General features: G+C 39.8%; 2 protein-coding genes across 8 annotated transcripts in view; both read left to right on the forward strand.

The window, feature by feature from the left end:
* Positions 1-31,793, forward strand: part of CDHR4 (cadherin related family member 4) — a 36,433-nt gene extending 4,640 nt beyond the window's left edge. Inside the window, exons 4-20 of one of the 3 annotated variants that reach the window (XM_007499866.2) lie at positions 601-763; positions 1,120-1,208; positions 2,645-2,755; positions 4,524-4,627; positions 5,181-5,317; positions 5,426-5,609; positions 7,262-7,418; positions 8,565-8,658; positions 9,243-9,446; positions 10,344-10,483; positions 10,978-11,134; positions 11,964-12,184; positions 12,312-12,451; positions 29,149-29,205; positions 29,451-29,523; positions 30,971-31,001; positions 31,528-31,793. In XM_007499866.2, coding sequence (XP_007499928.2) covers positions 601-763; positions 1,120-1,208; positions 2,645-2,755; positions 4,524-4,627; positions 5,181-5,317; positions 5,426-5,609; positions 7,262-7,418; positions 8,565-8,658; positions 9,243-9,446; positions 10,344-10,483; positions 10,978-11,134; positions 11,964-12,184; positions 12,312-12,451; positions 29,149-29,205; positions 29,451-29,523; positions 30,971-31,001; positions 31,528-31,739 — 2,274 coding nt within the window. In that variant the 3' untranslated portion in view covers positions 31,740-31,793. Of the gene's footprint in view, positions 1-600; positions 764-1,119; positions 1,209-2,644; positions 2,756-4,523; positions 4,628-5,180; positions 5,318-5,425; positions 5,610-7,261; positions 7,419-8,564; positions 8,659-9,242; positions 9,447-10,343; positions 10,484-10,977; positions 11,135-11,963; positions 12,185-12,311; positions 12,452-29,148; positions 29,206-29,450; positions 29,524-30,970; positions 31,002-31,499 lie in introns of those variants that run through there. The other 2 variants (XM_003341708.3, XM_007499867.3) reach the window with 2 other exon arrangements.
* A 4,262-nt stretch (positions 31,794-36,055) lies between these two features.
* Positions 36,056-115,870, forward strand: IP6K1 (inositol hexakisphosphate kinase 1). 5 transcript variants are annotated; one of them, XM_056805055.1, is made up of 7 exons: positions 36,696-37,057; positions 76,754-76,941; positions 105,201-105,548; positions 108,796-109,006; positions 109,492-109,673; positions 110,973-111,148; positions 111,906-115,870. In XM_056805055.1, the coding sequence occupies exons 2-7, from the start codon at positions 76,857-76,859 to the stop codon at positions 112,425-112,427; spliced, it is 1,524 nt and encodes a 507-aa protein (XP_056661033.1). In that variant the 5' UTR covers positions 36,696-37,057; positions 76,754-76,856; the 3' UTR covers positions 112,428-115,870. The 5 variants fall into 5 exon arrangements, with proteins under 5 accessions (XP_007499927.1, XP_056661033.1, XP_056661034.1 ...); XM_056805056.1 differs by lacking the exon at positions 76,754-76,941 and adding an exon at positions 95,391-95,629; XM_007499865.3 differs by lacking the exons at positions 36,696-37,057; positions 76,754-76,941 and adding an exon at positions 36,056-36,186.
* The last annotated feature ends 786 nt before the right edge of the window (positions 115,871-116,656 follow it).

A 116,656-nucleotide genomic window follows, 5' to 3' on the forward strand; every position in this document is an offset into this window, starting at 1 on the left:
GCTCCCAACCATCCCAGAAATAGCATTTATATAGTGCTTTAATGTCTTGTAAAACCCTTTACAAATATTCTCATTTTATCCTCATAAGTTGGTGTTTGTTATTTGGTCATTTCAGTTGTGTCTGACTCTTTGTGGGGTTTTATCAGCAAAGATACTGGAGGGGTTTGCAATTTCCTTCTCCAGCTCATTTTAGAGAAGAGGAAACTGAGGCAAACAAGGGAAAGGTATGAAATGTCTAAAGCTGGATTTGAACTCAAGTCTTCCTGACTCCAGGTCTGGCACTCTGGGTGCTATTATTATCACCATTTTACAGGTGAGGAAACTGAGGCAAACGGGATGAAGTGATTTGCTCAAGGTCACACAGCTAGTAAGTCTTGTTTGAATTCAGGTTTCCTGACTCCAGGCCTTGACCCTCAATCCACTGTACCACCTAGCTACCCATGGGAGATAGGTACTATTATTATTCCCATTTTATGGATGAGGAAATTGAGGCAGCCCAGGATCACACAGCTCCCAAGTTTCTAAGGGGAGATCTGAACTTCCTGACTCCCACTCTACCCCGCTACCCACTATGTTGGACACTGTCATGCTTAACCCTAGGTGACCTTAAGCAGTTCAGCCAGGCTGGATGCCCGACAGGTGAACCATTACCAACTCAATCTGAAACTCACGTGTATGAAAGAAATTCGGAATTTTCCACTGTCGGTGGAGGTGTTTCGGGCCCACGGACCTCCTGTCTGTCTGGACAGATTTGCCAGTGCAGGTAAGGCGGGTACAGGGTGGACTCAGGGACTCTTGAGAGCTTTGCTGAAGTTGGACCCAATTTGCCCACGATGCAATGCCTTCTGGCGCCATGTTCCCTACCCGGAGCACATGGGGAAGGGGTGCAGGGACTACTCCATCCTATTCCTTTTACCCTTATTTTCTGGGGCCTTGGAGCGAGGGAGGGTAGACTCTCTGGTCAGCACGATAGACTAAAAGGAGGCAGAGGGTCTGGGTTCAAATCTCAACACTAGCACTCTTTGGAACCTCTCCGAGACTCAATCTTCTCATGAGACCAGATCATCTCTAAGGGCTTTTCTACCTTTTGCATCCTGTGATCTTCTCGCCCCGGGGCAGCTGGGGACCGTGTGCAGGTCCTGGAGACTGTGAAACCCCGATCTCTGATCTACACGGTACTGCTCCGCCGAGAACTGGCTGGGGTCAAGGTGAGCCCCGAGGGCCAGGGAGTCTGGAAATTGGGGGTCGAAGGGGACAGGAGCCACAAAGGACTAGCCCTCCCTCAACCCCAGCTAGCCAGGTGTAGGATGAGAGCATAATAGACAGTCTAGGCAGGAGAGACATTGGGGGGGAAGGATGCTCAGGCTGGGCGTTGAGATGGTCCAGCCTGGTGGATGGAGAGAGTGCTGGACTTGGAGGCAAGAAGACCAGTGTTTGTTTTGGGATACTTACAGCTGAGTGACCCTAAACAAATCAACTGTCCTCTCTGAGATTCGGTGAGGATAATGACAGCCCCGACTTCACAGGGTTATGTGAAAGATCAAATGAGATACTTGACAGAAAGCATTTTTGCAAACCTTAAATCCCTACCTAAAGGTTAGCTATGATTATTATGAATATATCGTAGTGTTACATTATTACATATCACAGAGAAATTATATGTATTTTATAGCAATAATGATATCTAAAACCATATATAGGTATCCCTTCTACGCAGAGACTTTCCCTATTGCAGTTTTCATATATTGTGGTTCTCCATAAGAAATTAGTGGGAATTTGGGGAGAGTTTTGTGGGAGCCAAAGACAATGTATGCAGGCCAGCAGGCAACACAGAAAAAGTTTAGAAACTCAGAAATGCATAAAATACATGTATAGTATTGGATAATACCAACATCCTTTGTCTTTAAAGACAAAGGATGTTGGTATTATCCAATACTATGCATGTATTTTATATATATTTACATATACATATACTATATAGGGTATAAAAGAAAAAGAACCAATTCAGACTCCTTCCCTGGATCAGAGGAAGGACCAAAAAGTCTGATGTGAATTTTCCAAATCCCAGGGGTGCCATGCCCCTAAACCCCCTCAATGTGGAAGGGATAGATTAAGGCTGTATATATTATTCTGTATTAATAATGGGCAACAGGTAGAGGTCTGGACCTGGAGTCAGGAAGACCCGAGTTCAAGTCCAGTCTCAGACACTTACTAGCTGTGTGACCCTGGGTAAACTATGTATCTCTGTTTGCCTTGATCCATTGAAGAAGGAAATGGCAAACCACTCCAGCATCTTTGCCAAAAAAAATCCATGGGTGGTATGGCACACTGGGTCATGAAGAGTTGGACACAATTGAATGACAGCAAAAAACAACAACAACAACAACAAAGGGAAAGCAGTGGAAGAGAGGAGAAGGTAGGGAGCATCAAAGGATTTCCTCATTTTACAGCAGAGGAAACTGAGGTTAAGTGAGTTTTGCTCCTGGTTGCTTGACTAGTAAAGCATTACCCAAGGCCAGATCCTCTGATTCCAGAACCAGTCTTCTTTGTCTTATTACAATGACGTTGGTCTGTAGAGGGCTTAGAGAAGAAGAGAAACAAGTGGGGGTCCCTGAGCGCCAACTCTAATCTATTTCCCCTGCAGATGACAATCATAAGCCCTCAGGACCCCTTGGATTTCCCTGGATCCTTCTCTATCGATGAGCGGGGACGGGTGCTGACTCCCAGTCAAAGCCTCATCGGCAGTGCCTACAAGGTGAGTGTCACTTGCCTGCTGGGAAGGGGAGGAAATGGATGAGATTCTGAGAGAGTTTGAGAGGGAGCCACGGAAAGTAGGAGAAATCATGGGAAGGGAAGGGAGAAGTCTGGGAAAGAAGACTGAAAAAGAGAAGAGACAGGAGGCTAGAATGGATAGAGGGAAGGCAACACCAGCTTCAGGCTTCTATCTGCCCTGCCTGCCACCCAAATGATATGTTCATGAATTCATTCAACCAATGTGTATCAAGTCCCTAGTGTCTACACTTGATCAACCAACAAGCATTCATTAAGCACTTGCTCTGTATGTTCCTGTCACTCTGCTGAGAGCTGGGGATACAAAGAAAGCAGAAGCGGTCCTTGCCCTCAAGGAGCCCCCACTCTAATGGGGGAGATGTTTGTGTATGTGGGACCCATACACAGAGCAGAAGGAAGGCCACCCTAGAGGAGAGGACTCACGAGATGGGCAGAGGACCATGAGAAGCCCCTTGTGCTCGTGAGCTCACCATCTCCTAGAAAGATGACACAAACCCAGAGAAGATGAGACAGTATTAAATGAGGAGTGCATTAGAGAGGGGCAGACCATGGGCTAAAATGGGAGATCCCAGGGAGAAAGCGATTCCCAACCCAGGAGGATTCAGGAAAGCTTCTTGGAGTTGCTGGGATTGGAGTTGGGCTTTTTTTTTAAAACCCTTACCTTCCATCTTGGAATCAATACTGGGTATTGGCTCCAAGGCAGAAGAGTGGTAAGGGCTAGGCAATGGGGGTCAAGTGACTTGCCCAGGGTCACACAGCTGGAAAGTGTCTGAGGCCAGATTTGATTGAGTTGGACTTTAATAGATGGAGAGATGGGGGCAGCTGGGTAGCTCAGTAAATTGAGAACCAGGCCTAGAGATGGGAGGTCTTAGGTTCAAATCTGGCCTCAGCCACTTCCTAGCTGTGTGACCCTGGGCAAGTCACTTGACCCCCATTGCCTAGCCCTTACCACTCTTCTGCCTTGGAGCCAATACACAGTATTGACTCCAAGACGGAAGGTAAGGGCTTTAAAAAAATAGATGGAGAGAAATTCAACAAGTGAAGAGGTGGAGGGGAAGAAGACATCCCAAGCCATTTAGTGTTTCTACAGAACGGAGTTAGAGACTTATTTACTTGCAGTAGAGTGTAGAGTAGGTGAAACCCTAAAGCAATAAAACTGGAAAGGGAAGGAAGGATCAGACTTTGAAAGGGCTTGAATGCCAGACAAGAGGGTTTTGGGGGCAGTAGGGAGCCAGCGAAATTTGTTAAGCAGAAACCCAGAGAGTAATCCATTCTATTCATAAGGAAGATGATGGGGGGGGGGTAAAAAGAAGGATCTGTTGGTGTGGGCAGCAGGGTAGGGTGCGAGAGGAAGAGTAGAAGCCAAAAGACTTGTAAGGAGGTTACTGTGACCATCCAGCATGGCAGTAATGAGGACTAGGATTAGGGTGACGCCGGTTAGAATGGAGAAGAAGAGAAGGACATGGTGTGGTGGAAGTACTTCAATGGGGGAAGCAAGGGAAAGGGAAGAATCAAAGACAACCAACCCCAAGGTTTCCAAGGATTCTCTTCTCACTCTTCCCCTAGGTAACATTCACGTTTCCCCAGGGTCTGGATTTGTAACTACGATATGAAAAAACAGCTGGTTAAGAGCAATGTGACATACAAAGCTGTCACTGTGTGACAGGCTCATGGGGGAATGTCCCCATAGCTTCCCCTTCACCTACCTTTGTTTTCTCCTGGTCGAACCCTAGAATTTCCCATTGAGGATCCTGGTGACAAATAGACAAGGCGAGAGCTGCCATGGGACCCTGACAGTGGAGGTTCTGCCTGATCCCTCCAGCAAAGTCTCCTTTGGGTAGGGAAGCCTCTTTTCTCTGGACCTGGGGTTGAATTCTACATCTGGGGCAAGACAGAGAAATGTGGCCTCAGCTCCTTGACCCTGTCCTTACCCATAGTCATATTCATACCCTCTCTTAGGAGCCCCATAGGACAAAATTTCTAGTTGGAGGTGTTGAAGGCATATCTATGGAAAGGAGAGAGGAGGGTACTGTGAGAAGAGTCTTGGTTCTGGAGTCAAAGGCCCTTGGTTCAAATCCTCCTTCTGAAGATGATTACCCATGAGACCTTGAGCTTCTTAACCTCCTTAGGCCACAGTTTCCCCCATCTATAATGAAGGGGGAAAGGGAGAAGTTGGTCTAGATGGCCTTTGAGGTCCTAATGAAACCAAGATTCTGTGATCTGTGATTCTGAATATGTGGAGCGCTCAGCTCTGGGTTGGATCTAAAGGTTCTGCCCATCTATAGCCACTCGTCTCTTCCCCATCTGCTTACTCTGCTCAGATCGAGGTAGGGACGATGCTAGGGAAAGGTCTGTGACTGGGAAGGTCCTTGGACTTGTTGGGCATATAGGATTCAGTTCCAGACCTTCAATATCTCTGAAGACCTAGTGGCTGGTGGGACGGTTGGCCAGGTCCGAGCCAATGGCAGCAGTGTCCGATATGCTATCATCGAGCCTGTTCCCTGCCCCTTGTACTCCATCAGTCCTGGTGAGCCTTTATGGGGATGGGGAGGGCTTGGTGACAGGAGCAGGTGGGAGTGGGATGTGCGTTATGGACTTGGGCACAAGTTCATCTCTCCTCACTGTGTGCACACAGTGGATGGAACGATCCGGACCACAACTCCTCTGGATCTAGGAAGGAACCCGGGGGCTGCAGTCACCAAGTTACAAGTGAAGGCATACGATCCATTTCAGCCCTGGACTAATGACCTGCTCAGTGTCATCATCAATGTACAGCCCACCAATACCTGGGCCCCTCGATGCACCCCTGCTTTGCTTGTGTGAGTTGTCAGCAGCCAGACTCTGTCCTTCTGGATGCTTCTTCTAGCATGAACCCCCCACCTCCCCAGAGCTGGTCTGCATGGTCCGCAAGATAGTACAAGGCTGAGAACTGGGGGCCCATGTTTGCTGCTCTCTCTCCTGAGGATGTGATCCATCAAGAATGGGTATATTTTGTCAGTTTGGGGGTAGCCTATATGTTTGTTGTGTTGAATTCTGCTGATAGGATGACAGGAAGCATTCTAATGAACCTCTCAGTATTTCCTTAGTTGTCTTTTTAGAGGAGGAAGGTCAAGTCAAAGAAACACTAGTATAGTAGGAAACATGCAGGATTGGGAGTCAGGAGACCTGTGTTCAAATTTTACTTCTGTTAATTGTGCTAAGGTGTGTGACCTTGGGCAAGCCACTTCTCTTTGAGTTTCAGTTTCCTTATCTGTCAAAGTAGGGTATAAGAGAGGATGGTGGGGAGAGGAATCAAAAAGATGGGGTCCCAGTTAGACGTAGATGGATTGAGGACAATTCACAGAAGACCGCTGTTCACCTTTCTGACTCCAGGCTTCAATCTCTCTCCACTGACCCACCTTGCCGCCCCTATTCTGATCTTTCTTAATGGAAGGAAATCTCTAGCACAGTATCCTCAGGCATCATCCATGGCCTTGTGTTGAAGAACATTCAATAACAACCAATGACAATTCAACAGTCAATGACTTGTACAAAGTCAGAGAACACAGGCTTCTCTAATTTTCCCGTGACACCAAACTGAGAGAAATAGAGAATAAATTTGGATTTTGGAATCCAAGAGGAGCTTAACTGACTTACACACCCACCTGGATCTAATAGGATAACATTTGATTGGGGCGGGGGGGGGGGGGGATGTCTTGTATCTGAATTTTTTTAAAAATCAACTTTGCATGGAAGAAGCAGTTTGTCTGAGAAAAGATTTGAGGGTCTTCATAGACTTTAAGCTCAGTCTGGGTCAACAGTGATACATAAATGAAAAAAGACTATTGGGCCAGCCAGGTGGCACAGTGGATAGAGCTCCAGGTCTGGAGTCAGGAAGACCTAATCTCAGACACTTCCTAACTGAGTGACTCTGGGCAAGTCACTTAACCCCAGTTGTTGCTCTTCTATCTTAGAATTGATACTAAGACAGAAGGTAAGGGTTAAAAAAAAAAAGGCTATTGCAATCTTAAGCTGCCCTAAAGGAAAGGCATGCACAGTGTCCAAAAAGAGGGAGGAGATCATCACAGAACCTGAGAAGTGGACCTAACCTCAGGGTCTACCTAGCCTTACCCATCCCCAAAAGGAATCCTCCTTCTAGCAGGCTCTGCTTGAAGACCTCTAAGCAGATTCCCCGCTGGTCCATTTCCTTGGCTTTTGAAATCAATGCTAGAGCTGGAAGGGGTCTTGGAGAGCATCTCATTCAATTCTTTCCTTTCCCCCAACCCTTCACCCCTGTAACCATTTTTTACAGATGAGAAAACCAAGAACTAGAGAGTTTAAGTGATTTGTCTGCGGTCACACAGCTGGTATGTGTCAGAGCCAGGAGACCAGCTGAAGTCTCCTGCTTCCGAGTCAAAGGCTTTCTCCAACATATCAGCACTGTCTTCCTTCACCTGGGTTTTTAACACAAGCTCCCACATCTTTCCAACAGCACCCATGTCCCAGAGACCATCCCTGTGGGCACCATCTTGATGACTTTGGCCTGCTCTGACCCGGACTCCAGCAGCAGCACCTTTCATTATCAGCTCTGGCATCACAATGAGACCAAGCCAGATCACAGCTTCCGCCTTCGGGGTCCGGTCCTTCAGGTGCCACACTGGCCTCACTCTTGACCCAAGGGCTCTTGGAACACCACCAGGAGGGGATGCTGGCCCTGGGACTCCATTTCTAGAATGGGCAGCCCAGGTCCTGACACAGTGGACAAGGGCTAGGATTTCCACCAAGGCTTGCTGTGACTTGCTAAGGGGAAGGGGAAGAGTGCCATTGAGTGTAAAGGGTAGCTTGTTTTATATGATGCTTATAATTTCCCAAGCACCTTCATATCCATCATCTCATTTGATCTCCACAAGGGTGTGTAGAAGGAACAGGAAGGAGAGAGATCATTTGACCCATCAAACCTCTCCAATATCCTTATTATGCATTATGAGATGTTAGTTATCTGTGTTTGTTTTATACCTTCCCTAGACTAGACTTGTATGCTCCAAAGAGGCTGGGACTGTGTCCTCCCTAAACTCTGTGTCTTCCCCAGCTCCTAGCCCAGGAAGAGCCTAAAAACTTTGATGAATGAATGAATGAGGAAAACTGACATCCAGATAGACTAAGGCATTTCACCAAGGTCACATGATTCAATTAAACAAATATTTATTGTAAATCTTTGTCCAAGGTCCTGTGTGTGAGATGGATGATACCAATACTTTAGTGGAAAGAAACCTTGATTGACCTGGGTCCTAGGAACCCCCATAGCAGTTAGGAGGCACAGAGGATAACATGATGGACTTGGAAGCAGGAAGACCTGAGTTCGCATCTTCCCTCAGACACTTCACAGCTATGTGACCTAGTACGAGGCATTTAAACTCTCAGCCTCAATTTCCTCCTCTGTAAAATGTAGATACTAATATCCCATATCCCATTGGGTTACTGTGAGAATCAAGTGAGACAACACATGTAAAGTTGCTTTGTAAACCTTAACATGCTATGGAAAAATGAGATGTTATTTCTTTAATACCCCTTCAGTATTGGGGTGGCTATTTTCATGGCAGTGCTATGGAGCTTAAAGTGAGGAGCTTAAAAGTTGGATAGTTCCCCTAGTGCTGCTCCCTTTTGGCCTTTTCCAACTAGAAGGATCCTTCTGGAACTCTTAGGCTTCTCCTAAATTTGGAGTGACATCTCCCTGGTTGGCAGTCCTGCTCAGTGCCTACGACTATCTCTCCTCTTCTCCCTCTTCTCTTGTGTAGGTGAACAATACACTAGACTATGACTCCTCTGCACCCAACGTTCAATACAGGACCACCATCTTGGTGACTGATAGTGGCCAGCCCCCCCAAACCAGTAAGTCCTCTTGGACCTGGGCTTCTTCCAGTACCCACTTCCATAGAGTTAAAGCCCCACTATTTTTCCTGGTGTTTTTGACCCAGATTTCCTTCTAGCTCCTTCTCCATAGCTCACCTCAGAGTTCTAGAGTTCTTATTTCTCATGTACCAATGTTTTCAGTTTGCCCTATCCCAGCCTATAATTAGGCAGTGTCCCATTTGGTACATATTTCTTCCTTTTATGAGGATCCTGTCTAGCTCCTCAGTACAGAAACTCTCAGGATGGGGACAGTGGGGGCCAAAGGACAAGAGCTTGCCCCTTTCTTAGCCCATATTTCCTAGAGGACAGGAAGCCCGTGTCCCCCTTATACTATCTTTTCTCTAAGGCACAAGGTCTCCTCTATCAAGAACTGAGGCTCCCCAAGAGCAGATGCCTGGCTTTCTCAAATTAAGTGTTTCCTGAAGGCAAGGCTGTCATTCCAGTCTTCAATATGGTACTAAGGTGCTGCACACAATGGAAAATAGGGGAAATGGTCTGAATCAAGATCCTTGTCTCTTCCTCACCCCTGCCCCCCCAAACCCTACTGCTTGCTCTCAATCCAGGCCAGGTGCCAGTGCTGGTGACAGTGACACCAGTGAATGAGTATCCTCCAGTCTGTCCTGCTCACACGTTCCTGGTTAGAGAAGATGCTCCACCTGGCAAGCTGGTCGGCACTGTCCTTGGTTCAGACCGTGACTATCCTCCCAACAGCATTGAGTACCACATTTCGGACTCATCATCCAACTTCTACATTGACCCTCACAGTGGTACCTACATGCCCCCACAAGCTTAAGAAATCTTCCTTGTACCCTTTTCCCTTAGATTGTGGATTCTTGACCTGGAGCCCATGAATTTGATTTTATTTTGTTTAAATTTTGTGAGCTACATTTCCCTAGAACTGGTTTCCTTTGTAATCATCTGTATTTTATGTTATGCATTTAAAAACATTATTCTGAGAAGGGGCCCATGGGTTTTTATTTTGCCAACAAGGTTAAGGGCTCCTTTGGGGCATCTTCTAGTTTCTTTCATTATCCTTGGTCCTTGCAACTTTTCTTCCCTTCATCTCCTTCGTAAGTATGATGGGGAAGAAAGAGGGTAAGTAATAATTCCCAAATCTCTAGCACTATAAGGGTTACAAAGCACATTCCTCAAAAGAATACTGAGGCAGGAAATTTCAGGACAATTATCCCAGGGCTTCAAGAAAGTGCTTAACATATTATTTTATTATCCCTATTTTTAAAAGTGGAGGGGCAGCTGGGTAGCTCAATGGACTGAGAGCCAGGTTTAGAGATGGGAGGTCATAGGTTCAAATCTAGCCTCAGACACTTCCCAGCTGTGTGACCCTGGGCAAGTCACTTAACCCCAATTGCCTAGCCCTCCCCACTCTTCTGCCTTAGAACTAATACATAATATTGATTCTAAGACAGAAGGTAAGGATTAAAAAAAGGTGGAAGAACCAAGACTCAAAAAGGTTAAGTGATTTACTTACAGTCATGTAGCTAGTAAGTGTTAGAGCCAGAACTTGAACTTAATATTTTTGCTTCTAGATAAGATGTTTTCTCCATCATAGTATGCCTCTGTGGCAGAGGAGCTGGGAGGCAAATTGGAATTGAGCTTAAAATTAGAGTTTGGAAAGTCAAGGAGGCCAAATTCTTCTCTATTAGGCAAAATCCATCTTCTAGCATCACTGGACTATGAAAAACAGAGGATACACATGCTGGTAATTTTTCTGACTGATCGAGACCAGGACCAGGATCCCACACACCGCAAGTCAGGCTCCTGTACCATCACCATTGAGGTTCAGGTAAACTCTCTCCCAGGCCTGGCCCACTTGTGTTAGAATCCTAGCTCTACTCTTTCTATTGGGACTACCTTAGGCAGTTACTACACCTCCCTGGGTCTCAGTTTCCACATTTATAAAATAAGGGAGTTGGACTATATGGCCTTTAAGGTCACTTCCACCTCTAATTCTATAGTCCTTTTCCAATCCTTTCCCTTCAACTAGTGTCTTTCCTTCTACCATTCTAGCAGGATAATGGAGAAAACATTTTATAGCCCTTAAAGTGCTCCATAGTAGAAATAATGTCTTCCCACCTTGTGCCAACAGAGGAATGAGTTTCCCCCTGGGCTCTGGACTTGGGAAAGCCCCTCACAATTCCTCTGACCCTCTCTCTTTATCCCCTTTTGGCTAACTTGGAGGAAGGGGACTGCCATTTCCAGAAATGGGTTTCTGTGCTCTGAAGCTTTTCTCCCTGGGTCAGAAAGGAGGATCCTGAACCCTCTGCCATCTTGTTGTAGAATGTAAATGACCATGCCCCAGAATGTGAGCCCCCATTCCAAGAGCTCACCATCTCTTCTGGCCCAAGCATCAGTGCAGAAGTGACAAGACTGACGTGCTCAGACAGGGATGTGCCAGAGCAAGCCCCAGAAGCATTCTCCTTCAGCATCGTGGGAGGTCAGGGATGGTGGTTTGGGACTGTAAGCCTTCATACTTGGGGTGTAAGGAATGGTGTTAGAGATAATGGAGTACAATGGAAGAGAGCCTTGGGGAGCTATTCTGGGGCCTGGGGCAACTACCATACAATTCACAACTGGGTCAAGAGGGAAGAAATCCTTCAGCCAATTTTTAATGACAAATTAGTTACAGAAGGAAACCCCAGAGAAAGATCTCAAACCTTGAGCCATGAGGTCCTTTTCTACAAGTGACCCTAGGACACTGATCTCCATGCTGCTAATGGGGAGGCTCCTGCTAAGGGCAGGGCAGAACTGGGGTTCAACTAGGGTGTGAGAAAGCATGGGGATCTCACACAGATGGTTCCTGTGAGCTTTTACCCTTATTGGCTAGTCTTTGTGTGAGCCCTGATAACCACATGGGCTAGATTCCATGTTCAAAGTCTCAGTACTGATGGGTAGGCAACGCTACCTCCATCTGGGGTCCCCCCATAAAGTCCCTGGGTCAGTTGGGTGCTGTTGTGCTTGGGGAGGATGGGTCCATCCTTTAGAGAGTTTAACCACCCTCCACCCCAGGAAGAGACAGATGACCCAGGGTGCGGAGGGTTCAGGAGTGGGGAAGAGTAGAGCCATGGTCGTCTCCTTTCACCCCAACCCCCAGAGCTTTGGCAGACAGTAGAGGAGCCACTAAGCCCCAGCATAGAAGTATGTTAGAGAGTCTTCCACTGAGATTAGAAACTTCCATTCTAATGGGGAAGGAAACAAAAAGAGAGAGACAGAGAGGGAGAAACACGAGATGATCAAATTACCCATTTTATGACTTTCCTGGGTAGGAAACAGCAACAGGAGGTTCTCCATGAAGGACAATATTCTATTACACAACGTCTTTTCCTTCCAGCCTGATGGGCTCTTGGACCCCCTCACATATGAGCTCCTGGTCCGTGTGACTGACAAAGGGCCTACCTTTCCTCTCTTCAGTACCACAGCCATTGTCATTGTTCATGTGATTCCCTGGACGACCACTGTGCCCACCACCAGCACGAAAGCAGAGACGGTGAGGCTCTCTTCCCCCAATCTAGGGCAGTTCAGTCTGAAACTGCCCTGGTCTTCCTTTTTTTTTTTTTTGCCCTCCCAAAGCCTTGCCTAATTCCCCCTGGACATGTCCATTTCTCTGTTTTCAGATTTCCTCACCTACACCTTTGCTAGTGACTCTCATTGAAGACTACTGGGCTCCAGAGCCTTGGTTTGTGGTTGTGCTAACAGTGACTGGAATTCTCCTGTTCACTGTCTTGGGCTGGCTCCTTTGCAGATGTCCTGGAAGGTAAATGCTTTAATTTCTCCCATTCTTTTTTTTTTAAGCCCTCACCTTCCATCTTGGAATCAATACTGTGTATTGGTTCCAAGGCAGAAGAGTGGTAAGGAGTAAGCAAGGGGAGTTAAGTGACTTGCCCAGGGTCACACAGCTGGGAAGTGTCTGAGGTCAAATTTGAACCCAGGACCTCCCGTCTCTAGGCCTGGTTCTCAATCCACTGAACCCCCTAATTTCTCCCATTCACCAGGCCTCTAATACAGTATGCTTATGAAAGGGTAAAAACAAGGAGTGTAAAAGATGCCATCATAGACATGAGAAATTGTAGAAAGAGCTGGGTGGGTCCTGGAGGAAGAGGGAGGCGTGGCAAGTAGACACCCCAAGTACTTTGTTGTTCCTCCGTGGACTATTCAGAGCCTCAGTGGAAGTCTTCCAGGATGTGGGGTTGATAGATAACTTTCAGAGACTCATGGGAAACTATGGGTAAGAACCTCACCAAATAATGTGAGTGCCTCAGTGGAGGAGGGACTCATTTTGATGATATAATAGACATATTAAAATAAAAATGATTGCTTAAGCTGCCATGGCTTCAAGCCGCAGGAAACTGGAAAGAAGTGATCTGAGAAAGTCTTCTTTGATACCAGAAGCTGAATAACTAGTCAAGCTCCAATGAGTGAGCCTTCTTTGAGGATAGGGACTATTATGTAGTTACCATTATGTACTATTCAAAAGAACTCTAAACATGATTTCTAAACTACAGGGAATTATCATCACAGGGGTCAGGACAGGTCAGGACAGGATAAAGATTCAAGATCATTTTTTTTAGTGAATTCATGCTCTTCTTCCATTAGAATACAGCAGAGCCTATCCTCACGCTCATTCTGTGAAATTTTTGTCTATGTCTTTAAGAAGGATCTATCCAAAAGAAGTTCTTCAGCTCTTTCAACATCTTCTAGACATTTGTACTCAAGCTATTCTTTTGTGAATTCTCTCTTCATCCCCCTGTCTCTGTCCCCTCCCCCTTCAGTAATCCTTTAAAAACCAATTTCTAATTTTGTATTGATGACTTTTATTTCTATATCACCTTCATCTCAGAATATTTCTCTCCTGCCTTCCCTATTGAGAGAACCATCCTTAAAAACAAAGAATGAAAAAGGAGGAAAAAAAGAAGTTTGTTAAAACTAATCAATGCATCAACTAGGTCTGACAGCATTCAATGTTTTGCACCCGTAGCTCCCCAATCTCTACAAAGAAGAGAGGGAGGTGCATCTTTGCATCTTTTCTTTGGATCCGTGCTTAGTCATTATAACAACATTTCTTGCTCTTCTATTGCTTCTTCATGTAGTCATTGTGTGAAGTAAGTAGATGGTGCAGAGGATAGAGTATCAGGGCTGGAGTCAGAGTTCAAATCTGGTCTCAGATACTTACTAGCTATGTGACCCTGGGCAAGTCACTTCATCCTGTTTGACTTAGTTTCCTCACTTGTAAAATGAGCTGGAAAAGGAAATGGCAAATCCTCTTCGGTATCTTTGCCAAGAAAAAGTCTAAATGGGGTCACAGTGTTGGACACAACTGAACAACAACAACAAAGCCATTGCGCATTCTGTTTTCTGGTTCTGCTCAGTTTACTTGACATCAGTTCTTATAAGTCTTCTGGGCTTTTCTGAATGCTTTATCTTCATCATCAATATCCCATTACATGCTTGTACCACAGTGTGCTTATATCTATTCTCCAAGCAATGGACATCTCCTTGGTTTCCAATTCTTTGTTACTACAAAACAACCAAAAGTGATGTTCTGAATATTTCGGCATATATGAGACCTTTCAGTGACTATTTTACCCCTTTAGTAGTGGGATTTGGGGGTCAAACAGTCACTTTTTTCAGCATAATCTAGATTCTTTTCCAGAATGGGCAGCTCATCCTTTTTTTCCTTATTCTCTCTCCATGACTACTGTACCTCCTCTTCTAGTCACATATGTCTTCTAAGATAGCTGCTTGGCACCAAGTACAGTGCCATGAATGTTTCTTGAATTGAAACTGTCTTTTATACCAATTCTCACGTACAAGTCATCCCTGGTAACATGCTGCAGTCTACTTAGCAACTGTCATGCATCCTTCCATTGCCCTTTAGGGCTCCTGACATTTTAATTATCCTGAGATGATGGTTCTCAGAAAACCATGATTCATACCATGACAGCATTCCTAGGAGGATTTTGGCCTTAAAGAGATGAGTTTTTGCAGTCTGATCTCCCTTACTCTTTAGGTACTCTGTCTGTAACTATGCTTGTTCATGCTGGCTGAGATTTTTTTTAATTTTTATTATTATCATGTTTGTTCTGAAGGCAGGGCAGTGCCATCAATGACTCAAGAAATCTAGCTTAAAGAAAATGCCAACACGTACAAATCAGCATGATGCAACTTGAGAACCGGGTTGAATCGTGCTGAAGAGCTCATCACTCAGTACATACTTGAGCCTTTGCACTATTTGTGAAAGATCTTTTCCCCTAGTGCTACAATGGAAATTTTCCATAGGGACCTGATGACTTGGTATTCCTGTATATAGAGAAAGGGAGGATGGGAAAGGAAATTCATCCACCTGGATCTTCCTTTGGGACAATTCAAGGCACTGAAAAATGTCAAGAATTTCAAGACAGTTTGTTCCATTGTTTCACCCTGCTTTCCTGGCTTCTCTGTTCCCTTTCTAAATTAACTGAATATATCAAGTTCCTGTCTTTTTGGTTAAGATTTCTGGGAACCTTGGGAAGAGGGTTGATGCCCTGCAAATCCTTGAGAGCCAAGTCAAATGGAGGGTGAAATGAGCTGGTGCTTAAAACTAGAAGTTCAGTTGAGAAATGAATCATGGTCAAACAGGAAAAACAAGGTGTAAAGGTATCACAGTGGATAGGGCACCAGGCCTAAAGTCAAGAAGCCCTGAGTTTAAATCTAGTCTCAGACTCTTTTTAGCTATGTGACCCTGGACAAGTCACTTAACCCTGTTTGCCTCAGTTTTCTCATCTGTAAAATGAGCTGGAAAAGAAAAACCCCAAGTGGGGTCGTGAAGAGTCAGACACAACTGAAAATGACTAAACAATAATGGAGAGTGAGGTGGCCCAGGCTCTGCCCTATTTCTTAGATCATGAGGCTTAGTTGAATTTCCAGAGGGATTCTTGAGCATTTTGAGCTGCCGGCTTAGGGATAAGGGTCCAAAACTAACTCTGTGACATCAGACTGTATCATCAAAGAACAGTAAATGTCAGAGTACAGCTTTCAAAATGGCAGCTTCATTGCTTAGTTGACCTCAAGTTAATACTTCTGTCAGCCATGAGTCCAGGAGATGAGGAGCAGACCCTGTCAGCTGGAGTGTACAGCTGTCAGCTTGGAGAATAAAGTCAGAAGCTTTGAAAAACGTAGCTGAAGTTCCTGTCCCCAGCACGAAGAAGAAGAACAAACAAGCAGCAGTTTAGGGAAGAGCCGAAGCCAAAATGTCTGTCTGATGTACTTCTAGAGCAGACTTCAAATTGGAACCAGATTCTGAGAAGCTAGGTTCAAATCCTGGCTCTGCTCTTTACTTCCTGGTTAAGTCCGGCCATTTCCTTGGCCTCTACTTCCTCATCTGAAAAGTGTGAGGTTGGGCTAGATGACTTCTCAGGCTCCTCCTAGTTTTAACTCCAATGAACCTCATCTATCTTGTGGATCATTATGTCTCCCTTATCTCTCTCCTAATTTGTTAATCTTTCTGTCCTTTCTGTGCTCCATCTTCTTTCTTCTCTTTTTTTTTCTTTCCTCTTAATCCACTTTCATCACTTCCTTGACCTTTATCACTCCCACGGCACCATGGCTCCTGCTGAACTCTATAATCAGATGAAAAGAGAACAAACTAAAGAATGCATTTAACCCTGTTGCTACTTTTTTTGGAGTTTACAGACCATGGAGACATAGATAAGCGTTTGGCGTTGGTGTGAAACAAGATCTCCACATAATTTGCAAAGAGCCTAGCAGTAGCCCAGCTACTGGTAGAGAGGTTAATATAGGAAATAAATCAGAAAAAAAAATAATTACGTCTCAGAATACAGAAGATAGAATGACTTCACTATTTTGGCATATCCCAAGCAATGAACAAACATTTATTTAGGACCTACTATGGGCCAGGAACTGCAGAATGCTGGATATAAGAAGAAATACAGAAAATAACCCCTCCTTTCAAGGAACTTAAATTTTATTGGGGAAATCTCACATACATTTTGTTGCTCAGTCAATCAAGTCAATAAGCATTTGTGAAGTGATTATTCTATGTGAGTATTAAAGAAGACTAAGGAAACTTCTTGGAGAAGGTGAGATTTTAGCTGAAACTTGAAGGAAGCCAAGAAAGCCGAGAAGCAGAGTTGAGAAGGAAGTACATTGGGGGACAGCCAAAGGGAAAAAACACTGAGTTGGAAGTGTCTTTTTTTTTTTTAAATAACCCTGACTTTCTGTCTTAGAAGGCAGAGGAGCGGTAAGGGCTGGTCAATGGGGGTTAAGTGACTTGCCCAGGGTCACACAGCTGGGAAGTATCTGAGGCCAGATTTGAACCTAGAACCTCCCATCTCTAGGCCTAGCTCTCAATCCACTGAGTTACCCAGCTGCTCCCTTCCTTTGTTTTTTTTTTAACCCTTATATTCTGTCCCAATAACAACTCAAAGACAAAAGGCAAATTGAGGGTAAGTGACTTGCCCAGGGTCACACAGCTAGGGAGTGTCTGAGGTCAGATTTGAACCTAGGGCCTCCCATCTCTAGGCCTGGCTCTCCATCCACTGAACCACCCAGCTGCCCCCAAGTTGGAAGTGTTTTGAGGAGAAATAAGAAGCAAGGAGGACAGTGACACTCAGTCCTAGTGTGCATTGAGAATAAAGACTAGAAAGGTAAGAAAGAAATAGCTTATGAAGGGGCGTAAAAGGCAAACAGAGCATTTTTTTTTCTATTTGATACTGGATGGTATAGGAAATCACTGGAATTTATTGAACAGAGGGGTGATTTCGTCAGCTTTTCACTTTGGGTAGATCATTTTGGGGACTGAGTAAAGGGTGGAATGCAGTGAGGAAGGACTTGAAGCAGGAACACCAAACAGAAGGCTAGTTCAACAGTGTCAGAGGAAAGAGGATATCAAATGACCATGAAAGAAGGTGCAAAGGTAGATGTGACAGGACTTGGCAACTGACTGGATATGGAGAGTGAGATAGAGTGAGGAGTTGAGAAAGATGCTTGGTTTGCAAGTCTAGGTGTGTAGGGTGGTGTTTTTCTCTTGACAATAATGGGAAAGATTTGGGGGAAGAGGGGAAGGTTTTTGGAGGAAGACGGTGAATTCAGTTATGTACATGTTGAGTTTAAGATGTCTATGGGAGGGGAAGCTAGGTGACCCAGTGGAGATGGGAGATCCTGGGTTCAAATCTGGCTTCAGACACTTCCTAGGTGTCTGACCCTAAACGAGTCACTTATCACACACTGCCCAGCCCTTACCTTGAAATCAATACACAGCATTGATTCAAAGACAGAAGGTAAGGGTTAAAAAAAAAAAGATATCCATGGGAGGTGTCCATGGGGTAGTTGGAGATGTGAGACTGGAGATCAGGAGAGAAGCTAGATCTGGATAAACAGATGTGAGAATCAGCTGACAATCACAATAATTGAATCCATTGAAGCTGATGGGATCTCCCCAGTGAAACAGTATAGAAAGAGAAGAGCAGAGGGCTCAGCACAGAACCCTCTGAGATCCCCACAGTTTTAGGACATAACCTAAAAGAATATCTAGTAAAAGAGACTGAGAAGGAACAGAGAGGCAGAACGAAAATTGGGAGAATGGCAAAAACCAAGAAAGAAAAAAGAATCAAGAAGAGGGTAATCAACAGTGTCAAAGGTTGCCAAGAACTCCAGAAAGATAAGGATTGAGAAAAGGCCATTAGAGTTGCTGATCAAGAGTTCATTGGTAATGAATAGAGCAGCTGAATTATGAGACCAAAAGCAACACTACAGAGAATTAAGAAGAGAGTGAGAAGAAAGGAAGTGAAGACAGTGATTACAGATGACTTCCTTAAGGAGTTAAACCAAAGAGGAGCGGAGAAATATAGGGCGAAAGCACGCCGGATGAATCAAGAGTTTTTCCAGGGGGAGGTTTGCAGATGGGGAAGACATGGGAGGTAGGAAGACTAATGAAAATGATTGGGAAAGCCACTGTGGTGAGTAGGATAGTGAATCAATTAGGAGGGTGTAAAAGGATCACATTACTGCCCAGTTGAGACCATGCAACATAAATCTGTAGTACTTTTCTACAGCTTCAGTCATCAGCATGCGAATAGGAGTCAAGGCAGTAGATAGTGGGAGTAATCTGAAGCTGGAGGTGTGGCAGGGAATGATCAATGATAGGAAAAGGGGGGGCAAGGAATTTGAGAGTAGAAGATAGTATAGAATTGAACTGGTTCACCAAGGGGTCAAGATGGGAAAGGGAAGAAAGTGTGGCTAAAAAGTATAACAATATCTAGCAGTAGCCTTGAACAGAACTGATAGGTAAAGGGAATAGAAGCTGTGTGAAGACAAAGGACAGATTTAGAGGAGGTAAGGCAGATGGAACCATACAAGATCATGATTTGATTCGGGGATTTCGGATTTCATGAAGATGGTAGTAGAATGATTATGGGTGATAGCAAGATGTATGACCTGCTCTGTATGTAGCTCAGGTTGGGTAGAGGAATAAATCCTGAGAAATAAGCAAATTGAGGAACTAGGAAGTTGGGGTGTTTGAGAGAATATCAATACATATGTTGAAGTCCCCACATATGAAGGGAGGATTTAAAGAGGAGAGAAAGACTGTGGACCAAATGCTGAATTCACTGAAGAAAGGAGAGGGTCCTGAAAGGCAGTAGATAAAAGCTGACAAAATCTTGGTTAGGTGGTAATTATAGATTGAATCAACCTCACAGGAGTGGTGATAGAAGAGATTGACTCTATGAGAGGTAATAAGAATCAAAGAGTATTCTATGGGGCAGCTGGGGGGCTCAGTGGATTGAGATCCAGGCCCAGAGATGGGAGGTCCTGGGTTCCAATATGGCCTCAGACACTTCCTAGCTGTGTGACCCTGGGCAAGCCATTGCCTAGCCCTTACCATTCTTCTGATTTGGAACCAATAGATGATATTCATTCTAAGATGGAAGATAAGAGGTGCTGTGTGTGTGTGTGTGTGTGTGTGTGTGTGTGTGTGTGTGTGTGTGTGTGTGTGTGTTTTAGAGTATTCTGACTTTCCCACCACAGCCAGTGAGTGAGTTACAGGTATGAATGAAAGTACAACCAGTTCTGGAAGAACTTCAAGAAGGAATCAGGTCACAATGAATGGAAGATGGAAGGAGTGAGAAAGGAAACATTTTAAAATGAAAGCAAATTTCTTAGCTATGGAACAGGCATTCCAGAGAGCACCGTGGAAGAGGTGTGTGGATCTGGAGTGGGCTAGTGGGGAAGCATCAGCTTGTGGGGGCTGTTTTCTACGATGCCAGGCAGAGGTTCAGAATCACTGGGATAGGGAGTACGATAGGGTAGGAGTGTGCTTATCATTGAGTAATGAATTCAAGCAGATTATCAACAAGTGGAAAGCAGTCCAGTGAGGGAGGGAGGTGATTAGACAGTCCAGGGTCCACTCTTGATGTCCAACCTGTGGCAGGAGGTCTACCTCATAGCAGGAAAGAGGAGCTAAAGATGCAGAGTCCAATGCAGAACTCCTTGGGAAGTCTCCATGATGGAAGGGCAAAGGTAAAAGACACCGAAGGGCAGGATGAATCTAGGACTCTCCATGAAGTCCCAGGGACAAATGTAGAGAACAAATGCAGGCTGGGACTAGATTGGGATGAAGCAGTACTCTCTGGGAAGTCTCAGAGGCAAAAACGGGGGTCACAGGTGGCTGGCCAGCTGAATCAGGGTGAGGCAGTACTTCCTAGAAAGTCCAGGAGACAAAAACAGAGGCTTCTGTATACATATATACAGAATAAATATTTACATGTAGTAGGAACAGAGTTGATTGTGACATCCTGGATTAATTTATTTGTCCCCCCCTCCAGTTCAGCTGTTGAAATCACAGAAGGGTCAATTAACAGAGCCTCAGTATTAATGCATTAAATAAAGTGCAAAGCTATGTCTATGTTCTGTTACTTTAGGAAGGGTGAAACTTTCCCTCATTGGCTAGCTGAATGGTAGCCACATCTTTAGTGGCCTTTAAAAAGCTAGCCTGCAAACTCGGAACACAGCCATGGCAGGAGAGCTTTATGGAATAGGACCCTTGGCAGTTCAGAGAAGAGCCAGTTATGAAGGAAGAACCCAGTTCTTGAGTCAAATTTAATTTTGGCCTTTTCTCTTGTTCTTCTGCCAGATGGCAGCAAGGGTTGGGGAGAACCTTTTTCTCCCTTTTCTGCCATTCACTCTTTTATAGTGGAGCTGCTTAACCAGTAGAAGACATGACACCCAACAGGGAATAGGCCCAGGGATCAAGACATCAATTAGTAAAGGCATTTCCACTGATCTCTGTAGGAAATAAAAGGGCTAATTATGAATTCAAGAGGGAACTAGCCTTGGGAATTGAGAGTTGAGTTATAGAAAGGATCAAGCCCAGGGAATTTGGCTTGAAGACACCATGAAAAGAGACACGACATTTGGGCCCAGCAGTGCCACAGATAAGAGTTACTTTGGACATATGCAATCCCTATGTCCGGTGGAAGATGGCCAACATAGTAAAGAACCATGACTCTATGACATATACTAGAAGAACTAAAAATATTTAGCCTGGAGAAAAGAAGACTCTAAAGGAGAGATGATTGCTGTAAAGTATAGAAGAGAAATTAGACTCGTTCTGATAGACCCCAGAGGGCTAAACTTGGATCGATGGGTGAACGTTTCAAAGAGACAATTTAGGCTTGAATAGCAGTTAGAATTGTCCTAGAGTGAAAAGGGCTACCTCTGAGATGGTGGGTTTCCTCTTCCTTGGAGCTCTTCAGGCAGAGCATGAATGACCACTTGTCTGGTATTTTATAACAGAGATTCCTTTTATGTGTAAGTTAGACTAGATTGTCACAGAGATCCCTTTCAATTCTCAAATTGTGCGATTCTGAGTCATTCCCCTGCTAACCTGAGCTGGCTCCTACAGCAGAACGTCTTGGATGGATTGATCTACTATTGAACAGGGTCAAGCAGGCTGCTTAGCTGTGGGGCTGATCCATACACGGCACGTCATCTCTGCTGGATATGGTGAGCCAAACCAGTCATTTGGCTTCTGGGCTGGTTCCTCACAGGGTACAACATCTGAGATAAATAGTGTCCATTCACCAGACGCCCTGTGCTCTGCCATCTCAGATCATCTGGGTGTGATGGTGCCCTTTAATCTGGAGTAAAGTACTGTGTTTTTTCAGGAAGCTCAGATACCCTTAACCAGCCACCAGAAGCATCTCAGGTTCTGTTTCTTTGGAGCTTCAGCTCTGAAGTTTGTCACCTCCCAGACAGGAGAGAGAGAGGTACAGTTTCTATTCCTTCCTGCTTCAGAGCTGTGTTGCCTCAGTGAGGGACCTTACCTTAACTTATGGTAACCTACTCAATGCATTTCCCAGATTCTAGCTGGATCTTATGCAAATGAATGCCAAAGGACAAAGGTAGTAAGGCAGTCTGTCCTGTCCTGGGACAGTTCATGGACAAGACATTTTCATATGCAATTGAATCACTTAAAAAAAATCAGAATTCTTTCTAATTTATGGAATGTTTCATTTATATTTTATTGACTCAATCTTTATTTCTTGCCACCTTTTAACTATGCACAAGTCCACAAAGGGTATACTCTGACATCTCTCTCTCTCTCTTTCTCTCTCTCTCTCTCTCTCTCTCTCCATCCATCCATCTATCTATCCATCTATCTATCTATCCATCTATCTATCTATCTATCTATCTATCTATCTATCTATCTATCTATCTATCTATCTATCCATCTATCCATTCATCCATCTATCCATCCATCTATCTATCTATCTATCCATCTATCTATCTATCCATCTATCTATCTATCTATCTATCTATCTATCTATCTATCTATCTATCTATCCATCTATCCATTCATCTATCCATCCATCCATCTATCCATCCATCTATCTATCTATCTATCTATCTATCTATCTATCTATCTATCTATCTATCTGTCTGTCTATCTACCTATATATTTAGGAATGTAAACCCAAAAAGTGATCTTGAATCTAGGGTTGTAGTCACCCCTTTGAGGACCCAACCTATAACATGTGAGTACCACATTGTACAAAGTAGTAGTTATCAGATATAGGAAAGCTATTTATTTCATGTATCACAAAAAATATTTGAAACAAAAAAGATTCATAGGAGTACACTGACAAATATTTGCTTCACTAAGGATGCCAAGACTATGTCAGAAATCTGCAAAGCATCCTGGTGTTGCACTCTCCAAACATGTTGAAGGAAAGCACAAAGCAAAACCTGAAGGTCACTGAGTTGGATTCTTTCTGACAAGCTCTACATTTGTAGCCCTTGTGTGATGATCAGAGTAATTTTCTCCTTCTCAGGATATCAGTCCTTGGCATTGCTTTTCAAATTCCCATCATGGCTTCTGAGGACTCTGTGACATTCTCTAAGATTATAATTTGCAGAGAAAGCTCGGACTTGCATTGGCAGAGGAAATTTCCTCCCCTGAGTTCAGTATACCAATAAAAGTGTAGATCCTGGTATCTTTATACCTATTGCCATCCCTATTTCCTCTTCTTATCCGTAATTGTTAGTAATATTTTCCCCTGACATCAAACCTAACTAAAGCTGCTTCTTTTTGTAACTTCTCCTCATTGATCCTGATTCTTTCCTCTTGGGCCAAATAGAACTAGCATAATTTCTCTTTCATATGTAAACCTTTCAAATACTCGAACACATTTATTATGTCCCTTTGAGTCTTCTCCAGGTCAAACAACCCCATTCCATCAACTGCTCTTCATAGGACATGAACTTATAACCCTTTCACCATCTAGTTACCTTCTCCTGGACATTCTCCAGGTTATCTATAGCTATCTTAAAGGGAAGAACTCAGAACTAAATACAAAACCCCAAGTGAGTGCTGATAAGGACAGAATAAAAAGGGAGTAGAGCTTTCTCATTTCTGGAAGCGAGGTCTCTTGATGCAATCCAAGATTGCATTAGCATTTTTGGCTGCCAGATCACACTGCTGATTCACCAAAACCTCGGGTCTTTTTCAGACACACTTCTATGTATCCATGCTTCTCTTATCTTGAAGTATTTATGAAGTTGGGTTTTTTGAACCCAGTGTTCTCTACTTATCCCTACTGACTTTTTTCTTATATACATTTAGTTCAATTGTCTAACTTGCTAAGATCTTCTTGGGTCCTGATTTTGTCATTCAGTGTCTCCCAATCCCTCCCAGGTTTGGGTCCCATGCAAATTTGATGAGCTTGCCATCTAGGCCATTATCTAAATCATCACAGGACTGAGTATGGGTCCCTGAGCTATTTCACTGGAGACTCTGACAAATTGACATCAAACCATTAATGACTATACTTCTAGTCCAACCATCTAAGAAGTTTTGAATCAATCTAATTGTATTATCATGTAATCCATATTTCTCTATCTTCATCACAAGAAGACTATGAGATACTTACTCAAAAGTGTTATTAAAAGCTAACAAATTAGATTTATTACATTCTCTTATCTTAGCTTATTAACCTTGCCAAAAAGGAAATAAGAATACTATTGCATCTTTTAAAAATGAATCGTTTTTATTATTTTGAACCTTATGAAAATCAATAAACATGAATAATTCCTTTTACAAAAAAAATCATGACACTGTGAATCTCTATTAGATAGAGCTTGGTTTTTTAAAAGTACATATGAAATAATATAACCATTCTAATATTGCCCTTCCTGCTTGCCTGAATCCTCTTCTAAATATCTTTCTACTCTCTTTTCTGTGTTTTAAATAAACACTTTCTTCTTCTTCTTCTTCTTTTTGATTTTATTGTCACTACCCCCTCTACTTCCCCACATACATTTATTTCCTTCTCTCATAAAAAAATAAGTGTAGTCGAGAAAAATAAACACATGAACAGTGTCTGAAAATGTTTATTTTGTTCTGTGCCTCTAGTCCATCATTTTCCTTGCCAAGAAATGGGGAACATGATTCATCATCATTCTTGGATAGGGATTGCATTGATCATAGTTCTTAGGTCTTTCACAATTGTTTTCCTGTTGCAGTCACTGTATCTTGGTGGATTGGTAAGCAGTCATGGAATGCAGTCCTTACATGGAAGAGACTAGGGGTCTTGCTTTTATTGGAAAAAGGGATATTTACTGTGAATATATAGCAGGAAGGGAAAAACATTTTCTCCATCACCTGAGGACCCACTTCTCTTTACCCCCTTGGTCCCTAAGGTGAGTGGCCACAATTTCTACAGAGAATTTGTCCCATCAAATTCACTTCCAAATGGTGTTTGGCTAATAGATGGATGAGTTGCATTTCTATCAGGCAAATTACTTGGGGCTTGGACTTTATGTCAGACCCTCCAACAATTTCCAATTTCCTTTTTTGGGTGCTGTCCTTTCCAATCTCATGGATGTGAGATAGAATCTTAGAGTTGTTTTAATTTTCATTTCCCTTTCTGGCAATTTGGAGCATTAAAAAATATGGTTGCTGATTGCTTGACTTTCTTTTGAAAACTGCTTGTTCATAGCCTTTGACCATTTGTCTCTTAGTGAATGGCTATTGGTCTCATCACTTGGTTATATCAGTTACTATATATCTTGAATATCAGAACTTTACCAGGGAATTTTGCTTCAAAAATTCCTCTCTCCCCCAATTACCATTTCCCTTCTAATTCTAACTGTATTGATTTTATTGTGCAGAAACTTTTCAATTTTATGCAATTAATATCATCCATTTTACCTTCTATGATCTACTCTATCCCTTTTGATCAAGACATCTTCTATTCATAGTTATGAAATGTATCTCCTACTCTGCTCCTATTGTTTATTTATAATATGACCTTCTATATCTAGGTCATGAATCCATTTGGAGTTTATGATATGATGTGAGATATTGGCCTGATGCTAATTTTCTTCAGACTACTTTTTCAGTTAATTAGTAGTTCTGTCCAATAGGCTTAACCATAGCCTGGATAGCAGTTCTGCTCAAGTCAGTTGCATCTGGGTCTTGTAGATCTAATCTAGTTCACTGATTATCCTTTATATTTTTTAGAAGTACTAGATAGTTTTGATAATGCTTTATAGTCTAGTTTGAGATTAGTTACAGCTAGGCCCACTTCTTTCCCACTTGAAAAATTACTTACCTTAAGACTCTTCTTTAACTTTTGATCCTCCAAATGAATTTGTTAATACTTTTTTCTAGTTCTATCAAGTAGCCCTTTAGTAGTTTGATTAGTATAACACTGAATCTGTAAATTAATTTAGATAGTATTATAATTTTTATTATGTTTTCAGAGCCTAATCATGAGTAATTAACATTTCTCCAGTCTTTTAGACCTATATTTCTATAAAGAGTATTTTATAGCTATATTCATATAATTTCTATGGGTGTTTTTAGAGGTAGACTCCCAGACTTCTATAATTATATTAAAAGAAAATTCTTTTTCTAGCTTTACCTCTTGGATTTTGTAAGTAACATAAAGGCTATTTGTGGGTAGCTCAGTGGATTGAGAGCCAGGCCTAGAGATAGGAGGTCCTAGGTTCAAGTCTGGCCTCAGACACTTCTTAGCTGTGTGACCCTGAGCAAGTCACTTAATTCCCATTGGCTAGCCCCTACCACTCTAATACCTTGGAAATAATATACCCTATTGATTCTAATCTCAAAAGGTAAGGGTTTAAATTTTTTTTAATTATTTGCTTTATATCTTACTACTTAACAAAGTGTTTCAATTGATTTTTAAGTATTGGTTTCAAGACAGAAGACTGGAGGGTTAGGCAGTTGGGGTAAAGTAACTTGCTCAGGGTCATATAGCTAAGATGTGTATACCTAGCTGCCCCCCTTAATGTTCTTAAATCAGAAATGTCAAACTTTTCATCTGAGTTTACTTTTTGAGTTTCTTAATCCATAGTATTTCCTTAATGTGTTTGGTGCTTTCTTCTGTTTATTCATATTGCCCTGTTGGAGACCAAATGTTCCTAGATTTCAGATTCATTTACTGGACTTCAAAGAGTGATCCTTCTTAGCTTCCAATGGCTTCTGGCGGTCTTTTTGTGCAGTTCTAGACCAAATGGAGGAGCTTATTTCTGTTTACTTTGGTTTACTCTATTGTTCTATTTGGGGTCCCTGTCAATATTTATTGGAGTAGGTACAGAAAGTTGGGTCCCTCTACAGCCGTCACTGTGTTTCTTGTCAAAATCTAGGGACACTGGTCCTTTGTCCCATGATTTTTCATCTGGGATGGATGGGGATGGAGGAAGGTGATCTGAGAGGGCATCAGAAGAGGAAGAGAATCTACTGGCCCTCAATCATACCATCACTGGTTCTCTGGGCTGATTAGCCAGAGAGAAAGGAAGGTGTGTTGGTCACTGCTTTTCTAGGTTGGGATTGAGGCAGGAAGCCTGGATGATCTGTTTTTGAGGGTAGTCAGTATGTTACTTTCAAGAAGTTTACCAGTCACCTCTATAATGATCCATACTAGAATTTTCTCAGAAATTAAAATCTAGTTATTAGTCTATAACTTCCAGATTCTGTTTTCTTCCCTTTTCTGAAAATCAAGACATTTGCCCTGCTCCAATCTTGTGCTAACTTTCCCATTTTCCATATCCTTCAAATATTACTGATAGCAATCATATCTACCCTTTACTATATTTTGGATCCAGGGTATATAGTTCATCTGGGACAGATGATTTGAATTCTTCAAGGGAAACCTCATATTCTCTTATTAACAGTTTACTTATCTTGGATATTATCTCCCAGTTAGACATTTTTGTTTTATCCTTTCTAGTGTAAGAGCCATTTTCCTTGGCAGAGGAAATAGAAGCAAAGTGAAAATTGAAGAGCAATTCATATATAGACAGATGAAAAAATGCTCCAAATCACTATTGATTAGAGAAATGCAAATCAAAACAATTCTGAGATATCATCTCACATCTACCAGATTAGTTAAAATGTTAAAAGGGCAAAATGACAAATGTTGGAGGGGATATGGAAAAATGAAGAAGCTAAAACTTTGTTGGCGGAACTGAAAACTAAACCAAACATTTTGGAGAGCAATTTTTAATTATGCCCAGAGAGTTATAAAACCGTGTGTACCCTTAGATCTAGAAATTACACTGCTGGGTCTGTTTCTCAAGGAGATCAGGGGAAAAAGACAAGAACATATATATATATATGTGTGTGTGTGTGTATATATATATATATATATATATATATATATATATATATATTTATAACAACTCTCTTTGTGGTAACAAAGAACTAGATATTGAGGGGTTTTCCATCAATTGAGGAATGGCTGAACAAGTTTAATTGTGATTGAATGCTACTGTGCTATAAGAAATGATGAGCAGGTTAATATTTTTAAAACTTGGAAAGACCTACATATAATAATGAAGATCAAAATGAGTAGAACCAAAAGGATATTATATACAGCTACAGAATTAATATTTGAAGAATGTCCATCTCCAAAGAATGAACTGATAAGTGGAAACATGAAAGACATAATTTATATATGTATGTTTTTGTTGGTTAATGCCTTCTATGGTGCAGGGAGGAGAGGGAGGGAGGGAGATACCTGGGAATTAACTTTTTACAATATAAATAAAGAAATTTTAAAAATTTGAGGAGCATTGCCTTCTCTCTTTTTTAGTTATCACCTTCCCAAGCTAAGGTCTTTTCTTCAATCTTTTTTCTTATTATAAGTTAAAAAAAAAAACACATCTTTTTGTTATCCGACTTTCCTTGGCAGTCTCAGCTCATTGTGAACTTTATTTAGTTCCTGACACTATTTTTACAGGACCATGCCATGTTTTTATATGCATTGACTAATGCCTGGCCTTATTTCCCTTTTCTGTGTTTTTTTTTATTTAAGTTGGTTAGTTTCTTGTGCATACACATTTGTCTTTTTAGACAAGCCCCATTTTTTCCACTTCATTGGAACTGTTTCCCTTTGTGTCTTCAGAATTTTATTCTTGAGTATTTCCCTTTCCTCCTTCTCTGATTTCAGCAGTAGAATTTCCATATCAATCCTTCCCCTTAGTATTAAGCCAGGGGGCTCTGCACCCAGTAGATTCTTAGGGAAAAATATCTATTGAATGGATGGATGGATGGATGGATGAATGGAAGGGCAAATAGACAGAGGGATGGATGGATAAAATGGTTAAATGGATGGAACAACTTGTTGTAAGATGTTTTCTCTGCCTGCATTGTCCTGCATCACCTAATAAGGAATGAAAATACTTGGGGTTTTTTGAGTATTGAGGGCTCCTCTTCCATTAAGAGACCGTTATTTTGATGGGAAATGGCAACAAAATTCAACTTTAAATGGATGAATTTCAATTCAATAGGTCATTTTTAACTCAAATTATTTATTCCTATATCAAGTCTGAAGTCCCAACATGTCATCATGAAAGAATAGAAACTCCTCTAGGCCTGGGAGCATCTTAATTCCATTTACTTATCTTCAATACTCCTTTCTTTTATTCTAGGATGGCTCATAACCTGCAAACACCTGGACAATCCTCCCAGACTCTATTATTAAACAGGTAAAATGGTGATCTCTTTTCCCCTTTTCTTCCTGAATTTTACAATATTCCAATCATCCTCAATTAACTGCTTTGCCTTTCAAAGCTAGTTGCTGTGGCCTGAAAGCCACCTTATGGTGGAAGCAGCCTGCTCTACCCAGGCTCCTACCCTATTAGAAGCAATTTTGCCAGAGGTTCAAGGTCATTAATGCTAGAGTCCCTGAAGATGTCTTCCAGCCCTTCTTTTGATTTTTTCTGTCCCCTAGCACCAAGAGAGATGAAAATTCTGCTGATGAGCTGATAAAGAAGAATGATGAAGCCAGAAGCATCCTAAGTCTGGTATCACTAAGCCTGTTCTAATCAATGGGGTGGTGGGGGAGGAAAGAGTATGAGACAAACATTTATTAAGTGCCTACCATGTGCCAGGCACTGGGCTAAGCACTTTGCAGATATTTCAATAGGCACTTCCATGAATGACCACTGGCACAGAGCTGCCCCTCTTTAACTGTCCCTCACATCTGCCCCATCTCTTGTTTCTTTCAAAACTTACCCTATGACATCTACTCACAGAGCCTCCCTCTGCCGCCCAATTACCTGGTATTTCTTTTGCATATAATTTTGCATATACTCATGTATATATATGAGTGACTCAATGGATAGAGTGTTGGATCTGGAGTCAGTTAGATTCCTCTTCCTGAGTTCAAATCTGACCTCAGACACATACTAGCTGGGTGACCTTAGACAAGTTGCTTAACCCTGTTTGCCACAGTTTCCTCCTCTGTAAAATGAGCTGGATCTTAAGAGGAAAATGAGATTTAAAGAGAGCAAGAAACTTGCCTAAGACAAGACAAGTAATATGCAGAAGAACCAGTGTTCTAATAAAATGAGCTGGAGGATCTTTGCCAAGAAAACCCCAAATGGGGTCACGAAGAGCCAGACATGCCTGAAAAAAATTAAACAAATATGTATACATGTTGACTTCTCCATAGAATATAAGCTCTTTGAGGACAGGGATTGTTTATTTTTTGTCTTTGTATCTACGATGTTATCTGGAAGATTGTAGTTGTAGTTCAGTCATGTCCAACTCTTTGTGACCCCATGGATCATAGCATGCCAATACCAGTCATGGAGATTTTTTAGCAAAGAAATTAAGATTGGGTAGTCATTTCCTTCTCCAGAGGATTAAGAGAAAGAGAAGTTAGGGGGAAGCTGGGTGGCTCAGTGGATTGAGAGTCAGGCCTAGAGCCGGGAGGTCCTGGGTTCAAATGTGACCTCAAGACACATCTCAGCTGTGTGACCCTGGGCAAGTCACTTGACCCCCATCGCCTAGCCCTTACCACTCTTCTGCCTTGGAGCCAATACACAGTATTGACTCCAAGACGGAAGGTAAGGGTTTAAAGAGAGAGAGAGAGAGAGAGAGAGAGAGAGAGAGAGAGAGAGAGAAAGAGAAGTTAAGCAACTTGCCCAGAATCATAGAACTAGCAAGTGTCTGAGGTCCAATTTGAACTCAGGTCTTCCTGACTCAGGCCCAGAGCTCCATCTCTTGAGCTTTCTAACTATCTCCAATCTGGTAGATAGTAGGTGTTTAATAAATGTTTGCTGCTTGATTGATGGATAAGAGATCTCAATCAGGGGACCACTCATATGGAGCATCTTCAGCTAGAACAGGCAAAGGGCCCAGCCATGCTGGATATTAGAAGTAGATGCTGACTGGCATATGTGGGTGCGGGTGAAGAGAGAAGCACTGCTGAACACTTTTCTCATTTCCTTTTTCCCCCCTGAGCAGCAGCAGTTTGATGGCAGAGCCCAGGACCCTGGTAAGTTCTCTGCTTCCGGCTCTGGGCCTCCCTTCACCCTCTTGTCCGCCTAAAGTGATACACTGTCCCAAAACCCAGTTGGGAGCCACTGCTCTCAGCCCCAACCTTGGCCCTTTAGGAAGAAGGAAGGCTCCACCCTGAAATCCACGCGTCTTTGCCCAGCTAGTTAACTGGTTATTGTTTCCTTACAATGGAAGAAGTACACTATTTTAGTACACATGGTCCCTTTCCCTCTTTCTTTGATATCTTCGGCACATGGACTTTGTCATGGTATCACTGGGTCGAAGAGTATGAAATTAAATGGCTTTTGGGGAATAGCTCCAAATTCTCCAGCCTTTCTTGGCGATTGTTGCCTCAGGTCCTGGGACCACCTTTTAGGAGGTCAATTCTGCAGTGAGATGACAATGGCTGGTCATAGGCTACTTCCCTTATACCCTAAGAGCCTGCTTAGACCGGCCAGGGTGAAGGCATGCAGGGCTCACTGCTTTTTATATCTAGTTACAGGCAGAGATTATCTCTTCAACAGCGGCACAGGAGAACGGCGCTGGATCTGAGACCCCTCTGCACAGCATGGGCAAGAGCTATTTTAAGAAACTAGGAGCTGTATTTTTTTGGAAATGGTTGAGATACATAAAAGGGATCCAGTGTGACTCATTTCCTTGCTGGTTTCACACCCTGCTGACTCCTTTCTTCTACCCAGCCCCTCCCTTCCTCCTCTCTTACCATCTAAGACCCTAACTGTGTCTCGCTTTCAAAATGATCTTACAAAATAAAGGTGTTATTTTAATCTAATGTGAGGTTGAATGTCAGTAAGATAATTCTTGAAGAAAGAGAATCAGATCACCCTGTAATGAATAATGGAAGATAGCCTAGTGGCCTGGCAGCCAGTGATTCTCTAAGTGATATGTTTCTTTCTCATTATTCTTTCATTCTCTTCCACATTAAAAATTTTTTTTAATTGTTAAAAGCATGTAAAAGTTATCAGGCACAATAGTTTATATTTGTGTTGTTGTCTTGACCCAAGGCTTGACAGCCTGAACTCGAGAGAATATTACAGTTCCCTGGGGCTTGCTGTCCCTACTGTAGGAGAAGTGGTCCCAGAAGCCATCACCATCTTGACAAGAGAGTACTAGTAGAGGAAGCAAGAAACCTGGGTCTTTTATCCAGGTAGGTTCTATCCAGGTATCCTCTCATTTCTTCTTCTTAATAATAATAGCTAGCACTTACATAGGGCTTTAAGGTTTGCAAAGTGTTTTTTTTTTTATCAATATTATCTCATTTTACCTCACAACAATCCCCCCCTTTATAGATGGGGAAATTGACCCAGAAAGAGATTAAGTGACTTATCCAGGTCCTCACACAACTAGAAAGTGTATCAGACTGGATTGAAATTCAGTTCTTCCTGGCTCTAGGTTAGTTGTGCTATTAGCTGTGCTACCTAGCTGCTAGAATAGTTATGCCAAATATATATTCAAATGCCATGATAGCTTTCCTTCTTCTTACCTTCCAGGCATGTCCTGATAGGATTAATAAGAAGTTTTTTCCTTTTAAAAAATTCTAAAGTGCTTTGAGCTCCACAATGATTGATGATAAGTGAATATAAGCTGTTATTATCATTATTAATGAGCTGAGTGTGCCTAAATCTTCCCTTTGCAATTTGCCTCCCATTCTGGGGAAGTAGAGCAGGGAACAATTTCCATCACAAGTTTTGCTGCTATTTCTTTGACAAGGATAGTTTCATCAACTAGTTTTAGTTTGTGTGTCAAATTCAATTTAACAAATATTAATTACGTGCCTATTGTGTACCAGGCACTGGACATAAGAAGATGAAATACAAAAGTCACTGTCTTCAAGAGCCTTATCCTTTAATGGAGGACTGGACAGGACATTTACATGTATATATGTATATATAAATTAAGGTTGATTGAGAAAGAATCATAGGAGAGATTCAGATAAAGTTCCCTAGAAACATTTGAGGATAGAGACTCATTTTCAGCTGAAATTATCAGGGAAGACTTAGGAGTTGGCACCAAAGCTGGGCCTTGAAGGAAGAGAAAGCTCTCAACACGGGGAAACAGGACAAAATGGTATATTCCAAGCATGCAAGACTATCCAGATCCGGGAGAGGACAGGACAAGACTAAGGAATAGTGAGCTGTTCAGTTTGTCTTGAGCCTCTAGTATGTGAAAAAAGTCTGGAAGGTAGGAAGCTTTTTCCGACAATTCCAGTGCCTTCTCTTTGTTAATTATTCCCTTGTTTGCCCTGCAGATAGCATGTTTTGTATATATTTATTGCATATTGTCTCCCTTCATTAGATTGTAAGTTCTTTGAGTATTTTTTGACTCTTGTACCCCCAGTACTTAGCCCAATGCTTGGCACATAGTAGCTTGATAAATGTTTATTGATTGAACATCTGCTCTAATCGATAAACATTTATGAAGTCCCTACTCAATGTAGACATTTAAGTAGCTCCATTCCAGGCATTGCATTAAATATTGGGTATACAAAAAAAAGAGAAGCAAACGAATTTCTATTTTCAAGAGCTCTCTATGTAATGGAGGAGCTCACAGTCTTCTAAATGCTTATTGGCTGTAAGGTATGTTGGCTCTAGACTACAAAGGTCCTAAAATGCAGATTAAATTTCCTATGGGCAAAGAGAATCCGAGTTCTAACCAAATTTGGGGAAACCTCTCCAAAAGGGTAACTGAGCATTTGCTTCATAGAATAAAATGACTGCTTTCACAGGAGGGAGAGAAAAGAAAAGGGGGCAAAGAAGTCCTGAAAGCTTTTCCCAATGGTCTGGTCTCCTGGGGAGCTTCCTATCCTGGTTGCAACACCAAAAAAATTGAGGTGGAGTCCATAACCGATTTTTTATTTCCAACATTTCTCCCCTTGGGCATTTAAATGGGTGTGAATACTCAAAACCCTAGTTTTCTTCAATGCAACTCCCATAACCTCATTATCCTGTATGGACCTGCAAAGAGGTTTTCCCTAACTGATTACAGGTCTAGCTGTTTGCAGGTAGTTTAGAAATACTACCTGGGTTTACGTCATCACTTATTGAATACCTGGTGATCCAGAAAGGATTCTGGCAATATCAGAAAAGGTTTGAAGTTCTTTGGAAGCACTGATTGGGTGAAGCTAAACATGTCATAAAAGCTGAGACCTCTGGTATATTGGGTAGACATAGTTTCTTCAGCTTCACAGGATTTCTGGAATCCCTTGGCAATGATTTGGGAAATGCCCAAGGCTATAGTTTAATGTAGGAGTCCAGTCCTTGGGTCAAATTCTTTTTTTATATTTTTATTTTTTTAGGCTCTAACAAGTCTCATTAGTCAACACTGCTATAGTTATCACAGTAATAATTGAGCCTAATACAATGTTCAAATTCCCCATGGAAGATTCATTCTCTGCTCTCTTTCTGATGACATTTGGTCTTTGCTGCCTGATCATTGAGACCATTTGGGCTTCGCTGAAGCGCTAATAATAATGGTTTGTGGGTCTGAACTTCAGGGAACTAGAGGGCCCAGAGCCATGGAATTTCCTTATTCCTCTGACCTGAGATGGCCCGATTTTATAGTCCCTCAGGCCATGGAAGAAGTTGCCAAGTTAAAAAAAAATACAACTGGCTTCTATGAGGGGAACATTTATTCTTTTAGAATCTGTATTTGCCACTCCTGACTGATCTCTATGAAGATGAGCCAAATAAAATATGTCAGAACAGGTCTCCATGGCAGCTGATTAGAATGTTAAGTAGGTTGCTTTACACAGGCTTATATAGGAGGAAAACAACATTAAGTGCTCCATGGATCTGAAACATCATTTATGTAGATCCTGGCAAAGGTGCAGATAATAAGACATCGAAACTTTCTCCTCCTCTGTAGCCCTGCTTGTGTCTTCCCATAAATCCTCCACTCAATGTATCTGGATGCCTTCTAACATTTAAAATGGAGAGTACGAGTGCTGGATTTGGGCTGTCCATCAGTTATTTTTTATTCATTTATTTTTAAACGCTTACTTTTCATCTTAAAATCAATGCTGTGTATTGGTTCCAAAGCAGAAGAGCAGTAAAGGCTAGGCAATGGGGTAAAGTGACTTGCCAAGGGTCACACAGCTAGGAAGTGTCTGAGGTCAAATTTAAACCCAGGGCCTTTCATCTTTTATCACTGGCTCTTGCTATACAAGTTGACCCATCTCTTTCTCTGAGCATACATCATGGATTTGTTGTATCACTTCCCACAGACAAATTATCCTTGGTAATAATCTGCAGCTTCCTTATACCAATCAGCTTTGCTTCTACTGTCCTGCGAGTTGTATAAAATTTTGATTTTTTGAGAGACTATGGTGAGAGACAGAAATAGACGAAAGCACGCTCCCCTTGAATCCAGGGAGATCCAGATTCAAGTCTAAAATACCATCTTTGGGACCCTGATTCAAAGTTTCATATATAGTATCAGTGGAAGAATAAAAAGACTGGGGGAGGAAGGGCAGGATAGCTGGATGGCTCAGTATGTTGAGAGCCAGGTCTAGAAACAAGAGTTCCTGGGTTCATATATGGTCTCAGATCCTTCCTAGCTGTGTAACCCTGGACAAGTCACTTAACCTCCAGGGTCATAGCCCCTACCACTCTTCTCTGCCTTGGAACCAATTCACAGTGTTAATTCTAAGATGTAAGGTAAGGGTTAAAAAAAAAAGAGTGGAAAGGAGATATTTCCCAGCTGGGTGACCCTGGGCAAGTCTCTTAACTCCCATTGCCTAGCCCTTACCACTTTTCTGCCTTGAAACCAAAACACACTATTGATTCTAAGCACAGATGTAGGGTTTAAAAAAAGGGAGAGGGGAATTTTTTTTTTTTAGGTAGGAAATACCATTCTGTTCTTCCAAGTGTTTTGAGTCCAGAGTCCTCTATCTGCAGTGTCTGCATCCTCTAAACACCTACTTGTCTCCAATGATGAAATTTCAACTCTGAAAGGAGGGCGGGGTTGGACGGGGTGTGACTGACTTGATCAAGGTCACAAAGGTTGTAAGTGGCACGGTCAAGGTTCAAAGCCAGGTGTTCTGCCTGGAGCTCAGCGCACTCTTTCAGGGAGAGACTCTTCCCAGCTTTTCAAAAACCCTCACTTTCCCCCTCCCTCCCTCCCAGCCCCCCAAGCCTCACGGTCCAGCTGACTGTATGTATAGACAGGTAGGTTTACGGTGCAGAAGCCAGTCGCGGCACTTGTAGGCCACTTGACAGGGCTATCTACGTCCAGGTCTACACCTGCTTGGGCCACTCGCCTCAATTCCCCCTCTACCCAATTCAGAACCTATCTGGACATTTTCGCGGGCTTTCGAAGGGACGGCCCCGTGGGATGCAATTGACCCCTTGGGTGATGAGGGGTGGAGGGAATGGGAAGTGACAACTGACATTGATGGGGGCTACAAATGGTCTAGAGTATGGCGTCGGCATGGAAAAAACCAAAGGAGTAACGAAGGGGATTGCTCCCCTGCAGCAGGGCCCCGGGTTGTGGGCACCTCCCTGAGGGCAGGGCTGGGGCCAGCCAGGCCTGCGGCACCGCAGTCAGGCCCATGACCTAGCCGCCGTCGCGCGCCCGGGAAGCTCGCGCAGCCCACGAAATTAGTAGCGCGGGGCCCAGGCGCAGAGGCCCGTCATAGTCACGTGCCCTTTGCGTTGCGGACCTGAGTAGGCGCTGGGGATGCTGGAGGATTTGGACTGACGGGCCGCGCTACCTGTCAGCAGGGGGCGCTGACCCCAACCGGTGGGCGAAGCGGCTTGTGATTGGGGAAGCGGCTCCGGTGAGGGGCGTATTCCTTGCCGGTATGGTTGCTATGACGCCAGGCCCCCGCCCCCTCGGCTGGCCGCCATCTTGTTGTTGATTCGTACCCAGTCTGGGCCGAGTCGGGAGCTGGGACGGAGCGGCCGCTGAAGGGCCGCCACTGTCGGGGATTAGTCGCCAGCCCTGCCTGCCTGTCGGCTGGGCGGGCCAGACCCTGGAGGCCCGGGGGGCTTAGCCCCCGGGGGGAAGCCGAGGCCGCCAGCTACCAGAGCCTCGCGGGTGAGTCACGGGAAGGGAGCCAGCCCGTAGTGACGGGGCGAGAGCCAGGGGCTTTTGGCCGAGCGGAGGGGGCCGAGGAACAACCGCTATCCCTGAGGGGCAGGGAGGTCACGGAAGAGCCGTGGGGGTCTCGAAGGAGGGAGGTGAGTGGGCTACCCAGCTCTACACCCCATGGGGAACCCTCGGAGGCGGGGGATGGAAGGAGGGATGAGTGGGGGTGGGGGTGCAGAGAATAGGATGCAGAAGGGAAGAGGAGGCGAAGAGGATGGGAAGGGGGGAGGAGTGAGGAAGGCCGCTGGGGCTCGGAGAGAGAGGGGCTGCGGGAATCGGCTTTCCCATTTACAGGTGAGGGGACCTCAGGGGGAGCATGATGGGAGAGTGCGTGATTACCGAGAAAGCTCTGGAGAGGAAATAGAGGGATAGTGGAGGGGATGCGGCTGTGAGATGGAGATGTTCAGGGGAGAAGCCGTAGGCCAGAGCTAGGCAACGGAGATTATATAATAATAATGATAGCTGGCATTTCTGTAGGGCCTACTACGCGCTGGCGTTGCTAAACGGGTTGCAGAAATTATCCTCATTTGATCTTCCCTAACAACAATCATGGGAAGCAGGGGCTATTCTTGCCCACATTTTGTGGGAAACAACGTGTAGACCTGTGTATATACTTGCGCATATATTCATGTACGTGCTAATCTACCCGTAGACACATACACATCTATGTTCAGAGACACACACTAGATAAAGTACAAACACATAGAGATACTACATATGTACATGTATGTGCCCACATACGCATGTGTATGCTGATCCATCTGTATACATACACGTGTATATCTGTACACAAGTACACATATACACAATAGATACTATGTAGGCACATCTATAGATGTGTATATACACATGCATGTGTATGCTACTACATCTACATATGCACATATGCCTGTACAGGAATACACATATATAGCATGTCAAATGTAGACACATACAGACATGTGTCATATATGCATGTATACATGTGCTAATATATTCATGAATATACACATATGTCTAGGTATATATCCATGATAGATACTGTATACACATGTGTGGATGTATAGATAAATGTTTGTATATGAAGATATAGACATGTATTTTCTATGTACATGAGTATATATCTACAGTCAATACTTTGTAGATCCATACATAAAGACAATGTACACACATGTACACACATACAAGACACACAACAGACACACTTACATGTATGTGTACATACATGTGCATACAGATAACTTGAGATATACATGCACATGTCTGTACACGTGTAAATATATACACATATAGCATATATACTATGTAAAGATATAGAGCTACATAGATGCACATACATATATACACACATATAAATTGAAAGGATGTAGAAGGCCTCTTATGTGCAATGAAGAGAGGATGCTATGTTCTTCACTTTCTTGACTGGATCTGCTCTCAGAGCAGAGGACTACGTATTTTTTTGTCTTCCCTATTGGGATGGTAGATTGGTCTCAGAACTCTGTGGTTGTTAGCAGGTTGTTTTCCTCAGGGACTTGCCTCAGTGTGGGTGAGAGCTTTTCTCTTATTCCTCTTAGGCAGAAGTAGCCCTGTGAATGCCCAGTAATCCAGGGCAGGGTGTGCAGTGCATTAGGATGTGCTGGCCCAGTGGGAAGCTGGCTTCTGCATCTTGCAGCACAGTCAGACTTGGCCTGATGCTCTCAAGATCATAATTTTGTTCTGTAGTAAAATAGAAAAGAGATTCTTTTCCTCTTGTCACTCCTGGAAAGGTAGTTCCTGCTTCTCCTTGAAGTGAAAAATGTCTCTTCAGACTCTTGATTTTGTGTTAACCATGTCTTTGTTTATTTCAGAGTACCTTATACTATATGACCTTATGTTGCTTCCTTGCATACACCTACCCAAAGACACACACAGAACATATACTTATGAGGTACTCAGTTTCTGTGGATAGCCCATTTTAAATATTCATATTGCTCTTAACTGGAGCACTCAGGAACATAGTAGGGCCTTCCTGTTATTGTTTGCTTCATAGAACATTGATGTGAGTAATTATGATTCCATTTTGGAGAAATAAGAGTTGTCTGCCAGCTTCATCAGTTGGAAGCTGTCTTATTGGTATGTGATGTTACAGCAGGTTCAGGAAATATATCTGTGTAGGTCAAGAAAAACAAAAACAGTGCTACCCTGAATTCCATTTAACCATAAATCCAGGTCCAAACTGTGCTAAAATAGAGATTGTGCAGAAGCCAGAAAAGGGACTATCTGTTTCTTTGTGAAAGTCATTTCTTGGTCTTCATTTTGGTTTGTGAACTTGAGGGTTTTGAAATAGGATCCTGGAAACAGATGCCACTATACAGCTATTTTACTGTAAGAATTACTTTCTCCTTCACTTTAATCTCAAAGTTTCATTGCAAAGAAAACATCTTTACTTTCCTATCCCTTAATTCAGCCTACCAGTTAAATGTGCACTTGTTGACACAAGTTGAAATGTTTCTCAAGTATTTATGTTTTCTCATAAAGGAACAAAAACATCCTTTATACTTTCTCTGCAAGTGAAATTTGTTTTTAAGATTAAGAGTTTCAGGGGTGGCAGCTAGGTGGCTCAGTGGATTGAGAGCCAGACCTAGAGACAGAAGTCCTAGGTTCAAATGTGACCTGACACTTCCTAGCTGTGTGACCCTGAGCAAGTCACTTAACCCCCATTACCTAGCCCTTACCACTCTTCTGCCTTGGAACCAATATACAGTATTGATTCCAAGACAGAAAGTAAGGGTTTTTATATATTTAAAAAAAAAGATTAAGAATTCTAGATCATCCCAAATTTTCCCCTTTCTTTCCCTTAAATGACACTCAGAACTAACTTTGAATTCCAAGTTCATAAAATTCTGAAGTATTTACATAATCCCTTTTGAGTTCTGCTCAGACCTAGCTGTAAGAGACCTAGGAAAGTGAATCTATGTTCTAGATTGCACCATTGGCTGAATATTGGCACCTTTGAGTAATAAGTAGTTCACCTGTTCTATAGCATGCCATTTGTTTCCAGGATATGCTTTTCTGAAGTTCATGGATTTTTCTTTTTTTGGTGGGAGGGAAGAATGAGAGTAGGGGGAGTGCTTAAATAAGGAGGAGATGGTATTCTAGCTATCTTTGAATGAATGAATGAACAAATGAGGCATTTATTAAGTGCTATGTGAAAAGCATTGTATTAATTGCTGGGAATACAAATGGAAAGCAAGACAGTCCCAGTTTTCAAGGAACTCATCTTTTTTTTTGTGTATCTTTTTACTTGGATAAAATATATTGATAATCATAATGGTTCCACAATTTAGTTTCATTTCATTTATTTATTTTACGTACCAGACACTTAAATTAAAAAAAAATTTTTTTCTATGTTTACATGATTCATTTTCTCCCCGCCTCCTTTTCTTCCCCCTCCCAGAGCTGACAAGCAATTCCATTGGGTTATACAAATGTTATTACTTGATAACTATTTCCATATTCCTTGGGTTTGTCGTGGATCATTGCATTACTACTAGTGGCAAATTCCATTACATTGGATCATAAGGAACTCATCTTCTAATGAAGGAGACAATATAAAAACAACTACATACAACAAAGATATATATATGTGTGTATATATATATATATATATATGTATATATATATATATATATATATAATTAGAGATGATTAACAGAAGGAAGGCATCTCACATCAAGGGAAGTCAAGAATAGACTTCTTATGGAAGGTGGAATTTTATCCAGGGCTTAAAGGAAATTTGGAGGCAGAGATGAGGAGGGGAAGGATTTCAGGCCTAGAGTGAAGTGAAAGTGCCCAGAATAGGGAGAGGTCAAAAAGAGGAAAATTGGGGAGAAGCCAGTGTCACTGAATTAGAGAATGTTTTTGGAACAGGAGTAGGGCAATTTGGAGGGAAGAGAAAGTTCAAAGAAGACTGGAAAAATAGGAGGGGCCAGGTTTATAAATGATGTGGAATGCCAAAGAGATTTTATATATTTGATTTTACACATGTTCGGGAGCCACTGGAGTTCAGTTGGGGTATGGTCAGAACTGAGCTTTAAGTAAGTCAGTTTGATAGCTGAAGAGAGGATAGTTGAAGCTCAGGGGAAAGATGTGAGGTGGACTGACTAGTCACCAGGCTTTTGTAATGGTCCAGGTGTGAGGTGGTGAGGGTCTTTACCAGAGTGGGGGCAGTGTCAGAAGAGGGAAGGTGGGATGTTGGAGAGATGTTGCAGAGGTGAAATCAACATGCCATAGCAACAATTTCAGACACAGGAAGTAAGGAAGAAGGAGTTTAGGATGATAGGTTGTGAGCCTGGGTATCTAGGTAGCTGGTGGCTCCTTTAGCAGTAATAAGAGAGTTAGGAAGTTGGAGAGGGGGAATATTGATGAGGAGACAATTATATCAGTTTTGGACTTGGTGTTTTAAGATATCTACAGGATATCCATTTAGATAGGAGGTGAGACAGGAGGTTAGGTGAGAAGTCAGAGCTGTGTAAGTAGCTTTGAGAATCATCACCATAGAGATGAAAATTGAATGTACGGGAGCTGATGAGATCGCCCAGTAAAATATTTTAGAAGGAAAGGAATAGAGGACCTAGGAAAGAACCCTGTGGGACCCTTACTAGTAGCAGGCTTGACCTAGACAAAGAAAACAGAAGTGCTCAGACAGGTAGGAAGAGAGCCAGGATAGGGTAGTGACATGGAAACCTAGAGAGAAGAGAATATCAAGAAGGAGAAGATGAAAGATAGTGTCAAAGGCTATAGCTTAGGTTAAGAACATGAAAGTCAACCATTGGTTATCTCAATACTATTTCTTTGGATAATCTTCTAAGGGAGAAAGCAACCAAAACTGGAGGTGACTTAGCAGTTTTTAAAAATAATAATATTTTAGCAAATTTAACTATAGGATTAAAAAATCCTTATTCTGGTTTCCTGTAAATTTCCATTTAGTTTGCTTCCTGTTTCTTGTTCATGTAATCCTTCAGTCAACATGAGCATAAGTGATAGAAACTGGCTATATTGAAAAGGAGAATTGGTTAATTTCTATAAAGCTATTTGGGCCTCAAACACTTGTTAGTCAGAAACTAGAAAGACTACATCCATATGGATGTAGGGAAGGATGTTAAGTAAGCTAGAAATATATTCTCTCACTCAGTGCTTGATACCATTTACATATTTATAGGCAACAGTAAAAGTTGGATTATCCAGTATGTCTTCAAGTGGAATCTGTATCTGAGGCTGGATTTGAATTCAGAAAGATGAGTCATTCTGACAGGCTCAGAATTCTATCCACCTTGCCACCTAGCTGCCCCACAAATGCCTTTAGCATCCTCAAAAAACAATTGTTTGATTTTACTATGAACTGTATTTTTTTGTCCCTAATTTATTAGAAAGAATTTGCAAAACAGGGAGTATCTTGTAGGAGTGTATCTTAACTAGAATATTCCATTTGCCCAATCATGCTATCTAATATATATTTATTTCTTCATGAGCGATAAGTATATAATGGATATAGATTGAAGCCAAGGTCTGCATTTGAGTCCCATTTCAGGCCTACTGGCTATGTGAATCTGGGCAAGTCCCTTTCTGGGCAAGTCCCTTTGCTTATCAGTGCTCCCAGGCAATTCTCTAAAGATTTAAGTTGCAGAAGAAGGTGCTAGCAGACTTGTTTTGGGGTAGAGGTGGTTTCCTTACCTGGGAATTCCTATCTGCTGTCCTTACATTAGTATAGCACTTGAGCTCTTCAAAGTACTTTTGCATACAACCTTATTTTAGAGTGTATAAAAACCTGTGAAGTTAAAGCAGAGCAATTATTTTTTAAATGATACACTTAACCATTAACAGTGACAAATTAACTTGTAAACTGGAGTAAAATCTTAATGTAAATCCTTAGTATTTAAAAAAATAGAATTAGATGAATTAAATGAAAAAATATTTATGTTCCTTGACAATTTAGGATGAATTTCTACCATTTTTGCCTGTGTATTCATATGTATAATAGACGTTTGTTAGTGTTTTTATTATGTTTCTGCTGATTTAATTTCATTACTTTGCTTATTTACATATTTCCTTCATATTGTATTTGTTTTTCTGGTACAGTTAATATCCCATTTTAGCAATGCAGTGTAATGAATAAATATTTTGTTCAGCCATTTTCTAGTTATTGGATGTACAGATTGTTTATAATTTATTGCTTTTACAAAGAAACAGCATACTTTTGTGTATTAAATAGTTCCCCTCCCCACTTTTTAAATGATTTTTAGAATAAAATCTTACTTTTTTACTTTACTTTACTTACTTACTTACAGTTTTAATGTAATGCAATGTATTAGAGTGCCTGCTTTCATGTAATAAGGCAGATATATCATTTTGATGAAAAGGGAATTAAGACCTAAGACAAATCATGTGACTTATCTAAGGTCACACCAACCTAGTGGTAAAGCTGAGACTAGAACCCATTTCCTTACTCCCATCTCCTATGCTCTTTCAGTAATGATAGCAGCTGACAATATTGTGCACACTTTTGTGTCCCCACACAGCACAGTACTTTATACATAGTAAGTATTTTATAAATACTTCCTGATTTTAGTTTGCAGTGTGTCATCTCATTTGATCCTCACAGCAACCCTGAGAGGTGGATACTTATAGGTATTTTTAGCTCTCTTTTGCAGGTGAGGAAACCAAGACACAGAAAAGGTAGTATTAGTAAGAGTAGAAGGCAAGATTTGAATCCAGATCCTACTTGTACCTATCAGCATTCTGTGCACTCTGCTAAGCTTGCCTGTAAGTGCCTGTACAAGTTAACTTCTTTTTTTTTTAGATTTTTACATACATATATCACCAGTCTGCAGAACTATTCTACCTCATCATAGTCAAATGCTAAGTCATTCTTGCATCCCTCACCCCTAAGCTTACAGTAATTTATCCTTCCTCTGATTTTGTTCCTTTTTTACTTATATTATTGCTACATGCATTCATAAAGAAAAGATTTATTAGGGACTTATTCTCTCCCAGACATTGTGCTCAATTAGGGATACAAATAAAATCAAGTAATTCACTCCTGCCTTCAAGGAGCTTCCATTTTAGTGGTAGAAGGCAACACCTAATGCCTAGTTGGAAAAGGGGAAAAGAATTGGAGAAATCCAAGAACTTTGGGGAGTCCTCTACTAAGCTAGATGAAGCCAAAGCAGTTCTTTAAAATTCTATGGTAGTTTTGAGAATGGAGTTCAGTTTTCTAGTGGAGAGGAATGTAGTTCCAGTGATTTAATCTTTAATTTAATCTCTCTAATCTTTGAGAAGTCAAGGTCAATTTTTTATTCTTCTAACATCTCTTCTTTGATCTAATGTAAACAGTATGCTCTTTCTCCTTAACTAAATATAAAGGTTCCAGAGTGGTGAAGATTGCACTAGGGTAGTGGCACCATATGTGAACAGGAGCAGATAGCTGGATTGACTATTAAAAAATATATATACTTAATATTATTGATTAGATTTAGACAGTGGAGAAGGAAGAATCAAGGATGACTTTTTTTAAAATTAAATTTTATTTTTTTTAAACATTATTGTATTTGGTCATTTTCAAACATCATTCATTAGAAACAAAGAAACCCTTTCTTTTTCTCCCCCACCCCCCCACCCCCTTCCCAATGGCATCAAGGATGACTTCTGATTTTTTTTTTTAATCCTGAATGACTGGGAAGATAAGTGGTGCTTCTAATAGAAATAGAAAAGTTGATAAAGGTAGATGGGTAGTATTATTGTGTATGTGATGAATTTAAGGTACAGGCTCTCCATCCAGGTAGAGATATCCACCAGATAGTTGATGATAACCAGACTAGAGGAATGCTAGTTCAAGAGGGATGACTGAAGCTTGAACATAGATTTGGGGGTCATCTGCATGGAGGTCATAATTGAAACCATCAGAATGTAAGAAATTGACTAGGGAGAAGATCAAAGATACCCTTATGGGGAAGCCTTATTATGTAGAGGTTAGGAGAATATCATTGAACTAGCAAAGGAGGTAAGGGGAGTGAACAAGAAGTATCCTTTAAAGTTCAACTAAAATGCCATCTCTTATTAAAAATAAAGGCTCTTCCCCTTGACCTGAAATGTATCAAATAATTTTGAGAATTGAAAGGAAAACTTCAGCAGCCATTATCCCATTAGCTAGTTCAAAACATGCATGAAATGAATTTCCACTTACTCATCAAGTGGTTGTCTAACCTTCCACATGAAGCTCTCCAACATGGAATCTAAATTATTCTTTGTGGTCTAGACAAGGAAATTGAGGTATCGATCTTCACTGTTAGTGAAGATGTGAACTAGCTAATATATAAGAATTGTTGGATTAAGGAAATGCAAAAATGAACATTTAAGGAAACTGAGTATTACAGTTTGTTTAAGGAAAGCAAGAGCCAAAACAATTTTTTTTTCCCATTATTGGTCAAACCACCATACTGGGAATTGTTTTGTGTTTTGGTAATGAAGTTGGATAGTTAAAACAAGAAGCACCCCCAAAAAGTCACCCAGACCTCCAAATACATAGTATTTGTAAGATTTCATAACTGCCTTTTATATGCTATATCTGCTAGTTCTGCAGTGACTTAATTTGGTATGTATGGGACTGGACATTGCTCTAGAAACTAGCCTTTGTGATGCTACTCACTGGCCAGCAGAGGAAAATGTTCTATTGAGTTATGATAGAAGTAACTATGCAACTATGGCCACACTTGAACATCTCTTAAAGTTGTACAATAGATTTCTCACTAATCATCAACACAGGTCATCCTTCTCAGAGTCTTGACAGATACACTAGGTTTATGTCACTGCTTGAATTCTGATCAGCTTTTTATGATACTGACCAATTTAGAGTTTTTTGCTGAGACATCTTTGTTGTTACTTGTTGGTGGGTATGGTTACTCTTCCAGTGATGTAGATTACAACTACATTATCTCTCAACTCATCTATTTGTATCTCTCAGTAAATGCCTTTCAATAAATCCTCTATAGAGGTTGTACCTCAGGTGCTTTATGCTATGGCTTTAGATTATTTGACATTGTGTGGGAACTGGTAGAGCACATGACTATTGACTAGACATTGTTTTTGCTCTATGACTGTCCCTCCTTTTTTCTCTCACCTTCATTTTCCCTCATCAATCAAGATGACATTCTTAATGTTGCTTATTTTATGCAATCCTTTGGTAACATGTTGTAGCTTACCCAATGGGGTCACTTTGTCATTCTATTGACTTTTGGGTGACCCCAGGCATTCTTACATTAATATTCCATGTCTCAGTCACATAGCACAAGAATAATTTTGGTGTTGAAAAGATACATCTTGCTCAGGAAGAAACATTCTAAGGTCATTAAAAGAATTTGATTCCCAAAGGCTATTTGGCTTTCATTGTCAAGATGCCATTTTGGTGTAAGCTGTATACTGAGACATCAGCTTTATGGGTTATTCATCCAACACCTTATAATAATTTGATTTATCCCATGTGAGTAAGTAGTTAAGCCAAAACGTTGTTAGTGATTATGGATCTCATTTAGGATGCTAACTTCTACTGTTCTAGGGTATGATGCCATCAGCACAACATCTTTTATAAACCACTCCCTATAGGGTATTCCATTTGACTTCTGGGCTGGACATTGTCCTCCATGACAATGATAGACATCTTTGAGCATATTGTTCCTGTATGTTTCATTTCATTTTACTAATCGAAGCAATTATTAAATTAACTTCTTTTGTTAAATCTTTCAAGGAATCTTATATGATTAAAAAAATGTTTTATTGATAACTTTATATTTTATACCACAGTCATTTCCTGATACTACTTCTTGCCAGTATAGAATCCTCTTGTAACAAAATAAAATTAGTTAAGAAAAAACAACTGAATCTTATATATGATTTTTATATATGCAAAGGAAATACCTTGTTGGAGAAAAGTGGTATTTTGCTGACCCCACAAAAATGCTTTTTTATTGTCAACAAATGACCCAGTAGGCAGAAATTATTTATACTTTTTAGTCAGTTGTATGGCTATAAAGAGGTATTCTATTGTAGAGGATCATTTGCAGAAGCTTGCCTTTTACTTTTTCATACCTTCAAGAATTTCTTCAGTGTGTGTGTAGATTATTCTAATAAAGATTTTATATAGATGGTAAGGAATAGGCTTATGTGTCAGTTCTTTAATATTTTCTTAGCCCTCTTTTTGAGGTAATAAAGCTTGTCCCCTCTCCCCCCTGCATCTGATAGCCACTTTTTCAAATATCTCAAGATTTAATCCCTTGGTACTTTCTCCACTGTTATTTCCAGCACAGATTAGATTGTAAATTCTTTGAGGGCAAGGACTACCTTTTGACTTTTTGCCTGGCACAGAGTAGGCACTTAGTGTTTTTTTTTTTAATTGAATCATAGACCTATTTTGTCTAGTACAGCTTTTTTCTTGCTTTGTTTTCTTTGGTTCTATTTCTGTTTCCTTATATTGGAAACATTAATGTTGTACTGTCTTTGATGGAGAAAAGAGTTTGTTAGAGAAATTTTATAGATCTTTCATATTTTTCTTTTGTTTTCCTTCTTGGTTTTTTAACCCTAACAAAAAACCCTTACCTTTTGCCTTATAATCAATACTAAATATAGGCTCTAAGGAAGACAGGTGGTAAGGGCTAGGCTATTAGGAATAAGTGACTTGGCCAGAGTCTCAAAGTTAGGAAGTATCCAAGTTCAGATTTGAACCCAGGACCTCCTATCTCTAAGACTGAAACCACTTAGTCGCCCCATCCTTAAGATTTTAAACTACTCTAATCTGGTGTTGCCCTGGGCTGCCATCTCTTTCTACTTGGTTACAAAATTGAATACTGCCTAAAACATTCTAGATACTTGTTCTTTTCATTGAGGCAACTGATTTATATTAGTTAAATTTAAGAAATGGTGGTTTGTGTCAATGTCAGTTATTTTAAACATTTTCCATTTTTTAGTATCAGTTTGTTTGAATAGGTCAAGTAGAAATTGTTTTAATTCCATACTGTTCTCATTTTATTCCATTTGGTATTGATTATCTTTGCTTTTATAATAGTCAATTTGAGAAAGACTCTTCAAAGTCATTTCCTATTTGTTATGATAGATTTAAAAAATAATGCTATTTAGTGACTACTTTGTCCACTGCCTCCTGACTTATTTTAAAAAGAATTTGCAATTGAATTGTACAGCAGGGTCTTAAAAAAATAAAATGGGAATTTATCTTGTTTTCTTTACATTCTACCTAGTGTTTATCTTATTATATGTTTAATCAATATTTGCTGTGACAAAAAAATCATGATATGTAGGCATGACACATGTGTATTTAGTAGCCTATTGTGATCTTTCATTTTTTACTCCTGAGCCATATTTTCCATCATTTTTTTCACTGTGTTCCCTTATGCCTACCTCTACATTGAAGACACTAAGTATTAAGGTATACACTAATTTAATTTGGATGGTCTTACCTAGTTCTTTGTGGAATTTCTCTACATCCTTGTGCTTTACAGTAGATGTTGCTACATAAATGCAGTAAGAGTCTTTTTGCAAATGGAGAACACTACAATATGAGATGACCAAATGTCTGTTATTGCCTTTGAATGCATGATAAAAAACAACTAACCTACTTCTTTATTTGTTTCTCCGAGAACCTGAGCTATCCTTCTGTTTTTGAAAAAGATTCAACTTTTTATCTTATGGCTTTATTTTTATTGAGAACGCAAAGATTAATCCAATTCAATTCAGATCTCCTAGTAGTATATCCACTAACTGTTCCCTAGATAAGGTTTTAGAGTAATAGTTACTAAGTAAATTTATAAAAGGTGGTCCAAAAATGTGTTTCTTAACAACTTTTGTAAAAATGGAATGGGCCTGCATAGAACTAAGTGCAATTTTGTGTTTTTCTATTTAAAATAGTTTTCCATGACCAAAGAATTTCATCACCAAATATGTCAACCTATTGGGATGAAAATTTCTGTAAATAGTTAAACAGATCATCAGAAAACAGATACAGTCTTTACCTAAACCTTGTTCCATATCTTTCCAAGCTTGGTAAAATCTTCTATAACAATGCCCTTCATTGACATAGTCTTTAAGAACCTCAGAGTATCCTCTTGATAGGGCTCTTTCATACTGGCCCTTGGAAGCAGACAGTCTCTTGGGGGGGGGGGGTCGGAGATATACTCAACCTTTCTTCCTTTTGTGTTTTTATACCACAGTAATTTCTTGGTATTGTTTCTTCCCCACTTAATCTCCCCCCCCCCCCCCCCAAATGACCCTCCATTAAAACAAAGAATAGCAGTTAAGCATAATCAGTTATACATGGTGATAATCTGATAGTGTATATAACGTTTTGTAGTCTGCTTTTCTACTGTAAAAAAGAGGGATAGAATTTCATCTATTCTTTTTGGGGATTGGGTATTATAGTTTTTTTGATATATTTTTATTATTTTATTAAATATTTCCCAACTTCCTATAAAAATTTTTAGAATAAAAAAAACAAAACACCCTTACCTTCCACCTTAGAATCAATATTGGTTCCAAGACAGTTGAGTGGTAAGGGCTAGGCTTTTTTTTAGACTATGGTAAGTGACTTGCCCAGGGGCACACTGCTTGGAAGTGTCTGAGGGCAAATTTGAACCCAGGACATTTCATTTTTAAAAAATTGAGTTCTAAATGGAATTGTGTGTTGGCTGTGGGGGGATGAGGGTGGGAGGAGGGGAGGGAAAGAACATGAATCATGTAACCATGGGAAAATTTTTTAAATTATCAATAAAAAAATTTTTTAAACAAATTTGAGTTCTAAATTCTCTCCCTTGAGAAAGCAAACAATATGATATTGATTATCCATTTTGTAGAAAATATTTCCATATAATTGATGTTGCAAAAAAAAAACCAGATAAAAATTCAAGAAAAATAAAGGAAAAAAGTATGCTTCAATCTGCATTCAGAATTCATCAGTGTTCTCTCTGGAAGTGGATAGCATTTTTCATAAATCTTTTAGAATTGTCTTAGATCATTGTCTTGATCAGAATAGTTAAGTCTTTCATAGTTGATCATCCTTATAGTATTGCTATTACTGTGTACAATGTTCTGGTTCTGTTCACCTTGCATGAGTTCTTACAAAAAGCCATTTTATGTTTTTCTGAAACCATCTTGCTCAATATTTCCTTATAGCACAACAATATTCCATTACAATCATATATCACACCTTGTTCCCCATTCCCCGAATGATAGACATCCCTATAGTTTACAGTTCTTTGCCACCTTAAAAAGATCCGTTACAAGTATTTTTATACAAATAGATCCTTTTTGGGGGGGGTTGTCTTTTGGAGATACAGACCTAATAGTAAGTATGTCCAGATCAAAGAGTATGCACAATTTAATAGCCTTTTGGGCATTGTTCCCAATTGTTCTCCAGAATGGTTGGACTAGTTCACAATTCTACCAATAGTTACATTAGTGTCCCAATTTTTCCTTATCTACAACAGCATTTGTCGATTTCCTTTTCTGTACTGTTGGCTTGTATAATAGGTATGAGGTGGTATCTCAGGGTTGTTTTGATTTGAATTTCCCTAATCAGTAGTGATTTAGAGCATTTTTTTCCCCAGAATGACTCTAGATAGCTTTTGGCCATATTTCAATTGAGAAATGGTTCCTTTTTCTCTAGGAAAGATGGGGGAATGAAAGAATAATTGAATGGAAAAATTAGTGGGATAAGAAAAACAGAGGTGGAGGGATAGGGTTAACAAACTAAAGAGTAGGGAATGGTCAGAGAAGGGAGCTTTGGCCTAGGAAATCTTCAGTTTCTGAATAGAACTATAGTAAATAATAGTATAAGTATAGTTAGTCCTATGGTTGTTCATAGCAGCAGAGGTTAAGTTGACTTGATTATCAGTATCAATTTATGAGAAAGATATAAAAAGTGAAGGGTACATCTATGAGAGCAGGACATTTGACCAGATTTTGATTGTTGCCGGATATCAAAGCTAGGCAGTGTGGTGGTGGATAGTCTGGACCTGGAATTCAAGAAAACCTGTGTTTGAATCATGCCGTGGATATTGGATGGCTGCGTGACTCTGGGCAAGTCAACAAAACACTTGGAGTCTGTTTCCTCATTCATAAAATGAGACAGTCTCTAACTTCTAAGGACTAATCCAACTCTAGATCTATGATAATGGGATCCTATAGGGATCATTTGAGGCTGGTTATAGAGTGGTGAAGCATGTTTGTGATATTCATCCTTAGCCAGGTCAGCTCTGACCCAGTCACATTCCAGAGTTGCCTCAGTCCAGGAATAGACACCGTTGAGAGTAGTCACCTTTGGGGAGATTAACTTGCTTCTGAAATATTGGTTGGTATGGAATGACAGCAATTTGGTAATGGGGTAAATCTATACATTAATTGAATATCATTTTAATTAACATTGGTGCAGGCTATTCATGAATGGTAAATATCCAAATGAGTATCATTCAGCTATGAACAATGAATATATATCCTCAATCATTTGTCTTTATTTCTGTAAAAAGTATTTTAATTGTTATTTTTATATGAGTTCTGAGTATGTCTTGGCAGTTTGACTCCCAGATATTTTATTCTTTATTATAATTTCTTCCTGGTTTTTGTTAGTGGTGTCTGGAAATGATCAGTTTTTGTGTACTCATCTTGAATTCTTTTATTTTATTGAAACTATTAATCTTCTTGATGTCTTCATCGATTCTCTAGGATTTTCTAAATAAGCTATTTCCTTGGCAAATACAGATAACTTTTGTTTCCTCTTTTTGCCAAAATTGAAATTGTTCTTGCACAGTAGAACTTTAAGTTATTCTAACATGGCAGAATTTGCTGGAGACTATTTTACTGGTATTTTTTTTTAAATACCAAGGTTACTTAAATGCCACGATAAAACTCTGGAGTAGGATTCTGTGAAAGCCTATTTTGACCGTGAAGTTTCTAAACTATACACAAGACCTGGCTATATGATCATGTGTCTCCTAGATTTCAGGGAATTATAGAATGAGATTATTTTGCCTCTGAGGCTTGTAGTTTTGTGGTGAACCTTTTTGGAACAAATTTTGGAAGATTTATATCTTAAAGTGTAGAAATAAGATTTGTTTATCTGAAACAATATGATAATGCAAAGATATACTCAAAGATTTTGCCCAAGTGGCCCAGTGCAGTACATATAAAGCAGGAGACATTTGTTAACCAAGTTGTTAACTTCTTTTGTCATCTTTTGTGTTTTGCTAAATCAATTAAAAATAATTGTTCTGAGAAAAAGTCCATAGGTTTCACTAGACAGTTAAAGAGGGTCCATGACACACAAAATTAAGAACCCCTTGGTTGGAGAAAATAACCAAAGATCTGAGATTAGTAGATTTATTTATTTAATTAGTATTAAATTATTTAGAATATTTTTTCCATGGTTATAGGATTTATGTTTTTTTCCCTCCCCCCTCTCAGAGCTGATGAGCAATTCCACTGGGTTATACATATATATCATTGTTCAAAACCTATTTCCATATTATTAATATTTGCAATAGAGTGATCATTTAAAACCAAAATTCCCAATCATATATGAGGTTAGTAGATTTAAAGCCAGCAGACACTTATCATTATTTCCTTGTGTCTTCTAGTTGTACTCCCCGTTCTACATCTCTAAGAGCTGGAGAAATAATTTAGGCTTTCTTTGTGATGATATGACATTGTCAGCATAGCTTGGCCTTAGTTTTTGAAACTCTTATTTCTTTCTGGATTTTGTTATAGTTATAACATAGTGGGGGAAACCACAGAAATCTATATTATAAATATGGAAACTTTTCTTTGACTCCACATTGAGGAATCTTTCTTACTGTTCTCAACCATTAATGATGAGACTGAACATTATAACTTTTCACTCTTATCAAATTAACTGATTTTAAAGATTTGTTTCTCATTTTATGACAAGTAACTTTGCAAACACCATTACTTCCTTTAAATGTGTAGAGTGTAATGTTAGTTATGCAGTATAATTTTTTTCTGAGATCAGAGTAATAGAATAATACATATACCAAGCAGAAAAAGCTTGCCTTTAAAGTCATCTAGCTCCACCTCAGCCCTTTCCTTTTATACATGAGGAAACTGAGGCTGAGATTTTATTTGCCTAAGGTCAGGCAAGAAGTTAGTGGCAGAGCTAAGATTAAAATTCTGGTTTTCTCCTTTAGTGCTTGTTTTTTTTTTTTATCATTATCATGCTACTTCCCTTCTGGGCTAACATCATCTCGCCATTTGGTGTACTTTGAGCTTAATTATTGGACATAAAGACCATATCTCCTGGACTTAGAAAATTTTGAATGCTCCTCAGTTTTAAACACTACACCTCTGGCAGTTTTATTTGGCTTTTTGAATCAAATAGGTGTTGGAAACTTGCAAAATAAGTTTGACCATACAGCTCAAAAGGCAGGAAAAGAAGGAAATGGAGCCATTTATAATTGCATTGATTACACTTTAATTCAAGCCATCCTGCTCAAGTCATGAACATCACTTCTCAGTACCCAAGGTAACAATCTAAGACTGCAGTTTAAGAAGAGGTGCTCATCTACATTGGTAAAGAGTGTACCTCACTGGGAACTGCCCCATACAATGAAATTACATGTTATCAGATAATGTAAGCATGACTTTTCTTTCTTAATCCCTTATCAAAAGCTAGAGTTGTCATCTCAGCTCTGAATCAGTCACTTCCCTGGGGACTAACTGATCCCATGTTCATATCTGTAGAAGAGAAAACTGCCAGAGAAGGATCTTGTCCTCTATTAAATAAGTGAGAGTAGAACTTTGGAACTCTGTGGGACAGAATGTAATTTCCATTTAATATTTTTAAGTATAGTGCTCAGTTTGTGCTTTAGTTGGAAGCAATATTTGTGGCCAGTGTGTCTATATAGCCACTATTTGAAAAATAATGCAACAATTGATTTTTTGGGGGGGGATCTGATATGGAAAGTGTGTAGCTGCATGTTTGGTTAGGGACAGAATAAAATTAGTGGAGAGAATCAGGCAAACAATTATTTATGGAGATTTCTAGCCAAGTAAAGAAGTTTCTTACAACTTAGGGGCCAGTAAGGTTTGGGGTGGCCAAGTATCACACTGCATGAACACCAGTCACTTGAGTCTTTATTTTCCTCATCTGTAAAATGAGAATACTGTATTGCTATTTGTTTGGGCATAAATTCTTCCCTTCTCTGTAGATATGACAAGCAAACTTTACTTATGGCATTACCCTTGAAGTCTAAATCATACATCATTTTGACCCTATCTTGGTATAGAGTGGGAGATATACTGGTCTATACCTAGTTTCAGTCATATTGTTTGTTGTTGTTGTTTTTCTAGCAGTTTTTGTCAAATAGTGAATTCTTATCTTAAAAGCTGAGCTCTTTGGGTTTATCAAACACTAGATTGCTAAGGTAATTTACTCCTAATCTATTCCATTGATCCACCTTTCTATTTCTTAGCCAGTACCAGATTGTTTCGATGATTACTGCTGGATTGTATCATTTGAGATCTGGTTCTGCTAGGTAGGCCACTTCCCTTCACATTTTTTTTTCATTAATTCCCTTGATATTCTTGGTCTGTTCTTCCAAATGAATTTTGTTATTGTTTTTTCTAGTTTCAGGAAATAATTTTTGGTAATTTGATTGGTATGGCATTGAATAAAAGTAAATTAATATAGGTAGAATTGTCATTTTTGCTATATTATCTGTCTACCATGAGCAGTTAATATTTTCCAGTTGTTTAGATCTGACTTTATTTGTGTGAAAAGTATTTTTTAATTGTGTTCATATAATTCCTGTGTTGGTCTTGGCAAGTAGATTCCCAAGAATTTTATATTGTCTAGAGGTATTGTAAATGGAATTTTTCTTTCATTCTGCTGGGCTTTGTTGGTACTATATAGAAATACTAATGATTTATGTGGGTTTATTTTGTTTCCTGTAACTTTGTTAAAAGTTATTATTTCAACTAGTTTTTTAGTTGATTCTATAGGATTCTCTAAGCATACCATCATCTCATCTAGAAAGAATAAGTTTAGTTTCCTCGTTGCCTACTTTAATTCCTTCAGTATTTTTTCTTCTCTTATTGCTAAAGCTAGCATTTCTAGTACAATATTAAATAATAGTGGTGATAATGGCATCCTTGCTTTACCCTTGATCTTATTGGGAAGGCTTCTAACATTGCAGATGATACTTGCTGATGGTTTTAGATATATGCTATTTCTCACTTTAAGGAGAGGCTTATTTATTCCTATGTTTTTAGTGTTTTTGTTAGGAAGTTGGGCGTTTTATTTTGTTGAAAACTTTTTCTGCATCTGTTAATAATCATGTGATTTCTGTTAGTCTTCTTATTGATATGATAAATTATGTTGATTGTTTTTCCTATTATTAAATCATCCTTTCATTCCTGGTATAAATCCCACCTGGTTATAGTGAATAATCCTTGTGATACATTGCTGTAGTCTCTTTGCCAGTATTTTATTTAAGATTTTGGCATCGATATTCATTAAAGAAATTGGCCTATAATTTTCCAACAGTTTTTGGTCTTAAAAAGAATTTGTTAGGACTCCTTTGCCTATTTTGCCAAATAGTTGATATAATGTTGGGATTAATTGTTCTTTAAATGTTCGCTAGAATTCACTTTTGAATCCATATGGCCCTGGGAATTTTTTCTTAGGGAGTTCTTTGATGGCTTGTTCAATTTTTTTTTCTCTAAGATGGGATCATTTATGTATTCTATTTCCTCTTTTGCTATTCTGGGCAATTTATATTTTTATAAATACTTACTCAGTTCAGTTAGATAGATTTATTGTCATATAATTGGGCAAAACAGCTCCTAATGGTTACTTTAGTTTCCTGTTCATTGGTGGTGAAATTCACTGTTTTCATTTTTGTTTAATTTTCTTCTTTCCTTTTTTTAATCAAACTAACCAGTGTTCTATTTTATTTTTTCTCCCAATTTCTAGTCTTATTTATTAGTTCGGTAGTTCTTTTACTTCAATTTTATTAATTTCTCCTTTGATTTTTAGGATTTCCAACTTAATCTTAGGGTTTTTAATTTGTTCTTTTTCTAGTTTTTTAATTGCATGCCCAATTCATATCTGCTTTTTCCTCTATTTTATTGATTCATTCATTCAGAGGTAGAAATTTCTCCTTATATGTTGCTTTGACTTTATTCCATAAATTTTGATATGTTGTATCCTCATTGTCATTCACTTTAATGAAATTATTGTTTCTATAATTTGTTCGTTGATTCACCATTCTTTAGAAATAGACTATTTAGTTTCCAATGAATTTTTAATTTGTTTTCCCACAGATCCTTATTGATAATAATTTTTATTGCATCATGATCCAAAAAAGATGCATTTATTTATTTATTTATTTTTTGGTGTTTGGTTGTGAAGTTGTTATGTCCTCATACATGGTTATTTTTTGTGTAGGTGCCATGTACTGCTGAAAAGAAGGTATATTCATTTTTAATCCCTGTTCAATTTCTCCAGAGATCTATTAAATCTGGCTTTTCTAAAATTTCATTCACTTCCTTTACTTGTTTATTTTTTTTTATTAAATTTATCTAATTCTGAGAGGGAAAAGGTGAAGTCTTCCTCTAGTATAGTTTTTATTATCTATTTCCTCCTGAAGTTCATTTAATTTCTCCTTTAAAAATTTGACTATACTATTTGTTGTGTGTGTGTATATTTAATATTGATATTACTTCATTGTTTGTAGTACCTTTTAGCAAGATGTAATTTCCTCTCATCTCTTTTAATCAGATCTATTTTTGCTTTTACTTTGTCTAAGATCACAATTGCTATTTCTTTTTTTATTTCAGATGATGCACAATCAATTCCACTTTAGCCCCTTACTTTTTCTCTGTGTATGTCTCCCTGCCTCAAGTGTGTTTCTTTCTTTTTTTTTTTAAACCCTTACCTTCTGTCTTGGAGCCAATACTGTGTATTGGCTCCAAGGCAGAAGAGTGGTAAGGGCTAGGCAATGGGGGTCAAGTGACTTGCCCAGGGTCACACAGCTGGGAAGTGTCTGAGGCCAGATTTGAACCTAGGACCTCCCATCTCTAGTTCTGGCTCTCAATCCACTGAGCTAACCAGCTGCCCCCAAGTGTGTTTCTTGTAAACAGCATGTCATAGGATTCTGGGTTTTATTTCACTCTGCTATCTGCTTCCTTTTTATTGGTGAGTTCACCCATTCATGTTTATAGATATGATTATCATCTGTGTATTCCCCTCTATCTTATTTTCCCCTTTTGATCATGCCCTTTCTCCTTTCACTTTGTCCTTCCTCATAAATGTTGTGCTTTTAATCACCATCCCCTACTTCCTCCCCTATATTAGTGTCTGCCCTGTACCATTTTATTCTCCTCCTGCTTCTCTAGAGGGTAAGGTAGTATTCTATACACAAATGATTATGGTGGCTTTTCACTCTCTGAGCCAATTCTGATGAGAGTAAGGTGTAAACATTGTCCATCATCACTCTTATTTTCCTCTCCTATGTAATGGTTTTTTTTCTACACCCCTTAAGGTAAGATCATTTACTCCATTTTACTTCTCTCAGTGCCATCATATTTACTTTTTTTTTGCATATTATGTCATCCTAAAAAGTTTATTCCTGTACCCTCAGCTCTATGTATACTCCCTTTAACTGCTCTGATAATAATAAAAATTTTAAAAGGTACAAATACCATCTTTCCATTGTGGGAAGGGAATTTCCCTCTCCATTATGTCGCTTTGTTTGACGTCATCAATCAGTGACCTAGAAGTCGTTTACCATTGAGATGTGTAGCTATAGACAAACCCTCAGAGAAAAGAAGTTGAAACCAACAAGATGGGAAACTAATTCCACAGGCACTTCCCCCCTGAGTGGTGCCAGGCAAATTAAGGAACTATGATTGGTTCCTGAGATGTGACATGGAAGAGCTAGTGGGTGGAGAAAACTGCTTATAATATGAGACCAAGGGACTGCTAGCTTTCTCCTTCTCTTTCTGGCTGGAGCTTGGAACATGAAGGAACTCCCATCAGTAGTGAGCTTAAATCCATCAAATGGCAAATAAGGTAGATAGTTAATCAACTCTTTACCTCTTTCCTACATTTCCCTCTCTTTACTATCACTACTTTAATGTAACAAAGCTACTAAAGCTATTAGCAACCTCATGCTTTAATTTTAACTATTATACCATGTAGGAATATAAACAGTTTGACCTTACTAAACCCCTTAAATTTTCTCTTTCTTGTTTCCCTTTTTATGCTTCTCTTTTTAGGACTGGTCTTTTCATCAGAAATGCTTGGAAATCTTTTATTTTATTAATTGACCATTTTTTTCTCATGCAAGAATATACTGTTTTGCTGGGTAGATGATTCTGGTTGTAAATCTAGTTCTTTTGCCTTCCAGAATATCATACTCCAAGCCTTCCAAGCCTTTAATGTAGAAGCTGCTAAGTCCTGTGTAGTCCTGACTATACTCTTGATAATTTGAATTATTTCTTTCTTGTTGCTTGCTGTATTTTCTCTTTGGCTTCAGAGCTCTTGAATTTTGGTATGTTATTCCTGGCAGTTGTCATTTGGGGATTTATTTCAGGAGGTGATTGGTGGTTCCTTTTGATTTTTATGTTTCCGTCTTGTTCGAGAAAATCAGGGCAGTTTTCTTTGATAGTTTCTGGTAATAAGATGTCTAGACTTTTTTAAAAAATGACTTCCAGATAGTCTAATACTTCTTAGATTGTCTCTTCTGGATATATTTTCCAGGTCAGTTTTTTTTTTCAATGAGATATTTCATATTTTCTTCTACTATTCTTTTGATTTTGTTTTATTGTTTCTTGATGTCTGGTGAAGTCATTAGCTTCTATTTGGCCAATTCTAATTTTTAAGGAATTATTTTCTTCCATGAACTTTTGAATCTTCTTTTCCATTTAGCCAATTTTATTTTAAAGGAATTCGACTTCATTCGATTTTTTTGCCTCTTTTTTCATTTGCCCAGTTCTGCTTTTTAAGTTGTTTTCTTCATGTATTACTTTAATTTCTTTTCCCCAGTTTTCTTCTGCCTCTTATTTGATTTTTGAATTTATTTTTGAGCTCTTCCACAACCTGAGACCAATTCCCATTTTTCTTTGAAGTTTTGTGTGTGGCTATTTTGATCTCATTCTCCCCTTCTGAGTTTGTGCCTTGCTTTTCTTTGTCTCCATAATAATTTTCTACGGTTAGGTATTATTTTTGCCATTTGCTCATATTTGCAGTCTTTATTTTTACTTTTGTTTTTATCTTAAAAGTGGGCTCTGTTCTCAGGATAAGGGAGCACTGTATTAGCATTCAGTTTTTCATTCCTGCTACTGTCAGCTCTAGTTCTGGATTTCTGCAAGTTTCAATTTTTCCAAGGTGATATGATGGCCTGTGGACTGGGAGCTCTGAAAATCACCTCCTTCTGCTGATTCAGTCTACTCTAGGGATTGACTTGTAGAACTCAGAGCTGGGACTCAGGGCCTTACCTCAAACCTCTGCAGGGGCTCTGGGTTTCACTCTGGACTTATCCTGGCAGGTATACTGCAAACTTCCTTGTACTTGGGATGTACTTAGGCTAGTACCAGCCAGGTACACCACAAGCAGACTGCCTTGTGCTGGGGTTCAGATCTTAACTATAGGCTTATGCAGGGGTTTGGAGCCTCACTCTGGGACTGCCCTGCTATGGAGCTTGAGGACTTACCACAGACTTATGCTAGGGCTCGGAACTTCAAAGGTGGGCATGGGGTGCTCTGCTGTTGGCTTAGGCAGGGTCTCGGGGTCTTGAAGTTGGCTTGGGCCCAGGTTCAGAACCTGGAGTAGGTTGGGGTGGGCAACTTGCTCTTGGCTTGCACCAGTACTTCTTGGTGCATTTCCTGTTCACCTCAGTGAAATAGACCCCCTCTGCCTACCTTCCAAGTTGTTTTCTGCAGTAGAGTCACTTCATTCCGTCCTCTTGTTCGTTCTGTCACTCCAGTATTAATTTTAAGGTTAATTAGAGAGGATTTTCAGTGCTATGCCAGCTTTCTGTGCTTCTACTTGGCTCTGCCTCTGAAGTCCCTGTGATGCTATTTGCAATAATACCTAATACCCAGGGTTGTTGACTAAATGAAGATGTTTTAAAAATATTTTATAAACCATAAGGTACTTGGGGAATTGTCCTATAAATCTTATATAAAAATCCATCCAGCTACTGGGACTTTTTTTTTTTTAAACATCAAGATACCAGTATACTACTTGGATTGTCTGTATTTGTATTTTATTCTTGCCATATGACAAGCCTGCCCTTTTCCAGGTATATACTCTGTCGTGTTTGTTTGTTTGTTTTTTAAACCCTTACTTCCTGTCTTGGTAACGACTCTGACCCAATGGCTAGGCAATCAGGGTTAAGTGACTTGTCCAGGGTCACACAGCTAAGAAGTGTCTGAAGCCATATTTGAGTCCAGGTTGTCCCAATGGTCTATCCACTGAGCCACATAGCTGCCCCTTTTAGTATTCTTCCTACTATTTCTCTGGCACATGTAGCCAGGCGTACCAGCAGTTGCTAACACACTAGGATTACCAGACCTTATTGCATTCTCCTAGGATAGTCATGTAGGTGTGGTAAGACAAGAACTAAAAGGGAGCTGTCACTATAACCAGCAGAGGAGGTAGTGTTCAGCAGGAGTTGTGGTCGGCAGTATCAAACTGCAGGGAGATGTATAAGACTTGAGAAAAGACAATTAGGAGGACTACAAGAACACAATGTTGTCAAGTATGTCTGACATAGCAAATATTTTTCCTTATTTGTTTTTCTTTGTTCAAATTTTTATTGGTAACTAGCCTCACCTATTTAATAGAACCTTCCCCTCTCTGGCAATTTCTTCCTCTGCCAAATGTGACAGTGGGGTATATCTCATAATGATTCATAGTTGAGAACCAAGTAAAAAAGTCATGCTTTTCATGGGAGGGTGGTTAAAATAACTGACATAATGATGACATCAAGAAAAATGTACTTTTAAAGGTCAATTGATAATTTTGGAAAGGTCGGTTTTAGTCCATTGACAGAGTTGGAAGCCAAATTGAAAGGAGTTGAAAAGTGAATGGGAAGTGATAAAATGGAGATGGTGTGAATGTAGTGGAACTGGAGGGCATGTCTGCTTGCTGCAGGGAAAGAGCTCATTGGATAAGGAAAAAATGGAGGTGGAGGATGATCAGTGAAATGAGTGAGCTTTTAGAGGACATAGGGATAGGATAGGAGAGACACAAATATAAAGATTGAATTTGAGGGCCATTTCCTAGAAATGGAAGCAAAACTGGAGAGAATAGAAGATGATGTAGAATGGTTTTGATATAAGTAAGGAGACAAGAAAAACTTTCCCTGTGGTGAGATGGCCTTTATTTTCCTCAGTAATATAGGAGGCAAAAGCTCTCTATGAAAGGAAAAAAAGGAGATGAAGGTGATGATGTTGGGAACTTGAGAAGAGAAGATTTGGACTTATGAAAGAATTCAATTATCGCAGTGGACATTTCAATTTACAAAGACCAACAGAAGATTGCATGTGGAATTCAATATTTTTATTTATAGTATTTTATATATGTGGTATATTATAGTATTTCATGTATATATAATATACAAATTAGAACTATTATGATGATTATCTTAAATCAAATTAGCAAGGATAAAAGATGGAGGAATACAATTAATAACCTAGTTCACCATTTGTAAAGCTGGAAATTGTTTCCACCTCTTTTGAAAATCATAGAAATGAACATGAGAAATTAGAAAAACATTTTCAGATCACTGCTAATTTGCAATAAGGACATTATAAACAGAGGGAAAATTATATTAAAATTATTTTAATGAGCAAAACAAATTAGAAAAAATCATGGCCCTAGCATTTGGGGAATGTTTGAATAAGTTATGGTATATTAATAAAATGGTATATTATTGTGCCATGTGAAATTTTCTATGAAGAGATGCATTACTATTGAGAAAATTGGCAGAAAAAAGCTGTGTTTTAAAGGAATAGTGTACATATCATTTTAAATAAATTATTGGCATCTCTTACCTATACTTGTGATTATCTCTTTACCTATACCTGTGATACTATATTTTGTTCTTTTCTCATTTTTTAATATTACTTTTAAATTTTTAGTCATATTTATTTGTAGTTTGTTGTAGGATGGTGGTATAAGATGGTCTAAACCTAATGTCTTTTTAGAGTTTTTAATAATAGTTAACCTTTATACAGTGCCTTTAAGATGTTCAAAGTGCTTCACATGCCTCATTTGAGGGTCACTGCAATCATGAGAACTCTCCTTTTACAGATGAGTAAACAGGCTGAGAGAAGTTAAATGACTTGCCCAGGATTAAATGTTAGTAAATGTCTGATGTAGGATTTGAATTCAGGTCTTATGGACTCCAGGTTCAGTATTTTAATCCATTAGTCAATCCAGCTGTTTTCAACTTTCCAACAATTCTTGTCAAATAAGTTCTTCACCAGCTAATTCATATTTTCAGGTATAGAAAACACTGTTATTGATTGAGTTTGGTTATTTTTTACATTAAATGTTATATAAATGACAACTTCCATTACCACTTTGAGTTGTGAACATCTGCTAGCACCTAAGATTAGAACAGATTTTATTCTGGATCTAGTGTTATTGACAAAAACAGGGTTGCCAGTACAGGTTTTTTGAAAATATAGTTCTCTTAAGGAGGTGTGTCCTCACCTTGGGGCCTTGAAATCTTAATTCTGGAATTATACCCTAATTTTACAAAATTATTAAAAATTTTTTTTGTTATTTAAATACTTGAATAGTAGTACCCAGGGAATTTATTGGAATTTTCAAGTCAGAGGGATATTGTGGCTGAAGAGTTGCCCTTTTGAAAACCAGTTCTTGTAACTGATATTAATGAAATATTTATGTTTCTTGGAGAAAAATCACTAAATAAATTCATAATTTTAAAAAGGAAGTGTTTTGAATATTTGCTTTTTATAATTAGGCCATTTTAAAAATTAGAACTAGGATATATTCCAGTTTTCAGGTACAAATTCATAATCTAAATTCTTCAATAGACTTAGAACCTTTGTTGAATTGTGACAAATTATATAATGTATTATAGATATGCAAAAGCTATTTAAAGATGATGCTAAGCTATGTTGCTTTCCTTTGTGGTTATGTAAATCCATTGGATAGATTGGCTAAACATTTTTTAATTAAAATTTCAGCAGAATACAGTGGGTTTAAAACTACCATGCATACTTTGATAGTGTTACAATTCACTAATAAATTAATCCAGAGGTTAGAGATCTTAGTTTTAGTGTTGGTTCCCACAGATTCTCTGTTGTTGGCAAGTCTCATTTGAGCCTTGGGTTTTGCATTTGAAAAGCGGAATAATGCCTGTTCTCATTTGACCTTTCAGTTATGGGAATGAAAATATAAATGTGAAATATTTTGAATTTCATAGAAATAAAGTGTATACTGAAGGTAGTGGTACTATTGACTCCAACCTGGTATACTGCATTGTCAGAAACTTCATTGCTAAGTATAGAAATAATCCATATAGGGAGAAGATAAGGATTTGCAGTCCTTTACTCCTGATGAGTAAAGACTAAAACTCAGGTTCCAGCTGTCATTTGGTAAGATTCTCACATGACTAGACTCTGGAAATCTAGATAGTGAGACCATTTTCCTTGCTGGGCCAAAACCCGTAATAAGCCTGCCTGGTAAGAAAGCTTTTGAGATGTTACTATTACCTCTTCAGCCACTACTGCCACAGCAGTTTTTTGAGCCTAGGACTTTCCCTAACTCTCGGCCATATCTAGATCTATTTTTTAAAAGAAGGAACTTTTGGCAAATGAAGTTTTGTTAATCAAGGAATCGTTGTACATACTTTTTAGAAGCTTATTGAATGTGAAAACATCCTACTTCAAGGTCAGAAGCCAAATGGAGTTTGGAAAACCCCAAAATGTTGACTTCTAGGTGAGATGAAGCATTAGCATGGTTATTTGTGCAATGTGTACAAATCACAAAAGTCTGTTAATGATGCATATCTTGAGCTTGGTGTTTAACTGTATCTATTTTTTACTTCTTTCTCTACTTTTGTACCAATAATGGAAATTTATTATGCCTTTAGTATTTGCTCTCAAATTTTTGTTGAACATCCACTGAGTAAGAAGTCAATATTTTATGGAAAATGCCTTTAAAATTAAGTGCTCATATTTTTATTGAAGTCCCTGGTGAAAGAGTATGGCTTTGAGAAAATTTAGTCTACTCTGCTGCTAGAATAATACTGATTAGTGTTTAAGGAAAACAAATTCCTTTTGATTGTGAGTTTTTTTACTTCTTTGATACTGATTTGTGTATACTATTGTATTATTTTTTATTGTTATTGCAGAACTTAAAAAAGTGTTAAGAGCAGCTCCTCCAGCTTTTTATAGGATAACATAGCCTTTAATTATTTTGTGCTTCCCCTAAATTCCAGTCTTGATGAGTTTATTTATTAATTGGATTTCTGTTTCCAGTGCTAACTTTTTTTCCCCCTTCTGTCTTAGAATCAATACTGTGTATTGGTTCCAAGGCAGGAGAGTGGTAAGGGCTAGGCAATGGGGTTTAAGTGACTTACCCAAGGGTTACATAGCTAGGAAGTATCTGAGGCCATATTTGAACCCAGGACCTTCCATCTCTGGGCCTGACTCTTAATCTACTAAGCCACCTAGCTGTCCCTGCTATTAATTTTTTTTAATAACTCCCCAATTTGACATTTTTTCTTATGTTTATAAACCCATTTTATAACTTCTAGTGCTCTTTTGTATGTATTTTCTCATGTGATTATTATGAAAGCTTTCTGATTTACTTTTATGTATTCTCTCAATTTTACAAATGGAAGAAATGAAGTTTAATGATATAATTGTTCAGTATCTCTTAGCTAGTTAACAGTAGAGTTAAGACTAAAATTCAGGTTTCTTGACTCTCAGTTGACATCTTTTTCCATTTAAACTGCTTCATCCTATCACTTCGTGATCTGTAAAGGCTTTTCAGGTATACTGATTTTTCCTTAGTAACGATAACCCTAAGTTGACAGTTTATCCAGTTCTTGATTTCACTTTAGAGTAAGAAAAAGAAGCATAAACTTTTAATGGAAATCTTAAGGTGGTATACTCATGAGAAAGAGGGAGGGAATCTATCAACTTTTAGGGAAGTTATCTTTTTGGAACTCTTACTCCCAGTAATGTTCCTTAAGAGGAGAGGTTGAATCTTTGTTGTTCAGGAGGCTACAACTTGGACTAAAAGGATTTGTTAACACGTACTTGAGAGTTGTAGTTCTAAGGACTTGAAGACTATATTGGGAATTTTTTTTTTTAAGAACCCTTACCTTCCATCTTGGAGTCAATACTATGTATTGGCTCCAAGGCAGAAGAGTGGTAAGGGCTAGGCAATGGGGGTCAAGTGACTTGCCCAGGGTCACACAGCTGGGAAGTGTCTGAGGCCAGATTTGAACCTAGGACCTCCCATCTCTAGTTCTGGCTTTTACAGAAGGATAATATCAAATAAAACTACTTTAGTGAAATGTTTGCACAGCTAGAAAGAAAAGGGAAGCTGGTGGCCATAGTATAAACTGTAGAAATGTCAAATTTGTGTTCACAAAACTCCTAGGTCAAATTAAAATATAATTGAGAAATAGTTAACTAAATCAGTAAAAATAAAATACCAATATAAATAATGTTAATTTGTGGTTTTCTAAGTCAATATACAGCCTACAGGGATCTATTTTTATACATCTACAGTAGGTAGATTATAATTTGAAAGGACAGAAAAAATCCAGCTTTCTCAAGATAAAACAAACATAGTCTGCTAGCCAAGTGTATATTCTTTTGGCCACCAAAGTTAGTTGTCAAAAGAAAGGATTTTATTAAGTTCCTACTATAAGCCACACACTATGAAAAAGTGCCAGGGATATATTAGATAGCAAAAGCAGCCCCCTGCTGGCAAAATATGCAAACTATTCACCAAAAAAAAGATATATACAGCATTAATTGGAAAGAATCTCAGAGGGAAAGTATTAGCATTAAAGGAAATTGGGAAAGCCTTTTTGCAGAAAATGGGATTGCCAAGAGTCAGAGATAAATAGACTTCCAAGGGACACACTAGATTGTACAATAAAAGGTATGGGAAGGTATGAGAAGACTGGAAAAATAGGAAGGGACCAAGTGAAGAAGGGCTCCAAAGTCAAACAAAGGGATTTGATCCTAGAGGTAATAGGGAACTATTAGTTTTTTTAATTAGTGAAGAGGGGTGATAGGTCCAGGTTTTTGTGTGTGTGTGTGTGTGTGTGTGTGTGTGTGTGTGTGTGTGTGTGTGTTTGTTTGTTTGTTTGTTTTTTTAAACCCTGACCTTCCATCTTGGAGTCAATACTGTGTATTGGCTCCAAGGCAGAAGAGTGGTAAGGGCTAGGCAATGGGGGTCAAGTGACTTGCCCAGGGTCACACAGCTGGGAAGTGTCTGAGGCCAAATTTGAACGTAGGACCTCCCATCTCTAGTTCTGGCTCTCAATCCACAGAGCCACCCAGCTGCCCCCTAGGTCCAGGTTTTTGCTTAAGGAAGATGAGTTTTATAGTTGACTGGGAGGATAACCTGAGCTAAGAAGAAAGACTTGAGTCAGAAAGACTAACCAACAGGTTTATTGCAGTAGTCTAGGCATGAGGTGAGTGATAAAGAGCCTGTCCTATAGTGATGGCTGATTAGAGAATGTTACAAAAGTAAAATCAACAAGAGCAGTAGTCTAGGCATGAGGTGAGTGATAAAGAGCCTGTCCTATAGTGATGGCTGATTAGAGAATGTTACAAAAGTAAAATCAACAAGACTTGGCAACAGATTCGATATAAGAAGTGAGAGTGAGGAATTAGGATAACCCCCAGGTTGAGAGCTTGGGGGTGTTGCTGGTACCCTTAACATAAATAGGAAAGTTAGGACATGGAGTGAGGGGGAGATGAGTTCAATTTTGGTTTTGTTGAGTTTAAGATGTCTACAAGACATCCAATTTGAGATTTCCAATTAGCAGATAGAGAAACCACACAGGAGGTCAGGAGATTTAGTCTAGATAGATCTGTGAATTATCTCCATTGAGCTGATGAGATCACCAAGTGAATTAATAAGTAAAAGGAGAGAAGAAAAGTGGGTCCAGGGCGGAGGTCTTGGAGCATGATTAGCATGAGTGAACCTGGATGAAGATCTAGCAAAGAAGGAGATCAGATGAGTTGGAGAACCAAGAGAGAAGTGCCACGAGAAACTTACAGAAGAGACTGTCAAGAAGAAGAGGGGGATTAGAGGTCAAGAAGGAAGAAGAAAGGGCCTTTAGATTTGGCAGTTATAAGAGAAGATTGGTAATTCTGGAAAGAACAGTTTCAGGTGAATGATGAGACTGGAAGCCATATTGTAGAAGATTTGGAAGAGAGTGAGAGAAAAGGAAATAGAAACATCTTGTAGGTGGCCTTTTTAGGGAAGTAGCCACAAAAAGGGGGAAATTAGAGAATGATAACTGTCCAAGTGGATGGGTCAAATGATTGTTTTTTGATGATAAGGAGCATAGGTGTGTTTGTAAGCATCTATTTTGATGACAAGGAGGACATAGTTGTGTTTGTAAGGAACTACTAAAGATTAGTGACAGAGTGGGGTTGAGAGAGGGCAAGTCTTCTGGAGAAGAGAGGATGGGATTTGTCCTATCCTCCTTTTCTGTAAATGTCACTTGGATAGAACAAAGGACATTAAATTATACCAACTTCTCTTGACATGTTAAATGACTTGTCTCCTCTTTTACTTCTGTCTTTCTCCTTGCCAAGGAAGGAAGGAGATAAGAATTTATTAAGCACTTGTGTATAATCATTTCATTTGCAAGTAGCATTTTAGTAAACTTGAGCTCTTGAGTCTTACATAAAACTAGTGAATGGAAGAATTAATGAGCCTTCTCACTTTAATTTGAGTTCTTTCAAAAAAATGATAAAATAAATGATAAATTAATTCTAGCAGAATTCCTTTGAATTGATGAAAGTGTAAGTTATTTCGAGTTGGTGTAATAGTCTAATATAGTAATGATAGTGAGAGACTTACAGGTTTGATTGGTCCCTTTTTTGGTAAAGGATTAAGTATACTGGAGCTAAGGAAAGGAAGGGATTCATGTCTTATTTATCATGCTTTTGTTTTTTTCCATGCTAAGGAAAAAGATTTTCATCACATATCATAAATGTTGGTTGTATAAAATATGCAGCTTGATGCAAATATATAGGACCAAGAGCTGTTCACCAACAGATTAGTAAGTAGTGGAAATAGATAAACAGATTTTAAGAGAATAGCATATTATAAATCATCATGTGAAAATATGCTCACTAGTAGCAAGAGAACTGCAGATGAAAAAATAAGCAAAATTTCTCTACATCATGGAAACAAGCAACAATGAAAAGTGATAGGAATAGTCTGTGTTGAAAGGGCTGTGGGAGGACTGGCATTGCTGTTGTATTATTATTAAAGTTGCAAAAGAGACCAACTATTCTGGATTTTAATTTGGAATTGGGCAAGAAAAGGAACTGGTTTTCAATAGGAAGAAACTTTAAAATATTTTTAAATTTTTATTGTCATATAAAACACACTTCCATATCGGACATTTTGTAAGAGCATACATAACCAAAACTTCAGAGTCCAAGCAGAAATATAATGATGTGAAAGACAACTCCAATAGTTCTTTCTCTAGAGGTGGGTATCATTCCCAATCATAAGTCTTTCAGGATTGTCCCAGATCCCATTGCTGAAAGTAGCCAAAAATTTTCATAGATATTGTACAATATTGCTGTTACTGTATACAATGTTCTTCCAATCTGCATCAGTTCTTACATATCTTTTCAGCTTTTTCTGAAATCATCTTGCATATCATTTCTTATAGCATATAGTATTTCATCCCCAACATGTACCACAATTTGTTCAGCCATTCCCCAATTGGTGAATATCCCCTCAGTTTCCAATTCTTTGCCACCACAGAAATAGCTGCTATAAATATTTTTATACAAGTATGTCTTTTCCCCTTTTTTATTATCTCTTTGAGATACACTCAGTAGTGGAATTATTGGATCAAAGGATACACATAGTTTTATATAAATCCGTTGGGCATAGAGGAAGGAACTTTTTGAGAGAGATACAAATGGAGATGGCTAACTTTTAAGGTACTATTTCCTAACTTGAATTATAGTATAATACTTTGTCTTTGCTATATATTATAGAAAAACTGTTTTCCTCAGTTCTCTTTCATTTTTTGATAAGGTGTATAAAGAATGATAAAACAGTGGTAGTGAACAGAGACTAGCTGATGTTTGGGTATAAAAATAAGTACTATATATGTAATTGGCATATAGATGACTTGGGGTAAAATGTCCTACTGACTAATTCACAGGCATGTTCTTTACAGAGGAAGATTGGAAAACACTGAACTGGTGTTGCTGCTTTCTTTCTCTCTTTTTTTTAAACTCTTACTTTTGTCTTAGAATTGGTACTAAGTATCAATTCCAAGGCAAAAGAGGGCTAAGGGCTAGGCAATGGGGTTTAAGTGACTTGTGTGGGTCATATAGCTAGGAAGTGTCTGAGGCTAGATTTAAACCCAGAACCTCTTGACACCAGGCCTGGCCCCCTATCCACCAAGCCAGCTAGCTGCTCCTTAGTATTGCTTCTTAATTGAGGTTATTTGACTTTGCTTACTAATTTAGTTAGTATACCTGTTGTGACAAAATTATTTCTTCTTTCGCACTGCTGGTTTGGCTCAGACTAGAGAAATTATAATTTTTTTAATTAAAAAAATTTAAAATTTTTCCATGATTCATGGTTTCTCCCTACCCTCATCCCTCTCCCCTCCTGGAGTTGACATACATACATATAAAATCACTTGAACTCATTTCCATATTAATCATTTTTGTAAAAGAGCAATCCTTAAAACTAAAACCCTAAATCATGTACCCATATAAACAAGTGATAGATCACATGTTTTCTTCTGCATTTCTACTCCAACAGTTCTTTCTCTAGATGTAGATAGCATTCTTTCTCATAAGTGCCCCAGAGTTGTCCTGGGTCATTGCATTGCTATTAGTAGCAAAGTCAATCACATTTGATTGTTTCCACAACATTACAGTCTCTGTATATGATGTTCCCCTTGGTTCCGCTTATTTTACTTTGCATCAGTTCATGTTGGTCAGATCAGAGAAATTAGAATATAAATTAACTCACAGATATATAAATGTTTCTTTGAAAACACAGGGATACCTAAAAATGTGAATTTAAGATATGTGTTATTTACATAGGTACAGATGGAGTGGAAAAGAAAGTAGGAACTTTTAGGGAAATTAAATTCTCAGAGGTTTTGAAGAAGTGCTTAGAGAGATTTGTCAATTGGAACTAGGGGTAGTTGGTGCTAGTTCTATCAGGACAGCAAAAAACAATATTTTTAGCTTTACCTTTTTTTTTTTAAGTTCATCACTTAGTTAAAAAGCTACTGATCTTTAAAGTTCCAGGAGTATTTTAGTGTCATTCAAACAGGAAAGATAGGATTTGATTATAATTGTGTAATCTATAACCGGGAAGAATTTTGCAATATAGTGAGCTTTTTGACTCCTTTTTGTCGGGTGGAATGTGTCAGAAAAGGTTAGGTCTCTCCTAATAGACTTTAGAGTTCACATCTTAGATTCTTTCCAAATTCTAGGTCTTATTTTCATTATTTCTTCATGATAAAGGTATCACATAAGATATTTGAGTAAAGGTCAGTTTATCAGAAGTTCAGGGAAACAGTTTTCTATCAGATGGCTTGTGATCTAAAGCACAGGTTTACAGGACAATCTACAGTGAGCAAATATTCCTCTGAAGTTTGTAAGACTCTTTGTCTATTATAAGCTTCCTTCTGAGGTAGATATATGAAGCACATTTTATTAAAATAATGTGACTTGAGGGAAAATCCTAAAAGTATACTCACTTGCCCCCATTTCTTTCCCACTTGCATTTTCATCTCTGTACTGGATCTCCCTGAGAATCTAATCTGGTAAGGGCACCACTTCTGCACCTGGTCTCTCAGCTCTCGGCATAAATGTGGGTAGTTTCCTCTACAGATCACTATGAGACAAGATGGGAATTTTTCAAAGGTACATTGTACACATGGGTTTGACTTGGTGTAGACTTTTGAAACAAAGAGATCCGCCAGTTCATTCACTTTGCCTCAGCTCTGTCTATTGAAATCAGGCTTTGGGGAGGCTGGATAGTGAGGAGGATGAGAGGGTTTCCAAAGACTTTGGAATCCTGGCAAGAACTGGTACAGTGAAGACCTGCTAGGTTAATATCCTGAAGGGATGGACGTCTAAGGTTCCTTTTAGCTCTAAATCTTGGATCCTGTGATAAGAATGAGTTGGAGCAACGGAGTGGGCTTAATCTCTCCTGATGAGGGTCTCCCCCCTCTATGTGTAGTGCTTCTTTAAGAAATTGTAAGACTCAAAACACCTGGAATTATTAAAAATTCTGGTACTTTCTCTTGTGGATAATTAATGTTTTGCTTTAAAAATGGATTCCTGAGTGAGAATCATTTGTCAGTGCTTAAAATGTGTGAAATTAAGATTAATTTTAATTATAATATTGGCTCATAGGATTCCAAAATAAAACTTGTCTGAATTATTTGTTCACTGCTAGTATAAACAAATTAACTGTGCACATTAAATTCCTAACAGTTGTCCCTAGTTAAGAGGAAAGGGAGAAAAATCAAAGGCTTATACTCAGTCTATGTAAAACTTATTCTATTTATCCATGTCACCTTAGTTAGCAAATAGGAAATCACATGGGCACATATGCTATACCAGATAGAATGTTATACCTGATAGAATGTAATGATTTTATTACATTATTACATTACTGTTGATTTTAACAGTGGGAAATAACCCAGAAATGTCTTTAATAGAATTTTCTGCAGTCTTAAAAGTGTTGCATGGAATGAATTGCCTTCGATATCCAATTGATCTATTTTTTCATAAGCATACTTTCTTCTGGATTTGTGCCTTAACAGGCCAAGTTATAAATATCCTAGACACAACCATTCTTAAATCATCCATTAGTTACTTTTCTGTATTCTGAATCAGTATTTCTAGCTTTTTCTTTCTCTTTCCTTTGTTTCTCCTTGCCAGAGAAAAGGAGCCTTGGAAATCATATGTATGTGCTTATTTTATACAGAGGGGACACTAAATACTAAAGTGCATGCAACCCATTCCTTAAGGGTAAGTACTTGGTTTAGGACTCAGATTCCCTGACTTCCAAACTTGGGCTTTTTTCAATGATAATTATCCATATGCTTTGTTCAGCACACTGCCAGGTTTTGGAGAGAGTTACAGAGCAACAGCTAAGACATCATTCCTGCCCTTATGAAGCTTGTATAATCTAGTGGCAGGGACATGCCACACACAGATAATAATTTTAATAATATTTCTTCGTTTTCCAGAACACATAATTTTAGATTTGGAAGGGACCTTAGAGATGATCTATTAGATAAACCCTTTATCCAAATACATGTTGAAATCTGGGCAATAGACATTTTTTATCCACGTGGTCCAAATCCTCTTGAGTGCTTACAGACATCTAAGGAGGTTCCATAGGTTCCCTTGGGGCATGATGAAATTAGCATGAAGTTAAACAGGAGCATCTGGAGGACCTCATAGAGCAATCCCTGTTCTGTGTGAACTCTGATGGCTGGAGAGGTAAAGGATCACAGATTTGACTTTTATTTGCCTGGAGCAAAAGGCTTTAAACTGAAATGGAAGGGAAAAGAAGAAAACTAACTATAGTGTAGCTATCTATCTATCTATCTATCTATCTATCTATCTATCTATCTATATAGTATGAAAACTACACTATCAAATCTTCTCTGAGACTCTGCATAGAATGTTTTATATTATATTTTTATATTATATAAAAATCACTGCCAAATTAGAACAAAGTTAATAAAAATGAAAATAGGCTATGTAGTTAAAAACCTGACCTGATTAAATAAGCCATTGATTCTAAAAAAGCGGAAAGGGGTAAAAGAACAGACATTGATAGACTACTACTATTTCTTACAGAAATTTAACCAATATGAATCATTTGTCCTATTGAATTAAAAAACCTAGAAACTGTCTTATAATGACAATGATAATATAGCTAACATATATATGTATGTGTTGTATATACATCTCATTAGGGTTTATTTTTTAAAAATATTTATTTTTGTATTTTAATGACAAATTTACACATAAGTTTTCCAAAGTTATATGATCCATGTTGTTTCCTTTCTTTCCTCCCCCCTCCCAGAGCTGACAAGCAGTTCAATCTGCATTATACATGTATTTATCACACAAAACATTTCCATATTATTCATTTTTGTAAGTGAATAATCTTGTAAAACCCAACTAAACAAGTGATAAATCATGTTTTTATCTGCATTACTACTCCAACAGTTCTTTCTCTGGAGGTATATAGCATTCTTTTTCTTAAGTCTTCAGAATTGTCCTGGATCATTATATTGCTGTTAGCAGCAAAGTCCATCACATTTGATTATTCCACAGTATTCTAGTTACTATCTAGAATGTCCTTCTGGTTTTGTTTATTTCCAGCTCTTTCTGAAATCCTCCAGTTCATAATTCTTTATAGCATAATAGTATTCCATCACCATCATATACCACAATTTGTTCAGCTATTCCCCAATTGAGGGACATCCCTTTAGTTTCCAATTCTTTGCCACATAAAAATAGCAGCTATAAATATTTTTGTACAAACATATTCTTTCCCATTTTTAAAAAAAAAAACCCTTTGGGATACAAATCTAATAGTGGTATTACTAGGGCATAATTCCAAATTTCCCTCCAGAATTGTTGGATCAGTTCACAAATCCACCAGCAATGCATTAGTGTCCCAATTTGGCTACATTCATTAAGGTTTGAAAAGTGCTTTTCATGTTTTCTCACTTGATCCTCACAACCACTGTGTGAGGTAGGTGTCCATTTTACAAATGAAGAAATTGGGTCAGAGAGTGATTAAGTCACTCAGCTAGTCAACATCTGAGAGAGGATTTGAAATATTATTTTCCTAGCACCAGGAAGAATACTACCCACTGTGCCACCTAGCTTAGTTTAATTTGGCAAATGCTTACTAAAATTTAGATTATAATTTGTTTGTAAAATCTTACAAAAGAGGGTAAGCTTTTTATAGTCCATTGAAAGAGGTTGATAGAAGATAATGAGCAGCATTGCCTCAAAAAACAAAAAGCAGTTTTTTCTCTCATTGACATCAAAACTTAACTACATTTGGATAATATGGTGGTCCTGGATGTGAGGAGCTAGAAGACAAAAACAAACATGGAAAGAGGTATACACATTTGAGAGGGGTGTGTGCTGAAGGCATCATAATTGAGACATGTTGAGAGGGCTCATTTCTCAAAATAAATGGAGGGGAGAACAGAAAGACTTTGACTAGCTCCTAATCAATATTCCAGCATTCTCATCTCTAAAAAATATTTGATCATGGACTACCTAGGACAAGCATAGTTTTTTAGACTATGACTTTAAACACCTTCTGATCAAAGGCTTATCTAAGAAAAGGTATGAGTAGAGAACAGGCAGACTTTTATAAAATAATCTACATTAGACCACATAAGTCAGTGAAAGGTATAGAAAATAGATAATCCATCTCACTGTGCTTATTGTTTGTTTTTAAAATTATTTAATTTTTTTAAAGTAAAAATCTTTACCTTTCATCTTAGAATCAATACTGGGCATTGGTTCTAAGGCAGAAGAGTGGTAAGGGCTAGGCAATGGGGATGAAGTGACTTGTCCAGGGTCACACAGCTAGGAAGGATCTGAGGTCAGATTTGAACCCAGGACCTCCATCTTTGTGCCTGACTCTAAATCCACTGAGCCACCCAGCTGCCCCCGTGTGTTTATTGTTCGTTAAATTTTTAAAAAACAATTTAGTTAGAAAAACCCTAAAGCCATCTTCCAATGGTATGTCATGTATATGTGAAAATCATAAAATTCTTTGAATGATACTGCAAAAATCTTATTTTAACCCTACTTGCAAATATCAAGCAAAGTATAAAATGGAGATTTATGGTCACCAGAAGTGTTTGCCACTTTCTTAGAGGATATCCTGTGAAAAATCCAAATGGAATAAAAGTATTTCTGTTTAACTCGGAGGGTTCTACGAAAAAGAACACCATCCACATTCATAGGAAAAACTGTGGGAGTAGAAACACCAAAGGAAAACAACTGCTTGATTACATGGATTGAGGGGGATATGATTGGGGATATAGACTCTAAATGATCACCCTAGTGCAAACATCAACAACATGGAAAAGGGTTCTGATCTGGGACACATGTAGAATTGCGCATCAGCTATGGAAGGGGGTGGGGGCAGGGGATGGAGGGAAAGAATATGATTCTTGTAGCCAAGGGAATAATATTCTAGATTGACTAAATAAAATTACAAAAAATATTTTTCTGTTTAGAGTGAGGTTCTCCATGTTTCATGTTTACTGATGGTGGTATATTCATTGTAGCAATCCCTAAAACATTGCACAGCTCTCTAAATTAGATCCATGATTGAATGAATCAGATTCAAAGGAAAAACAGTTCCTGCCCTCATTGACCTTCCTTGCCAGGTTGTGATGTATAATTAGACTTTATGAAACTACTCAGAGAGAAGAAAGAGAAAGGAAGTTAACAGAGTTTGACATACAAACTTATGTAAAGCATTCTTCAATGGGAGCTCCTAACAGTATAAAACCTGTGACCCAACTCCCTAAGGTTTGGCCTTCCACAGATGCATTCAGTTTTGGTTATAGTTCACAAAATAATTTGTCTTTGGCACATTTCACCCTCACCTCACATTGACTTGGAAAATATAAGAACAGTGCTGTGTGCATATATGTTGGCAGCATTTTCTGTGGAGGAAAAAAAAAAGGACTGATCTATACCCAGTATTCATTGATATCTTAAGTAGTAAGCTATCACAATCCTCCATGTCTGTAATGCTTTCTACTCACATCTCCCAACTTCTTCTTTTCTTCTCTTTAAGATACAGCTCAAGGTGTCTTCCCTGACTGCTGCCCATTTCTATTCTTACCATCAGCTGAAAATGACCCCATTGTACCTCTTCGAGTTTCTTTGTATTAAGTTGGCTGTTCCTCTCTTCTGCTCTTATCATGCTTCACAGTGATGTTCTACATATTTGTGTACATGTCTTTTAGAATCTCTTCTAAATCTTAAACTCCTTGATTGAAGATATAACTTTGTAGTTCTTGGATTCAGCACAATGCCTTTTTTTCATAATGCACACTCAAAGTTTTTTTAATCAACTTGGTGACTTCCTCATGTCATACTCTTTCCTGGAAAGTTGTCTTCTCCCATTCCAGGCTTGCACAACTTAAGTTCCATCTCCTCTATGTCTCTTACATTCTAATCAGTATTGACCTTCCATTGATTTAAACTCTTTTGGCACATATATAGGGTTATTTTTTGTTTGGTTTTAGTTTTTTTAATGGAACTGAAGGTTTCATTGTTAAAAGGAATTTCCCTTTTTTGCAGTATAGATTGGCACCTCAGCAACTCAGTCTCAGAAGAGTCTATAAACAGAGTTTTAGGACTGTGATCTGCAGAGTGATGTTTCCAAGATGATTCATTGGGGCATATGAAGAAAATATTAGAACCAAGGAGTACAACACCGCTATTTAGTGATCTTTCACTCACCTGCCTCTGCGGCACTCCTTCTGAAGGCAAGCAACTATTTTCTGCCTCACCCCAATCCTGGCTTCCTATTCTTTTTCATTCTGACCCCACCACAGCAGAAGCAGGGAGGTAGTCATTTACTTTCTGGGCCCAGACCTGGCCCTTTTCTTCTTGCTTTAGGCATCCTAACTGTCCCTGGTGCTGTAATGCATAATTCACAGATCCCCTGGCCTCTGGAAAAAAACTTTTTTGGTAAGATTTAATAATTAAAACATTGTTTATTTTTTGTTTTATAATATTACTACGATAGAACATATATGTGATTTTAAGGTAAATATACATAAAAAGGTACTCAAACTTTTTTACTGCTAGAGATACTTCATTAAAACCATTGAAGAAGCAGCTAGGTGGCTTAGTGGATAAAGAGCCAGGCCTGAAATTGGGAAGACCTGAGTTAAAATATAGCCTCATACACTTCTTAGATGTGTGACCCAGGGCCAGTCACTTAATCCCACTTTCCTAGCTCTTACTTGTTTTCTGCCTTTGAATTGAGGATAAAAGGTGGTAAGGGTTTAAAAAAATTTGAAAATTATTGACCAAAGAGACTTAGAAGTGCCAACTTGTACAGGGTCAGCCAATATGTAACAGGAGAATTTGAACTCAAAACTTCCTAGTTCTGTGGTCAAGCATCTATAAACTATCTTACTTCTCCATTTACAACTTAAATTTTATAATTTAATACTAATATATTTGCATTATTCACTAGTTGTTATTGCTGTGGAAATCTTATAGTTTTAATAAGATTGGTAAGCTTCTTGATTGTGGGCAGCTAAGTGACATAGAAGATAGAGCCAAAGGTCTGGAGTCAGGAAGATCTGAATTCATCCAGTTTCTGACTCTAGCAGTGTGACCTCTGGCAAGTCACTTTACCTTGTTTGCCTCAGTTTCCTCTTCTGTAAAAGCTGGAGAAGGAAAATGGCAAACCGCTTCAATATCTTTGCTAAGAAAACCTCAACTAGAGTCACAGAGTATTAGTAAAATAGCAAAAAGGGATTAGGAAGAATCAAGACATGACTGACATGACTAAACAGCCCAACAAAGCTTCTTGAGGGTAGTGGTTGTGTCTTAGACTTTTGTATCCCCACATGGATTAGAGCTGAATGGACACATAATCTTGATGCTGGAGAGGGAATAGAGTCATACTTAACCTCCTCCAGCACAGGAATTGACAGGATCAGTAAGAACTAGAAAAAGGCCTTAATGCAAATCTAATCTAATCTCCTCACTTAAACAGAAAGTGCAAAATTGAGGCCCAGAGAGAGCATCTCATCCAGGTTCACATAGCCACTAAAGTAGGAAATCTCATACTTTCCCCACTATAAAACCTACCTAAAAAAACAAATAAAAACTTGATCATACATGTCTAACTCAACTCTATTCTGCCTTAGTGCTTCCTATTCTATTTTTAGCTCTCAGAAAGTATTCCTTAATAGTTTGTATTCTGAGACCACATTAATTCCCCAAACTGTCTAAATAGGTAACTTATCAAGACCTCCTCCTGCATGAAAGCAGTGAGACATGGATAACTAACCTCTGAGTTGACCTTTTGTTGTTTTGAGCTCCTTGTTTCATGAAGGAGTTGGAGAAATTTCTCTTGATATATTGATGTGTTGGTAGACTTTTGGCCCTCTCCTTGTTCCTGCTGTTCCTATGCTATATAGCTTGCTTCTGAGTTCCACTGGGTAAAGGGAGAGCAGTGGTCGTTTGCTATTTAGTTCTCTTTTAGAATCCGCTCTTCACATGTTTCTCTAAGATCATTTGACTATATAGTGAAGCTGTTACCAGCAAGTCAGAAAACAAGAAATTACAGTGGGGTTCATGGGTTTAAGGAAAGGCAAGAAAGCATTCTTTTTCTTGACTACATTTAGCAACAAAACCAAGAGTTTTTGCAGAAGAATTAGCAAATCCTAATAGACATAGTAATAGATTTGGAATTCTTTTAGAGGAGTATTGGTAATATATAGTTATCTCCTGATACACATTTTCTTCTCTTTGAAGCATGAATTGACAAACTGTAACCCTGCTTGCTGGAGCATGAAGTCCTTGTGACAGTCACAGGTGCAGAAGTAGCCATACCCCAAAAGAATGTCACCAGGTCATTTGCTCTATTTTTTGTCTCTTATTTTTATTTGGAGACTATCGACTGTTGACTTCTATGATCTATGAAAGAGAAACCCCAGGGATGACATTTTCTTGAAAATTGAATATCTGAAATCTATATCAGGGGAAAAAATAGAACTTAGTCTAATGGCATTCACTTTATACAATGTAGTCACTGAAGTATAGCACAGTACCTGGCTCATAGTTAGCACTTACTATTGGTGAAAATCTAAACCACCAGGACCAAAAGAAAAGCTAGATGAAGAGTTTGAGGGACATATCACCAATATGGCACTGAGGCAGAATACAGTAGTGATGAAAACCTCTAGTTCTATTGACATCTGCTAGAGTTTTCTAGTTCTGCTAACAGCAGAGAAGGTAATTACTTATAGAATTACTTTAGTGACAATTTAAGCCTTCAAAAGAGGGGGGAGGCTCTTATGAAGAGGAATTCTCTGCATGGCATTCTAACTAACAGGTAAGGAAGTGATTGCTGAAGTGGAAAGGAACCTGGGGGGAAGAGACCACTCCCCAATGTTTCTGACAAAGGAAAGGAAATCTGCACTAAATTTTAGAAATAGGTAGGATTTCATGAATTAAAATGGTGCAGAATAAGTCACCATAGATGCTTTTAAAAATTCTAAAGATACAAAGGGAAACAGTTCCAGTGAGGAGAAAAAAAATGGATTTGTCTGAAGAGGCCAATGTGAAAGTCAACTGAGCTCAGCAAGAGACTTAAATTTTTTTAATGTATAGAAAGATGGAAATAAGGACAAATAAGAGAAGGAACATAAGAGCTTGGCACAGCCTTATGAAAACAGTTATCTAAAATTCTAAAGCTCAGAATGAATTGATCTTGGCAAGGGAAGTAAACAAGAAAAAGGCTGGACTTTTGGGTGTTCCCCCCATTGGGAGAAAAAGAAGGAACAAAGAAGTGATAGGACCTTTGCTTATTGTAGGTAGGATGATAGTAAGACAACAGAGAGCAATCAGAATTGTCTCATTCTTATTTCACTTCTTTTTTCTGTGCTAAAGAGAATGCCTTTGGCACTGGAAATGACAAAACACAAATGGCTGACATGTGATAACTTGAGATAAACAAAGAGAATAGTAAGAGAGTCCCTAGCTCTTGAGAAGTTTACTAGGCTTAGGAACATCTCTGGGTGTAATGAAAGAATTGGTAGGTATGATTGTTGAAAACATTATCAATGATATTTGGAAGGTCGTAGAAAATGGGGAAAGCAAATATTCTTATTTTTGTAAAAGAGAAGAAACATTCTGTATATTATAAAGGCAGTGAGCTTGACTTTGATTCCTATGAAAATTTTATAATGGATTACTAAAGAGATGGCTGATGACTATCTACAAACGGAAGTAGACAGAACCAAAGATGGGCATGGCTTCATCAAAATTAGGTCATGCCAGGTTAACTCGTTTCTATTTGTGATAGGATTACTAAATTAGTATATGAGGGTAATGCTGTAGAAATAGTTTGCCTACATTTTAATAAAACCTTAAAGTATCTCATGTTATTTGTATGGTGAAGATGGAAAGATGTGGACTAGCCTATAATAGTTAGGTGGACTCAGAACTGATTGGATGACTGAATTGAGAATAGCTATTAATGACACTATTAACATGGCAGTTATCAGTGACTTTGATAGAGATAGTCACTTTAATATCACATTTGTACATAACATTGATGATATCCTGTTTGGTCTGAGAGGGCAGGAGGAAGAGCAGTTGGTAGCTGTTTCAAGGAGGGTGGGATTAACTTCAGGAAAAACTTAGTAACAATTAAGATATTCAAAAGTAGGATTCTGCCTGGGGAGCTGGTGGGTTCTCCTTCCTTTTAAGGTCTCTAAAGAGAAGACAGACAATCATTTTTGGTTATTTTGCTCTAGGGTTCTTTAAATGTGTAGATAGGATTTAACTGACTACTGAGGTTCCTTCCAGTTCTCAACTGTGTTTAAAAAAGGTAGTTATTAATACACTGTGGTATAATCGAATGTAATGGACTTCTCCATTAGTGGCGGTGTAATGTCCCTGAACAATTTGCAGGGATCTAGGAGAAAAAAACACCATTCATAAGCAGAGGATAAACTGTGGGAGTAGAAACACCAAGGAAAAGCAACTACCTGAATACAGCGGTTGAGGGGACATGACAGAGGAGAGACTCTAAATGGACACTCTAATGCAAATATTATCAACATAGCAATGGGTTCAAATCAAGAAAACATGTAATGCCCAGTGGATTTACGCGTCGGCTATGGGGGGTGGGGGGAGGAAAAGAAAATGATCTAAATGATCTATGTCTTTAATGAATAATGCTTGGAAATGATCAAATAAAAAAAAGGTAGTTATTAAGAACCTATTATTTGTAGGGTGCTCTAGTTATACAAAGTTAGTTTGTGAAACCATGATCAGAATTTAGAAATGGAACCATGCAGCTAGTACTACTGACCTACCTGCTTTTTTTGTGATGGTTGCAGCTAGAAATGGAAAAGAGACATGTGAGATTTAAAATGGTTGAGGTCTTAAACTGTAGTGAGTTAAAATGGTGGAAGATATAAATTGTGATAGATATAAGAGAGGGTGAGTAAATTTGATCGCAGAAAATATGTTTCACTATAGTGTCTTGGTTTTTAAATCAAATATAAGGTGGTTGCCAGGGAAATATTCCCAATTATTCAAATACCCAAGTCAACTGGGTTTTATAGAGATTTTAATTAATAATATAATGAGGAATTAGAGAAAGAGAGAAAGAGTAGGAAAGGAATAATTTTGAAGGGCCTCAAGCCAATATGGCCTAGACCTGAGTCTTAAGAGAGAGAATCAGTCAGTCAGTCTTTTAACACTCACCACAAGGTCTGCCTAAGCAAGGATTCTAGTGACACCAGGCCAGCTCCATCTCAGCTGACTTCACCAGAGAGCCTTCCAGCCAGAGACTGTTCCAAAGGGCCTCTCTCCAGAACCTCCAGAGGGACAGAGTCCCCTTAGAGGAGCTCCAGTGATACCTCCTTAGAGATTGTCCTCCAAGAGCTTCCCTTCTCCAGAGCCTCTCTCAAGAGATTCTTCCCAAGCGATCCTCATCAGAGATCCTCCAAAAGGATTTCTCCAAAAGGATATATCCTCAAGATATTCCGCTTTTTCTTATATAGGGGTTTTTCTCCCATGTCACCTTCCCTAAGTCCCTACATCTACCAATCACTGTAGACGCTTTCCAAAGGACTGCCCATCTGAATTCCTGCTAAGTCGACCAATCTCCTCAGTAAGTCTGAATCAGAAAAAATGCTGCTGTGTCGACCAATCTCCTCAGTAAGTCTGAACTAGAGAAAACATAGCTGAGTCAACTAATCTCATCAAGAGAAAATTTGCCCGACCCTTTTAGGTACCTAGCATCCCATTGTATCAATTCTAAAAACAGGCCTGGCTCAAAGAACTCCTTGCTTTATTATAAGCATGGGTCCAAGTACTTTCATTGTTTAGCAAGGAGTTTTCTCTCCTAAAGCAGTCTTAAGTACGATTGGAATAGAGGTCCTCCCATTTCTGATCCTGGCGAGTTCTCACATCAAAATGGGGAATGTTTCTCAGTAGGGAATTTGTTCCAATGGAGGATTCCCCAATGGAGAAATTTTTAACATTCACAAGTCTGAGAGATTTCAGGATTTACAGACAAGACTTTGGAGACTGGCAAATTTCCATTTTTGCCCAGGGTGAGCTGCTTAAAGTAAGGTCAGAAATTTTGTGCATTATATTTTGCAAAATTTCTGAAGATTGGGGACATTTAGGTGGCTCATTGGATTGAGAGCCAGACTCAGAAACAGGAAGTCCTAGGTTCAAATATGGCCTCAGACACTTCCTAGCTGTGTCAAGTCTTGGGCAAGTCTCTTGAACCCCATTGCCTATCCCTTACCTCTCTTCTACCTTGGAACCAATACACAGTATTGATTCTAAGAGTTGTAAAGGGGAAATGGGATTCATTTTTAAAGGGTTGGACTTGATTATTTAAGAGCGTGGTCACCAGGAATTTAATTAATTCCAAAGAGATTTTATTTACAACATGTAGAAAGAATGAAGCAAGAAATCAGAGAGAGGATAAGGTAAGATATCTAGCCTGAGCACCAAGGAATTTGCTCCCAGCCCCTCTGGGCAGGGAGAATTAGTTTCAACTGGCCTCTGCAAAGCTAAGGACCCAAGGAAGCCTCTCTCAGTGGTAGGTCTTTCCTGTGGCCAGTCTCTTCAGAGAAAAACCAGGAGTTAAGGATCAGCCTTTCACTCACCACATGTCAGTTCAGTCAGCAGACTCCTTATTGACCTCACCAGGAAAACAGGGTCTCAGGTCCAGTCAAGAGATCCTCTGCCCCTCTTCACCAGCCTCAACTCGAAAGCATGAAGAATTCCTCCAGTCTCCACTTCCAAAAAATGAGGAACTGAATTTCACAGGAAAAGTAAGAGCTCCTTTTCAAGATACTTCTTTTGCATCACATCCAGTGTCTTCTTCTAATTTTATGTCTACCAAGCACAGTTGATGCTTTGTTTTAGAATTGCCCAGAAGATAGTCAATTCTGATTCGTCATCCACTATCACACACGTGGGTCACAGACCTTCCCCACTTAATGTGTGAAATGGTGTGTCTGCACCTTTGGTGATTAAATCTAAAAATGGGTAGATCTCCATACTTAACTTTTAAGTACCGTGTTCTAAAAATAGAGGTTACAATTTTATCATCATAATCAGAGGGAGAGTTAAGTATTTTCATTGTTATAATCAGGGAAGAATTAATTTTAATCTTCAGAGGGCTTTTAAAAAAATACAACATCTGCTTGCAGGGACCCAGGAGAAAAAAACACCATTCATAAGCAAAGGATAAACTATGGGAGTGGAAACACCGAGAAAAAGCAACTGCCTGAATACAAAGATTGAGGGGACATGACAGAGGATAGACTCTAAATGAACACTCTAATGCAAATACTATCAACAAAGCAATGGGTTCAAATCAAGAAAACATCTAATGCCCAGTGGACTTACGCGTCGGCTATGGGGGGTTGGGGGGGGGAGGAAAAGAAAATGATCTATGTCTTTAACGAATAATGCTTGGAAATGACCAAATAAAATATATTTAAAAAAAAAAAATACAACATCTGGGAAGATTAGGCCACACTATGGGAATTGAGATTTAATTATGACTAAATTTATTTCAGAGAAGTTTACCGAAAGCAAGTGCTGATTTATAATAATTCTACAGCATACTGAGGTGATTGTATTTTGGTTTGAGTTCCTTTTAAGGCTGTCAGTATTTGCTACTGATCAGGCTACAGTGGGACCATTTCTAGGAAAGGGAATTAATTTTTCTCACCCATGACAGAATGAATTTCCAACTTTGATTGTCATAGATTTCCTTCTGTTGTCAAGTCTTACACTAATTTTGCTTCATTAGGAATAAAATGCTTCAGAGATTACAAATAAACTTGTTGCCAAATCTTTGTAGTGAAGATTAGACTGTTGTTAGCATGAGCTAAGAATTTGAATTTAATCTTTTTTTTTTTTTAACTTATCCAGCTTCTGTTGTGAGTTTGATAAACATCATCCCTATCTTCAGAGTGGTTCTTGATGGGTCCAGCCATTCTGGAGATCAGTTTGTAACTGTGTCCAGAAAGCAATTAAATTGTGTAAACACTCTGATCCAGCAAGACCACTACTGGGTCTATGCCCTAAGAGATCAAAGAAAGAGGAAAAGGATCTACAGATACCAAGAAAGTAAAGCAGACCATTTTGTGATGGCAAAGAATTATAAATGGATGGGGTTCCGGTTGGGGAATGGCTAGACAAGTTCTGATGTATGGACATGATGGAATATACTAAGATTTTTTAAGATATGATAAAGAAGAGTTTCAGAGAAACCTGGTGTGTGAAGGGATCCCTCTCTGTACTGAGTTCCTACTTATATCCCAGTACTGCAAGTGTTACATCATGTCAGTGAGCTCCAGCATAGGTCACAGGGCAGCTGGAAAGGATCAGGTTATTGATCCAGGGTAAAAGAGAAGGAATAAAAGAGGGAGTTCCAGGAAGTGGGGTCTCTCTATTCCCTTGGGTACATGGCAAAAGGAAGGTGACTGAGGGAGCCATGAGGAGAGCTCCCATGTGGCGAGTTTAGAATAGACTTCTTTCTCTCTATCTGTTGGCCTTCTCTTATTCAAGTAAATATTAATACATTCTCTGGAAATTAAGGACTGGAGTTTACTTTAGCTTTTAACACTGAGAATACTTATTTGAACTGATGAAGCATAATGTGAGCAGAACCAGGGAAAGAATAATTGATATAAATAATAATAAGAGCTAATATTTATATAGTACCTGCTATATGCCAGACACTGTGCTATGCACTTTACAGTTATCTCGTTTGAACCTCACAATGACCCTGAGAGGAAGGTATTATTTTTATGATTCCCATTTTACTGAGGAAACTAAAGCAAACAGAAGTTAATTGGCTTGCCTGAGATCACTCAGTAAGCACTTAAGGCTGAATTCAAACTCAGGTCTTTCAAATGTCAAATCTGAATTAAGCAATATTGTAAAAACAAACAACTTTGAAAGACTTGGGAACTCTGATCAGTGCAGTGAGCAGCTATGATTATAGAGGATTCATAAGTCACTTAACCCCTATTGCCTAGCCCTTACCACACTTCTGCCTTAAAACCAATAGGAAGGCAAGAGTTTAAAAACAACAGTCACCAAAAAGTATATATCTCTGGAGCTCTAAATATATTGGTGCCTTGTAGTAAACTTATAAGCAAGTATTTTATTAAGTGCCTGCTATGTGCTAGGCCCTGTACTATTGAGGATACAAGGAAAAACAGAAAACAAGTCAGTGCCCCCAAGGAACTCCCAGTCTAACAGAGAGGGTGATATGCACACAGCTCTGTACAAACAAGACCTTCACAGAATAGTAACAGGTAGTCTCAGAGGGAAGACTTTTTGCTGATACTTGAACAAAGTCAAGGAATCTAGGAAGCAGACATGAGGGGGAAAGAGTTCTAGATGTGAAAGACCTCTTGTAAAGTATATAGATAATAGATGTTTTGTTTGAGGAAGAACAGAGAGGCTGCCAGTGTCCCTGGAGTGCAGAGTATGTGGGAGCAGTGAGGAAGAGGACTGGAAAGGCAGGTAGGGCTCTAGAAGGTAATAGGGAGCCACTGGAGTTGATTTAATAGAATAACATGTGCAGACTTGTACTTAAGGAAGATGAATTTAATCAGGAGAATATATAGAATTCTGTGGGCCATATGCATAAAGATGGTAGTGAAACCCACGGCAGCTGACAAGGCTATCAAGAAATAGTGTAGAAAAAGAATAGATGGGGACCTAGACCAGAACCCTGGGGGGAACAACCCCCACTTGGGCCAGCAGGAAGACTGAGAGAGCAGCTATTGGCCAGGTAGGAGAACCTGGAGAAGAATATGTGGGTATCTAGGAAAAGTGGATGGTCCACAGTGTCACATGCAACAGATACATCAAGAGTAATGACTAAGAAAAGACTATCAGACTTTCATTTTAGCAGTGAAATCAGAAGTCCAATAAATTGCAGAGGATTGAAGAGGGAGGCGTGAAGACAGTCTAGATACTTTTTTTCAAGAAAATTGCTTGAGAAGGTGAAGGGAGATAAAGGATGAGAGCTTGAGAAGGATGGTAGTATCTAGTAAAAGTTTTAAAGGGATTTTAAAAATAACTAGCATTTATACAACTTTGCAAAGGCTTTATTATATGTTATGTATTTTCACAAAAATGCTGAATAGGTGCTATTATTATCCTCATTTTACAGTTGGAGAAACTGTGACTGAGAAATGTTAGGTTTTGTCCAGAATTAGTAAATGTTTGAGTTAGGATTTGAACTCAGGGCTTCGTGATTCCAAGCCTATCACTCTTATGTACTAAATCACCTAGCTGCCTTTCAGTAGTTGCCCTTCTAGTCCAGCTCTTTCATTTTGCAAGGAATGAAAAAGACCCAGGAAAAATAAAGTTGTAACAGTAATCCACATAGCTAGCTTTGAAAACCAACCATCCTTGATAATACCCTACTGCCTCCCTTTTGTGAAAACTCTAGATCCTGCTTTTGGGGGTTAATGTGACAATTACTCACTGATGGGGAATCCCATGGTTTAGATCTCACCATAGAGTAAAGGGAAAGGCTCTGTACCTTTTGGCTATAATGATGCAGGTCTCTTGACCCAAGGATCCTTTTGTGCTGTCTTTTAAGAGAGTACTCAGAGAAGGGCATATCCCAGCAATTTGGAAACAAAAACTCTGCCTTGGCTTTTGGTCTGTGTACCAGTTGAGGAATTTATCTCCAGGGGGCTTGCAAGAGCTAACCTGCAAAACAAGATGAAGGAGAAGAGAAGTTAAAGCAGCTTATAAATGAGTAATATTTTAATGATTCATGTAAGAACTTGTAGATGACAAACTCCAACAAAACTAGACAAATGTAAATTCTAAAATTATCTTTCTGAGACCTTTTAATGTAAAGGCTACTCTAGCTATGTGTAAGGAACTCGGGAAAGGGAAGGATTCTTTTGGACCATGATTACAAACCTTTTGGGAGTTGAGCATTATTTATGCTTTTCTAATAATTGTCCTTTTCTCCAGGATGATATATGTTGTGTGGTATATATTTAACTTATTAAAGAAACTTAAATTTCTTTTTAAGAGTTTCATAACGCTTTAGATAATTGATAATACTCCAATTATGTACTGTTGGCACACCACAATTGAGAATAATTGCTTTTTGCCCACATGATTATAATAGCATTCCAACTGTCCTTCCTCTTCCAGTATTTCCCTTCTCTAATCCATCCTTTATATAGCTCCTCAAATAATGATTTTAATGTATCTATCTGATCATTCTTAGAATTACGGAATCTCAGATTTGGACAAAAAGAGCTCAGTGGACTCTTGAAGGCAGCCATTTCATTTTTGGATGGCTCTGACAGGAAGATTCCCTTACAGTGCCTAAAGTGCTTCTTTCTTTGCACCTCCATCTGTGGCTCCTTGGGACCAAGCATAACTCCTTTTTTTTTTAATCCCCCTGTTGGCATCCCTTCACAACTTCTTCACAGATCACAGTGATCTTTGCATTTAATCAGTTTAGACTTGGATTTTTTTTTTGGTCCAGTTCTTCAGTCCCCACCACTCATCCCACAGCCAGCCTTCTCTGCCCTTGCTGGTGTACTACTGGAAGAAGTCATCTACTATTAACTCAGTACACTACAAATGTGGTGGGCCTTTTTCTCTTCTTTGATCAACTTTCTGTCCCAACGCTGAACAGCAGCAGTTCAGCAGTTCTAAACCATTTCTTTTTCAGATAATTTAATTAAAAACCAAAGCAATTATTAGATGCCTATATGACAGTCGACCTGCGCTGTTACATAAAAGTTTTCCTTAGTGGGTTTGGGCTCGAGAAGGAGCAAGTAGTCTGAGAAAATGGGTGATAAATAGACACAGACAAGTTAATTTTAGCAGGGGGCAGCATATAACTTGAGAAGGAGGTAGGAGCCTGAGGAAGATGGGTGATAAATAAAGACTTAAAGACAAGTTAATTGATATGGGGAGTGGCACTGGCCCCTGATGACATTTTCCTTAGAAAAATAATTAAAGGAAAATGTGATAAATAATAGAACAATAGAATAGGAAGTAAAAATTCCGAGATAGAAAGCATGTGGCCAAGAGTGGCTCTAGTAAAGATAAAGAGAGAGAGATCAGGGAGAGTTCCAAGGTTGCAAGAAACAAGAGGAAGAACCTCAACTCACCCCAGGCTTTTTTTTTTTTTTTTTTAATAAAAACCCTTACCTTCTGTCTTGGAGTCAATACTGTGTATTGGCTCCAAGGCAGAAGAGTGGTAAGGGCTAGGCAATGGGGGTCAAGTGACTTGCCCAGGGTCACACAGCTGGGAAGTGGCTGAGGCCAGGTTTAAACCTAGGACCTCCCGTCTCTAGGCCTGGCTCTCAATCCACTGAGCTACCCAGCTGCCCCCTCACCCCAGGCTTTATTGTGGATTGCAAGGATCAATAAATCATAACAAAGCATAGTTGATTCACATTGGTTGCATAGACAATGACAAGATCAGAGTAGGTGGGGATTCACCTGGCATGCACTTTTCAGAGGAATGAGGTTTGACAAGGTGAGGGCTAAGCCTTTGTGGCTTAGGCTCAGGAATTCTCTTGCCCTTACATTGATCATTAACTGCTCTGATCAAGTATTTAATACATCAACCATACTTCCATGCCTGGTATGTTGCACCTACTCTGGGCTAGGCAAGAGGACCAAAGACAAAAAATGAAAAGTTCCTGTTGTTAAGGAGACTACATTCTGTTAAGAAGCCACCTATTTTTGAAGACCTTCTTAGTAGAGGACTTTTCCTCATAATTCATAATAAATCAAGTCTATTGATAAAAAAAAAAAATCCCCACTCCCCGTCTTCCTATGTCTACCTTTCATATCATTTTAGCATCATCCCACTTCCTTTCCTCATTTGCTTCAACCCAAAAGTATATAGGAATTCTTGTCTTTTTCTATTATTATTCCCTCTGAGTGTACCTTTGATTTCCTCCCTTTCTATCTCTTCCCCTTTGATCATACACTCCTCATTCTCCACCTAATTTTCAACTTCTTAGGACTTTTTCTTAATATATAGGTAGTCAGATTATTTTTTAAAAATTTGATTTTCTTCATTTTTTATCTAATTAGTTAATTTAAAGTATTTTTCCATGGTTACATCATTTATGTTCTTTCCTATGCCCTCATTGAGTTAGGCAAGCAACTTGATATAGGTTTTATGTGTGTAGTCATGCAAATTATTTTTCCATATTGTGTGGTAAAATAAAATACCAAAAAAAAAGGAACTTCCCACAAGAAAAATAAACTATAAAAAGGAGATGTCAATCCGCATTCTGACTCCATCAGTTTTCTCAGGAAACTGTATAGCATTTTTTAAAAAAATTGTAAATGTTGGAATTGTCTTGAATGTTTGTTTTGCTGAGAATAGTGAAGTCATTCACAGTTGATCATAGTACAGTATTGCTATTACTGTGTATAATGTTCTCACTTTCCTTTACATCAGTTCCTGCAAGTCTTTCCAGGTTTTTCTGAAACATAGGTTGTTGGTTTTTTTTTATTTTTATTGTCATGCAAAACACACTTCCATATTGACCATTATTGTAAGAGCACACTTATACATAAACACTGTTAAAGATAAATCTAACAGTTCTTTCTCTTGAGGTGGATAGCATTTCCTGTCCTAAGTCTTCCAGGATCTTCCCAGATCATTGTATTGCTGAGAATAGCCCAGTTTTCACAGATTATACATTGTACAATCTCCTAGTTCTGCTTATTTTGCTCTGTATGAGTTCCTGCAGATCTTTTCCAGAAATCATCTTGCTTATCATTTCTTATAGCCCAATAGTATTCTATTACCAATATGTATCACAATTTGTTCAGCCATTCCCCAATTGGACACCTCCTCAGTTTATAATTCTTTGCCATTACAAAAAGAGCAGCTATAAATATTTTTTTACAAGTAAGTTCTTTTCCCTTTTTAATTATCTCTTTGGGATACAGACCAAGTAGAAACATAGGTTTTTCTTATAGCACAATTCCATCATGATCATAGACCACAATTTGTTCAATCATTCCCCAAGTGATGGGCACACCCTCAATTTCCAGGTCTTTGCCATCACAAAAAGAGCCACTATTATTATATCTGTACTAACAAGTTATTTTCCTGTTGAGCTCTTTGGGATACAGACTTAGTAGTGGTATTTCAGCAAACATTTAATAAGCCTTACATTCTGCTAGGCTCTGGGGCTACCAAGACAAAAGAAGCTTACCTTTTGGGGGTGGGGAAAGGAATATGTTCAGAGATTAGTAAATGTTATATAGAATACAAAGTAATATGGAGGGAGAAGGCTCTGAGTGCTGAAGGCATTGGGGGAAAAGTTCTTGGTCAGAGTGGCATCTGCACAGAACTTTGAAGGAAGCTCTGTAGGTTTGCAAAAGCACAGAGATGGGAGATGAGCTGTTTGATGGAGCTCATAGGCAACAAGAGAGCTAGTGTGGTGGGAATGTGTAGTTCTTGGGAGGGGTGAATGTGAGTGTAATATGTTTGTAGATGTTTAAAAAAAAACTTTATTTGAGAAAGAGACTGATAACAGAAGGTACACATACAAACAATATGTTTACAACACAAAACATGATCTCACCCACGTGGGTATAAATTATAATAAATACAGTTGATTTTAAATGTAAGAGACCGTTCTCAGTTAGATCTAAAAGGATTCAAGCCCAGCTTTCCTTTTCACTAGTTCCAGGTAGTTTCTCGGTGAAATTGACTGAATCTCCATTCAAACATAGCTAAAGTCTGCTAACAAGCTAATGCTGCTCTCCAGAGGATGCTCTAAAAACCTAGGTTGGCTGTTGTGGCTGGTGCTACTCTTTGTCCATGTACACACACCTCAGAAATCAACTTACGGATCTCTGACAGCACGGTCCTCTGTAAAGAAGATGTATATTAGAAGGCCCACAATCCTCTTCCCCACCCAACTCCTCTCTGAAACAGGAGAAAGGCTTTCCAGGAAATGACTGCTCATGAAATAGAAAAATAAAGACTTTTTTTTAAAATATATATATCTGGCATATTTGGGAGCACCATAGCTCTTTTATAGATTATAGAGTTATAGTTTGTCATAGGAGTATAGGAGTTATAGATTGTCAACAAGCATTTCTTATGCAGTTCCCATGTGCCAGGAACTGTACTAAAGGATTTGGCCTGGGAAGGCCTTTGTCCACATTGGGATATTAAGAGTTTGAAAGAAGACAGGAGGTGAAGAGGGAGTCCTGCCGACATAAAAGACAGTGCCAGTGAAAAGGCAGAGAGAAAGGAGGAGATTGAGGAATAACACTTGGGTTAACATTCTAGTTTATGTGGGGAATATATTAGTGGTAGAAATGTATCAAGTTGTAAGAGACTTTAATTGCTGAACAGAAGCCCTTTATATTTACTCCTGGGAAGTAGTAGGGAATAACTGGAATTTATTGAGGGATGATTAGATAGAATGTGGTCAAACTTATTCTTTAGAAAAATAGATGGTGCTTTAAGTGCCAAACAGGAGTTTGTATTTAATCCTAGGGGCAAGAAGGAGCCACAGCCATGACTGACTCTTCATAACTTTGTAGTTTTATTGGCAAAGATACTGGAGTGGTTGGCCATTTCCTTCTTTAGCTCACTTTACAGATGAGGAAACCAAGGCCCCATAGTTGAGTGACTTGCCACTGTATCACCTAGCTGCCCCTTCTTGACCAGAGGCATTGACAGAGTTAGGCTCATGCTTCTTGAAAAAAATCTCTTGTTTTTGTTCATTTTCTTTACAGAGAAAATCTTAAAATAATCCACATGTCAGGAAGATTCTGGGGGTTTCTTGAAACTACATTTGGAAGCTCCTGACGTAGGGGCTAACTCCTCCATTGTTGTAGTCTATTCATTTCATAAACTGAGATAAGTCTAGGGCACAGTTTTTCTCTGATTCATCTGCTTTTCCAAAAATCTTTATAGAGCACATCAGTTTATTCAGAAGCTCTGGAAAAGTGGTTCAATGGAGGGCACTTGTGCTGGAGCATTTTCTTACCTTGGCTTCAGTTTTGGCTGGATCCCAACATGATTCCCTCTTAAAGAATATAAACAGTAAAGACTTCCTTGTATCTGGAACCTTCAGGGAAATTGGAGGGTTTTATATAGCTTCCTAAAAGGAATTATACACTTCCATTACTTTTTTTTAACAGAGGAGATGGGATGTGATCTTATTGTACTGGGCTGTAATGAATGTTGCCCCAGGTGTAATATTAGACTATACAGCCCACAGTGCTTTGGAATCTTTGGTATTGATTTTTCAGCAGGGCAGCAGACAAAAAAACTATTAGCTCTCACTTTTTGCCCAATATCTGTGTTTTTGCCAATATTTTCTCTGCTCTTTTCATTTGCTGCCTCCCTAATCAGCTCTCTCTTTGTGAATCAGATAACTAACCATGATAGTTTATTATGTGGTCTTGAAAGTTAGTTCTGTGTCCTGGACCTCAGGTTCCCTCCTTAAATATAAAAAAATGAGGTGGTTAGACTAGATTTCTGGACACCCTTTCCATCTTAATATTCTGTGGTCCTAGGTATAAAATAAGGAAAGATGCAACAACTTTATCAAATGTGACAACTCTTTTAGTTAAGGACCTTTTTTTGGTTTACTTTTGAGTTCTCTGTTGTATTCTGGATAGGTGAGGGTAAAAATAAATAACATTTCTGGACAGGTAAAGTATTACCATAAGTTGGTTTCTATGTTTTGGTTCCTACAGATATTTGTAGGGAAGAAATGAAGAAAAGATTCCATATTTGTTATACTAAAAATAGAAAATATTGCTGACTTAAATAAAAAAATAAATTACATTCAACTTTAGATTTAACCAAGTATTCCTAGATTTTACTGGAAGCTAATCTTTGGGGCTCATTTTTTCTCTATTTTGATTTTGCCTGAAAATATTAAATGTTATCCCATTTTAGTAGTTAGATGCTCAAAAAATTATTGAATTGACTCTAATTTCATCTTCATTTTCACATCTAATTTCAAAAAGTCAGTTTGTAGTAAATTACATTTCTTCTTCCCTCCTTCATTGATATACACTGTTCAACATTTTAAGGCATGTTATTAAGTAGAATAAGTCTCATCAAAACAATTTTGAAAAAGTTATCTGAAAGTGATTCAACTGCTAGATTGATATTCTAATCAGTGAGAAAACTGAAGAGCCCCCCCCCCCACACACACACATGCCCCAACATTTATAGAAGCAGTTTTTGTAGTAGGAAAAAGAACAAGAAACAGAGTAGATATCTGTCAAGTGGGGAAATCCATTATGATGCCTAACTGTAGTGAATGAACTATTACTGTGCTGTAAGGAACATGATACATATGGAGAGGCATGGAAGATTTGTATGAATAGATGCAAAGTGAAATAACCAGAACCAAGAAGAGAATATATACAGTGATTGTAGCAGTATAAATGGAAAGAACAACAGTAACAAGACTGTGCATGCTTAATTTTGATGATCCAGAGGACTCATTGTTGAACAAAAACTGCTGGAAACCTGGAAACAGTCAGGCAGGAGAAAAGCCTCAGTTGGATACACGAGTTAGTTATAAAGGATCATGTTATAAACAGCAAGAAAGTAAATATTTTGTGTAGTTGTAGATTGGGAGTTCATAACCAATTTTGAAACAGAGGACAGAAAATAAAATGGACATTTTAGTTAACATAAAATTAAAGAATTTTTGCAGAAACAAAAATAGTATAGTTAAAGATAGAAGGAAAATAATTAACTGGGGAAAATATCTTTGTAGCAAGTCTTTCTGATAAAGGTCTCATATCCTTATAAGGAACTGATACAAATTTATTAAAATAAGTCATCTCCCAATAGATAAATGGTCAGAGAATATGGGCAACTTTTCATAAAAAATGTGAAAAAATGCTCTAGAGATCCAGAGAATCCCAGTTTTTACTTTATACCCAATCATGTTGAGAATGGTAACCCAAAAAAAAGTGGTCATTGGGGGGGTTGTTGTGAGAAAACAGGTACTCTCTCTAAAGCAGCCTTGGAGAAATTTTTGAGATTACATGCCCAAATTGCAACTTCAAGCTGCCTGTGAGCTCCCTGCATTACTCCAGAGAGTAGAGGAGGAAATGTTCGTATTGGTTGGCTGAACAGTCATGCAAAACAGGCATGCAGAAGTGTCCTCAGGTGCTGTGGAGAGAGGGAATGGAGCAGCGTCCCAATCCCCCCACCCCCACCCCCCATGCTTCAGCATTGGATGCTCTAATCCATTGTTTTTTTTGTTGTTGTTTTTTTCTTTAAAACCTTTACCTTCTGCCTTAGAACCAATATTGTGTATTGATTCTAAGGCAGAAGAATGGTAAGTGGTAAGGGCTAGGCAATGGAGATTTAAGTGACTTGTCCAGGGTCACGGAGCTAGGGAGTGTCAGGCCAGATTTGAACCCAGGACCTCTTGGCTCTAGGCTTGGCTTTCAGTCCACTGAGCCACCCAGCTATTCCCTCTAATGCATTGTTGATGGGACTGTGAATTGTCTAGCTCTTCTGTAAAGCACTTTAGAACTCTGCCCCAAATATCACTTAACCTGTGTAATATCACATTGACCCAAAGATACCATTACTAGCCTCACTTCAAAAGATCATAGAGAGTAAAAGGACCCATATGTACAAAAATAATTATAGCAGTATTCTTTGTTATAGCAAAGAACTGGAAGTTAAAGAGATGCCCAAAGACAACTTTGAAAGGCTTAAGATCTCAGTTTGATGCAATGACCAGCCGAAATTCAGAAGACTAATGAGGAAGTATGCTACATAACTTCTAACAGAGAGGTGATGGACTCAAGCTGCAGAATCAGACTTTTGGACAAAGCTAATATTTTCCTTGACTGACTATGCATGTTTTGTAGAACTGTATTTTTTTCCCTTTTTTCTCAGTTTGGGTGAGTAAAAGGAGAGAGGTTCTCCTCCCCTCCCCCCAAAGAAAGGTCATTGAAATGTACATCTAAAATGTACAGAAGAGAACAGAAAGAAAGCCAGAAGGGAATCATAGACAAGTAGAATAGCTTTGAAAGTTAAATGGTGAATTAATTATATATCTATATGTAATGTGACATGATTTGATATGTTTCTTAGCTTTGTTGAACTTTCTCCCTCTTTTTTCTTTATTTTCTGGGAAGGAATAGGGAAACAGTGAGAGTTGTAGGTGATATAAAAACACCTGTGAATAAAAACTTATTTAAAAAACAATAAAACTTTTTCTTGAAGTAGCTACTCTTGGCAAAGGGTTTATTTTTAGCCCTGAGGTATATAACATTTCAAAGGGAAAATTTGTTAAGTGATTAAAGGTTCTTTCAGTTGTGAAGCAGATGACTTATTTTAGGGTGTTCTAATCCCTGCTCTTCTGCTGCCTTACTGGAGTCTTGGTTAACAAATTCTTTGTTCTTTTACTGAACTGTGTCCTTTTGGCCAGTTTGGGAGGATGATCCTTATCTATGAATATGCTGGTCAGTAGTCTGTTATTTAGTGGGAGCACTGATATGAGTCTTTTTCACTAGTGTTGAAAACTTTATTTTTAATATTTGTTTTTGCTGGCTTTTTAAAATGCTGCTTGAACTGCCTTTCTAAGTATGTTCAGCAACAAAGGAAAAAGAAATCTTAGCTGCTCTGCATTTGTGCCAATGCTCAGGTAATTCTTCTGCTGGAGTTTCCTCTGTTTATGAAAAAACTACAAATACAGATTGACCCTCAGGCTTCTTGTCCAACTCATTTTAAAACTGATTTGAGTAGAAAGGGGATCTCTTCATATAGCATGATATGCACAGGAAGTCATGTTGTACATGATCTGTTTCTCTAAGTGTATTGCTTTTTTGTGTGGCTTATTAGTTTTGTGTCTGCTTCTCATACACTAGTACTCTTTTTTTTCCCTTTCTTCCCTTCCATTTTTTAAAAAATAATGGACAACAGATAAATAGAGCACTAATGACTTTTTGTAGCCAGTTATAAAAGGTCACGGATTCTTCTTTAATGAGGAATATAGTTAGGTTTGTTAAGTATAAAAATATTGTGCTGTGTTGCATAATTAAATTTTTATTGAGGGAATTTGAATGAATCTTTTCTCCCTTTATCTTTTTGTCCCTAATTCAATAATTTGAACTAGCTTAATACAAAAAGAACTAGTTCAGGGTTGTAAACTTTCATCAGTTAATCTCTGAGATTCTAGCTCCTAATTGCCAGAGTTGCTTTTAAGTTAGAAGGCAGGTAGGTAGTACAGTGGAGCTGGTACTTGGTTTGGAACCAGGAAACCCCTGCTATCTCAGACCTTACTAGTTGTGAGACCATGGGCAAGTCGCTTAACCTCTCTCAGACTTGGCTTCCTCACATGTAAATTGGAAATAATAATAGTACCATTTGCCTTATTTAGGTAAGTTGTTGTGAGGATCAAATATACTTAAATACTTTTTAAAGTGATGTATAAATGCCTAGCTTTAAAAAAAATTAAAACCTAGCTATTCTGATGTTCTAAACTTTCATAGAATCTTAGAAAACCAGCCTTTCCAAAGGTCCTAACATCTGTTCAAGCTGTCATCCAGTTCCACCCTCTGCTGAATTTTGAAGGAAAAAAATGACCTTTGGTAATTCCTTTCATAGAATTTTAGCTTTGAGTGTGATCCTTATAAGAGGTCATTTAATTCAATCTTAAATACCTTGCAGGAAATTGTTGACTTTCTCACAATTCTATAGCTTCTGCTTTGAATCCTTTTAGTAATGAGGTACTTAACTAATACATAATTTATGGAAAGCTCTGGTTTTACTTAATTTTCATTTTGTAATGTAATTTTATTTTGTAGTAATTTGTAATTTATTTTGTAGTGTAACTTGTACTTTTTGTGTGTTAGTCCTTGTTTTACTCTCTAGGTCTATGTAGAATAAGTCTGTTCCATCTTTTAGATCATAAGTAAACACCTCCAGTTTCTAAACTGCTTCTTGTAGGTTTTGACTTCTCTCTAGCCTTCTTGGTATAAGTTTCAGCTTTTAGCTTTCATGACATATTTGGAGATTTGTACTGCATTCATTAATTTGACCTAGTTTATTTGTTCCTCTTTCTACCTTTTTGGGTACATATGGCCTTTTTTTAGATCAAAGTTTACCAGACAACTATTTGAAGAGATGGTACTCACTGTATAGAAGGTTGTCTGTTTTTTGCCATATTGGACTAATGTGTGATTATACTTGTTTCTTGTGAGCCATTTTTTCCTTTTAAATTCTATAGCCTTGGGATTATGTTTACTTTTTTGAACTACAGTAGGACTCCTGAATCCTTGAGAGGACATGTTCCAAGATGGCTGTGGATGGCTGAAACCTTGGACCTAAGTAAACACATGCTAACCCCATATGTAACATGATTTTCTTTTACATGCATACATATAATAAAGTTTAATTGATAAATTAAACACATAGTAATAGGTTACCAATATTAAACACAGTCATAATGAAGAACATTGTACATTATTATACAGTACAGTAGCAGTCCCTTCTTTATCCTAGAACGGTACATTCCAAGACACCCCTCCAGGGGATGTTTGAAACCTCAGACAACATCTTACACCTTTAATGTTTAACACCTATGTTAACTTTACGGTTCAGTGCTGGATTCTCTCCACTCCAGCCTCTCAACTCAGTGCTCCAAGGCCCCTCCCCTCCAAAAAACCCTCCCAAGTGAAAGCAGAACTGAATTATGGAGAGACCACAGGTGAACCTCCATGGCAGAGAGAAGACCTTTGCCCCACTTTACCCACCTGGTCTGGTCTCCACTTGTCCTTGAACCATATGCCAGCCCAGTGGCAGCCTCCTCCCCCCCTTTCCCCCTTCTCCTGGAAGGCTGTGGGTAATTGAAACCATGGATGAGGGCTGGGGTGGGAACTCTGGTATGTTTTCAGTTTTCAGGACTGCATTTCTGATTTTGCCTATCATACACACCTTTTTATCTGTCATGAACTCTTTTAAGTTTTATTCTAATATGATTTATTCACAACCTCCCCCAACTCCTTTGTTGGTTAACATTAAAGCCAGAGTGTCAGTTTCCCCTTTTAGTTCTTTAACCTTCCGAGACATGAAATTAGCAAGTGAAACTGTGAAGGGACAGGGGGAGTCTAACTGCTTTCAGGTTAGAATTGTTCAGGGAAATTGACTAAATGGTTCTTAAAAATTCTTTGACTTAGTAATCCCAAGGAAGTTCAAAGACAGAAGCAAAAAGTCCTCTCATTCTATACCAAAATAGCATTATTTGTGGTAGCAAAGAACTGGAAACAAAATTAGTGCCCATTGATGGAGAATGACTCAACCTGGTGGCATATGAATATAATGGAATATAATTATTATTTGTTCTTTTTCTTTAAACATTTTATTTGGTCATTTTCATACATTATTCATTGGAAACATAGATCATTTTCTTTTCCTCCCACCACCCCTCCCCTAGCCGACGCGTGATTCCACTGGGTATCACATGTGTCCTTGTTCCGAACCCATTTCCTTGTTGTTGGTATTTGCATTAGGGTGCTCATTTAGCGTCTCTCCTCGATCATGTCCCCTCAACCCCTGTAGTCAAACAGTTGCTTTTCCTGGGTATTTTTACTCCCAATGGAATACAATTATGTAGAAAGAAAAAGAATTCACAGAAACATGGGAAGATTGTATGAACTAATTCATAATGAAATAAACAAGACCAAAAGAACAATACACAGAGTGACTAAAACATTGTAAATGAGAGATCACTATAAAGAATTGGAACTGAGTCTGAAAAATAAAGTTCTAAGAAGCCAATGATGTAACAGCACCTTCTTTGGTAAGAAAATATACTTCCTTGCAGCGAGGTTGGACCTTGTATGGAACATTGTATATGCTGTCTGATTCAGTTGGGGTGTGTGTGTGTGTGTGTGTGTGTGTGTGTGTGTGTGTGTGTGTGTGTGTGTGTGTGTATGTGTGTGTGTGTGTGTGTGTGTATTGCTTGTTTCCCCCTTTTTTATAGAATATGATTCACTGTGGGGGGAGGGCTATATTAAGAAATGAAAGTGATGTAAAAACACAATATTAGTGAAATTTAAAAAGATAAAAGCAGTGAAGATTCTAGAGAACAACTAATGAAATGTACTTCCTCATGGCTTAGTCTGGGGACTAATAATAATAATAGCCAGTGTTCAAAAAAGCACCTACGGTGTGCCAGGCACTATGCTAAATGCTTTACAAATATCTCATTTGATCCTCACAACAACCTTTCAAGGAAGGTGCTTTCAGGGTTGTTTTTCATATTTTACTGTTGAGAAAACTTAAGGCTGAGGGAGGTTGAATGATTTGCCCACACTCATAGCTAGTAAGTATCTGAGGCAGGATTTCAATTTAAGTCCTTCTGACTTCAAGTGCTCTATTGACTTTGCCACCAGCTTCCTGAGAATTGTGTAAATTGTCAATAACTGTTGAACAGGATATTTATATAGGTTTGGGCTTGGGTTTTTTTTGGGGGGGGGGGGGTTGGCCACAAGGGAAGGTTCATGTGATTAGGGAAGTTAAAATGATTCTACAGTTAGAAGATATCCAGAAAAATGTTTTTTTTTTCTTTAGCAACAGAAAAAGGCAAGAGTACTCAGTGCCTTGACGTAGAAGGTGAATTCAGTATATTATAGTTCTCTGATACCTCATTTAGTTGTTGAAGGGACCTTGGGTTCTTCAGGACTGTTACACATGAGCATGAGCTCTGGCTGTTTATATCATGCTGAGAATACTGCAAAGCTTTTCCTGGCAATAGACAGCATTTGTTTTCCAAGGACCTGTGTGCTTAAGTGCAAGAAGGCACATTACCTTTTAAAACTTGGATACTTGGAAATTATTTTTTTAGCATGAAACAAAAGTACAAAGTAGCTTCCAGTCCTATACAGCTCTCTTTTGCTTTTGAAGTGTTGGGGGGCAGAGGGTATGAAGAATCACACTTTTCCAACTGTCTTTAAATTTAATTTGACTATTGATATTCTTTCTAATAACCAGAAAGTGGGCATAAAACTGGAGGAACTAAATTACATCCTGACATTTGCCAAATGCTAAATCAAAAGAAAGAAGGAAGTTGTAGATAAATGGAAGGATGACTCACAAGTGTTCCTAAAAGAGATGAAGAAAAATATTGATGGAGAGGATTTTATCATATACCCAGAGACTTAAACATATTTCCTGGTATATTTGATCAAGTATTGCAGTTCTGATAAGTTTTTGCAAAAAGACTATCATGAAAATAATTGCTTCTTCTATACCAACATTGGTTGTTGAGGATAAAGAACTAAAGAATTCTACAAAGAGCTTAAATTAAACCCTTCACATTAAGTCACCACACACTCTGGTATTTGATATCTTCAAATTAAAAGCTAAGAAAGGGTGAGAAGGGGGGTGAAATAATGAGGCCATAGGCTTGTATTTGACCCTGATGCTTTGTGCCTTTTATTTATGAACACTTCCTTCAACAATTGGTAGGGATTGAATATGGTGAACACCAACTCACGTTGCAGAAAAAAAATAGATTGTAATTCAATAGAGAGGAAAAGATTCATTAATGATGGAGTTATCCCAGAATCAGTTGTGTGTGTTATATACATAGTTCAACCATTGATTTATCAAAGCTAAGATTAGAATTTGTAAAGCACAAAAAGAAAGAAATAATGGGGGAAATAGTGTATAATTGAAACAATTCAGTCCTGAACCATTTAAACAATGATTTGACAAATGGAAAATGGTTAACAGAAATGACATTAACACTGACCATAATAATTTTTAAAGAAATCTAAACAATGAGACCAGAATATGCCATAGTCAATCAGCAAGCATTTATTGCTCCTGCTGTGTGCAGGGCCTGTTTTACAAACAGCTTGCTTACTTGCCATATAGGAAAAAATGTCTCCCAAAGGTAACATTAGGTTAGAATATAAAACTTTTTTTAGACTCTTGAAAGGAATTATGGACACTATTGTCTCTTAGAGAGGTGTGGTAAATAGATATCACTGACCAGAGGGATTTTTCTACTCTGTGGGCTTTTTACCTAAATATTAAGTCTTAGATGTGCTTATTAGGAAGAAATGGTACTAAAGAAACCATAGAAAGGAAAGGGAGCCAGATGTTAGACCAAGTATATATATGATATATGGAGAAGAAGGTTTATACTGGAACTGACAGCAATTGTGAAGGCATTTTGGGACCGACATACAAAGCAGCTGAGAGACCACCAGTAACTTAATCATCAAATCATCTGTAAGTCTGACTTCTCATTAGTACAGACTCTTTAATCTAATTTAATTGAAACATAAATCAAGGGCAATCCTCAAAAAAGGATTTGTAGGAGCAGTTTAGGTTTTCAACAAACAATAGTTGGGGTAGCTAGGTGGCACATTGAATAGAGCACTGGGCCTGGAGCTGGGAGGACCTGGGTTCATATCTGGCCGCAGACATTTCCTAGTCTGTGACCCTGGGCAAGTCACTGAACCCCAGTTGCCAAACCTTTGTTGCCCTTCTGCCTTAGAATTGATACTAATCTTCCAGAAGGTAAGGGTTAAAAAAAGAAAGAGCATTATTTGACAATGGGCCACATCTTTTTCATTTCATAATGGACTGGACAATGTAAAGCTTGTATGGTCGTACTGTACTTATTTCTTGATTTTGAAAATACATTTAATTTTTTAGAGTAAATAGGCTACCATATAGTTCTTAGAAGTCAAAAATAAAGCAACAGAAATAATTATATTTAGTGACCCTTTGGTCAAAAGTATTAGCTCTAATAATAAAACATAGAACGAGGTCTATTTAGTGTCAAAAATGTTTGCCATTAGGATGGAAGAGATCTCAGAGTCCAAGTTGAAGAGGAAAACCCAGGAAATATAGGGGTCTTCCAAATGCTTATAGGGGTCTTCCAAATGCTCCTGTATGTGTATGATATTGTGCCAATGTCATCAAATTCTAGGACATCCTTTTGGAAGAGACTTGTAATCTCTCAAGAATTTGGCCTGACTATTCTCACAGGAAAGAGCAAATGATGTCCATTATTGACATTACAACATGTATTCCAGTGGGCAACTGTTGAGCTTTTACTGTATAGAGTAACAAATTAGACCTAAAATTATCAAGGAAAAGAAGAACAAATTGGATCCTTTGGGAAATTGAAAAGTTCTTTTCATAATCCCAAACTTACCATGAAAACAAAGACTTACTTTAAAATATCAGTATCTACTAATCTTGTTATATAGCAACATATGATGAAATAGAACAACCTCCAAAAAATTAAAAAGGATAACAGATGTCAGTCCTGCCTGATGGGGATCCAACTGAGAGACTAATGAGAGAAGAGTGGTATAGTGAAACTTTCTTGGAGGAAAGGAAGGGCAAGGGGGAAGGGAGGAGGGAAGGAGCAGTGAGAGAGAGAGGCCCCACACTAGGGAGAGGCAACTGTGGAGCCCCCCTTGGGAATGGAGGGGGGGAAGTGGTGGTTGGGATGCGGGGGAAGACCAGCACCAGTAGAGATGGCTGCTGAGTCTCTACCTGAATAGAGATGGGCCCAACTTCTTAAAGAGTGGTTGTCAGGGGTGATGTAACCTGGATTGCTTCTGTTGGTTTAGGTGAGTTACCTGGACTAACCTCATTGGATGGCCCTAAGAGGGGGATGTGGAACCTTGTCTCTGGGGTAGGAGGAAGTTCCCAGGGTGATGGGCCAATCATGTGGGAGGTCATTTGTCTAGGCCTGGTTGAAAAGTTCTTCCTGGTATTCTACCAGGTTTTTCTGGGACAGGTGCTGGGAGCGGGGTGACTTATAGTTTCAGTAGGGATTGGAGGAATAGTGGTTTTGGTTCCATGGTCTATCAGTAGGGATGTATGTTCAGGCTACAACATGAACTTGAAAGGATAGGAGTAAAGGGTGTCATGAAGGAATTGTACGATGAGGAGAGAAGATAGATTAGTCAGATGGTAAAGGGGAAGGATGATGTGTAGATACCTTTGTGATATCAGGGGAAATGGAGGAAGACCTCCAGTATATTGCCCAGATCCCTTGTATGGAATGTTCCTTCCTTTTATACTTTTATACTTCTTATTCTAGTGCTATCCCTGGTAACCATCAGATCTTTTCTTTCCAAGGAGCTGTACCCTTCAATTGCTGTATTCCATTCATGAGCTCTATTAAGTCTTTCTTTCATTGTCCCACTTTTTGAGAATTCATAATTTATTTCCTTGTTATTAAATGAAAATCTAAAACCCAACCTTTACTATTATCAATGATGACAAATTAATTTCTCTAGCAATTTTAGGATTACAAATCATTTTGCTTAAAACAACTCTTTGCAGGTGGTAAAAGTATTATTTGCATGTAGCAGATGAGGAAATAGAAGCCTACAGAAATTGAGTTAATTTACCCAAATAACTGGAACTCTTGAATTGAAATATTTTGATTCCCAAGTTCTGTTCACTATAACATGAAACTGCCTCTTTTATTAGGCATCCTCAGGGAAAATTGGGAGGGAAAGAATATTATTTAAAAAGAATATTTTTTATTCAATAATTTTTTTTTTGGATCCCCAGATATACTCTATGTTCTCTGGAATTTGGGCCATTTAATAGAGAAAGAGGAGGCATCTACCTTAGAAGCATTAGTAGGACAGTGGGGAGTATTTCAAACTTTTGTAACCAAGTTGCTCTAACTGAGGAGGGACTAATTTCTTTGTGACAAGAGTAGTGGGAACTTGGATAATTAATTAACTGAGGGAGTTAGGGAGAAGTATATTCATAGAAAGATACTATGAATCGGTTACATGCAGGATTTCATTTGTAACTCCTTTCCTCCAAAAAGTCATGGCACACTGTCAAATGCCTTATCTCATTAGTTTTTCCTTATCTCCCTGAAGTCAAGGTGTTAATTTTTTGTATTGGAGCAGTCATAAAGAATTTGGAACATTTGCCCAGTCTCACAATGAGCAGAAGAGCAGATTTTGTTGTATGAAAGAATGGTCATAAATTAGTAGCCCTAAGTTTAGGTGAGGCAAATCTACAAAGAAATCTGAAACCCGAGTTTCTCTCTTTTTTTTTCCATCCCAACATCCTTGGTAAGAGATTTGGAAAACTGGCAAATTCTACTTAAGGCTTATAGTCCTATTTCTCAGTCCAGCTGAATGTTCTTCCTTTGAGTTACAATTAAGATGACTTGGAATAGGCATAGGAGTTTTAAAACTAACCTCTTTTATATTAAACATGAGACCTAAGGTTAATAGTTATAGAGGAAGCATATCATATTTTAAGAGCTGTAACATCATCCTGTTAGAGGATGCCGAGAAGAACTTACAAGGGATAGAAGGAACAAGAAATAAATTTATTGTATATTGGATACAAAAGAGGCTAAAATTTCAGGGACATTTGATATATATGTCTTCTCTTCCTAACTTCATTTTAAAAGATTTTTTTATTGTCTTAAACCCCTCCCCCCACCTTTTTTTTCCACAGCAAAAATTAAGGCAAGCAGACTCGAAACATTGGCTTTCAACTCGCCAGGTTCTTCGATCATACTCTTCCCTTGTGGCCCATGTGCTACTTCCTTTGCCCTCATTGTGCGACTGGCCCCCAACGCAATGTGTGTTTGTCAAACCATGGAAGTGGGGAAGTATGGCAAGAATGCAAGTCGACCTAGAGACCGGGGAGTCCTCCTGGAGCCTTTCATCCACCAGGTGGGCGGTCACAGCAGCATGATGCGCTATGATGACCACACTGTGTGCAAGCCCCTCATTTCCCGGGAACAACGTTTCTATGAGTCCCTCCCTCCTGAAATGAAGGAGTTCACCCCTGAATACAAAGGTAAGCCCCAACCATTCGTTTTGTATTCAGTGATACCTCACTGTCCATTGGTGGGCAAGAGCTGTTTGCTTTTGTGACTTTCCATAATTAATCTTTAGATGGTATTTCCAGTTACATTCATGGGTTGTAATTGTATTTCCCTATTTCTAGAGCAACAGTAGTGGTTTTCATTCCAGAACAGCTCATTCACTTTTTCCTAATTGTACTAATAGTAAGTAAGCCTCTCATGGAAAATGTCCATTTGTGGTATTGATTTTAGCAAGATACTCAGAAGTTCTCAGGTTCTTTCTCCTAAAATGAGTTCCATTTGACCTGTAAAAATAAAAATGGGTTTAGTCTCACCCCCTCATTTTATAGATGAGAAATCTGAAGCCTAGCAAGGTTACAAGACTTGTATCAAGTCCCACAGGTAGCAAGACCTTCGACATCGCGCCCCCCCCCCCCCCCCCGATTTGCAGTGGCTTGGTGAGTAGAGGCAGACATGGTTCTGTCTGACCCATAAGCTAGAATAAGCATACACTGATGTGGCTGAAAATATAAACTGATGGCATGTTGACCTCTAGGTGGGTGCAGATTACTCAGTGTCCCATTTCTCTTATGATCCTTCCAGCATTCTGTGAGGTAAGGTGTGAGCCTAGCTACAGCCTGGCTCCACACTCTCTCCTACCTAAGATCTCAGGTTAGGTCATGGTTGTAGTGCCATATTTTTGCCTCTCTTCCAACTATAAGAGTTGGGGGTATAGGAGGATGATAGTAGAGGCTAAGGAGGGAAAGAAGTCCCAGACAATGGAAAGAGTACAGAACTGGGGCTTAGATTCTAGCTCTGCTGCTAATTCTACCTGTTTGACTATGTCACTAAACTCTCTTGGGCCTCAACTTTCCTGTCTGTAATGTGAGCAAGTGTGCCCCAGATAATGACACTCAGGGCCCCTTCTATGGCCAGATGATGACCCTGTGCTGTTCCAGTTCTTTTGGATGTCTTCTGGCTTCTTGAATGATGCTAAGGCCCCTCAGAATTAGCTCAAGTGCTTCTGACAAGCCATGGTAGTCCTGAGAAATGGAGCAAGAGCATTCAGATTTCCCAGTTGTACTACCATAGACTATTGTTCCAGGCCTAAGTTCTTACTAATTAAAGAGTTTCAGGCCTGACCTATTATTGTGTTTTTCTTCAGCTCTTCTCATTCCCCCAGTAGAAGAAAAGCAGATGCACTACTATTATTTTGACATAGAAAATACTAATTTTAAAATTACATTTAATGTCTTCCATTAAAATAAAATAAACTTTGGAGTTATTGGTGATAGAAGTTTAAGAAATGATATAACAAAACCTAAGGCAGCTAGATGATGCAGTGGATAGAGTACCTGGCCTGGAGTCAGTAAAACCTGAGCACAAGTCCAGTCTTGGACACTTAACTAGCTGAGCGGGAGAAGGAAAAGGTAAACCACTCTAATGTCTTTTCCAAGAAAACTCCAAATGGGTCATGGAGAGTTGGGGATAACTGAAATGAATAAGTAACAGAACCCGTCCTGTGTCTACATCAATCTCATAAAAACCTACTTGCCCAGAAAATTGTGCCTAAGCCAAATATTGGTGGATGTGCCTTTTCTCTTCCCTATCTACCTGAGATGAAGGGATATGTTTGATTTGAAATTTTTGAATTGGTAATGAATGGGACATTGAATCTTTCTCCATCTGCTCCTTTTGACAGACAGCCAATGTATATACATTTATGTATACAGGCATTACTCTCCAGATTTCTGGTCCTTTCTCGAATCTGATGGAGAAGTTGTAGATTCGTCTACTCCACATACTGGGGCCTTTGCTATCCTTGATTGGTGGGGATCATGGAAGTAATTGTTATGGGTGGATCTGGGAAAATTTGCCCTGGAACATGGCAGTTGAGGACATGTGAAGGTTATCTCTGCAGGCTATTTCAACTGGCTTTTTCTTCCCAACTATGGAAAAGAGTTCAGAAAAATGCTTTTTGAACATATAGAGCCAATCTATTCATAAATTAAGAAAAGGATAAGATAAAAGCTGTGTCACTGCTGTGTCCTCCTGCAACAGAATTGGTAATAGAAATTAGGGACTTTTTACATTTTGGTCCTCACTATAAAAACAACTGAAGATAGTCTCTTTTTTCTTTGAGTCAAAGAAGGCTTTAAAGAATTAATTTTGACTCCAAGACCACCCCCACCACCCTAATAAAGTGGAGTTGGATTAAATTAATTAAATGATCTCCAAAGTCATTTCCAGCCCTAAATCCAGAGACTGGAATCTTTTCTTCCTGTAGCATAAAAGAGAATTCCTGACCCAGAAGAGGTTTTAAGAAGGGATCAGCCAACTTCCAAGTGTCAGTTAGGTATCCAAGACTCATTACTTTTCATTCTTCTCTTTGAACTGGGGCTTTTTTAGTCTTAGCTCCTTTGGTAAAGATCCAGGAGACACTATGTACAGAACTTGTTAATAGAATGACTGTAATAGGCTAGCAGTTGTGAGAGATACATTAATATAGAAAGAAACCAAAGGTTTAGAAAAATACACCAAAATCATAAAGTCTTTTAGCCTATAGAAGATGCTCATGGTCCTGTGGTGGGAGAGCCCCTTAAATGAGGGAAAGAGCTGAGTCAGAAACTTGCCCAGGTGGATAACTAAGATGTTAAGTCTTAGTTTGGAAAGTATCATCTCTCTCTAAAATATTCCTTGCTATCTTTAGAAGAAAGGGAGAAAGAGAACCTCTCTCCGAATTTAGGTCTAGACTAGAAGGATAGACTTACTTATGTCCACAGTTCAAAGGCAGCCACACTTGCATGATACTTTATGGCTGAACAAGAGTAAAGAATAAATTAAAAGGGAAAAAACCAAGTTGAGAAAGGAAAGAATCAAAAAAGAGTTAAGAGCTTTTTGTGGTTTAAGCTAGACTTCAAGACGCTGTTGCATTGGGAAGGATAATACGAGACTTCCATCATGTTGGTGTTCATGGTATTTTACTATACTTCCATCAGGCCCTTCCTGCCTTCATATTGGCCTTGATGATATTTCTGTTATTTAAGGTATAAGGTACGAATTTTAGGGAGGCTGAAGTGTCAAGCAGCTCAAAAACACCCGCAGTTCGTTTCCTGAATTCTCTTGTAAATTTCCTTTAAAAGAGTAACTTGTTTCTGTCAAGGGAGATGTAGTCAAAGTCCTTATTCCTCTGTGCTGCACTAAATGCTGACTGGCAGCTCTATTGCTTTCTTTGTGCAGGAGTTGTGTCGGTCTGCTTTGAGGGGGACAGCGATGGTTACATTCACCTCGTGGCCTACCCTTATGTGGAAAGTGAGGCTCTGGAGCAGGATGACCCCCCAGAGCGGGAGCAGCCCCGACGCAAGCATTCTCGCCGAAGCCTTCACCGCTCAGGCAGCGGCAGCGAATACAAGGAGGAACGGTCAGGGTTGATCCCTGAGAGCTCAGAGAGGTAACTGGATGGGAGAGCCAGGGGGCCTGGGCCGCTGACATGGCCACCAGGAAAACGAGGGGCAGCTGTGGGCATCGTCTCTGCTGTTCCCCATATCTGACACTATAGCAATGTGCTGGAAAAATGGAGCTTGTATCAAAAAAAGATGATGCCCAGCTAATGGAGTACCATTCTTTGGAATGGAGTCCTTGGGAAATCCTGTATGTTGTGTCCTGAACGGCAGGAGAGGAAAGAGGGAGGGCTCGAAGGCCTCTTTTAGTTCTCATTACAACAGAGCTGCCCCCTGGGCGGTGGGAGCTGCCAAGTGCCCTTCATGTCTGATCTTTTATCATGAGCCAGGGCAGCCTTTAGGAAGGGATCAGTGGAAGAGCAGCTGCCAGCCAAGACGTGTGGCTGAGACCAGGCTGGGCTGATAGTGTCTGAGGTCACCTTAGGCACGTGGTTCTGTCCCCTGGACATGACTGTTGTGGCATTTCCTCTCCTAGCCAGCAGGACCCGAAGAGCCCCAAGGTGGAGCTGCACATCCACTCGGACGTCCCCTTCCAGATGCTAGATGGGAACAGTGGCCTGAGCTCAGAAAATATCAGCTACAACCCCTGGAGCCTGCGCTGCCACAAGCAGCAACTGAGTCGGATGCGATCCGAGTCCATGGAAAGGAAGCTCTACAGTATCCTCCCCAGCAGGCGGGTGGGAGGCACCATCCCTAGAAGCCAAGCTCCTTCCCCAGAAGGCTTTGAGGAGATGTGCCTAAGGACCTCTTCACTCATGGCTTCTAATGCCAGGCCATCAACCTCTCTTTCTCCCTCCAGGGTTTTTCAGCACTGTGTTTTATCTCCCTTGTTTTTGTTTTTCACTCTCCCTCACCTCCCCTGTAATCTCTGGCATATTTTTTCTGCCCTTTTACTGCTAGTGTAACAGAATTTTAAACCTAATTTTTAATGCTTTTATAAAAACAGAATTTAAAGACCCTGTCTATTCAATGCTGTAAGTTTAGCAAAGTGCTTCGAGAGGCAAGCAGTGCAAGGGCTATTTGTCCATGAGGAACCAGGTTCAGAAACATAAAAACTGGCTCCCTCGTGTCATCACTGGCACATAAACTTAGCTATCACTGACTCCCAAGGCCAGGGTTCATTTTCTTGTATTATTTATTCTTGCTTCAGTGCATAAGAGAGAGAGAATGAATTTAGCCAGGTCCACTGCTAACAAGGGAGACCAGGTCTTGGCCAATGATGAAAAGAGGAGGGAGGAAAGAGGCAAATATTCCACATCTCTTAGGGATCACTTGATTTGGATGCAAGGGGGGAATGACACAACAGCAAAGGTGTCTACAATGGTCCCAGACTTTTGGCACTAATCAGACCGGTCTTGCTTGTTGTACCACAAGGATGTGAACATCCCAGGGTTGGAAAGAGATGTGCCTGAGTGTGTCACAAGCACAAGCATTTACTGCATGTGGTGGCAGGGACAGTAGATTGGGAATGAGGATGTGGGTATGAAGCCAGGTTCCATTTCTGTGTAAGCTTGGGTAAGTCTTTCTACCCCCTACCACCACCTTCCCACCATCTTCCTCCAACCCCCACCTAATAAAAATAGGTCATTTCTAAGACTTCTTTCATCTCTAAAATTGATATAGCCATTCAATTATTACAGAATTCATCTCAAATTTTTTAAATGACCGTCAAACTATATAGAGACTTTATTATGAAAATGCCAAACAACAAGAACTTCCCCTTTTTAGCAAAATCTTAGAGACCAGAGGCATCCACTCCAGTCCAGTGGGCATTTGTTAAGCATGTATTGTGCACAGAACACTGACAAGGGCAAGGTGGTGCCAGCCTCCAAGGAAGGGATTCCCCAAGTGAGGGACATCAGAGACAGGTGGCCCCGTTGAGCCCTCCCAGCCCCACTCTTGTCCCCACCCTTGCCCTGAGGGCAGGCGCACAGTCTCCTTGACTTGAGCCTCTAGAGTTCCTCTTGCTGGAGAATGTGGTACATCACTTCAAGTTCCCCTGCGTGCTAGACCTGAAGATGGGGACCAGACAGCATGGAGATGATGCCTCTGAGGAGAAGGCCGCCCGGCAGATGAAGAAGTGCGAGCAGAGCACCTCGGCTACCCTGGGGGTCCGAGTGTGTGGAATGCAGGTACAGGCCCCAGCGTGGCCGGTGGGGCTGCTGCCAGGGATGAGCGGCAGACCCCTCGGCCCCGAGAGGGGCTGCGGTAGTGTCAGGGATCCTCTGGTGGCCTGAGTGCCAAAGGTGACGGCTCCAGGGGGGTACCTGTAAGCCACCCTCAACCCGCCCCTTCCCACTTTGGGTCCTGTGCAGGCCAGGCCTTCAGGAGTGTGACGGTCACAGAGCCATCTCTGCGAGGGAATTTCCACCACAGGGTGCTCCCTGACCGTTTCCTGCCCCATTTATGCCTGCAGAAGGTGAGCTATCCAGCCTTCGTGTTTTTACTTTGCAGCCCAAGACCTAGGTATTTGGACAGTAGCTCTTTGAGGCTCACAGGGACTATGGCTGTTGGGGTCTTCTCAAGCCTAGAGCTCAGTAAGGGGTATTTCCTGTAGCCCTCAGAACTTAGCAAGGGGAAGGAGTTGAGGGTCTCCAGGATCCTGCTCCTGTCTTGTGGTTTCTCCTGCACTAAGGAGGTTCTTCTGGTTCCCACAAATCATATGAGCCTCTAATAACAGTGGGGTGCAGCACACGGGGAATTGGGGAATAGGGTACAGACCCTTAGCCAAAGGAATAGATGTGGGCTTTTTCCTATGTGAATCGGACCTCCCGTGCTCCTTGTGGCAGACAGGCTCTAGGAAAGGCCTGCTCTGTCGACAGACCCTTCCAAAGGAAGCCATAGAAGTGACCGATGCACTGTACTGATAACTCTCTCCTGGTCTTTCAGGTTTTTCAGCTGGACACAGGGCATTATTTATGCAGAAATAAATATTATGGCCGCGGGCTCTCGATCGAAGGCTTCCGCAATGCTCTCTACCAGTATCTCCACAATGGCCTGGACCTCCGCAGAGATCTCTTTGAACCCATCTTGAGCAAACTTCGGGGTTTGAAGTCTGTGCTGGGGAGGCAGGCCTCTTATCGGTTTTACTCCAGCTCCCTCCTCATCATTTATGATGGGAAGGAGTGCAGGGCCGAGATGTTCCTAGAGCGCCGGGCAGATACATGCTCGAAGAATGTGGACTCGGGGCTCCCTGAGATGGTGCCCGACGGCACCAGCCCCAGCACCAGCCCCGAGACGTCCCCCTCTGCCACACCCAAGGTGGACGTCCGCATGATTGACTTTGCACACAGCACGTTCAAGGGGTTTCGGGATGACCCTACTGTGCACGATGGGCCCGACAAGGGCTACATGCTTGGCCTAGACAGCCTCATCACCATCATGGAGCAGATGCGAGAGGAAAACCAGTAGTGTCCTGCGCTGGGTTCTCGTGTCAGCCATTTCCCAGAGCCCTTTCCTCTCTACCCACAGGCAGGGACCACCCACTGAACTCACCACAGAGGGCAGACAAGACAGACTTTGGTTTTAAAGCGTTATATTTCTCTTTGGTGTAAAACTAAAAGAAATGATTTAGCTGTAGCCTGGAATACATATATATAAAAGTGAAGGAGAGAGGAGAAAGCAGAAGACACGCTCAGCCATTTTATTAACCACGTGGCTCTGACAGCTTTGTCCAGGCTGGCTTAGGAAGAGGATCTCTGGATGTTTTGGCCTTGCTGAGACCATCAGCTGCTCTGACCTTGTTAGTTCACAGGCTTCTGCCTGGTTTGTGGCCAAAAGGAGGCTTTAGGCGGGGGCCAGGGACCACCAGGCTTTTCAGACTCCACTTATCCTTTGATTGTCTCACTTGAAGCCTCCAACTAAGGGAGCACTTGAGAGCGGGAGCCTCACTGAAGGGCAGGCTTTTCAGTCAGGCGCTTGAGACCCCAGGCTCTTGCATGTCACTTATTCCTGAGGGGCTCTGGAGGCCACCAGACCTCCCTCCCTGGGGGGCTGGGGAGAAGGGGGGTAAGGAGGATTCTGGGCAGCAGATAGCCTTGTGGGAGGTTTCTCTGGTGCCTGTGGATCCCCAAGAAATGAGAGAGAATGTGAGTGAGTGTTTCTGTGTTTCTGCATCCTAGCAGGGATGGGGAAAGACAGCCAGCAAGACTTCTCTGGTAGCTAATCCAGGCTTCCTGAAGAGAGTCTTGGAACTACTCTCTCCCTTTCCCCCACAACCCTTTCTACCCCAGGCTATTTGCTGCTGCTGCTTCTTGCTTTTTAAACTTGAGCTGCAAGAGACTAAATGAAGTCATTTGACATGGAATGGGGAAGATACAGGTTTGTGAAGTTGGCCTGGTTGTGTGTGGAATACGAGGACTTAGCAAAGGCCAGCCTTAGCAAGGATTTGGCTTCCTCTGGCCCTCCTTGGTATCCCTGGTTGAGCCCTGACCTCATTTCCTGCCACCTAGTAGCATGCACCCAAACTCCAGCCACATGAGAAATGTTTCCTCAAGATTAGGGGAGTGAATTTTATTCCTATTCTCTCCTACCCCCCGCCCCCAGGTTATTTTGGGGCCCTAGGAGGTAGGTGGGGAGGGACCAGGGCTGCTTAGAGCCATGAGCTTCGTGGTTAGCTGAGCCTAGATGTGTGGGCTGGAGTTTGTTGGTCTGGGGCAGGGAAAGAAAGCACCTAAATCTCAAGATTCTCCAGCCTTGGCTGCCATGTTGCTTCTCTTCTTGATGCTCTTCTCCAAGGAGTCCCTGAGCCCATAAGGTGTCATGTGGCCTGCACCTCCTGCCCAGATGTGGCATGGTCAGGAGCTGCAGGACCCACAAATAAAACCACCTTAGAAAACCCAAGCTCTGAAAGTGAGCAGCTTGACCTGCAGACCCAGAGACCATGGCAATTTCTGGCTTCTTTGTTGAGCCTGTTGAATCTTGAGAAAAGGGAGGGTGTTCAGAGAGGCTGTTGAGGAGTCTCCTCCCTCCAGCTGGACCAGTTCCCAGGCTTGCCCCTAGGTACCACACTGCCCTGTGCAGTGATGCGTGGAGCTTGCTTTGTTTTCCCCGCCGAGATGCACCGCTTTGTTAATAAATCTTCTTATATTCCCTTCTCAAGTAGCTACTAATTGGGGTTCTTCCCTTGGAGTTGGGCTCTGTAGATGTTGAGGTTTTTGGAGGAAGTGGATTAAATCGTAGTAAGTCTCGAGTCCTGGTCTTCCTGTTGGTCATTGTCATAGCCGGGACGCCTAGTCCGAGGGATGCAGCTAGAGTGAAGGCAAAGAAGAGGCTTCGGGGGTGGGTGGTTTGCTCCGCTCAAAGCTTTGGACCCTTGGCCCAACCCAGGCCTCTTGCAGTGTCGTGGGAAGGGCCAGGACAGAGCATGCTGGAGGCTGTTGGCTCTGCCCGCTCTGAAGCCCAAGACTAGGATCAGCCACATGGAGACTTGAGCCAAAAGCCCAGGAGCTGCGAGCCCACCCGGGTCCCAAGAGAGTGTGAGGGGCCGCCGAGCCGCTGCCAGTCTGGACGGCAGCTTCATGAGGACAAGCTGTTCCATGCTACAGGCTCAAGAAGCATGCGTGTGCATGAGTGAGAGAGCGGTGTGTGTGATCTCCTTAACCTCATTTTCCTGTAGGGAGCTCAGCATGTAAATCGTCCTTCCCTTTGTCTATCCTGGCTGCGGTGCGGAAAGGGAGCCGAGCCGCCCCTCCCGAGACCGTGACACGGAGAGCCGCTCTTTCTCTTTAGGCCTCCGGCGCTCCATCTTCATTTGGCCCTGGAGCCTTCAGAGGTAGGCTGGCCTCTAGATCCGGGCTAGCCCTTGGCCAGAATGGACTCGGATGTTCGGATCCCCGGGCCTGGTCAACGGGGCCATCCCCCAGGGAGACGGGTGCCTTTTAGAGCAGACAAGACGGCTGTCTGGGAGAGGGCCGCGAGCCTGCTCTAGCTTTCCAGCCGGGTCGTGCCTGGCTGGAGCAATCAGTGTTTCTGGGACCTCGGGATGGGAAGAACAGGCCAGTGCGCCTCCTTAGCCAGTGTTTCTGGGCCCAGCATTCCTGGGCTGGGCCCTGCGGCCGGCCTCAGATCTAGCAGGGAGCCCTCAAAGTGTTTTAGACCACGCCCAGGCCCTCGTGGATGGGGAAGGCCAGAAACGACCGGTCATAGCCAACGATCAAGCTTGTAGAGCGTCCCAGGACGCTGCTTTGCCAAACTTCAAGAGGAAGAGGCCATAAACGTCATGAGGACGCACGCGGGGGCCTGGGCTTTGGGCGCGTGGCCGTGGCGGGCCCTTTGCCATCCGTCCCGTCCGGCGGCCTGCATCTCCTGGCCAGCCTCGGGGGAGGGGCTGTGTGATCCCAGCACTGGACCAAAGAGAGGGATGGCAAAGGAGCCCGGCGCACGGGTGCTTTTGTTCAAAATCTATAGTATTTACGTGGGGCCAATAAGCACTAGCCACTTGCAAAAAATGGAAGGCCGGGCCTTTGGAGCCTGGGACCTGGGGGGGGGGGGTGAGTTGTGAACCAAGGGGCTGGATGTCTGCCGAGCGGCCCCCCAGGAGCCCCAGAATGTTGCTTTGTCTGCCGCATGGTTTGACTTCATGGTAGAAGAGCCTCCCCGTGTGCCCCTGCTCTTCCTGGAAGGATAAGGACAATCAGCCATGTCGGCTCTGCTGCCTAAGAAGAAAACTCCTCGTCCAGCCCCCTGCGCAGTGGCATTCGGACGTGTCTTCTGGCATTTTTCTGCATATCTTTAGTTTTCCCTGGAACTCGTTTAGGGGCATGACCGTGACAGTGTCTGTGTACTCCCCCGCACTGTTCCCTCGCCTTCTGTCTCAAAGTCATGTATATAAGAATAAAGTCACTAGAAACATACCCAGGTGTGCTGTGTCCAAGATGTGCCTCGAGAAGGCATTGGGGGAGGTTTCCGCACCCACCTGCCGAGAGGTTGAGGCACGCCTGCTGGCGGAGCTCGGGGCTGCTCCCAGGCCAGCAGGAGGCGGTCACCGAGACACAGCGGAGACAGAGGTCCATTAGAGATGCAGAGCGAGGGGACGCACCCACCGCTGTGGCCTGACTGACCAGTCACTTGGGTGACTCATTCCTGCCAGTGGGAATCCTGTGTCGTCCTGAGGGGAAGATGTTTGGGAAGAGAATCTGGGGCACTGCAGAGGCAGAGGCCAGCGTTAGCAGAGGTGTCCTGGGAGGGTGGGTGGAAGGCTCAAGAGGAACCTCCAGGTCTATAAAACCTAGTTTATAGGGCAGCTTGGGAGCCCACTAGATGGACTGCCAGGCCTGGACTCAGGAGGACCTGGGTTCAAATCCTTTTGATAGAGGAACCTTAATCTTGTCTGAGTGCAGGTACTTGGGGTGTTTAAGAGCCCACAACATGGAAGGAAAGCAGAGGTAGTCCAGGGCCTGGGAAACTTTGATCCTGACTCTGAGGCAGAGCCTGACCTGGGAACTTTCTGGAAGCTCTTCTCCCCAGCCTTCCCCTACCCTTTGCATGTGTTTGGGGTGGGGGTCCTCAGGTAGACCAAGGCCAAACCTTTCCAGAATACCATCCCCCTCTTTACCTATTGACAGCCCTGGGACATGGTGCCTCGGATCCTCTAGTACAGTGCTAGTGAACCTTTTAGAGACTGTGTGCCCAAATCCACG

Source organism: Monodelphis domestica, chromosome 7, assembly GCF_027887165.1.
Source record: "Monodelphis domestica isolate mMonDom1 chromosome 7, mMonDom1.pri, whole genome shotgun sequence".
NCBI classification, from domain to species: Eukaryota; Metazoa; Chordata; class Mammalia; order Didelphimorphia; family Didelphidae; genus Monodelphis; species Monodelphis domestica.

Coding starts and splice junctions, on each gene's coding strand:
- IP6K1 (XM_056805055.1), top strand. CDS start 76,857: ATGAAGAAAATATTAGAACCAAGGAGTACAACACCGCTATTTAGTGAT. Junction 76,942..105,200: donor CTGCGGCACTCCTTCTGAAG/GCAAGCAACTAT, acceptor TTTTTTCCACAG/CAAAAATTAAGGCAAGCAGA. Junction 111,149..111,905: donor TCCGAGTGTGTGGAATGCAG/GTACAGGCCCCA, acceptor CTGGTCTTTCAG/GTTTTTCAGCTGGACACAGG.